We start from the raw sequence: 144179 nt of genomic DNA on the forward strand, positions 1-144179 counted from the left end.
TCATATCGACATTCCAGACCGACTTGACAATAGTATTATTTTATGCGAAATAAATTTTAATGTAAATTATAATTGTATGGCCGACATATTGTATTTTAAATGACTCATATATTTATGAGTTCTTGTAGGTCATTTGGTATGTATGAAAGTAGTATGTAATGAATATATGAAGTAAGTGGTAATATTGACAGCATACCGGCTAAGGTTTTTGGCAGAGGCAAAACCGGTATCAGACAAAGCATAACAAAGAACTCATCCAATATTTTGATGCAAGTTGTAAGAGTTCAATTTTGTGTTTACTTCAGTGTGATGTTGTAGTCAGTGAGACTCCACTTTTGTTGTTGAGGAGTGAGCTCTAGGTAGTTGGCCTTCCTGCATGTGCAAGCCCCTTTTGTATTAAGTAATATTTATTCATATTGGCCAGTGAGTAAATATTGTGGGTCACAAATCCCATCGAGGTTTTTCCCTTACCGGGTTTCCTCGCCAAAATATGTGTGTTATGGTGTGCATTGATGCTGATTCTTTTGATTCTCTTTACTGCATTATTGTTTGCTTACCAATATATTAATTTCAGTTACAGAATTGCAAATAAGTTTAAATCTTTCATCTATCGGTCAAATATTGATTCACCTCCCCTCTCAGTGTCTTTGGGATTAACCAAGTATCTAACAATTGGTATCAGAGCTTGGTCCTCTATTTGCAGAAGCCTAACAACTTGAGAAAGATTCTGAAATCGGTACTGATGGAAAGTTTGAGACAACAGTTGGAAGGGGCTCTTGAAGATTTTGATGCAGAAAAAATAAAGAATATCAAACTGGAAGAAGAACTCAGATCTGCTCGAGAATTCATCAAAGCACTTCAAGATAACCTGGTCATAGCACAAAATAAGAGAAACAAATTACATGTACAACTGCAAAACCAAGATGATGAAGAAAAAGAAACTCTCAGAGATATTGTAGAGAAACTGAGATGAGAGAATAGTAACATGAAGAATGAGATGCAAGATTTAACCATGAGACTATGTAAGGATATTGAAGAAAAAAAGAAGAATCAGGAAGATTTGGCGAGACAACTTAATGAAAGATTAGATGAATCTACAAGGATTAGTTATGAAAATGATATGCTTAAAATAGAGTTGATTCAGATGCAAAATGACAAAGAGGAACTTATGAGACAAGTTAACACTCTGGAAAATGAGTTGGTCGCTGCAAATGAATACAAGGAAAAATTCAAAAAGAGTTCAGACAATCTTGATGATATGCTGAAAAGTCAAAAACCTAATGGAGAAACAGTTGGACTTGGATTTGAACATGGAGAAAGTTCTATAACTGCACACAATCATGATCACAACAAACCGGTAAGGAAACCTAATGCCTATTAATTCAATGGAAAATGTTTTAATTGCAACAAATTTGGTCATAGAGCAAATTAGTATAGATATAGGAATAATCATAATACAAACTCATCCACCGGTCAATGTTCCAAATGCAATAAACATGGTCATAACTCAAACAATTGTAGAATGAATGTAAAATTCTATACTTGTAGTAGATTTGGACTTCAATCTATTCAATGCAGAACTCAAACCGGGCAAGGTTATGGAAAAACTATTTAAAGAAACTGTAGACGTCTAAAAATGGTCAACGCTTGTGGAGTCATACTTTAACATTTGCGCATTGCTTTATTTTAGGGTTCTTGCGTCGCATTAACATTTCTTCTATGTTGCACATTTGGTCTTTATCATTTGCAAGCATCGAGTCCTTCTTCTGCATTCCTCATTTTTATCACTTTCGAATTAGGTCTTGTCGATAGCAATCTTCAGTCATGATTTTGGTCGATCTTATCCTGTCGCATCATGGTGCGTGCTCATTTATCATCATTTTGGACATCATCAATCCTAATCGATGATAGAATTAGGGTTTTGTCCTCTTGTCAATCTTTCAATCATCTTTAGCTTGTTAGTAATCATTTGCGATTATCAACTTGTCAATCTCGTCATTTTGCGATCGATTCGTCATCGATCCTTGTCCTTGTCAATCTCGTCATTTTGCGATCGATTTGTCATCGATCCTCATCCTTGTCAATCTTGTCATTTTGCGATCAATTCGTCATCAATCCTTGTCCTTGTCAATCTCATCATTTTGTGATCGATTCGTCATCGATCCTTGTTCTTGTCAATCTTGTCATTTTGCAATCGATTCGTCATCGATCCTTGTCCTTTTCAATCAAGTCAATTTGGATCGATTAGTCATTGTTCCTCATCAATTGTCGCCTATCAATTTGATCTCCTTGTCAATCTTGGTCAATTTTTCATTGATTTTTGTCAACCAATCTCAATCATTTATCAACATTGGTCCTTTGTCAATCAGAATCATGATCGAACCTACATTAATTTCTTGTTGTCTTGACCTAATTCCTTGTCCTCTTATTTCTAGGGTTTTATGATTTGTTCATTTAATCCTTTTCTTCTTCTTTGTGGGTTAAATAAATCTATTTATTTAGTCCTAGGTCTCTTTCATGAATTAATTAATGGATGAAAACCTATTAATTAATTCACCTAATTTCTATTTCATCTTTTTCCTCAATTTTCTAATTTGCTAATTTCTCCTAATTCCTAATTTCTATTTCAATCTTGTCATAATTTGTTATACACCTTGCATAGCAAATTGTCATACATTTGTCATAATTTTGCCATTCTTGATTTGAATTTCCTTTCAAATCTCTTCATGCTAATCTTGTCCTCTCTCCAATTTGTCTATAAATTAGATGATTTTCTTCAATCAAGAGATTGATCAACCACGCTTCTAGTATCCTCGCGCTATCAAAATCAATCTTGCTTCATGCTTTTGCACTTGTAGGTGAGATCCACATAAATCCGCTATTTGGAGGAGAAATGAGAACAATGGAGGTCAAGGAAGGAGTTTTTTTCATATGGTTTGCATGTTTATGTTGAAATCTTGCTTTTCCTTCTTCTATTGCATGTATTGGGATTTCTTTCATAGCCTGTTAGTTTTTGTGGTTAGCTAATATAGTTTATGAATCTTATGCTCAAATTCCCTATTACATTTTTTGGTGAACCCAACGTGAAATAAATGGTCCCCTTTGTGCATAGACAGATCTACATAGGCGTAGATCTACATTTTTCCCTCCCCTGTGGGCCTCGTAGTGTCTCGCAATCAAGCAAAATTCATGAAATTGAACATATAAGTTTTTGAGCTACATACCACTGCTCCCGCATCATCCGTTCATCTGTAGGTGTGTACATGTTCCCCAAGGCATTCTGCGCCTATGTTGAGGCATTCTGCGCCTGTGCAAGGCCAGAAACAGAGGTGAAATTAGTTGTTTTTACTGGCAAATTTGTTTGTTTTCATTCTGTTTCTTGCATTCTAGGTTTTCTTTGGTGCTAATTCTCTGTGCAACATCTTGGCATTACATGTGACGAAGACTAAAAAATGCAACTACTAACAAATCTTATGCAGGACGTGGTCAAAGACTCTCATTAAAATATCTTGCTTGAGATTTTTAAAGTAGTTGCACATTTCATTTCTTAAAGGTTAATGAACACCATGCATGCTTTGTCTGTTTTTAATTTGATTGCATGTTTTAACCTTTAGAACTGGGCCTGCCTCCCGATTTTCCTGGCACATCGCATAGGCATTGGTGAGAGGGAACGACCCAAAGTGGTGACAAGCTAAAGCCAAGCTTTTTCGAACCACTCTAAATAACTGTGGATGCAACAAAAGTTGTAGACAATAGGTGCTGGAATGGTATTGCGACGATTTATTCACCAGATCAATACCCACCCGAACGGATGCCCTTACTAGAATCTCTTGTTTTTAGATGCCAAAATCCTTCTATCTGTTGGCTCGGGCATTGTGATATGTGCATGCCGAAGACACCTCTCATGTACTCCTCAGTTAGAGATAGCAAGTTCTTGGGAAGTGATGCCGCTTGAACTCAAAGCTTGGTATGCCCGAGAAGTTAGTGCACTGTAAGGGGGAGCCAGTGCTACCAAGTGTCTAGCTATCTGGCTGAGTGTTGTATTTTATGGTTAGAGGATTCAATAGATATTGCCCTTTCCAGCCATAGGATTTGTTGTGAATGTGCTTGATGGTCTTGAGTCAAAGTCAAACAAACATTTTGTCTTTTGTGATTGTCAAAAGTTAAATCAAAAACAAACTTTCAAAAGTGCTCATAATCAACTTGGGTTTTCAAAATCAACAACCTTCAATTCAAAACAAAATCCAAACAAAAGTCCAAATTTGTCCAAGTATTCATCCAACATTTGAACATGGCTTGTCAAGACATTGAATATCTTTGTTTCAAAATTCATGTCACTTTAGGCTAGGTTTTGCATAGTCCAACTTAGGTCCTAGGACATATTGTCATCTCCTTTCATTTTAGTCCTTTTCATTGCAAGCGTCCTCATTTTGCACTTAGGTTCAAAATCATTTCCCTAAGTTTTCATTTCATTGTCATATCTAAGCTAGATTTCCATTTAGGTGACATTTATGCATTATCCTTGTCATGCTAAAATTAGGTCTTGCCTAGGTTACATTTTGCATATTCCAAGTCATTGGTCTTCGCATATCCTTATCATTGTATTGTCATCTTGTCCTGGCTTCATCTTGTCACATCATATCCTTAGATCATTTTCATGTCATATCCTAAGTCATTGTCATAATCATAGTCTCAAAAATTTGGTTTGTCAAACTTAAAAAATCAAAACTTTGGATGATACTCTAAGCTGTTGTTAGGGAGTCTTGACCTTGTCTAAAAATTCGTCCTTTCATTAATATCATTTTTGTCAAACCTAGCTTAGTATCCAAGCATATAGGTGAGACATTTTCAATTTGTCCTATTGTCATTTGGTCCTTTGTCCTTCAAGGTCTTCGCTTCATTTCAACTTCCCAAGGTTGAGTCTTTAGGTTTGCATTCCAGAAAGTTTGTCCAAACCTTGAAAAACAACAAAAAAATAGGTTGCATTCTTGCCATAGATTGCATTGTCATCCTTTTAGGTTGCATTTAGTTGCATATCATACATCATCCTTTTAAAATCAAAAAAATCCCAAAAACATTGCATAGTGACATGTCTATTGAAACAAGGTTCCAAGCACCAATGATGTAACAAAGTTTGACGTATCAACCAACAATGCAATCAAATTTTAATCCAAGGCAATCACAATTATATCCAACCCAACAACAAGGCAATATCGGTCAAACTTTTTATGATGAAACAGGGCTCCAAATACAAAAACTAGAGGAAAAACTAGTTTGAGAAAAAGAGATCTTGGAACAAAAAGTGAAAAATAGTGAGAAGATTAGATCCCAACTGTCCAAAACATTTAAAAAATTTCAAGGTCCAAACCCAAAATTTGAGCCAATTGATGTAAAAGCTCTTATCAAACGACCAGACATACCAGCTCTCATCTCTCAAATAGAGATGATGAAACAATTTCAAAAAACAAGCACAAATTTCAATCAAGTCCCAAATCAAAATTCATTTGGTCAAATTTCATTCAATCAAATCTCGAATCAACAACATATCCAACAGACACAACCAATGGTCCAACACATATAACCAACACAACCAATGGTGGAATATCAACAAGTTCAACTAACATATCAATGTTAACAACCACAACCAAACATTCAAAAACAAAGGTTGCAGCCCACACCAAGCCAAGTTTCAAACATGTCGGAACAATTGAACCAAGTCCAATATCAAAACATGACATCAAACCAAAAACAAGTTCAAATTCTAGATACAACTATGTCAAAACCTCAAAAGAAAGGTGGCCTTATTGCAAGGATCTTAAGGAAACTACCAAGTGAGTTCTTTGAGGAAGATCAAGATAATACACTTATGTCTAGCAATGCCTCATCCCCCCACAAACAAATTGACTCTCCAATGGCATCTATCCCTACACCTTTAGAAGTTTCACAAGAACCTTCCATATTGTCCTCATCAAATAATACACCCAAGGATGAAATTATCCAAGGGCTATCCATAATTGATTGCCAAGATAATCCAATTCATGATGCACATCCTTGTCATGTTTCAGAAATACAAGACCCAATGCCACCATGCACTTTGTTGCCATTACTTGTTTTAGAGGACCCCATTCGAAGTCCCTCTTCCTCATGTTCAAGCATTGATTCCTTGCCAGAATCCATCACAAATGTTCAAAGTGCATTTCCTTCATCCCAAAACATTAATCCCTTGTCATAATACCCCATGAATATCCAAAGTCCACCCCCATGTCAAGAGGATAATTTAGAGCATGAAGAAACGTGTCTTGAAATAGATCAAGATCTTGAAACCTTATCATCCCATCCAATTGTTGACCAAGATCCCATTTCCCTGGACACTCGCAATGATTCACTTATTCCTGTCAATTCTATCCAAGAACACAATGTCCTTTCAAATCTCATTGACATTCCACTTCCTAAGAAAGATCAAGATATCCCTTCCATCCTTTCCGATGATCCCATTAAAAGTCAAGAGCAAAGCACCTTTCAAGAGGATTCCAATGATCTTCCTCCTTGTCAAGATCAAATTATTCCTTTAAATGCTCCACAAGATCCTTTTGTTCCTCCATCTCCTTGTCTTAATGCTCCATATACACTCCAAGATCGCATTTCTTTTGATGATCCCATTATTTCTCCCATTCCATCTCTTGACAAGCCTGTCATTGAACCATGTCCACTACACAATCCTAGTCCCCCTCATGATCCTAATCCCCCTCATGATTCTAACGTGTCAGTGCAAGATATTCATGAACCCTCGACATGCATAATGGGTTCTTCCACTTTGGTGCAATCCGATCCACTTCAAGATCTCATTATTTCTCTCATATCATATCCACCTCATAATGGACTTGCGTCTTCTTCCCAAAGAAAAGAGTATCCTACAAGTCAAGATATTCATAAAGGCAAAGGAGTAGATCTCCATAAGCAAGAATCCCTTCATGTTAAAGAAAATATTAAGGGTCATGGCCTCAGTGAAATTCCTCAAGACGTGGGTACCCCTACTAAATCCAACATCCCTTCAAAATCCAAACATATCCCTTCCCCTTTATCCCTTCCATCCATCTTAGGTCCTTATAATATCCTTGCATCCTGTATGCAAGGTCAACAAAGGAACACATATTTGAGTAAATTTCATCCATCCAAAAGAACTCCACTTCATTCCTATCCATCCATGCATTCCTTTCCCCCTCCAAGAAATTTGGATGCCAAGTGTAAAAGTCATAAGTCTAGAAATCCACATGTATTCAAGGATCAACATGTCCAATATAATCAACATGTCAAAACAAAGAAAAATTTGATCTATAAAGCAAAGGAAAAATCCACAAGGTCACAAAGGCCCATTGCTCAAAAACAAAAGTTAAAATCTATATGGGTTCCTAAATCCCTTGTGTTGGCAATGCACTCCAAGGAACTACAAAAGAATGAAAAATAAAAAACCATGTGGATCCCTAAGTGACTCCTTGAAGCACAAAAGCCTAAAGAAACATCCAACTTGGCATCCAAGGTTTCTATTCCTCCATCCAACCCTCTCAAATTTGTTCCTCCATCACCTTCTTCATCCATTTTGGGCCCTTATGTCCCAAAATCCCAAGCTATTCCTCCATCCAAATCTCACAATCTGAGATCCATTTTTCCTCCATCAATCCACCACCTATCAAGGTGTGTTGTAATGTTGATCTTGCCTTCATTTCCATCCAGTGAAGCCCAATTCTTTCAATACCCTATCCATTATCCAATGCATGTTTTTCATCCTTTGATCCCTTTGATCCAATTCTTTACATAAATCCTTGCCTTAGTTTCATCTTATTTTCCATGTCCTTATCCTACCAACGTCTTTGAGCATACTTTTAAAGGTTATGGTCCATTTTTTTCAAGGCTACTATCCAAACAAAAAGAGGCTTGAGTCCTTCTTCCACCCCCTATCATGTGTCCAACTTCTATTGAAAAAGTCAAAATACAAAAAAAAAAAAAAGTGAGAAAAAAGACGAAAAAAAAAAAGTCAAAATACAAAAGAAAAAAAGTAAAGCAAAAATAATTCGTCCACTGGTGAAAATCTGGCAAACAGGCACCTTGGGCAAGTACTGTGATGAAAACCTGGCAAACATGCGTCATGCGTAATCTATGAACTCCTTGCATACCGTACTTGGGGACAGGTTTTATCCTATCATATCCTTTTGTCCTTCATTGTTCCATTATCCTATTGAACCCCTGTCATTACCCTTCATATCCTATTGTCCCTCATGTCTAGTTTCCCTTTCCACCTTTGATCTTGACAAGGCTGAGGATCGTCATGAGCATCACGCATCTTGTTTGCAGCTTTTAGTCCATCATAGCTTTTGGTCTTTATCCATTTGCTTATTATAACCTTTCATCCATATTCCCTGTCTTATTGCAACTTTCTGCCACTATCCCTTAGCCAATCCCAACCCTTTGTCCATATTCCTTGGCTTATTGTAACCTTTTGTCATTGTCCCTTTGTCTATCATATCCTTATCCTATTCATATCCTTTATCCATTCTTGGTCTTGCTTATCTTGTCCATATCCCATCGTCCATACACTCTTTATTTCCCTTGATCTTGAACTAACATAAGGAAATGAAATGCAAAACATGTTTTTCAAAACCTCTTGACATATCCCTCATGCCATGTCACTGCTTTACATTGTCATATCCAGTTGCTTGTCCCATTGTCTCCATAATAAAAGGCCTTTGTCTTCCCTCTATCCACCAACATTTCAGAAAGCCTATTTATTCACCTGTCATATTCCTTGCCTTGCTAGACACTGGGGGCAATATCATAAAAATTGAAAATGTCCTGAAATAATCAAAAAAATTGAAAAAATCCTGAAAACATTCAAAAACATCAAAAAAAGAATGTGTTCATTTTCAGCTAAAATGTCAAAATCCAAAAAAATCATATAATGTCCTGAAAAAACCCCTAAAAATCATATAATGTCCTGAAAAAATCCCTAAAAATCAAATAATGTCCTGAAAAAATCCCTAAAAATCAAATAATGTCCTGAAAAAATCCCTAAAAATGAATTAATGTCTTCAAAAAAATCCTTAAAAAGTCAAATAAAATCCTGAAAAACAAAAAAAAAAAAATTGTAAAAAACTCGAAATTCCTACAAAGTGAAAAACATCAAAATCCAAAAACAATTTCTTTGGCATTTTGCATTTTGTCAATAAATGGTCCCCTTTATGCATAGACAGATCATTGAGCATACATTTAACGACAATCAATAAAACATTGTGCTTTAATGAAATCACGCATTAACAGATGAACTGTTCGACCAAACAAGCATTCAACCTAATCACAGTTGTTACATAAATCAAAATAGCATCAACATTACCATTGGTCCTTGTCAACATTATCATGGGTCTTATACAAGGTGTGGTATACTCGAAACCAGACTGTGTCCTGTCTTCGACGGGGTACTGCATTCCCTAAAACCAGACAACATGATCATTCTTGTTTTCCACTTTTGACAATGATGATCAAACTGTTTGTTTGACTTGGTTGAATTTGTGCGTCTTATCTTTTTACTGATTTATCTTTGGCTTTGATCATGTTCCTATGTTGCTCGATGATGTCACTGAGTGATTTAGAGTGACTGGGATGGTTCATGGTCCCTTTCCTTTTTTTTGTTGTGTTTGCTGTTTGTGGAATGTTTGTCACAAACTGGAGCAACTATATCATTGGGTGTCTGTGATAAGTACGTTCACTTTGTGAACGCCACACATACCTCGACCCTTGATGTATGCACCCTAGGATGCTTCACTCATTCCTTGTGTGCGATGTGTCTATCTTTTGAAAAAGGGGTTGCATTCCAGCTCTGGCCTTCAATGCCATGATGCTCTGCATCCATTTTGCTACAATAAATAAAGGTTCTCACCTACTTATGTGCATTTGTGAAAGCAAGTTTTCCTTCATCTCTAACTGTCCTCTGTCTAATTTCTTCTTACTAACATTTCTTCCATCAGTCTCGCACTTGTGCAGCATCAAGCTATCCCTATGTACCTTACACAGGCGCAAAACATCTCTACACAGGCACAAAACATCACTACACAGGCACAGATCTACATTTTTCCCTCCCTTGTGGGCCCCGCAATGTCCCGCAATCAAGTAAAATTCATGAAATTGAACATATGGGTTTTTGAGCTACATACCGCTTCTCCCATGTCGTTCGGTCGTCTGTAGGTGCGTACATGTTCCCCAAGGTGATCTTCCATTGGAATGTTCGCCATCTCTCTGCAACGATCCTTTTTCCTGAGCAACAACTCCTCCACTTTGGCCAGTGCAAATGAACTCTTTTCCTTCTCCTTGTCTCCTTGTAGCATCGTAAATTGTACGCACTTGCTAGGGTGGTACAATTTCACACCTAGTTTAGCACCCGCCTTGGCGCATTTTGCATTGCATTTCCCCTTTAGCACTTAATTAATCAAATTAATTAGGTCTAAGGTTATATTTCATCATCTTCCACATCATAAAGTCAGGCCCTTTCATTAAAGTGTGCCCCTTTCATTTTATTCCTCCAATACATCATTTAATCAAAAACCCTAATTAGGCCCTATTTTGAACTTGGGGGCTTGATTTCGGGGGTCAAAACATCTCGAAATCACCTGTAACTTCGGGATTCTCTCTAAAATCATCATATCCGACGGCCCTGAAAATTTGGTGAAAAGTTGTCAGGACCATGGCGCCCGGAGTGCACACGGTCCCGAAAATTTTTCTCGAAATTTTAGGAGCGCGATCCAATCATAAAATAAAGCTTAACCCCAAGAAATTGGCGGGATATTCAATCTCTAGGTCGGCCAAAAGTTGAAATTAAGACCTAGGGTTTCATATATAAGAGCTCTCTTTCTTCATTTGAAAGGATCCAGATTTTTGGTTTCAAGGGCCTTCTATGCAGCGAAAGAGCAGATCTTTGAAGACTTCAACAACATTCAACATCCATCCATCAAGCATTCATCAATTTCATTCATCCATTTAGGGCTTTGAAGGCATTGAAGAGCAATAAGGGATCATCGACTGAAGATTGGCTTGTACCCCTCCCTTGGGGTTGGGTATGATTTCATGTTGTTTTCATGTCTTTGCATAAGCCTCATTATATCATTTGTATTCATGCTTTAGATCACTTTGCATCTTGATGTGGAGCATTTACATTATCATTTGCAAGCAATTAGGGTTTACTTTCTAGGTTGCTCTAGTTTGCTTACTTGCATTTTAGGATCTTGCACACACACAAGGTCTGCACACACATTACTTTTACAATACAACTTGGCTATTCGTGGAGGTGGAAATCACCAAAACGGGGGTTTGACTAAGGCAAAACCCTATATAGCCGCCCACCATACCTTTTCAGATATAAGTGCAGGTTTCGGGATTCGGACGATGCCGCAAGTTGCAGATCCGACGGAAGCAGACTGGGATGGAACAACACACCAAATTTCAGAGAAAAAGACCAGGACAGGGGCACTGGGCGCCCTGGTCCCTCTGTCAGACAGCAAGTTTCAGCATTTTTGACAGCTTTTCAGGTTGCAAAACAACAGTTTCAGGAGCAGTTTCAGGGGCAGAATCAGGATAGTGGCACCCACGCCCCTGTCCTAAACATTTTCACTCAGATTTTAACACCAGGTACACATTTACATTCTTTTCTTGTCCTTGTGTTTACAGCTTTCCATTGTTTAAGTTCAATTCTGCAATCTTGTTATTAGTTCATACTTGCACTCTAGGGCTAGTAGTTGAACTTGCATCATTTTATCCATCATTTGTAACAAAGGAATAGAAATCCTAATAGGTATCCCGTGGCTCTCTCTTCCACAAAAAGAAGTAGCCAATTGTGTGATACCTCTAGGCTCTTTCGTATTCCACAAGTGTGTGATTGAAAGTGAGCTTAGGGCATGTTTTCTTAGTGTCACTTTTTCCCCCACACATTTTGGTGAACCCGACGTGAATCCCAATCTTCTCTAATTCTGATTTATGTTTTCAAATTTGAGTGTTTATGCTATTTCAAATTCAAATTTTTATTTACAAGTTCTAATTTCTTGCAAGATTCAAAAAATTTAGAGGCATTTTTTGCTAAAACCCTAATTTTGTTGAACTTGTGGATAGCTTAATCAGGATCAATAATTTCAAATCTGATATAGGAACTCATTTGAATCATAAATTTCATTTTCTAAATCTACATTCTAAGTGCTTGCATTGGTTAAAATTACACATTTCCTTCTATTTTGCATGTGTTATCATTTGAAAGAGGAAAATTGTTGTCATGATGCATTCATTTCATAGATGTGATAATGGGTTAGCTTCCCTTGTTTCAATTTTTCCTTCTCCTAAAGAACATCCCCCCATCTATAACAACATTTTAGTGCCTAAAAGAGTTGCTACCAATCCCTTTGAGACTCTCCCATGCTCTAAGGATGAAGACTTTAAGAGTGATCTTGACAATTCTCCTAAAATGTGCCCTTCCTATTTAGCTATCCTAGAGGAAGAGAATGATATCATAAACACCTTTCTTAATGTTACTTCACCTTCCCTACATGATGCCTCTCTAAGTGAAAAGGCATTGATGGACATTGACTTATTTTCTCCTAAAGGTGGTCCTTCCAATGGGGGCATGTTAGTGCAACAAGAGGTTATGAACACTTCTTTCAAAGATCTCCTTCCTAAGCATGAATCTTTGGAGAAATATGTTCATGTTCCTCCTAAAAAACTCTCCCTTCATGAGGATCCTTTTGTGCAAGAAGATGACATTATCCCTACATTTCCTAGTGATGGCATTTCCTTTTCCAACAAAATTCCCACTAGAGATGATGAATTAATGATAAATGCTTACCCTTCTCCTAAAGTTTGTCTTACCCATAAGCATCCCTTAGAGAAAGAAGATGAAATAATAAGCAATTTCCTTAACTCTCTCTCCCCTAAAGATCATATTGAACATATTTTGAGGAAAGAGGATGAGTTTAACACATCTATTGATTCTCTCCCTCCTAAGAATGAGGAATTAATAAACAATGTTATCTCATCTCCCGAAATTGACAATACTTCAAACATTCCTTTCAACAACTTCACTATTTGGGATGAACCATTAGAAGAAGGTATAGATTATTCTCTACCCCTAGCCAAAGGGGATGAAATCAAGATTGAAAACTCCCTTGATAGCTTCTCACCTTCCTTGAATCTCAATTATTCTCCCTCTCCTCAACTTGGTTCTACTCATAAGGATACCCTAGTTCAAAACAAGATGGTTAACATCTCTTTCAAAGATCTCCCTCTCAAAAGTGAGACTTTAGAGAGTAATGTTGATCCTTCTCCTAGAGAGTTTATTCCCCATGTAGATTCGTTGATGAGAGAGGATGATATGACCTTTCCTAGTAGAACATCAATGCCTACCCCTTGTCTCTCTCCTAAAATTGATTTAATCCGTGATGAGATTTTAGTGCAAGAGAAGACTATCAATAATTCTTCCAACACTTTTGTTCATTCCTCTAAATCATCCTCAATCAATTTGATACATGTGAATGAAACACCTAACAAACCTCTCTTCACTATCCAAGGTGCTTGTCCTTCTCAAAATTCTCAACCTTTAAATAAGCCTATCTTAGTGGTTCAAGGTGGTTATGCTAATGATTCTTTTTACACCCCTAACAAACCTATTATTACTATGCAAGGAGGTTATTCTACTAAGAGCCCTTATGAGTATGCTAAGCAACTGACTAGAGAGAGTTATAATGCGGTTGCTCATACCTATAATACTAGAAATAATAGGCAACCTAATCCTCCTCCAGTTATCCCGACTTCACTTCCTCCTTCCCAACCTATTCTTCCTCAAGCTCCACATATTTCACAAGTTCTTGGTAAGGAATATGATCTCATAGAACAACTTAAAACTACCCCTGCAAAGATATCCCTTTGGGATTTGATCCAAACTTCTTCCGCTCATCATGGAATGTTACAAGATGCCTTGAAAGATTTGAATGTTCCTCCACCTAATACATCTAGTAATATAGTGTCTTTGGTTAACTCTGTGATGAATCCTAAAGCTCAAATTGTGTTTACTCAAGATGAGTTGCCTACTAGTGAAATTCAACATCAATATGATCCCTTGATGATTGTGGTTATCATAAATGACACTTCTATAAGACGAACACTGGTAGATAATGGTTCTGGCCTTAATGTGTGTAGCATTAATCTATTGCATAAGATGAATGTGGATACATCCCTTATTGAGCTTGACTCTCATCCCATTCGAGGCTTTGATAATGTGGCTAAGTCTTCATTAGGTATTATCACCTTACCCATCACAGTGGGACCTGTTACTTTTCCTACTCCTATCCATGTTATGTCGGGAAATCTAACATACAACTTGTTATTAGGGAGACCTTGGATTCACAGTATGCAAGCTGTCCCCTCTACATTGCATAGACAAGTTAAATTTATTTATAATAATAAGACATATACCTTGATAGGTGATACTAATTTTCAAGCTTGTTTGCAAACATCTACTTCCAAAGGGAGTTCTTCTAAGCCTTCCTCTTCTAGTGATGACTCGTTAAACAAGATACCTATGGATGAATCATCACCCTCTGATAATCAAAATTCTTTGGATGAGTCTGAAGTTCCTGAAGAAGATTCTTCTCAACTTGAATCTACACATGAAAAGGCTTTTGATCCTGAGAAGGTTCTCACAGAAGATGATTGGGGATCTCTTGATTTTAATCCCACCTTTGTAGGTGAGTATAGGGTTCCTCCTAGAGAGCTTAAAGTTAAAAAGAAGGAAGAAACTAGAGATCAATCAGTCTTACCTGAACCTATGAGCAATAATTTTGTGGCCGCTTCTCAAACTTCTTCTCCTCACACCTCTAATTCTGAAGGATTTGATCCTTTGTCTTATGAAAAACCACCTTTTCTTTCTGAAATGGCTAATCGTTATGGTCGTGGTTTCCATATTTTGGCTAAAAGTGGCTATAGTGGAAATGGTTGTGGTGCAAATGAACAAGGAATTAAAGTTCCTTTAGAACATAACATGCATGAATATTCATTTGGACTTGGATATAATCTTTCTAAGCCCACCAAAGCATCTAAAAGACCATCTCTCAATGTGAATGCTATATTTAGTAGTGATGATGATCTCACTTCAACTAAATCATCTTCTACTTCTATCAACTCTCATTCCCCTCATAAGGAAATCTTGGCGATGAACAAATCTCTTTATGAATCCCCTCAAGTTTCTAAATCCACTTATGAATCTTTATCTCCTATTCATCATAAAGTCCTTTCCTCCAGGGATAAGGCTCTAATAAATTACACTCGTCCCTCTTCTAAGATTTCTTGTAACTTTTCTTCTTCAATTTTTATCATTTTATACATGTTTTTCATCTCACTTATAGTTGAGCATTTATCATGTCATATTCAAATACCTCATGTCTTTAAATAACATTAATGGCTATTATGTTGCTCATCATTATGTGACATTGGTAGATCATTTACTGGGGGCTCATTGTCATTCATGATGGTACAATTTCAAGTGCAATCATATTTTTTGAAGCAACATAATAGCCTAATTTTTCTATGTTATCTCTTGTTCCTATGGGGTAATAGTGTGGAAATATTGATCATCTTTGCTTTAGAATTCTCTTTTCCTAGATATGAGAGAAGATGTGTATTCTCTTTCTTATCTTACCCACTTCTTGTGAGGAGCATTTTACATACACTAATGTCTTGCTTGCATGAACTCATGTGAGTATGTAGTACATTTTGCTTATGTCTAAATCTCTCCCTAGAAGATTGTGTAAGTCCTCATTATCCTTATCCTTGAGAGGCAATGATCTTTTCTTATTTTTATCTAAGGATCCACTTTTTCCTATTTCGTGGATGGTGTGAACTTTATTACTTGATGTTATTCCTTGTATGCATTTGTTGTTGTTTGTTCAAGGATTCTATCTTACAAGAGGTGCAAGCCCTTGACTACAACCTCTTTTGCACTTGGTAAAATACATCCATAATGAATTCACTCTCCCAATTGGGTTAAAAAGAGCGTCATCCTTCATTAAGAATCACTTTCACCTTGCAAAAGAAGGAAGTATTGCATTCTTATTCTCTTCTTTGTCTTATTCTAGAAAATGTTATATTTGTCTAAGACAATTCCTCTCAGGGATGTGTCTTTTGTACAAAGATCTCTTCTCCTCTAAGGATCTCCTTTACACATAGTACAAGATATCCCTTTTCAACTATCTTATCCTTGCTTAAAGAGTGCAAAACTCTCTTTCTTGGATCTATGACATTGTTGCATTTTGGGGGTATCTTCTTTTGTGATGAAGGTAGGTATCCTTGTTCTACTTTGCTTATGACATAAACATTACACTTTTTGAGCAATGGGTCATTCTCGGAACCAGAGCACAGACTCTTAGAGTGAGATGTCACACTTTTGTACTATACATATACAGGTTGTAGCATACTCGGGCATAGACTCCTATGAGGTGCTTCTAACCTCCCTTACACACACATGCACGAGGTTGAGTGGAACTAGCGGCATAAGGCTAGACTTTCTCACTCTCCTCCCTTACATGGATCACCTAGACAGACTCTAGGGGCTAGTTTTCCATGTCCTTTTTCCCATGGATCACCTAGACAAGATCTAGGGGCGAGAAGCCCATGTTTTCTCTCTCACTATTCTTCTCATGGATCACCAATGTGTGTATTCATGCTTTTTTTTCCTTTCTTTTCTTCTCTTTGCATTTTGTTTCCATTTACATCCTTCATCTTGTGTTAGAGAACTCTCAAATCCTCACACTCTTTGTTGTGTTGGAATTGAGATTTAGTCCTCTTTCTTACCAAATGATTCTCCATTAGTTTTTGATCTCATATCAAATCTTCTTGTGAGCATTTGTCATCAATATTCTTTAACAATTCGAAGTGGTAAACATGATACCCTGTTTCAACTCACTAAAATTAGCAAGCCGAAACAGGGGGGGGCATATAGCTACCCTCGAATTTTCATCACTTTCCTTAGTAAGCATTAGATGATTTTGTGATCTAACATGTGGTTTTGTAGGTTGTGGTTCCTAACTGTGTACTACAGATACCGCTGGGGGCTTCGTTCGACAGACTTATGGATATATCCTTTTTAAAATAATGTTTACTTTTCTGTACTTTATCTTGCATATGCACATAGTGTTCATATGACCACTAAAGTGGGGGCTAAATGTAGCGTCGTAAATTGTACGCACTTGCTAGGGTGGTACAATTTCACACCTAGTTTAGCACCCGCCTTGGCGCATTTTGCATTTTGCATTGCATTTCCCCTTTAGCACTTAATTAATCAAATTAATTAGGTCTAAGGTTATATTTCATCATCTTCCACATCATAAAGTCGGGCCCTTTCATTAAAGTGTGCCCCTTTCATTTTATTCCTCCTATACATCATTTAATCAAAAACCCTAATTAGGCCCTATTTTGAACTTGGGGGCTTGATTTCGGGGGTCAAAACATCTCGAAATCACCTGTAACTTTGGGATTCTCTCTAAAATCATCATATCCGATGGCCCTGAAAATTTGGTGAAAAGTTGTCGGGAGCATGGCGCCCGGAGTGCACACGGTCTCGAAAATTTTTCTCTAAATTTTAGGAGTGCGATCCAATCATAAAATAAAGCTTAACCCCAAGAAATTGGCGGGATATTCAATCTCTAGGTCGGCCAAAAGTTGAAATTAAGACCTAGGGTTTCATATATAAGAGCTCTCTTTCTTCATTTGAAAGGATCCAGATTTTTGGTTTCAAGGGCCTTCTATGCAGCGAAAGAGCAGATCTTTGAAGACTTCAACAACATTCAACATCCATCCATCAAGCATTCATCAATTTCATTCATCCATTTAGGGCTTTGAAGGCATTGAAGAGCAATAAGGGATCATCGACTGAAGATTGGCTTGTACCCCTCCCTTGGGGTTGGGTATGATTTCATGTTGTTTTCATGTCTTTGCATAAGCCCCATTATATCATTTGTATTCATGCTTTAGATCACTTTGCATCTTGATGTGGAGCATTTACATTATCATTTGCAAGCAATTAGGGTTTACTTTCTAGGTTGCTCTAGTTTGCTTACTTGCATTTTAGGATCTTGCACACACACAAGGTCTGTACACACATTACTTTTACAATACAACTTGGCTATTCGTGGAGGTGGAAATCACCAAAATGGGGGTTTGACTAAGGCAAAACCCTATATAGCCGCCCACCATACCTTTTCAGATATAAGTGCAGGTTTCGGGATTCGGACGATGCCGCAAGTTGCAGATCCGACGGAAGCAGACTGAGATGGAACAACACACCAAATTTCAGAGAAAAAGACCAGGACAGGGGCATGGGGCGCCCTGGTCCTGCCAGGACAGAGGCGCTGGGCGCCCTGGTCCCTCTGTTAGACAGCAAGTTTCAGCATTTTTGACAGCTTTTCAGGTTGCAAAACAGCAGTTTCAGGAGCAGTTTCAGGGGCAGAATCAGGACAGTGGTGCCCACGCCCCCGTCCCGAACATTTTCACTCAGATTTTAACACCGGGTACGCATTTACATTCTTGTCTTGTCCTTGTGTTTACAGCTTTCCATTGTTTAAGTTCAATTCTGCAATCTTGTTATTAGTTCATACTTGCACTCTAGGGCTAGTAGTTGAACTTGCATCATTTTATCCATCATTTGCAACAAAGGAATATAAATCCTAATAGGTAGCCCGTGGCTCTCTCTTCCACAAAAAGAAGTAGTCAATTATGTGATACCTCTAGGCTCTTTCGTATTCCACAAATGTGTGATTGAAAGTGAGATTAGGGCATGTTTGCTTAGTGTCACTTTTTCCCCCACACACTCCTATATAGATCTTTGTCAGTACCTAGATAGACGTGCATGCTTTCCATCTTATGATGGTCGCTGTCTTTTGCGCCTTCCACTGCTTGTCCTTTGTGCATCCAACCTTTGATTTTTGATCCGTTCGAACCTATCGTCTTCTATCATTCTTATCGATCACTTAGCCTCTTTTCTAGATTTTTCTAGCCAATTCCTCGAGGGGGCATGCATATGTTATTGTCTGGGGCATTTTCATTATTGTTCTTTGAAACAACGCTTAGAATCGCATTGTCTCAAAGAGGGGCAAAATGTAGACGTCTAAAAATGGTCGACGCTTGTGGAGTCATACTTTAACATTTGTGCATTGCCTTATTTTAGGGTTCTTGCGTCGCATTAACATTTCTTCTATGTTGCGCACTTGGTCTTTATCATTTGCGAGCATCGAGTCCTTCTTCTGCATTCCTCATTTTTATTGCTTTCAAATTAGGTCTTGTCGATAGCAATCTTCAGTCATGATTTTGGTCGATCTTATCCTGTCGCATCATGGTGCGTGCTCATTTATCATCATTTTGGACATCGTGAATCCTAATCGATGATAGAATTAGGGTTTTGTCCTCTTTTCAATCTTTCAATCATCTTTAGCTTGTTAGTAATCATTTGTGATTATCAACTTGTCAATCTCGTCATTTTGTGATCGATTCGTCATCGATCCTTATCCTTGTCAATCTTGTCATTTTGCGATCGATTCATCATCGATCCTTGTCCTTGTCAATCTCGTCATTTTGTGATCAATTCGTCATCGATCCTTGTTCTTGTCAATCTTGTCATTTTGCGATCGATTCGTCATCGATCCTTGTCCTTTTCAATCAAGTCAATTTGGATCGATTAGTCATTGTTCCTCATCAATTGTCGCCTATCAATTTGATCTCCTTGTCAATCTTGGTCAATTTGTCATTGATTTTTGTCAACCAATCTCAATCATTTATCAACATTGGTCCTTTGTCAATCAGAATCATGATCAAACCTACATTAATTTCTTGTTGTCTTGACCTAATTCCTTGTCCTCTTATTTCTAGGGTTTTATGATTTGTTCATTTAATCCTTTTCTTCTTCTTTGTGGGTTAAATAAATCTATTTATTTAGTCCTAGGTCTCTTTCATGAATTAATTAATGGATGAAAACCTATTAATTAATTCACCTAATTTCTATTTCATCTTTTTCCTCAATTTTCTAATTTGCTAATTTCTCCTAATTCCTAATCTCTATTTCAATCTTGTCATAATTTGTTATACACCTTGCATAGCAAATTGTCATACATTTGTCATAATTTTGCCATTCTTGATTTGAATTTCCTTTCAAATCTCTTCATGCTAATCTTGTCCTCTCTCCAATTTGTCTATAAATTGGATGATTTTTTTCAATCAAGAGATCGATCAACCACGCTTCTAGTATCCTCGTTCTATCAAAATCAATCTTGCTTCATGCTTTTGCACTTGTAGGTGAGATCCACATAAATCTGCTATTTGGAGGAGAAAGGAGAACAATGGAGGTCAAGGAAGGAGTTTTTTTCATATGGTTTGCATGTTTATGTTGAAATCTTGCTTTTCCTTCTTCTATTGCATGTATTAGGATTTCTTTCATAGCCTGTTAGTTTTTGTGGTTAGCTAATATAGTTTATGAATCTTATGCTCAAATTCCCTATTACAAAAACAATGTAACCTGTTATGCATGCAACAAGATTGGGCATATTGCAAGATTTTGTAGAAGCAAGAATGTACCGACAAACAGCAAAGGATCTAATGACAAAGGCCCAGACAAGGTGAATGAAATCAAGAAAGAATTCTCTAAACAATGGGTCAAGAAGAGAGATCAAAGAAATGTTGAATCTGGCTCTGCACCGATAGAACAAAGCAATCTTGGACCGGCAAGACATTCTTTATCTATCTAAGGAATAATCCTTAGGGGTAAGGAAACTAATTAAAGATCATGCATTTTACCCTCAAATGGTGGTAAGAAGTCATAATTCTTCTTTACTGGCACATATGTTGAGTTACAATGGAAACTCACTAACTGACAAAACATTTAATGCGGCTGTCAGTTAACTTTTTGGTTATAAAGCATTGAAATTTCACATTTCAATTCACCAAGCATTCAAGTATTCAAAGAGCGCAGAAGTAGAGCATCACCATTCATAAAGTGAAGCAACAAAGATTTTCAGGGCATCCAAGGTTTTCACTTAAGAGGTATTTATTTTACAACATGGCTTCTTCATCTTCCGTTCCTGAATTCATTGCAAACCCTACCATTGTGGAGAATATCAAATGTCCTAGACTAGTCTTGAAGATAATCCCTAAGATAGCTAAGATGGATGACTCTATTGGTGCATTTTCAAAAATTCCGAAGGGAGTTGCATTTGTAGAAGACCCTAGGGCATACAATCACTGTAACATTGAAGATTTAGGGTTTGAGGATATAAAGAAAATTTTCATGAATGTCATCATAAATAAACAAGGTGTAATCAAACATGAACATAAGATTGTGGAACATTTAGGGTTCGTAGACATCCTTCATATTCCTGGATTCAAAGATGAAACTGTCTGATATGTTCTTAGTAGAGTTCATAGTGAATTCTTATGGCTAGACTTAGCTTACAAAATCACTAAGGAAGCAATTAGGGCTATTACAGGTTTACCCTCTACCGACACAAGGCCTGAGAAGAAGAAGAAAATTCCAAACAAAGAGGTTATGAACTTAACCGATGCTACATCTGATAATAGATCACTCAGGATTAGTGACATAACTAATAACAATGTTAAATATGCTAGTGTGGTTATTGGATATAAGGTTGCTCATACAAATAGGCTGAATTCTGTTTCTAGTCTATGCATTCATAGTGCTTATGAGATGGTAAAAAACAATGCTCAAATTGACATTTGTGAATGGTTGAAAGATGAATTGATAGAAAATTTGGAGAAAATAAAAGGTGACAAAAAGGGAACCTTCAAATTTGGAAATTTGATTGTATGTTTAATGCTATACTTCTCAAAGGAGATTCCCAGTATAGGCCATAAAGACTTTGCCTATGATATTCCTGTTGGAAAACAGATTAAGGAGGCAATCACCGGCATGGGTTCAGAAGGAGATAAGCAAGTAAAGGAATATTTCAAAAACTTTCAAGCTAAGATGAAGCAAAGGGAAAGAATCCCTCAAAATATTGTTGATAAATATGACAAACATATATGCTTTGTTATTAAGAGAGATGAAATATGGATGGAGGCAGTTAAACCTAGAATTTTCTGGGTAACCAAAAATGATCCTCAAGGGATCGAGGATGTTTCCATCCTAGATACCTCATGTTGGGTCGAACATGGAAACACCCCTGGCCTGAGATCTCCAATTCTTGATCTTGTTGATGAGTGAAGCCATATATCGGGGATTGAGGATGCCATCATCTCCCTTGATCATTCATACACCATTGTATGGTGGGGATTGAGGACGTCAACATCCTTAACCCCTAAAGCATTACTTTATGAGATTAAGGTAGGGATTGAGGATGTTGTCAAATCCTCAACTCCATAAATGCAGGTGGTTTGTTAATGATGTAAAGGCATGATGTTAGTTATTTGATTAATTGCTTTGTTATTTTATTGATTGGTTAGTATTTGTTGCTTTTAATAAGGTGTTTATCATTAGTAACATATTGTTTTTTTCATTCAATAAAGACTCCTAATTTGAGATATTTTTGTACGAAGCTAGTAATGTCTCAACAAAAGGTCATTCCAACAAGATATAAATTCAATGGTTATCTTCCTCATACCAAATTTCACTCTCTAGATAGGGAGATCACAGACACTAATCTAGGACATATAGACCTAGAAAAAATTATAATTCGAATTTCAAAACTGGATGGGAGGACCCCATCGGCTACGTCACCAATGTACTTAGGGTTGGTGCAAGTAGTCAAGATTTCTTGTTTCCTTTCAACTTATAGACTTGGTCATGGCATATGTGACAAACTATAGGTCAAATGAGAGGACAGTATATGGCCCATTGGGATAAATCATTTTAGATATCTTTCCTGATGCTTTTGAAGCCATCTTCCATATTGCCAAACATGACACATATGCTCATTCTTTGGGAGCAATATTATGCAGAGGAGAAGAACCCAACGGTCTGTATCAATGAGAATCTACTTGTTAAGTCCAAGAAATCCAATCAATTGGAGTAGATAAAGATTATTCAACAAGCCTACTGACATATGGATGTGAGAGATGTCACCCTTTAGAGAAAAAAATAAGGCCTCCCAAATGCAAAGGAAATCCTTCCATGGATGATTTTGTTCATCAAAACTATTTCTAGAAGAAAAGAGTTTATAGATTGGGGGAGGATGATCAGTGAAAATTTAGATGAGTATATTTGGTGTATCTACTACCAACTCGAGCCACATATCTAGACTTGAGGAAAGTAGGATCACTCACTGATCACAACATGAAGATATACAATCATTATCATCAGTTGCAATTAGAAAGAGGTATGAAAAGTCATTACATTGTTAATGATTTATTTGTGTTTACAGTAATGAGGTCTCTGGAAGGAGATTTTGGGAAAATAATGTCACCTGATGTAGCAATTAAAATGTGGAGATTTGGGAGTTACTTTATTCAATTTAAGACTCTCTTCCACATCTGGTTGGGTGTACAATAGCTCCTAATAAGATGCCCCAATTTCCTTATGATAGGTTGGTTGTCCTAGAACTATGTTGGTAGATTGCAGATGCACACAAATTGGTGGTGAGAAAGTACAAGCCATGTTTCCAGTTACCAGTAAGGGTAGGTGTTCATTCTTACCTTGAGATGAAGGCAACAAAGAACATAGTGGCTGGATTACTTTAATTCTCTTTGAAGCCATTAAAGATATAACACAACAAATTTAACCAAATCGACACATTCAACAAAGTAATGGGGTCACATTTTTTACGTGTTAGACATTGAAGACAATTGGGCCAACTGTGCTAATGATCATGAAGAATCAAAGATTATTTCAGATCAGATAGGGTTTGGTTCTACCTCCCTTTTCTTTGTTGTTTTCCTTCTTGTTTTCTTCTTTTGTCCTATTTTGTGTTAAGGTTTCACCTTCCAAGTCTCTCTGCCTTTGTTTCTTGAATGCAACCATTAGGTTCAAGCCCTCGTCCTTCCACCTTTGGTCATATGTGTGTATTTGGGTTGATGTACCTTTTACCCTGCATACTACGTCTGTGGGTGCATGCCCTAAGATTACAGTGTTGGTTGTCATAGGTTTAGATTCATTTTGTTTCTAATAAGTGACAATTCTACCAATACATTATGCCCTAAAATTAACTTGGCAAACCTCCATGTAGAGACCGAAAGGACATAGATTATTTATTTTAAAAAATCACTAAGGCTTTCATAGAATAAGCCAGGTTAGGATCGAGGATGGTAACATTGCTGACCCTCGACTAGTTGTGCTTAAATAGATGGAAAAAAATGATCCCATGGGGATGAAGGATGTTTTCATCCTCGATACTAGTGTTGGTTTGGGGATGGAAACACCCCCAACCTTTGATTCCCAATTCTATCAATGAGTGAATCCATACATAGGTGATCGGGGATACCATAATCTCTGACCCTCGATCACTAACACACCATTGTATGGTAGGGATTGAGGATGTCAACATCCCCGACTCTCGAAGTATTACTTTATGAGATTAAGATAGGGGTTAAGAATGTTGTCATCCTTGACCCTCGAAATGCAAGTAGTTTGTTAATGATGTAAAGGCATGAATGTTAGTTGATTAATTTCTTTTTTTAATTTTATTTCTAGATTAATTTTTATTGTTTTTAATATAGTGTTTATCATCAGTATCATTGTGTTTCTTTTGTTGAATAAAGACTCACAATTTGAGATGTTTTTATGTAGAGTTGGTAATGTCTCAACAAAAGGTCATTCCTATCAAGTATAAATTCAATGATTATCTCCCTCCTACCAAATTGTACTCACTAAATAGGGAGATAAAAGATACCAATCTAGGACATATAGACCCAGATGAATTCCTAAGGCAAATGTCAAAACTAGATGGGAGGACCCCATGGGCTACGCCACTAGTTTACTTAGGGTTGGTGCAAGCAATTGCATTTATTATCTCCTTGTAGTTTGTAGATTTGGTCATGGAATGTGTGACAAACTATAATTCAAATGAGAGGAGAGTACATGGCCCATTGGGAGAAATCATTTTAGATATCTCTCCTGATATTGTTGAAGTTGTCTTCCATATTCCGAAACATGACACATATGCTAAGGTGATAGTCACTTGTGGGAAATAGTATTATGCAAAGGAGAAGAACCTAATGGTCTATATCAATGAGCATCTTCTTGAGAAGTCCAGGAAACCCAATCAGTTGGAGTAAATGAATATTATTCACCGATCCTACTTGCATGTGGATGCGAGAGATTATGTCAACCTTCTAAGAAGAGTAGCAGGCCTCCCAGATGCAAAGGAACTCCATCTATGGATCATTTTTCTTATCAAAACTATTTCTACAAGAAAAAAATTCATTTATTGGGGGAGGATCACTAGTCACAATTTCGATGAGCATTTATTGAGGGTGTAAAGAGATCCTAGGTTCTATATGATATCATATTTGGTGTATCTATTAGAGACCAAAGCCACATATCCATGCTTGAGGAAATTAGAATCTCTTAATGATCCCAACATGAAGATATACAATCATTATCCTCAGTTGCAATTGGAAATAAGCAAAAAAAGTCATTACACAGTTAATGATTTCTTTGTGTTTGTAGTGATAAGGTTCTCTTGAAGAAGACTTCAGAAAAAAAGAATTTTACTTGATGAAGTGACTAAAATAAGGATATTTTGGGAGTAACATTATTGAATTTAATACTTTCTCTTACATATGGGAGGTTCAGTGTACAATTGCTCCTAATAAGATGCCTTAATATCCTTGCAACAAGTTGGTTTTCTTAGAGCTATGGCGATGTATTGTAGATGTACACAAAGGGGTGGTGAGAAAGCACAAGCCATGTTTCCAGTTGGAGAGTCAAAAATATCACCCTCATCACCTTTAGTGGCAATTATGACATGTGGCACCTCCCCCACGTTGCTTGGAGGACAAGTCTGCTAACTTGTCCTTTTGTCCACCAAAGAAGTCTATGTCAACTTCTTTGGAGGTGTTAACAATCCTGCCAATATGACAGGTTCGTGGATGCAGACACGACATGGAGACGTCCACACAACACACTACCATCTTGCTAACCTGCCATCTAGTAGGTGGTCGTTGGGACGTTATGACCCATGCCAAGAAGGCATCGTAATGCCTCCCTGTGCGACCACCGACATCTAGATTCATCCCTTAGCCTATATCTTTGGTTTTGGGTCACTTCCAAAGGATCCTATGCACAGATTAAAGACTTGCTCTTGGAGATTGAAGCTCTTGGAGACACCATCACCATTTTTGCAACATCAACAAGCTACCAAGTTTACCAAGCATACCAACACTTTCCAAGCATTAGGGGAGTAATCTAACTCTATCTTGGATTCCCAACATCTCACTTATTTTCCAATTATCAAATAGCATAGCATTGTCTTTATATTTTCTCTTACACACTTCTTTATCTGATAATATGATGAAACTATAAAGATCTGGTCAACTACTTAGAGGGGGGGTGAATCAGTAGATAGAAAATAATCTAAACTTTCACCAAACAAACTTTCAACTCTAAATCAACTCATAAAGTATATCGGTTTAGACACTTTGACAAATTTGCAAGTGCATTGTTAAACTTCACGGGTTGTCCTAATACTCAGTGACACAATGCAATAGATCTTGAAACTTAAATACCATTTGACAAATCCTTAAACCACTTTACTAATACCAGTAAAAACATGTTTCAGATCATTTCCAGTCATTCAAATATATCTATGTAGATTTACTAGCCATTCAAATCAACCATATGAAAAAGGCATCCACAAAATCATTCATCACTTAACACAATGATTTTTCACGTGGAAACCCAAATGGGAAAAACCATGGCAGGGATGAATACCCACAAGTATATTGAACTCTTCTGAAGTTTGCCCTGTTAGGAGCCAAGCCTTGTTAGAAGCTTATACAATAATGTCCTGTTAGGAACAAATCCAGTTAAGGACCACCCGGTTAAGGGATTGACTACAAATACCCTGTTAAAGGCAATACCCTGTTAAAGGTAACCTCAGTGGAGGATTCAAAATCCAAGCTAATGGATCACTTGGTTAGAGGATTTCAACAACAAGCCTATTAAAGCTTGCCCGGTTAAGGGATTTAACTGTTGTAATGGTTAGAGAACAACATTTCTTAATTAATCTGGAAATAGCACTTCCTTGTTGAATCAGATCCTTTATCGCTCCTATCTGCCTTCACAACATTTTGTAGACACACCTCTTGGTTTGGAAATAATCACTTCCACACTTAACCAAATTGCCAACACATCATTGAAAGAAATCATCGATCTTATAAGAAAATAAATTAGTCGGTAACACAACACAAATCCTACAAATCTCATAGAGATTACAAACATATTGGTTCAATCTTGACCATTAGATTACATGCAATCAACATTACATTCTTCTAGGCATCTTCAACCATTCCTGGATCACCGCACATTGAATCATGTAACACATAACGCATTTGTCACTTTATACTATGCATTTGATCATTCCCAAGATAAACAGTTATCTCATATGCGCCAAATCCTTTTCAAAACTCATCACGTGCAACATGCTTATGTGGCATCTTCATCACAGATCATCATTCGGTCATAGATCATCACAACCAATCTCCAAACTCCATCGGTTAGGGTTCTGCATCTCAACTGGTTAGGGTTACAGGTTGAGGGTTACCGGTTGATCTTCACTGCATCAACACCGGTTGCTTTACTACATCATTACCAGTAGCTATACTTTCTTTATTACCGGTTTCAATTGACATCAATGCCAACCCTATACTTCTCCAATGCAATCTTCATTCAATGCCAACATTATCATCTTCCTTTCCTGTGGTTTTTTGGGTTGTCTGTGGAGGTGGAAACACCAAAACGGGGGTCTGACTTAGGCAGGCTCCAAAACACAACCCCCAACATTTTCTCTCTTGCATGTGTGTAGCCACAGCTTCGTGGAGAGGAGATTATGTTGTGGGAGGCTTCATAGCATGGACCGGTTGTGAGGTTTTCATCACCTTTTAGTATATTTCCCTTATTCTATTTTATAAATTGTGTTTTTTGTACATTCTAGTATTGTTTAGCTAATCTGCAAGTTCTATCAACACGCCGTGATCTTTCTGCTTGAACTCTATACTACATCCATACAGGAGGACAACGTGCCACACTGGCATCCTTGATCCGTGCGCTCGTCATACAGACAGAGGCTCTGCAGAGCCGTCCAAAGACGTCTCTCGGGCGTCTGACATTACTTGCATGATTATGTTATCCCTTGGTTCAACATTTTGCCTGTTCGAAGAGGTAATTGGAAGGACATTTTTTCCTTAAGGATTCATCATCCTTGAGGTGACAAATTCTCTCCATTACACTTTGGTGAACCCGACGTGAAGGGGGTTTCATGTGTGTTTGATTTTTCTAGTATAGCATAGTTTCTTTATTTATTTTCGTTTTCCAAACTTATCATTGTTGTTTTACTTTTCATTGCACTCATTTAAAAACTCAAAAATATTAGACAAAAAAATAAAAAAAAACTAAACACCTTTTTCCCTTTCGCGTTTTCATCAAAACAAGATAGTCCTACATCTTCTTCCAAAGACTTGCATAGGTGTCCCTGTTCTGTGATTTGGTTGTCAATCAACTTATGAGCTTTACGACCTAGACTGCGACAAGAGCCATACTTAGGAGGTCATCCAGGAGGAGCTTCCCTCTTGATCGTTACAGTCCTCCTCTACCCAGTACCATGCAGGGTGGACAGTCATCCAATCCCAATGAGTTCTTGACCTCTCACAATCTGAAGTCTATTCTGACTGGGGGGCCTTCTCCTTCTAATTTGCAACCCAACTCTCCTAGGAGTTCTGCTCCTTCTTCCTCTCCTCCTATCGATCATGATTTTGTCGTCTCCATCGATTTGGAGTAGATCAATGTTACAAAGGGATTGTTGAAACTTGATCTGATGAGTGGTATTGCTACATAGCAACCGGTAACACATTTTTCCCCTATTGTTACTTCATCTGACTTTGATAGTGACAAGGCTGCAAAATTTAAAAGGGTCGATAGGAAGAAGAGAAAATCCTCACCAGCACTTGCTCCATCACCTAAGAAGACAAGAACACTTAGAAAGAAAGAACATGCTATGAGAGAGATTGGTGGTCCGAAGAAGAAGGTTACACAGAAGAAACCAGAACAAAAGGTATCTGATACTCTTTCCCCGGAAGAGGTTGTTAATGAAATAACTCAGGATGGAAATCTCAGTAATGTTAGTAAGTTTTATCATTCTTTTAAAGATTCAGATAAAGACACTATTGAAGAGAGCATAATTTTGTACTTAGATATATAGAAGAAAGTTCTTATTGAAGTCATTGATGTTCTCCCTAATGACTTATATCTGAGACTTGAAGCTAAAAGAATGTCTACTATGGAATTGGATAAGAAATTGAAGGTTGAAGCACTGTTGGCTATTCATTCAGTTGAATCTAAACAAGAAATTTATGAATTGATAGTTGAAGCTAAAAAAACTATTTTTGCAAGTGGTCACCGGCAAGTAATCCTCATGGCTGACATAATAAAGGAAATAGAAAATGAGACAACAGATAAATGGGATATTTTATTTATGGAGAAAGAGAAAAGAGAAGAAAAAGAAAGACAAAAGTTTGACAAATATTTTACCAAGGTATACCAAAAAGGAGATAAAGGAAAGAATAAGGTTGGCAGTGTACCTGACTTCACAATACAAGATAACTTACCCCCACCGGTTCAAGACACCCCACCGACAGTAGCAGAGACATCGGTAGATGTATAAAATCAGTCCAAAGAAAAGATATCAGAGGAATTAAATACAAATGATGTTGATCCCGAGTCAAACATTCTATTTACAATGAATGTTGACACTCAGGACATCAATACTGTAATGGATAATGCCTCTATTTCAGAAAGTTTTGAGGAGAAGAAATTTGAATTTGTAAATGTTGAGATCTCTGACTCACCGATCAAGGTAGTTGACACTTAGTAGAATGTTGATATACCAAAAAAGAATAAGAATGAGAATGAGGATAAGGAAGTGGTTAAGGTAGCTGAATAGATAACAGGAGAAGAGAAGAAACTTAATGTAAAACCTAGCACTTCTCCCAGTACTTCCACTATGGATTTCATACCAATAATCTTCACCGGAGTACTTTTGGATTCTATAAAGACAATAATTGAGTGTAATGCCTTAGCATTCAAGGCTATAGATGACTCTCTATCGATTTTGCAGATGATTGCACCGGAGTGCAAGGTAGATCACATTGTTGGCTCAATAAGTAAATTGGACACATTGTCTAAATTCATTTCTACTAACATTCAGACATTAGACAAAATATATGAGGAGACTATTCAAGAAGAGTTAATAAAGAAAAGGAAGAATTCTTTGGTAAAACCATAAAGGATTATGCTCATCAGACTGATTCATTACTACCGGCATTGAATTCCACTATTTTGGAATATAAGGAATTATACCGAGAAGCTTGCAAACCTCATCATTTAACTGAAGATATTGATGATCAAATCAGGAAAACTTAGAAGGAGATTGATGATATTGTAGATAACATAATTGGTTCTTTGAAACTAACATCAGTCTTAGATCAGGAAATGGCTACATATGAGGAAAAGATTGAAAATCTAGAAAAAGAAAAGGCTAGATTGAAAATGAAAACCCGAGAGTTGAAGAATAAGCTTGGTCCAAGATTGGACAATCTACTAACTCACTAGAATGAACTATCCAAGGCAACAATTCAAGGAGACAGATCACCAGAACAACAAATGCACTATCTTATCAGGATGATCAGGCAGACTGAAGCAATAATTACGGACAGTACACAGTTCGTGCAAGGTCTTCACTTAGTTCTTGTAGATATTTTTTAGATTGTACATAACAAACTTCAGGTATCTAGATAATTTTTGAATTTTTGATACTTTTGACATCCTTTGTCATTGATGTCAAAGGGGGAGTGGTATAGTGAGAAAAATGTACAGTGTAAGGCATGGTGAAAAGTGAACAGGAGGAGATCATTTGGTTAGGGGAGCACTCTCAGTTTTTGGTTTTTGATTTTTCTCATGAGTGTTGCCATCAATGCCAAAGGGGGAGATTGTTGGCATTATACACTCAGATGAGAAAGGTAGATGTTGTCATTGATGGCAACAAGGTTGAACAAGGTTCAACCAGCAATAGACTTCATCTACCAGCACCGATAGATACAACAAGGTTTATTCACGTTGGCATCCAGGTTACACTGGTGGCAGATCATACCGACATTCCAGGTCGACTTGACAATAGTATTTGTTTATGAGAAATAAATTGTAATGTAAATTATAATTGTATGGTCGACATATTGTATTATAATGACATATATTTATGATTTCTTGTAGGTCATTTGGTATGTATGAAAGTAGTATGTAATGAATATATGAAGTAAGCGGTAATATTGACAGCATACCGACTAGGGTTTTTGGCAGAGGCAGAACCGGTATCAGACAAAGTAGAATAGAGAACCCATCGAACATTTTGATGCAAGTTGTAAGAGTTAAATTTTGTGTTTACATAAGTGTGATATTGTAGTCAGTGAGATTACCAGTAGCTATACTTTCTTTATTACCGATTTCAATTGACATCAATGCCAACACTATACTTCTCCAATGCAATCTTCATTCAATGCCAACATTATCATCTTCCTTTCCTATGGTTTTTTGGGTTGTCCATGGAGGTGGAAACACCAAAACGGGGGTCTGACTTAGGCAGGCTCCAAAACACAACCCCCAACATTTTCTCTCTTGCATGTGTGTAGCCACAGCTTCGTGGAGAGGAGATTATCTTGTGGGAGGCTTCATAGCATGGACCGGTTGTGAGGTTTTCATCACCTTTTAGTATATTTCCCTTATTCTATTTTATAAATTATGTTTTCTATACATTCTAGTATTGTTTAGCTAATCTGCAAGTTCTATCAACACGCCTTGATCTTTCTGCTTGAACTATATACTACATCCATACAGGAGGACAACGTGTCACACTGGCATCTCTGATCCGTGCGCTCGTCATACAGACAGAGGCTCTGCAGAGCCGTCCAAAGACATCTCTCGGGCGTCTGACATTACTTGCATGATTTAGTTATCCCTTGGTTCAACATTGTGCCTGTTCGAAGAGGTAATTGGAAGGACATTTTTTCCTTAAGGATTCATCATCCTTGAGGTGACAAATTCTCTCCATTACACTTTGGTGAACCCAACGTGAAGGGGATTTCATGTGTGTTTGATTTTTCTAGTATAGCATAGTTTCTTTATTTATTTTCGTTTTCCAAACTTATCATTGTTGTTTTACTTTTCATCGCACTCATTTAAAAACTCAAAAATATCAGAAAAAAAAAGAAAAAAAAACTAAACACCTTTTTCCCTTTCGCGTTTTCATCAAAAAAAGATAGTCCTACATCTTCTTCCAAAGACTTGCATAGGTGTCCCTGTTCTATGATTTGGTTGTCGATCAACTTATGAGCTTTATGACCTAGACTACAACAAGAGCCATACTTAGGAGGTCATCCAGGAGGAGCTTCCCTCTTGATCGTTACAGTCCTCCTCTACCCAGTACCATGCAGGGTGGACACTCATCCAATCCCAATGTGTTCTTGACCTCTCACAGTCTGAAGTCTATTCTGACTGGGGGGCCTTCTCCTTCTAATTTGCAACCCAACTCTCCTAGGAGTTCTGCTCCTTCTTCCCCTCCTCCTATCGATCATGATTTTGTCGTCTCCATTGATTTGGAGTAGATCAATTCTTTAGAGAAGAATCTAAGAGATTTTGAGGGATTAACCAAGAGAACATCCTCCCCCAAGCCGAGAATGTCATCATCACATTGAGAGATATGTTGATATCCAACAAGAGAGGCTTGGAGATGCTGAGGGCCCTATCCATGATTGTTAAAAGCCATGTGCCCCTAGCCGAGGTACCGCTATGAACACCTAGTTTGATCCATTCGAGTCCCAGCTCAGTGTTAACATCCTGGGGATGGGAGCCTGCATGGTGGATTCCACCATCCTGAGTATTAGTGTCTCCTCTGTTACTTTAGGTTACACAGGTATGACTAGTGATTAGACTATTGCAGTTATCTCTGCCAATACCACGTCAGTCGGTATGTCGTCTAGCGAGGGAGGTAGTGGTGCTCCACCTCCTGCTCCTCTGCCTACGAACCTGGTTCTGAACACTATGTTGAAGAACATGGGCCAACTTCAATTGCAACTAACTTCTCTAGATTTTGCTTATGGTCAATCATCCACCCCTGCTTACTATAGGAAGAGCCCCTTAGACATCACTATCTTGAATACCATCCTTCCAACAACCACTGAGTCATTTAAGTTTGATAGGTTCAGTGGCGATGGTGACCCAAACACTCACATTGAATCATTTATGACCATGTGTAGTGAATACCACAATTTGGACTTTGTTCTCCTCAAGTTGTTTGCTCGTTCCCTCAAAGGAACTGCATTAGAGCGGTACAATTCTCTGCCTGACCACTCCATCCATACCTTTGACCAACTGATGGACCTCTTTCTCAAGAGGTTTCAAAATAACATAGGTAGCGAGGTCACTATATCCGACCTTGTTTATTGTAAGCAGAAACCAAATGAGAAGGTGACAGATTTTATCTAACGATATCAGGCGATCTCAATTAAGATCCCATTTGCCCTGCCAGATAGCCACTTGTAGCGTATGTTCATAGGCAACCTGCAGCTAACATTGAGGGAGAAGTTGTCCCTAAATCGTTATCAGAACTTTGCCAGCATGTGGCTTTCCTTGACCAATTATCAGCACACTGTGACGCAGTTGGGAGATTCTTCTTTGAACCCTCGTGGTGGGTCCTTTCTTGGGATGTCCTTAGATGGGTCTTGAAGGAATAAATTCATGGCTAATGTAGCAGCTACTCCTCCGATAGCTACCTCTTAATCTTCTCAAAACCAAGTCTTCACAAAATTAAATGACTCTTATTTGAATATCATGCAATGGTTGTTGTGAGACAACCTGATCACCCTACCTGAGCCTAAACCTCTGTCAGATAGCTGACCCTACCCTCGCTAGTTTGATGGGTCAAAGTATTGTCATTACCATCATGTTCTTGGTTACGACACTAAGAGATGTTATTGTTTTAGACACATTGTACAAGACCACATCGACAATGGGGCTATTAAAGTTGACACAAGGAAACACAAGTCAAACAAGTCTGTGGATAAAACCAACAGTGACTTGCAAATCTATACCAACACGTTTCCTCCACACTCAACATATGTGATTTCTACATTTGATCCGACATTGGATGGTGGTCTATATGTCAACATGGTAACCATCGCCCTTATCGTCTCCCGCCTGCCCAGAAGGGGAAGGTGTCTGATGTTCTTATCTCATTCACACCACTCGATGCCCCATATTACGGAGAACCTGCTCCTCTCTATATCCCTGCTTGATTGAATGGTAAAATTGTCAAAAGTGTGATGGTTGACCCCTCCAGAAGATTCGATGTCATCACGAAGGAGACACTCTTCGTGAATGGATGGCATAGGCTGGTCTATGACAAGTGCTGCACTACCTTGCGGACCCACCATGGATTCTCTATTAGCCCATTGGGAAACATCACCTTGATGGTCATGGTAGGTTCCAAGGCGGTGTCCTTGGTTTTCACTATCATCCCTAAGTTTGATCTTTTTTGAGTTAGACTCGGGATCCCTTGGTTGATCGCCATGGAGGCGGTTCCTTCCGTGGTTCACAAGTGCTTAAATTTTCTTCACAAGGGCGCAATGCATGTCATCCAGGACACCGGATACCAACCTCTGATTTCCCATGGGGACTTCCCTTTGGACCACTTTTGACTTCTTTGGTGGGACCCATGCTCCCCCGCGGTGACCTTTTATACCGTGTGTTTTATAAATATAAGACGTGGGAGTTAGCTTCTACGTTCATGCAACCTACCATATCTTTGTCGCCTCTTGCATCAACTTCTGCACCTGAGATCCTAGTCTTGGAACAGGTTGTGCCACATTCTCCTTTGTCATAGGGGTTGGGATTAAACCCACTCCCGCACCAAAACCTCCTTGTCTACTTAAGACAACACAGCCTCAAGTGGTGTCTGTTGTTCTTGTGACTGCACCCAACACAACCATGGGGAAGATACCCATGCCGTTGAAATCCATGGGCCGCCCACCCTTTGAGCTACCTATCATGGCTGATATTCCTAGGCCATTTCGCTATGCGAAGGGGAAGCGCTCTTCTTGGGTTCCTTTGTCTTCACTTGCATCTACATCATAGACCACGTCGGAGTCTCCTATCCCTCCACTCGCTCCTCAAGCAAAGCGAGGCCGGGTGCTCATCGCTCTGAATGTTGTGTCTGTTCAGGATTCCCCTCCTACTAATCAGTTAGGCCTCCTCATGTTCTTGAGCCGATCTCGGAGGCCTCTCCTATGGAGCATGATGCTCCTGCTTCATCTCAGCCTACGATTGGTAGTCCCCACCTCTGTCAAAACCAGTGTGTGCACGAGCATAAACACTTCCGATGGGCCTAGGCTCAAGCACGTGACATAGCCTTCCAATGCGCTAGTGTTGCTCCGAAACCCAACACTGCTATTTTGGAGCTCGTTCCTTCATTGGGTCCTGCTTCTACATTCGTTTCAATTTTACTTCCAGCTGCTCTTGGGACCTTTCATGAACCTCCCCCTAACCGGGTGCGGGTTTTCATTGCTCCCTCCTTGGAGCCGCCTCTTATCACTTCTTTTTCGGACATACGTCCCTTGTCTCGACCCCTTGACATGGAATATACACAGGTGGTGCCTAGTACGACTTTGTCTACCCCGCCTGCTTTACAACTGCTCCAGCATCCCAGTTTTCTCGGGGTCCTTCAACTTGCTATGGTGGATAGGAGACTTGACACTCCTATCCTATTGAAACACAATATTGAGAAGGGCCCTGTCCCAGAATTTTGACGATGCAAATATTTACAAGTGTGTTCCTCCACCCTTCCTCTGCCTGCCTCAGTGCCTGCTGGTTTGCCTATTTTTGTTTGTATGATCAAGAAGGCTCTGCCTTCTCCTATGTTTGTCTTTTCCCTTTTTCTAGAGGCCAACAATCTTGTTCTTATTTCATTTTCTCTGAGGCATTACTTGCTTCCTCCTCTGAGGGATGCATGTTCAATTTGTTGGAGGATATCTCAACACTATCTACGATATTTGCAAGGTTGTTGACCCTCTCCTCCTCCAAGCTTGCGGACACTGATCTTGATGCGGCTTCATCCCTCACTCTCATAGTGAGTGAGGCACCGGGGACCACTCTAGTTATCGTTCCTCTCCGAGCTCATCCCCCTTCTTCTCCTTATGACCTAGATTGGGAGGACAAGGCTCTCCTTGAGGATGATGATCTTCTACAGTATGATCATTAGCACTTTTCTTTTTCCTCTACATTTGCTTGCATGTGTGTGTGGTTGTGCTCCCCCATGCTTGCTTTATCTATTTGTTCCCTCCTAGAGGACCCAGGTCACTCCATAGGTACTTGGATATGGGAGGTTGACTGTTTTTATCCGTTATGCTCTCTTGGAGGACCTGAGTTACTCCGTAAGTACTCAGATATAGGGGATTTTCTGTCGTGCACATTCCTCTATTTGTTTACCTCCTTCTATTTGTCGTATCTTGCTTTTCGACATTCAAGGATGATGCAAAGCCTTGGGGGCATTCTTTTCTTTCTTCCATGTTGACCTAAATTTTTATTTTCTCTTTGTCTTCATGTGTCTTTCTTCAGGTCCGAGAAACTTGGTCCTATGATGATACACCCATCTCGCAGTTATACTATATATCTCTTTGACACTGCTATGGGTTCTGATGCCAAACTATCAGATCCCCATGTCCTTTCGCATTGTATCTTTTGATGTTGTGGACATTTATGTGTCACTATCTCTTGGTGGCATTCCACGGAAACATCTTGTCATGTTGACGTGCCACAACCCCTCTTCTCTTTAAAATGACATACCTTCCACACATATCATTCTAAGGGGGGGCCATCATATTTGCATTTTCTCTTTTAGTTCTAGTATCAATTCTTTTTTTTTTGCCAAGTTGCTTTTTCATGCTTGCCTAGGTGGGGGCCAAACCGCTTGATCTGTTCCAAGGATTGCCTACATGGGGGCCAAACCATCTTTCCAATCTACATCATCTTTCTTGCCTTGGTAGAGGGCAATCTACTATGTTCCAATTCCAATTGCCCTATCGCATGGTGATCCAGTGCCTTACTACCCATGTTGGCATATCATTTCGCCCTATCATATGGTTATCCATATCATCGTTCCAACTTTCCCTATCATATGGTTATCCATATTGGCGTTCCAATTCGCCCTATCATATGGTTATCCATGTCGATGTTCCAACTTTCCCTATCATATGGTTATCCATATTGGTGTTCCAATTTTCCCTCTCGTATGGTAATCCATACCGGCTTATCATGCCCTATCATATGGCTCTCGGTATGGCGCATCATGCTAACCATATCGGTGTATCTTGTACCAATGGCGGCCGCCCTATCTTATATCTTTTTTGTCATCAGGGACTTTCCTCCACGACAAGGCTTGTTCTTGTTGCTCTTGGTTCCAACTTCTTTATCATTTCTTATCATCCATCAGGCTAGACTGCAACTAGCGTGTTGTCGATGTTCCAAGTACCGATTTATATTCCAAAATTCTAGCATCATATCGTCGGGGGCATCCTCATCTAATCAACGAGCATCTACTTCCCTATCGCAATGTTTTATCCTCTTCACCTTTCCTACCTTTACTACTTTAGCTTTGCATCTCTTAACGAAGACATGCTTGCTAAAGTGGGGGCAAAATGTAGAGTCGAAAATATCACCCTTACACCTTTAGTGGCAACTGCGACATGTGGTTCCTCTCCCATGTTGCTTGGAGGACAAGTCTGCCAACTTGTCCTTTTGTCCACCAAAGAAGTCTATTTCGTAATCTACGTTTTCCGTACATTTTAGTATTGTTTAGCTAATTTGCAAGTTCTGTCAATGCGTCCTAAGCTTTCTGCTTGGACATTGTACTCTGTCTGTACAAGACGACAACGTGTCGCACTGGTGTCCCTGATCCCCACGCTCATCTTATGGAAAGAGGCTCTGCAGAGCCATCCAGAGACGTCTCTCAGGTGTCTGACATTACTTGCATGATTTGGTTATCCCCTGGCTCAATGTTGCCCTTTTTGAAGAGGTAATCAGAAGGACAATTTGTCCTTAAGGATTCATCATCCTTGAGGTGACAAATTCTCTCCATTACACCAGTTTTCAGTAAGCTTAGGTGTTCATTCTTGCTTCGAGATGAAGTTTTCAAAGAACAAAGAGGTTTAATTACATGAATTCTCTTTGAAGCCGCTGAAGATAGAACACATCAAGTTTGACCCAACTGACACATTTAGAGAAGCAATAGGGTCACATTTTTTACATGTGCTAGATATTAAAGACCATTGGGATGACGTGCTAGTGATCATGAAGCAAGAATCAAATATCATCATAGATTGGATCTTGACTTAATAGTCCAAGCAGGGAACTTGTGGGTATTAGATGAAGAAAGAAGGATAGTGAGAACAAGTTGCATCCATTATATAATTGAAAAATGATTTTTTGATATTTGCATTCATAGTGTAGATCCAAACTTCCTTGAGCTAGAAGACATGAAGCAGAGGGTGAGGAATGTTATGAATTGGACTAATAATGGATAAGTCACCCATATGATATGTTGCCTATCCCGCAAGTTGAGAGTAGGCCACAACAATAACAAGCTAGCACTTCTATGAGAAAGAAAGGTCCATCTTTGTCAAGGAGTCCACCTCCTCCTCAGAATCCTATAGGCCATGCAAGACCTTATGTAGAACAAGTCCCATCAAAAGTGCATACGAAAATGGACAAAAAGGGAACTCAAGAGGATCCTTCCACTAGTACTCCTTAATCTAGGAAGAGAAAAGAAGTTCCCTCTACCCTTGTCGCATTGACATTCTCTTCAATCTACCAAAGGGATAGATCAACAAAAGCTAAAGAAAAGAAAAAAGAAGTTCCTGAGGAAGATTTGGTTGTATATAAGAGATTAAGAAGAGGAATTAAGGGACCTCCTCCCATAAGCATAATAAAATATTGGTTTGAAGAAGAAGAAGATGAAGAGGTTGGACATAAGTTACAAATGAAGAAGATAATAGTTGAGCCCTTAGCACAAGAAAAACACTTTCAAACTTTTTAGGCCCCTTAGGTAACCCCAACTGTGCAACAAAGTTATGTTGTTCAAGAAGGGGGTCCTCTACCATCATCTTCAGTAGATGTTCCTTGTAAGCATATAGTAGAATAGCAGCCCCAAGAAACAATTCATATATAAAATGACACTTAAGGGGAAGCTAAAAGGGAAGGTGTCTTAGATACACCTTTTGAAGAGGAACAAAGAATAGAAGAGGATCTTCCCTAAGAGAATGTACAAGTACATACTAAGGAGTTTAGACAAAATTACATGGAGATTCCATTACTAAGGTACATGAGAAGCCAACTATTACAAAGAATAAAGAAAAAGTTCTTGACAAGGATACAAAGGATGCATTCTCTCCATGCTTGGGAGATTCCTAGATGAAGAAAATGATCAACCAAGGGTTGAGCCTTTTTGCATGGTCACTGAGGAACAAGCCGAGGAACCTAAACCACCAAGAGATGATGATCAAGGAGAATTTACTCATGATAAAGAAGAGGTTCCAATTGAATAGGGGTGACAATAGGAACTTCCTCAATTAATTGTAGAACATGAGCAAGAACAAGAAGAACCTTCACAAATTAAAGAATCAGATGTAGGAGGGCAACCACATGATATTGGTGAAGAACTTCATGATATTAATGATCAAAATGAAGAACATGTCGATGATATTGGTAACTAGAAAGGTGAAGAGAAGCCAATGGATGATAGAGAGCCACATCAAATTGAATTTAGAAGTACAAGCTCTACCCCCGCTTAGTTGGCTAGAACATTGAATGTCGAGAAAGGAAATATAAGGAAGTGAATCAAGATGACTTCTCCATGATAGAGAAATCTTGCTAGACTCTAGAGCCTAGGAAATGTTCTCGAAAACTATTTGTGGTTACCACCGAAGAACTAAGCCATCAAAGGGCTTATATTGTAGTGCTCTTATCAACAAACTCGAGAATAGAATAAGGCCCAAAGATTAAAATATTCAAGATGACTTAGGAGAGTGAAAAAAAGAAGAGGAAAGACATTCTCTACAATAAGTTATTGATACAATCCTTAGGAGAATGCATAAAGAAGATGAAACAAAGGAGGAGTTGAAAGCACAAAGTATAGAGATGAATAAATACATTAGTCAACTCCCAGGTCCAATTGATCTCGGACCTCTCTCAATGAGCATATAGGCTACTCTCTCCCAAGGTATTACAACATCGAGTAGAGATTCATTTATTGTGGAAACACTCAATTGGAGATGTGAGATTGAGCAGCTAGGAGAAGATGTAATTCAACAAGTTCTGGTTGTATATGAGGATCTCTAGAATCAATTAAAATTTCTTCATGGAATGTTGTTTGGAGAAGGGAAACAAAAGATAAATATTGAAGGCTCCATTCACATGTGGGATGACTACATCCTTGTGCTCCATAGAATAAAGAATAAAAATGAATAATTTCTTGCCGAGAAAGGCATTATTGTTGAAGATGTAGACAAACAAATAGTTTTGGAATGGATTAGAGCAATTAAAAATGGTAATTCAAGAATATAAGAAAGCTAAAGATTGGAAAATAGAGCAAATCAATGCTACCAATACTTTTCTATCTTGAGTTAAGGAATTTATTGAAGGATTTTCATGTACACTTCTAGATGATAAGAATAAGATTAACAATCCTTAGTCCATAATACAATAATTTACAAGGGTAAAAGTACAAAGTTGTGTCACACTTTTATAAGGGAAATGGTCAATGTTGTTTCAACTTTTAAAATTGAATCAATAGAAAGTGAAATATATGTTTTGGATTTTGAAATGATGTAAACTAAGAAAATGTATATTCTTTTCTATATTTTATGTTTGTAATTTAAAAAAAAAATTAAAAATCATTTAAATATAGTTTTTTATAGAGTAAACACTATAATTTAGTTGTTGATAAAATGTTGAAATTGATAACTTGAAACTTTAGTGCATTGATATATTTTTTACTATTTTTTATAAATATATATATTTTTCAATAAATTTGAAAAGTTTCTCATACTAAAATCTAACTCTTTCAATTTGGCATCACCTTTTATCTTCATTATTTATCCAAATTAGAAAATAATTATATCATCTTGACATAGATTTTTTTCTCTAGTGCATCATATTTTAAAAAAAAATTCAAGTAAATTTTAATATTTTTCCTTGACAAGATAATCAATCTCATATTTTAGTGCTAATGACCTACTTTTTGATAAAAATAAAATATAAATATAAAAAATAATTAAAAATATTTTGGAATATTCACTTATAGATCTATAAAAATAATTAAAAATATTTTGGAATATTCACTTGTAGATCTATAAAAGGGTATGTTTACATTTCAAAAACATAATATTTATAAGAATAAGAGTTGTTGAAACATCGAGTTTTTCAAAAAAAAAAAAATGGTAATTAGATTCAAAGTGATATAAAATCTACATCTAATTGACACTTCCAATTGGAAAAGTTGTAGCCCATCTATAACAGCTCTGATGAATCTACATAGACCATATTTTTTACTAAAATTAATTTTCAATTAGAAATACTTAAATTCTCTTGTGCTAATAAGTTGGCTTGAAATGTGACACAATATTATACTTTCAACCACAAATAAGTCACACAAGAAATTTCCTCCTAAGATAATTGTAAAAACATTGGCCATGAAACAACACATCAAGATTATGCAGGTAGAGCTTTCTTAGTTTGAAGATAAAAAGAAGAAATTAAGAGCTTAATGTGGTTATTAAGTTGAGATATACAAAGACACCAAATGTCGAGGAATTGCATAATATGGTGATTGCTTTAAATCAACATTTTCCAAAGGTAGTGACCCACCTTTAAATAAATACACTTCAATTTTGAAAAGAGCACCTAGAAAAGTAGAAGACAACCCACAAGATAAAGGATAATGTTTTTGACTTGCAACTCTAGCTAACTCCAATTTGCACAAGGGTCGAATGGGCAGCATGTGGGGTGCTTTTATCAAGGTTCCCATGTTCAAATAACTCTATTAACTTTCAGTTTAATGCAAAAAAAGGAGAAGAAAAAGTCCACGTTTTGAAAATGAATCCCATAAAAAATAAAGCAATAGTTATTTGAGAATCCAAATGGTTGAAAAATCAATTGTTTTCTTCAGATTTGGCCACCCAAATCCGTTATCTACCTTTTGTATGTCTTGGGGAGTCTAAGATTAACTTTTGGAGAAGTTTTAGGGTCTTTATTTGCATTTTTTCAATAAATTTTGACCCAAAATTTTGCATAGAAACCCTAGTTTTAGGTTTGCAAATTGGGTGTTGTAAATTCTATATAAACCCTTTATTTGATTGAAAAGGATTGGATTATTAGTGCAGGCAGTATAGTGAAATATATATGCATTTTTTGTGTGAGAATTTCTACCAAACTTTTGAAGTTTGAATGAATTAAATTTAGATTTCAATATTTTAGCCTATGTTAATCATTCAAATAGCTTATTAAATGATATTATTGATCGTTTGGTGATTCAATTGCAAAGGATAACTTGGCAAAAATTGAATTTTGAAGATATTATTAAGAATTTTGTCATGTATGTGCACATGGGTATGACCACATAGATGAACTCTAAAAATTATTATGTTATTTTATTCCTCAAATAACTGCATCATGTTCTCATGAATTGTGTTAATCTGGTTTCTCTTGAAGTCACCTATTCTCCAAATGTTTTGAATGATCATATGATGGCATTGTTCGATAGTTTCAAATTCAAAGTTATTTTCCTAGATCCTTGATCCTTTTATTTCACTCATTGGTTGAATAGAATGCTAGACTATATTTGTTGTTAATTAATTTTTATGTATATTTTAACCCAAAAAGGGATTGTTTCAATAGTTTGTAAAGATAATTAGAGAATTTCATAGTTTTTAGCTTGAAATATTAAAAACCAATAGCTACCTCATATAAAATCCAAATTTATTCTCATTGATCTACCCTATACAGCTAAGACCTAGCCTTTCGTAACCTTGGAGTGAGGTTTTGTTCACTTTTCAAGAGAGGATATCCACCCTCACATCTCCTAGCCTTTTGTGCTAACATTGTAGTCAATACTATCAAATTGCCAAGGCCTACTTTAAAGAACATGACAAACATCCATTGGCATAACATCACATGTTACTTGATCTTTGTAACTTCCTATCTAAAATTCCACTTGACACTATTGATTTACCAATATTCAATGCCCTTTTTGCAACCAAAACACCTTATATGAAGTTGGATGTGTGTTCTTTTTTAGATATAGTCTTCCAAGTGCTTCTTAACAATTTTTTTCTTTGAGTGGGCTCTTGAATTTCTTTGCTAGGCATTAGGAACAATCTTTTCATGAGAAACAAGTCTCTAACCTCAGGTGTATCTTCATAAATAGATGATTTTGCACTCTCCTCTTCAACTTGAGAAATGTGTACACTCCTTTGGATTGTTGTAGGATTCTCTAGGCACTCATAGGATCTATGATCATATTTATTACATTTAAAACATTTTACCAAAAACTCTCTACTTCTAACTCGTGGGTAAGGTCTTCTACCTCTAAAAGAATCATCACCTATTGGTAATTGTTCTTGATGATATGAGTTGTTTACCTCTTCTTTTTGAACTTTTAACTGACCTCTACCTTTGAAAATTCTACCATTAACCCTTGAATTTTGTGTTTATTTTCTGGATAATTTTTCCTTTGCCTTACGAACACACTGATATGGTTCTTCAAATGTCCTTGGATATGAAAGGTCGATTTCATCTTGAATATTGAATTTCAATCCATTGAGATATCGAGCCACCGTCTCAAGATCATCGTCAATATGACCAACTCTAATGGTCAACCTATAAAATTCTTTTGTATAATCTTTAACTATCATTTATTTTGGCCTAAGATATTACACTTTCTTGAAAAGACTAAGTTGATAATATTTGGGCATGCATTTACATTTTAGTTTATCCACCTTCCTATCCCATCTCTTTATCCTTGGAATGCCTTTCTTTCATCTTTCATCTTGCAATCTATCCCTCCAAAGGGATGCATATTATATTAATACATATTATAAAAACTTATTAATTGAAATAATTCTTAAATATACTTATTTTAAAAATATTAAAAGATATATTTTTAGAGTATATATTAGTTATATTTAAATTTGAATTTAAATTTATACATCATAACACGAGACTCCCTAATACTACTCTTAACTAAAATGACTCTAAGCATAATTACTTGAGAATCTTAAAAATTAGGATCTATCTTGTAATGGGCATCTTAAAATTAAAATTTGATTTGTAATTAAATCATGAAGAAATGAATACCCTATAACCTTTAGACATGTAATATATTCTACTTATAATTTTAGATCCAAACAAATGATAAATTGATATCAAAAAAAATATTTAGAATCAATAAGAATATTAACTTAGAAATTGATAAGAGATTCTTAGTTATTTTGATCTGATTTTTTATTTGTTCTTGAAGGTTCCCCTATTGATATATTGTGACAAAGAAACCAAAATCCAAAAATGATGTTGATAAGTTGTTTAGATGTCTTAGGATAACTTGATATGAAAGATTAAAAATCTATAAAATGTGCTACAACATGCAACCATATACCAGTTTTGAAGTAGCTATGTGACATTATCCTAAGCACACAACCTTGTTTCCTAGCAGCAAACCTATTGGCTCTATTTTCCTACACTCCTTGTTTCCTAGCTACAAACTTATTGGATTTGTTTTCCTAAACACATGCACTTGTTACTAGAACTTTTATTGCGCTCAAAAGAATGGTGGAGGAAAAAGGTTGATCACCATGTCATGTTTCACCAATAACTCAAGCCCCTAGGAAAGAAGTACAAGTTTGAAGATTCACTATGCTTTTAAAATTTGAAAGTATTCAACTCAATGTATTTCATACACAACCACATGGGAGAACAATCACATTTTAAATGTTTTGTACAAGGTTTGGAAATAGGGTTCACAAGTTCATGCATGCAAACTAGGAACAAAACCTATTTCACAAGGATTGCATTGAAAGGAGAATAACTCAATAGAATCAACCTCAATTATATTAGGAAGAGGGTTGAATCCAGATTGGATTCCACTCCTTTTGATTGAGTTGAAAATGAGAAATTGAAAGGATGTGAATTGAATGTGAGAATTAGGGCTAGAAGGTGCAAAATTAACAATGGACACCATAAACAAATAGATGCAAAATTGATAATCACAAAAATAACTTAGATCTAAAAAGAGGATGCAAAGGGGAACCTATGCCTGAAAATTGAGTTGAAATTTGATAGATAAGGTCACCCAGAATGCCCTTGTCTTTTAATGAATTTTTGCACACTAGTCCAGATCTGGGCCTCTGAGACACTGCATTGACACCCTAAAGCTAACCTGGGAGGACAATGGTACCCTAGGAACCCTTGTCCAAGACAATGATGCCCAACACCTTGTTCCTAGTGTTTCTAGATGAGATTTTGAGGTATGGTCTATCTTTGAATTTTTAGTGCTTTTCGATCTTCCATCTATATCAGGTACTTCTACTTGAACTTGAACTTGATTCTACACAAAAAGGAGAAAATTGGTGTTTGGGTTGATAAGGGTTTGCCTAGGTCAAACCCTGGGTTTGAAATTAGCCCCATAATTGAATTAAAATTAAAGCTTGTATTGTAATGATTTAATTGAAATGAATGACTAAATTTATTATGCCTTCGATAGGTGATGCAATGCTCTGAGGATAAGTCCTCCATGTGTTGATGCAATAACATGAAAAATCATCATGGAATCATAATTGAAGATGGCTTGATGTAGCTTTCTTCTCCTTAGATTCAGATCCACTCTTAAAGTGTTTCTCTTGAATTGGAATAATTATAACGAGATCATAGTGAGATATAATAGAAGATGATAAAATGAAATAGGGGAGATGTCTTATATAGGGATCCCAAAGTAAAATCACCTTTTGGTCGACTTAGAATTATCATATTTTTGCATAGGGGATAGTTTTGAAAATGGTAACACCAACATATTATCCACTCGAAATTCTAGCCAAAAAGCATCAAACAATGTTGCCCCAAGCACCTATGTCCAAGACAATGCTACTCTAGACACCTATGTCCTAACAAAATAGGCCCAAGCTTTTAGGGATGTGAGATAATATGGTGTTGATACTAGAAACATAATTCATATGAAAAGATATAATATTTAGATGTTGTAAAAGGTGCATTTTACTTTGAAATGACATAGGACCCATACAAGCATAAAATCAAATAAGATATAGGGTAGAATTAAAATAAGGGCCTAATTAATAAAGTGTTGATGTATTAAAGTAGAATATGACATAATATTGAATTAAATATTAATTTAAATCAATAAAGGTTTTATAATGCATAGAGGAATGGGAAATACTAATATGAGTGCTAGGAGAGTGTGAAATTGGACACCCTAATGCTACAGTTTCTTATACAATGTGTGCTACCCCTAGCACTTATTTACTTGCCAAAAATAAATCATATTTGAAAGTTAGCTAAAAGTTGGGAATTTTAAAATTTGAAGGAAGGCTATGTTTTTCATGTAATTTAGTTCAAGGACTAGACCATGTAACATGGGAAGATGCAATTAATGATGACTGTTGAAGGTTAAGGAGATATGGTATAGCAATCTACTAATTTGATTTGGGATGGGATTCAATTTAATTATCAAATAGGTAAAATTGAGCACTATATCAATATATTAATGACATATACAAAGTGATGAAAAATGGCATAAAAGTGTAGGGTGTGCACTTTCATGCTTGCATTGTATCCCCACTTACGTGTGCATGTAAATTTACGAGTCATGCATGCCAATGTAATATATCTAGTAAATGAAATGAGTAAGTAGGTTATAGAATAATGCTAAAGTAAAGATATTATCACATAATACCTTATGATTGTCATATGCTGATAGAAATGAAATATTTTATATTTGCACACAAAGTAATTAGATGTACCTAAAAAATATTATTATCTACAAACATTAATAACCATCATCAAAATATATGATAGATTGAAATATGAACTTGTAGTAAGGGTGGAAAATGTAGTGTAAATGGAGTTGTAATGTATAGAGCTATTGTGGAGTTGTGTCTATGTTGGCCCCCATGATGAATTATTGTGAATTGAGTCATGAAGCATAAAGCAATCATAGGGTTGCAACCAAGTTGGCCCCCATGATGTATACATTCATGAACCAATAAAAATTAAGTGTAAATAGAATCATGTTGTACAAGACAACTATGGAGTTGTAAGTGTAGACACCTAAAATTGTCCTGTCTAATTAAATAAATATTTTTATTTATTTAATTATTTTATCCAAAGTCTTCTATTAATTAAATAAATTCTTATTTAATTAATTAATTCATTAATCCTCTTCTAAGCCTTTCCTCATTTAAAGAAATACTTTTATTTATTTAAATTGTCATTTTTCCTAAATTAAATAAATATTGTATTTATGTAATTGATCCCACTTCCTCTATTAATTAAATAAATCTTTATTTATTTAATTAATTTATTAGCCTTTTCTACCCATGACACATGTCACTCATCTCTTAATTCTTCTCTTACCTACCCCCTTTATCATTTAATTTTTTCCTCTACCTACCCTTTAATCCTAGCCGACCATTTATCTTTACACCTCTCAATCTTATCCCTTCATTTCTTACAGTGTTCTCTATATAAGAGGATGCCCTCTTCATTATCAACCCTAACAACTGCTTCAATTAAGCCTTCTTGCGATCAAGCTATCAACCATATTTTCATTCTTTGTTAAGCTTTTGCGCATACATAAAATACGAGAGCAAATATATCAAACAAGATCAATAGAGATAGGAGACAATGGAGATTGAAACCCCACTTGACATGTGAATGGTAATATTTCTTTATTTTGTTGATTTGCATGATCTTAGGTATCTCTATTGGTATTGGTGAATGTTTTATTGTAGGACCTAGATTATTTGTGGTTGGATCTTTATGGTTTCACAATAGTTTATCATCATCACTTTTCACCATATACACTAAGTTGCCTCCTTAATGATATACACAAGCATGTAGCCACATAAAAGTTGAGTTTAAATTAAATCATTATGCATAAGAAAATTATTTAATTGTGACTAAATTGCCCCCCATAACATATACACGTATGAATCCATGTAAAGTTAAGTCAAATATTGTATGTCACTTACTAATTGAGTGTATAAAATCATCATAGATTCAATTTAAGGACACGAGATATTAGATGCGTACTACCCAAATATGACATCTAGTGGCTTTTGGTGTGATGCATATGATGTGATCACAAGGTTCATGTGATGGTAAGCATATTGGTTGCTCCCGATGTTTCCCCATTAAGGTCCAATAATGCAACAAGATGTGTGGAGCCATATGTAGAAATAGTGTAATCAATATCATGCAAGATATTCTTGTAGAAATATTTTCATGAAAAACCGTTTAATAAATTCACATAAGGTGTGATCATGTAAGAATGACATTACAAATGTGTTGTGTCATAACATTATAACAAATGTTGTGAAATATATTATCATAATATAACCTCGTATCAAATGCCACATAAGATCTAACTGTGTAAAAATGACAAGATATATATATATCAAAATGTTGAATAAGATCTAATTGTGTAAAAATGAGAAGGTATATTACATAATATGTCACCATGATAAAAAAAATTTTGAGAAATGTGTTATCATGTGATAACAATGTAAAATATGTAGAATAAGATATATGAAAATGACATAAAAGATCAATTTTAAGTTATGATTATGAAAAAGACAGTCATTATATGACATGAAAGATATAATGACTACAAAATTTGAATACAAGTTCCTTAAGGAAAAAGGAAACCTAAATTATAAAATAATATACAATAAAAGGTTCATGATAGAAAAAAGTTATAGAATAAAAAAATATAATTATAACACTTTAAGACTACCACCTAAATCATTTTGATTGCCCTATGGAATCATGTAAGTTAATGAATTTTCTTAATATATATTTCTTTTGACTATAAATTATAATTATAATAATAAGGTAAAGGTTATTTTCATTTTTACTCTACTAATAAAGAGCTTGATCCAAGACTAGATGCCATGACATGATGATGTATATTCATCAATTGTTGTGTAGATCATGTGAGAGAGAGACGATCGCAACTATCACAACTCTAAGTTGTAAGTGAATAATTTTCTAATTTTCATTATGAGATGATTATTGTCCTAATGAAAAGGTGGAATTATGTTGTCTAATTTTTTACCTCAAAATATTTTTAAAAATATCATCTTTGTTAATGGACACACTTGTCAAATCATTTCGTAAGAGTCGTATGAGGCTTCCAAGTCCCATGTGACATCTCTTCCTTGTCTTAGCTTGGTCAGAATGAAAATACTAATGTTTGCATCACCAAGTCTCATTTGTGAACGTTTTCTATTGTTTCACAATATTACTTGATTATTGAATCATAGTCATAGTTGTAAAGCTTTCTAGCCAAATCAATTATCATCATGTGCCAAGTATATTCTCAAATTTAACTTTATTAAATTGTGATCATGAGATTGATATGACAAAAGAGCTTTCAAATATCCACGCAGAGAAAAGATACATATGATAAACTTAGATTCTTTAAAGGTTCTTTAAAGGTGATGGCAGTTTGTTTGTTTTTTCAATTTTGCAATCTTATATGATCGCATGGGTTATACGTTGACGGTTGAACTCTTTCAGCTAAGAATTAAGATTTGAGGGATCTGTAATCCACCAAAGTCATTTAGAACACGATGCTATTCCCACTTCTTATAGTATTCAGACTGAGAATCAATCGAAAATTGATCATTGGTAGATTCATAAGAACCATTTTACAACAATAATATATTAGGGATTTGCATTGGTGACTTCCGAGCATCTCTTTGGCACCTGAAACTATTCCTCACACCCTGCAGAAGGCCGAGACACATGATGGATTTATTGATAAAAGGCTCTGAAACTTAAAAGAAAAATGTGCTTTGCAAGTAGGAACGTTGGAACAGGTTAAGGATATCCATCGAAAGCATAAATTGAGGTTATTTTAGTCAGCTATTGTAATTCCAAGCAAATGCATTTGGCAGGTACAACGCCAAATTCCAGAATCTTTACCAGCATGCTCTTTGCCTGTATAAAAATAGGAGGTTAAAGACAAGGTATGGATGTCAAATCAAAACATAATTTAAACTTATCTTTATCAGATGTTGCTGGTCTCATTATAACGACACATTCAAAAGTCCATGGAAGTTACAAAATTGATAAGTGTCATGGTAACTAAAATTGAAGCATCTTCTATAATGGGTGACCATTAGTTATGGTATACAGGGAAAATGGGATGGGACAATCCTTGTTGCTCTTGTGCACAAGATTGCAGAGGGTATTACTCTACCTAAACCAGTATTACAGGTTTTAGAATTGTTATTCCAGATGCTCGCAAGACTAAAATATGTTCCCTCAGAAAGATAGATTGGAGCTGGCATCTGGGGAACTCAAGAAACGGAAGATGGCAGTATTTAATGTAATTGCCTACAACAATTAGAAGCATCTCATGACTATTATGGAGCTTCTAATAACTACAACAGGAATAAAAAATCAATTTATCACCTCTACTTTCTGATATTACAAAGAAATGTGTATCAAGTTACAGATCCCTCGGTTAGCAAAAGTTTGTATGATAAATCAAATAGTGTAACAAAACTTTGAAACTTTCTGGAGAAGCATATCATTGTATTATTTAAGACTCAAAATTAGTAAAATATTTGAGTAGTTTTGCATCAATGGGTCCAGGCAGTTGTGCACATATGCAATGCGCAGTACTATTGGTGCAGTTACCTTAATGGAGTTAAAGGGCATTTGTTTCTAATATAATTCCTGATACAGAAATGATCTTTTCTCTGAAACGCTGTATCTTGGGTTGTTGAACAGTACATATGTTTGGATAGGCACAGATTGACACCCTACCATTTCAGATTCATATGGATTTAGCTATGGATATCAAGCCTCAGATTTGTGCACGGGGCTTCACTAGCTAAACAATATTATATCACGTGCATTCATATTGGAGGTTTAATATCCCAAAAATGAGGGTACAATATATTGTCTATCGGTAACGCGAAAACAAAAGGGCGATTTCGCTCCTCCATAGTGCGCGACTGATCTTGACGGCCGACGTCCTACACTTATGCCCAATGCACGATTTTGGCTGTTTTTTGGCCTATGCCTGACTTTCCTGCGATTTTTTTTGCATATATATAAATAATAAAACTGTTAAAAATTAAAACTTTAAGATATATAGATGTATTTAAGTTTATATATGAAAATAATGAAATATATAACAGTATAAATTAAAATTGTTATAAATATGAAAATAATGAAATATATAACAGTATAAATTAAAACAGTATAATATGTTATTGTGTTCTATAAATTTAGTGTATATGTGTGTTTTTTAGAATATTTAAAGAAATTATATATTTTGAAATGTTCGATAATTTTGTCGATTTTTTTCCCATTTTTTGTCAATTCTTAATTTTTTAAAAATTTTCGGTCAAAAGATTTATTGCCGATTAAGATGTTTTCATCTTTGGTATATTGGGAGGGGGTGACAAAAAAATATTTAAGGCAATAATTTTTGAAAATAGAGAAATTTTTTAGTATGTCATGAACGCATGTGCTATAACCTAGGTTCACTAAATGAAACGTCTGTGGATTTGTGACGACATGTTGCAATTAGATGGGAATTCAAACTAATGTTCTATTAAGCAACATTTGAGGTCTTTCAAAGAATACTTCGAGAATATGTAAGGGAGCTTCTACAACAATCAAATATCTATCAAATTTTAACAATTACTCAAATATAAGTCATATCATAATAAATTTTCTTTAGGAGGATTTTCTCCTCTAGAAACATTTGTTGGGAGTAACTATGGGTTTCTCTCATATATTTAGGCTTAAGTTTTACTTAGGGTCGACATAACACTTTGTTATATATTAGTTGCACATTATTTAATAATGTTTAGGGCACATTTAATATTTGTGGCTGGTTATTGGATATCGGTTATCTCCTTTACGTGCTTTCTCCTTGCCTTTATAAACAAATATTGTATCTCATTCTCAATTGATCTATCTCATTGGTGAAATAGCCTCGTACTTCTTTCATGTGTGTGAAGATGTGTTTGCAGCTTGTGCTTCTAAGTTTGGTGGCCATCACCAACATTTACTATACACAAATTGTAAAGAGACTGTGTGCTCCTAAATTCAACAAAATATGAGGAATATTTTCTACACTTCGTGTCATTATTTTTTTCATGGATTGCATGTTCTTTGTATTTTCAACTTGAAATCAATTATTTATATTTCTTTGCACTTTGGTTGTCCAAGAATTAGGATATAGGTTATGAGCATGGATTTAAGGAAATTAGTAAAGTATTATTGAACTTTGTGTCTTTATGCTCTTTGTTTATTGCAGAATATTGATATGCTTAATGTGCAATCAATTCTTCACATTTTCCTTGTTCATTGAATGAGAAAACCCTCCACTTTCTTTCTTTCTTTTACCAATGTCGCATGCACGGATCAAAGGACTTCATGTCTCCAATAGTTGCAGCACATTATTTCTTCATTCCCCTTTGTTCTTCCCATCTTTCATTCGAGGAATCCTATGTAGTGTCTGATATGAACTTATATTGGGCTTCCCGCGTCTGATATGAGCTTATATTGGGCTTCCCGCGTACTTTCTTTTTCCTATTTTCGTCGTCCTTCGTACTTTCTAGTCAAAAGTACACCAAAACCCCCCAAAACCCCAATCACAAGGAGTTTGTTCCTCTCAAACACAAGGGACTTATTAAGCTCTTGAATTGGGCACGAGAACGGGAACAAGTACGTGGGTACAAAGCATTGGTACGACGAATTTTTTTGGGGGGGTTGGGTACGTTTTCAATACGTTCATACAAAACACACACATACATATATATGTGTAGCTAAAAAATAGAATTAAGTTTGAAATGTCATATATCAATATATATGCTAAACAAAACCATTACAAATTTCAAATTTTGAAACCTAACATACTAATTTAAATTCAGATTTCAATATCAAAAAGATCAAACTAGAATCTCATGATAGATAAGTTCAAGTTCACTAATCAGCATTGTAGGTCTTGAGAATATCAAAAAGGTCAAACTAGAATCACTAAACATTTTGGAAACATTTTGGCATCTAAAAACACAAACCCCTGATGCACCCATAGTAGATTCATTTTAGAATCCGATTCCAATATATTTCATACCTAAAATTGCTTAAAAAATCCCATGACTCAGCAACTTAGGAAAATTATTAATCCAAATATCCAATGTACTTATAATTCCAAAATCAATGGACGCACATTTAAAATATTGTAAACATAAAGGCCACTAATATTGAGAAAAATGACCTATAATTGTCCAAAGTTTTGGGGATGGGGAAAGAGGAACAACATATGTAGGACATAAAACTTTAAAAGTACTAGGATTTTAGAAGAATACAAAAAGGCACAATGTTAATAGCCTTAGTTGCATTAATAAACATTAGTAAACATTCTGAAGCATTACATTAAGACTAAATATAAGTAAACAAAACTATGAACAATATCAATGACATTTAACATCAAAATCTAAATGACTAATATGAATATCATATTGTTACATATCTGATTATCATTTAAAATATTTAAAAATTAATAAAATAAATAAATAAATAAAATAAACTAAACCAATGAAAAATATATCATATAAAAATGAAAATCAAATAACCATGACTAGTCAAAGAGCTTTTAGTATGCAAGTGAAATTAAATGGTTCAGAATGAGATTGGGATTGTGTCAGTACTGACTCCCTAAATCCTTGGTTACTGAGCCAAAAAGAGGTTGATAATTCATACACCTATGATTAGCTAGATGTTTCGATATATTTATCCTCTCAAAAACAAACAAAATATAAATTCTACTTAAGCTATTACGGTTATAGAGCAGCAAGTTCAATAATCAGAGTCGTCACAAAATGTATGTCCATCTGGCATGAGCTTCAGTAGCTAATCATCACTGCTGAACTCCAAATAAGCTAGTTCTGTCAACCAGAGTGCAACCAAACCCGGATGAGTACCTTGATCCCCTTTCTAAGTCTCATTTTCGCTGAGTTAATCTTTTTAAAATATTATTTATACATTTTTTTAAGCTGATAAATGTTGAGAACACTTTGATGTCCCCTAAAATGGAAAAAAACATGCAACATCCCAAGTGTTGTTCCCAGAGGGACTGAAACTCCCCAGGTACATCTGTGAGGTAGAAAAATAGAGGATGCAGAGAGTGCAAGGTGGCAAGGGAAACTTCCTTATGGAGCACTAGCAATGACCCTTGTCATGTGAATAGATTTGAGGATTTTTAAGTTATAGAAGCAAAATTCCAAGACAGTTTTCTTCAGGTATATCCAAGTAAGGCAACGTGAGTTTAGTGCCTCCCAATCTTACCTGCAAGAAATAAGGCTATTCTAGGGACAAAAAAAAATGTTATGAATCCCCACAGGATTGTTGCATTTGCTCAAGAAATAGCTCTATACTTTATTCTCTTTTGAGCTAATACAAGCTATTTAAATAATAAAAAATAAAATCTTCATCTATATCATCGCACAGAGCCCATTTGTATAAATCATTGGTTTTAATGTTAGTTTATCATTTTACAAAGTAATAAATTACATAAAAATGAAGAAGAGATTCTATCCATCTCCCTGCAATCATTTAGAAATTGATCTACTCGTACAGAAAAATATTATACAAGTGATCAAACTGCAACACCTTTCCCCTGTGGATTTTTGCATAATCCACTTCAACTATTTCACCTGTCACTACCTTTGTTGAATGGACAAGGTGAGTTCTAGTGAACTGTCCTTGCATACACTCGTAAGAACAGAACCTTCTTTATCACTAGCTCCACCTGAAACTTCGTCGCCCCCAATTACAGGTCTTAAAAAACTGTTTATATCTGCTCTGCCATAGAGACCTTTCGAAACATTTGTTCTCACATTTTCTTGAGTTGAAGAAACAAATGCAGCTTCTGAAGCATTAGAAATGCTGTAGTGTGTTCTTGTTTCCATCTGAAACGGCTTATCGGATGTCCTTATTAATCTACCATACTGATCTGGATATGTTTTGAGCTCATCTTGGAAGTATTTTCCTCCTATGGGCTCCCGCATGGAAGGAAAAGTGGAATGAATTGGTATATGTTGCTTTGTCTTCTGTACTGGCATGTTCAAGCAATTCTTATGGCCTGGAGTGAATTTCAAACGCTTCAGCGGTGTCGGCATAAGAGACGTATGAGATTGCGAAGTTAAAACTGCCTTAGCGTCATCATGCATGGAAGTAATTCTCTGTTTTGAAGTATCTGCCTCCCATGTTCCTGTTTCAATCAAATTTGTCATGTTGCTGGATGCTATTGGTGATTTTCTCCTAAAATTTTGATGCTTCAATACGCTTGGAGCCAAACCTAATGTAAGGTTTTTCAGGTCTACTAAACTCTCTGGTTCCACATACTCACTTTGCATGGTTTGCTTAGACGCAGAATCCTTAATTTTGGCTACAGAACCAGTTTTAGGCTGCAAGTTCTGCTTAGCTTGAGGGACCTGTCTGGTATTTGTTAATACATTAATATAAGAGATCTTCTCAATCCTTTGATTGGTTTCAACTTTCCCATTGCTCGTCATTGGCTCCACCAGATTCTGTTTTAGTGGATCTGAATCTAATGCCTCAAATCCTGTTATTGTTCTTGCAGAACTAGAACCAAGCAAGTTCTTGGCAATTGTTTGATGACGTTCTGAATGCTTCCTAGCAGCAGTATCCATTGTAACCGATGCATTTTGTTTACAACCATCATATCCAGGACCCCAATTGGTTGTGTGTGTAGTGATCCCATCCTGAATATACATGTTGGGATTGTAGTTACCACGCCAAGAGGTTTCTTGAGACGATTTAGTGGACATATTTACTCGGTTTCCTACAAAACACACATCACATAAACCAAACATTTAAATCCATTACTAATAAATCTGATCGTCTACTAAAAATTAGAATGCAACAAATCTATGAATAAATTTTAAGGATTCTGAAAATCCCCAATTCTTGCTCTAGTGATTATTTGCTTGTACATGAATTTTACCTTGGGCAAAGCCAAACACAGTGGAGTAATTTGATGGCGAGCACTGGTTGAATTCAGGTGCAGATTCTGTGGAAGGAGTAGCCAAGGTGACATGTGGGAGAAGAGAACCTAAGGAATTGCAAGATCCACTGTTGTTTGGCACATGTTGAGATATACTTGACCCTAAAAAACCTGCCAAATTGTTTTATTGATTTCAAATGTTAAACTTAAGAGCATGATGCTCTTGTTTTGCTCATTGTTTAAGCCACCTTTCTCAAAATCTACCATAAACGTACCTTTTGCAGGAAGGCATGTTGCATTTGATGAAGACTGTTTTTCAAAACCATTTGAGAATGCATTGCCATGACATTGCACCAAACTGTTATCATGTTCAAGAGCATCCTGAAATTGAAATACATTGTGTCTTATACTACAATGCTATTGATTTCTATCTCTAAGAAAAGTAAAACTTATCCATATATTCTACAAATATCTCATAGTCATAAAACATCTTTGCATGTTCAAACAGATCTAAACCTCCTCATTTTCTTACCTGATTCTTTGCCACCAGTCTTGCATCTGCATTCCTAATCAAGGACTTTCGGCCTATGGATTGTACAGGGCTATCCACACTTGAATGCCACGGTTCTTTTTCTGATTCACGAATACTCACTGATTTTAATCCAAGAGATCTTGTATTCAAAATGTCGTCTTTCTTTTTTACTTTTTCCGACTCAAAGGTCTTACAACTCATCTTACTTGAATCAGCAAAAATTCCTTCTGAACTCAGACTCAGCTGTACAGAATCATCATTTATAATCAACAGCTCCCTACCTTTTGAAGTGGGAGCTACAGTAGGCTGTATTAATGTTTGTTGTGGAGTAAAATCTTTACTGTTGACTGCCTTTGCAGCTTCTGGAGGTATCAATTTGCAAGTTCCTGAATTAAGAGTTCTCTCAGAGCAATGACCATTGCCTCTGATAACAGTACCTGCAAATTGTGGCTTTCTGGCATTCCCATTGGAAAATGCAGCATTCAAAGCAGCATTAGTTTCCTCAATTATTGACATGTGCCTACCTTCAGATTTTGCAAGAGCCTTGCGCTCTTTCATAGAAATTTTCCCAAATGACTTTTTTCTTTGAGACCTAGAAGATCCTTCATCCTTTGGTTTACTCATTGCCTTGCATTTCTGACCTGATTTATTCTCACCCATCTTTATGGGAATATCCAAACAATCTCTTGATTGCAAAATAACCCCATCTCCTCCAGCCATATCAGTATTCTCTTGTGTTAAACAAACTTCATTTGGATTCATCTCTTGACCTTCCCCTGCTATTGGATCTGTTTGAGCATCCTCTGAAGCAACTCCAGCAAGGTTGTGGTTAAGGGCGACCTGTGTTCTTACATCTTGATTTGGAGGCAGGTTTCTTCCATCAATGGGCTTATTAGTGCCTGAATTTTTCATTTTAGAAGTAGATGATTCTTTGCCTTGTTTTATTGCAGTTGAGCTGGCAGGCTGACTTCTAAGAACAATGCTTTCTTTATCAATTGTCTGTATTGTGCCTGATAGGTATTCTGAACCTGAAGAAATCCCATAACATGATGTAGAAGCAGCAATTGGTTTGCACTTAGAAGCAGATGATCCTTTTTTCTCCGTTCCCATCATTGCAAGGAATTTCACATTCTTTCTTCTGTGACCTGAATTTTTTGCAGTGAGCCATCTCCTATCATCAAAACTATCATTTGAATCAGAAAAAGCCTCATTCCTTGTAGAATTGTTACTTATTTCTGTAGCTTGTCCTGACACAATCAATCCCTGTGACATAAGAGAATTTTCAACTTGGTCGCTCTGTTGGCATGCTCCTTCTGATTCTAAATGCATGGGATCATCACTAGGAGCTTCTGCAGTTGTAATATATGTACAAGTTTTCTGTTCTCCTGTTAAGTCATGGTTTGAATATAATTTCAGTTTCTTTAAGGACTTCTGAGTAGTCGATTTTAACCTCTTAGAATCACTAAACTTTTTATCGTTTCCCCCCTTCCTTGTTACAAAGCTTGTACGCTTGCTTCTTTGACCTGTCCTCATTCCCTTAGTCTGTTTTGACATTATTGACTTCTCTTGCATGTCAGAGTCCAGAAATTGATTGATCTGTTGATGTCTTCTTTCTGCTGATATATACAGATGATTATTCTCTGGGATAGCCTGAGAAGGAATGCTTCCATTGCCATGCTTTGGAGACGCGCTTGGTTTCTTCAAGTCACAAGCAACTGAATTTTTCCTTTGTGAGGTTGAGTATCCTTTACAACTTTTTTGCACCATCATAACAGAAGCATCAAATTTGCCTTCTTGGCGTAATTTCTTTTCACAAGCGTTTCCTGTATGTTTGGAATTATCTTTTGAAACTGAAACTGTTCCATCCCTTTTAGCAATAATTATACTTTCTTTTTGAACTTGTCTTGAAACATTTAGTTCTACTGGCACAAGAGAGTTATTGACTCGAACAAGCTGTTCTTGTCCTTGTTCCACTACTAAATACGGATGGCCCTTCTCTGATGCAACTTGATCAGGGCTGTTTATAAGAACATCTTGTCTTCTAACTAAACCTTCTGTAAAAGATAAATTTGGTGGAAGAAGCTGAACTTGTTCGCTCAACTGTTCCTTCTTATGTCTCAGAACATGATTCAGTTTGTGCCGTGTTCGATTTTTCTGTAAACGTCTGAAGCGCTTTCTTTTTGGTAGACCAGAGCTCGGGAAAGATGAGATTCGTTCCAGTTGTTTTTGGGCCAAGAATCCTGCCAAATCCATCAGGTCATCATCACTTTCTACAGATGTTTTAGTCTTTTGCATTTCATCTGAAATAGATTTATGAACCAGTTTTCTTTTTTTCAAACCCATTGCCAGGTCATCTATCTCAAGCCTCTGTAAAGAATTTGTCAGAAGCCCCCCTTCGTCTGGACTTCTCGTTTCCTGACAGTAAACAGGAAAGTTTTATAAAAAGTTGTACACTGTCCATCTAATATATTAGAATTACTAAGAAACTTATCTGATATTATACTCAAAATGTTTCATTCTTTTATCAGAAAAAATCTTACATAAGATAATATCTTATATTCAACATAGAAGACCAAAAATTCTATTCAACTGTATCTAGATGATCACTAGACTGTGGTGGCATGTTGTCTGAAATCTAGACTTGTATCATTTTCATTAAAAGCAATAAAATGAAGAATTAGTGAGTCTTGAAAAGGGAATTGCAATTCCAGTGTAATTACATGCTCTGAAATGCATAGTATAATTGAACTAAAGTACTACGCTCTGCAATAAATAAGTTTTTGTCTCAGTTGAAGACTCAAGGATAAGCTCTCAGGTAAGGGAATGGCTGCACTTTACTTCAAATCAGTGAAAACATTCTTACAGTTCTCTCCTAATAAAATAAATGGTCCATTTATGAGTTAATAATAATATATATACAAATGGTAAGAATATGACACTTTGGTATGATATTCTAATCTAGTTTATCAGAACTTATATTTCACTTAAGCATAAGCAAAACACCAATAGCATTACATAAATTATCCATTAAGTATATAAGGAAATCGACTTGACAGGATTGTACAGAAAGAAAGTAATGTGAAGAGCGCTTGAAAGAAGATTGTCTAGCAAACTGCATAGAAAAGGCAAATAGCATGCACACTGTTAATGTACAGATTCAAAAGCAGAAGCATACTGCAAAACATCAACATATTCAATAAACATGCTAACTCTAGTACGACTGTAAAGCCCAACCTTCAAACGATCAAATACCACATAGAATAAAGAAATAAACTTGCACAATCTAAACTCATTGAGGGCAGTATTGATCCAGATAAGAAGAGAATATTGAGTTAAATTAAGGAAAAACATAAGGGAACCACTAACTCACTAGCTTAGCCAATGAAACCCATGTTGAAGAAAATCTAAGACAACTATAAATGGTGTAAGGCAGAGATGGGATTGGGAAATTAAGCACTACATATTAGAAATGCCAGACATTCATACTCCATTGCCAAATCTCAATTAGGTAAATTTAGGACAGCTTGAAGGACTTCAAAGGTATATATTGAATGTAAAAACAGCCTAGTTTCTTATATTCATAGCCTTAGGTGTGTTTTTATGAGTCTTGCTCCCAATCTAGTCTTTAAGGTCTTGAACTGCATATCTGTTAGAGCATCTTTAATTTCTTGAACTTAATTGCATATTTGGCTAAATTCAAACATGTGTTCTTATGAGTCTTAATCCCCATCTAGTTTTTACACTGCATATCTGGAGGAGCTAGTCCTTAAGGTCTTGAACTTAACTGCATCCTTCACCTCAACTTTAAAGTCACATTCAGTGTTTTCTGATACAATGCATGCTTTATAAATGTCTCACCTGTGCTATCTCTAAAAGCTGAAACATGATTATTTGTTGATTTTCTGATAAAATGACTATTTGGCTATATTGATGTGTGTTTTTATGAGACTTTCTCCCCATCTGTTGCACACTACATATCTAGATAGTCTAGATTTTAAGGCCTTAGGCTTAACCACTCCCCTTAAAATTAGAGTCATATTTACAGTGGCTTGTAAAAGTAAAACAAGACTTCTAATTTATGAGTGCCAAACTGAGGTTTACCTAAGCCATAGCTTAACTATTTTATACAATTATATATTGCTGTATAATTTATCGTCCACTTTTAGACTAGTTAATTCAAAATAAAATGTTGGTGCCAAAGTCACTGCTTATAGGTTCCCACTTCCCTGCCACTTTGAAATCCTAAGAAGGAGAATAGGTGTGCTCCCAAATTACAATTTTCTGTTCCTATTAATCTCTCTTGAAGAAAGAATCTACTCAGTTCATTAACATCTCCTTGCCAATAATGTTAGTTCTCCAATCACTCAATTTTGAGTAGGAAAGCTTAGGGAGAAGGCTGTTGAAGCCATACATTAATGAATTGAACTCTCAAGGAGGGGGATGAAATGAAATGTAGCACCACCATGAGTGCCAGTGGTTTTGTGATGTACATACTCCCTTCCTAGTAGTATGGTTAATAACTTTTTCTACCTTCATGCTTGAGTAAGATTTGATGCATAAAATCATTCTTGTTGATGCTTTTTGATGTGGGTATGCAGGTAGATGGAAGACAATCAATAATAACAGGTATCAAAGTTGAATTAAATCCTGCCCTACTGACATAAAAAAGTTTAAAGTTGTGAGAGGGGAATTTAAACTAGTAGTAATGGCTCTATAGTCACATGATATGCAAAATATTTCTGCTCTCTCATCCTTGCATGCTGATATCTATTTCTAGCAAACCCCTTGGCACAAGGCCTAATTTGATACACGAGTTTTATACTCCAAAGCTACAGTCAAGTGGAAATTCCTTTTCAACCCCCATAAAACTTGTTTAAAAGCATCTAAGAATGAAATGGTCTCTAACGCTTAATGCACTGTCTATATAGTATATACTCACCCAAAATCTGAATATTACAAAAAGACCAAAGCAAATCTAACCTAGTTCCAAATGAACCTATACAATGAGGAGCCCTCCAAAGCAATAGTAGCATACAAACGCTAGTAAAAATATTTCTTAGAAATATAGTAATGAAAACAACAGATGCCCTCTCATACAGTTCATATTCATTTCCTTAAGATTAAACAAACGTTTGTTCAAATAAGGAAGCAGCTGTGGTATCATAGTAAAGGCATACAATAAAGAATACATGTGTAGTATCTGAAAGTAACTTCAACATGCTTTCCCAAGCTTGAAATACAAATTCATAGAACTGCACAACTATTACAGAAGTTTTCACTTTCTGGCTTTTCAACTTTCAAATATCTGAACGTAATAACTTATGCTTTTGAGGTTTTGTAGGAAACATACAGGTTGTGATTTTCACATTGCCATACTAGACTACAATGAAACTGCACTACTTTGAAAGGTTACTTCTATGGATTTACTACTAAAACCAATCTATGTACATTGTGATTACCAACACTTCATATTCTCGCACTTAATTTTTGTGGTTTTGTCCTACAGAGTATACTTGTGATTTGTGCATTCCCATGTTTAGGAAATATGCTGAAGACTATTTGAAAAACTCAATTTGAAGTTATACATAATAGATAATAGGAATTATTTCCAATCCCAAGCTTTCCTATAGAATATCTCATAAAGAAACCTACTGTTTAGCTCCATGTTAGATACAATCAAACTCACAAACTTTCAAACATAGGATCAAAACTATGCCACCATAACAGTACCCCAACTAGGCAATAATTAAAATCACTCTATAGCATAGCATAAGTCAAAATTGAAATTATCCAACTAACGTCCACTACAGATCAAAAGATTCAAAACATTACATATAAAAAATACATGTATGATACTAGGCCGCTACAAATACACAGCACACTTCCAAACAACCAAGAAGAAATATAACAAGGATTTGTATCATATTCAATAATCACAAAACCACTTAAATTGAAATTATCTAGATAAATCTCCAGCATTATTCAAAACATCACAAATGAATATAAATGTGATACACAACAGACTCCCAAACAAGCAAGAAGAAAAATAACAAGTATTTGATGACATCAGTTAATCAAAAAATTAAAATTACCCCAATAACAGTCCAATACTAATCAAAACATTACAAATAAATGTGTGTGTGCACTAATAGGCCATCACAAATGCACACAATTCTCCCAAACAACCAAGACTAAGATCATATAGATAAGCACCTCACATGATTTAAGCTTCTAAAAGCTGAACATTGCAAGTTTTATAAACTTATGAGTAGGAATATTATTATTAATTGAACACAACCTTTTATATGAACTTCTATAATAGCTAAGAACCTTGCCACGATGGAAATTGTAGCAAAAACAGCAATAGCAAACTCTGCTGACAAACAGCCTACCTGTGCACTTCACTTTAAAGTCCTGTGAAAAGGAAATTGCACACAAAATATTCAGCTATTCTTATAATTTGTGTTTAAGACGTGTCTTTAGATGTGTAGGTTTAAAATTATTAATGTGCTTTGGTGGTAGGTATCGTTAACTTGGTTCATTGTGTGCAGTCACATGTATGTACATACCCACATCTCTCATGTACATTTAATAAGGTTGCACTAAAATCAAGCTTAACTCTAACAGATTGTAGTATTCTAAGTTGAAATCCACCTACTCTTCATATCTACTTATCTATCATATTCTTCTATTGTTTTCTAGAGCTGTTAATAAATAATGGTGCACATATCCATTGTTCAACTGAGTGCACCCTTCTTTTCTATTGAACTCTTAGCATGTACAATCAACTGATAGTTTGATAATTTCATGGTGTATCAGAACTGAATTGCTATGGCTTCATCAACATTTTGCAGAAGGTTTAAGGTTCCATTGGTACCAGCTTGTTCTGGTGATTTTCATCTCGATGTAAGGCAATCTCAATGCCTATTTTATTGCTTCATGTTTGGGAGATCCCTTGTTTGCAGATTTTTGATAAGCTACTTGAGCATTTATTAGCAGAGAGCTCTTTCAACCAAGGTTTCAAGGATTGATCTTCACAGATCTTCCCATTTCTGATTAGTATGGGATCCATAATATAATATCTACAGTTCTCAAGGATTCCAAATAAGCTTAAGGTTTTCTGATCAGGTACACAGTTCGCTAGATCAGGCATTGGGAAGCTTTGAACTTGGATCTGAATTTTTTGAAGGTTTTGAGGCTAAATCTTTGTTTATTTTTTGATCCAATCAGGCTCCATATCAGTATTCAAAAAAACATTAGAATTCCATGTTAGCACATGTATTACAGATCACTTTCTCCATTTATCAGATTAGACCCTGTGTACATTCTGACTACATTAGCATGCCATTTGCTGAAGAATTAGTGCATTTTCAAGCAAATCTGACCATACACTTGCATCCACAGTAATTGATTTAGGAGGGTTGGCTTTTTGTTTGGTTCAAATAGGCATCTTTTTACCTCAAATAGAACCTGGATAGTCACTCCTACCACCCTTCGGGAATTGCAAGTCCAATTTTTTTACCAAACATAGGCCATATTTTGCCATTTAAACTCCAATTTTAGCAGTTTTATTTATGGAAAAATTATTTCTTCATATTTGTTTGTATTTTAATATGTTTGTTGCTAGACAACACAAAATGGAATAGCATTATACCACATTCAGTAGAACTTGTTATTCTAATTGTAAGGGGAAGCTCCCTGCGATCTAACTAAACCTATCATTAAGTAAGCACACTGTATAAGATTGAAAAATAGGATTTGCTAAAGCAGAAACTATTATTCAGTTGCACCACAAAGATTGGAACAAAAAACAAACAAATGCTAGCTAAAGCATAGACCAGTAAATATACATCAATGGGAAAGAATCAAACAAGTGAACACCTCACAATTTCATGAAATAAGCAGCTAAGGAGAATAGAAAGCTGCAACTTGGAAAGATGGATTTAAGCTTGACCGATATGATCTTCTATAAATATATTTCATGAAATTACAACATTCAAGCACAGTTACACAATCACTTCCGCCTAACAATGGCTTCTACAGCATAAGCACGACTCCCACCAATATTAATTAACTTTCATGAAAATTAAAAATACAATAACTGCACTAACAATTTCTGGAGCATAGGTTCGGCATCAACTATCATTACAAATTATGTGCTTAAGGAACATATTTATAAGCTCCTAGAGGTAGCTTTTAGGGATAAAATAATAATAAAATATTCCCAATAAACCATTTTTAAGCAACTCTATTTGTATCCACTACAAAGATGAACTAAAACACTTCAATAGCCTAAAATAGGTGCTTTCTTGCTTTAAAACACTACTTTCATCGTAGCATAATTTACCTAGAAAAGAGAGGCCATGATCTGCTGATATTTTTCCTTAAAGCACTTGTCTTGGCATTTTAATGTAACTTAGTCAACTTGAACTCCTTAGTTGCACATTTTAGATGGCCATGCCACTTACAAAGTACAACTTTCCTTAAGTTTTAAAATTTAAAGTTATATCTGATTGGCACAGATTCACTTTCTGTTTGTCACTTGAGTTGTGGTTTTGTGCTAGCATTGCTAAGCAAAAAGTGCCACTTCACTCATGTTTTAATTTTTTTAATTTGCCTCTGCTGGCCCATGTTTTCCTCATTCATCTACCAGTTAACTAAGTCACACTTTCACTCATCACTTGCCCACTTTTATCATCGTTTTCTAATGGCGCAAATACTTAAAAGTGTAATTCACTCAAACATCTTTTACTTAAAGAACTTGTTGCATTTTCTCCACTAATTCACCACTTTATTGTCATGCTTTTAAGGTGGCTTCGCCTCTCAGAAAGTGTGGTTCCTTCTTGTGGTTACATAATGTCCTTGCCACCTTTGTTGCTTTTTCCACTGCCTTTGCCTCCTCAAAAGTGTGACTTTTACTCGGTATCTTTTTTCTCACTTTGGCATGCTTTTGCCTTATCATGTTTTTAAGTTTGGCTTCATCACTCAAAAAGTGTGATTTCTTCTTGCTACAGTTTCATAATGACCTTGCCACCTTTTTCACTAAATCCAATGCCTTTGCCACTTGAAAAATGTGATTTTTAGTTGGTGTCTTTATTTCTCACTTTGTCATGCTTTTGTCTTGTCATTGCCAATCCTTGTTGCATTTTTATAACAACTTTGCCAATTTATTGCCATGGTTTTCTAATGCAATCACCACTTGGAAAGAGTGATTTCCTTTTCTTCTTTCACTTTACACACTTGTTGCATTTCTCACCCATTCACCACCCCCTACTATGCTGAAGCAAAGATCCGGAAGTATCTGCGGTATGTTTCTGAGGTCTATTGCTCAAAAACTGTATGTACACTAGCAATTTGTTTTGTACCACATTATACCGTAGTAATGTTTCATGGCTTGCAGTTTGGAAGATAAGTAAGGCTATACATGAAGACAAATCTATTCAAGTTCTAGAGGTGGAGATGAAGGAGGAAAGTTAAGGTTGACATTATGCTCACAAAGATCTGTTCACAGTTTGTTCTGATGTTCCAGATGAATGCACTAGAGTATCGCACTGTACACCGGCTGGAGGAAGTGTGTGGACATTCTTTGGACTTTGGAGCCAGTTGAGTTCATGTTGGGTAACGCATAGCGTGTTCCCACTCCTAGAGTAACGTGTTGAATTTTGGACCGGGTCTATTACATGTTTGCTTTAAAATATGCATGTGGCCAACTTGCAGATATTATTAAATATAATCTAGGTCAACATAAGGTGGTAATTATTATTGAATGCATATATATTGCCGATCAGATCCATTCCGATGTGTAGTGGAAATTGTGAATAGAACTAATAACCATGGCAAAAGTTGTGCAAGTTGTCTACTCAATTTGGGTTGTGTGAACTCAATTGAAGATCTCATGCACATTGAGAGAGTGTTCAGAAGTTGATCAGAACATGGAGATGCTGAAGGTTCATCCTTGATGGTCCACTAAATTTTATTTTTTCATATATTATTGTTGTATTTGAGGTTGGTGCCTCGTCATCTGAGTTGGTGCTTAGTTATTGGATTAGGGGATTGGTGTCTCTTGTACGTTGGTGCCTGCAAATCTGTTTGGGGATTAGTGTCTCCAACATAGGTTGTAATTCCTATGGTTTGGTGCCTACAAAATACTGCAAGTTGATTATTTACTTTGTGAGGTTGGATTTGGACAGTAGATCCAAGTAGCTATTCTCACCATGGTCTTTCCCTTTCGCGTTTCCACATAAATTTAGTGTTCTTTTGTATTGATGTGCTCTGATCTTTGTTTAGCAGCTTCTATGATGTTTGGAGAAGTTATTAACGATTATTAATGTTGAATTAATTTGGAACTGGCATATACTGATTCACCCTGCCCCCCTCCCCCTCACAGCCCTCACAGTTATGTGTATTTAACATTTGATGCTTTTGTGTTGGCAATGACACTCAAAAATTGTGACACTTAAATTTAGTTTGACTCATCTCCTCATTTTCACATGTTTGAGTTGGCTCTACCACCTTTCGAGCATTTTTTTACTTGCCTTTGTGACATTTGTTGCCTTTTCTCACTATCTACAACCTTTAGTGCATTTTGGTGTGGCTAACCACACTTGGAAGTTGCACTCCACCTAAACACATTATGAAAAATACAAAGAGAAAATGATTACCAAGATATTCAATGATTAACAAGGAGCAAAAGTCTCCTTAAATAAGAGTTATAAAGGCTTTATCTATAAAGGATAAAAGCAACAACTAGGAAAATGAAGGATAAGAACGACAACAAAAAGAATAAAGAATATTCCTATAGTCTATCCTAAAGACTTAATTGACCGTTATTAACTAAATCTTATAATATTACTATAATACCCTCCCTTAATGGTCAATCTACTAACTACACCAAGATTATTGTGATGTCCCCTAGTAAATGTGGTCAAAACGTAAATATATATTAATTATCGTATATTAATATCATTAATATAAATAATTAATATTACATGGCCCTATTAATAAAACATTTTAATTAAGCATTCTATTAACACGTAACTATTACGGGAAATAAAACCTACTTTTTGTGTATAAAATAATGGCATCAGAAGATGGGAGACATGCCGGGAAGAGAAGATTGATTATCTACGAGATATCAAAGCATATTAATAATTTCCTTTCGCCAGCCATAACTGGCCTATTGGAACCGTGAACCAAGGAGTGATCTATCGGCGTGAGTATTGGTCGATATTACTGATACGTGTGTTCATACACACAAACTGGAGAAGACTAACAAAAACTTGGTGGGGAGGCACGCAAACTCCATTCCTCACAAAGACTATCGGAAGCTTGACGGGGAGGCACACAAACTCCATTCTTTTCATCGTTTCCCAGAAACCCGATATCGGGTGTAGCAATTGATACACAGACTCTTTCCCGCTTCGCGTGAAACAGAAACCCGATATCGGGTGTATCTCTGGCTTGTCCCTGCAGTCACGAAGGACTACAGCGTGATTACCAGTGGTGTAGCGGATGTGGAAGTACCATTACCATGGTGTAGCGGAAGTGGAAGTACCTCCTGAAGGAGTCGTGTCCCGGACTCATCACGTAGACAGATGTTCCGTGGAACTGATTCAGGAAGCATACGATTAAGGAGGACCGCTTTCTATTATGCTTCACGGTGAATCCATGAAGACCCTCCGGTAACCAACAGCACATGATTGGCATCAACAGTTACAGCGTGATTATCAGGTGCACTATTATATATACTTCTTGAATAATGAATGCTTTGTTCTGTTAATAAATGATATACCAGCAAGTGGGAAGGGAAACTGAGATTGTGCGAATGAAAACTATTACTGTTTAAACGTTATTCATTGGTCTACAAATAACTCACTGGCTATGTTGAAAAAAACATGCTGCTATATGACCTGGACATATATCTAATGGAAATCAATTAAGGAATTTTACAATTACCCAAAAAGTTTACAAATTTGTCAAGACTCGAGGACTTGGTAAAAATGTTTGTAGTTTGATCCTCAATTAGACAATACTACATTTATAGATGAAAAACTCACTCAAAAACCGCCTAACTTGCGAGTACTCTCGAGCTAGACATGGCCGCGAGTCACTCGCAACAAAACTCACCAACAAGTTTTGCAATAAAATCATATCAAGTTTCTGACAAAAAATCGTAAAGAATCTCATGAAATCAGCCAAAACTTGCAGTACGAAAACGTAAAAGAAATTTTCGAAAAACCTAATTTTTTAAAGTTCTTTTCACGTGACAAGAGGAAGCGATAGAGGATATATCCAACGCACAACTTCTCACTGATGGAGATGAGTGGCAATTGCTCTAGCTTGGCTCATAAGATGCAATATTTTTTAGTCTTCAATCGTAATTTTTATGAATGGTTCATGATACGTAAGTTTTGTTGGTTCAAAAACATAATGAAAATTCTTATAATTCAAAGAATGCATATACAATACCCCAGCTATGGTGAAGAGGGATCTTTTCTTTTGTTTTTTTCAATAATTGCAATGTAATTTTCAATAGCTTTTCAAGTGTGTAGGTTTTGAGATAATATTGGCTTAGTTGATTTTTAAATAATATTATGTGATTTGATATATTGTAAAAATATCAGCCATTTCAAAATATATAAAATTTAATAAGTATTTTGTGACCTAATATTTAATATGACGTATTTATTTTATATGAAAATATGTTATTGCTTGTTTATAGATTCTTTAAAATTTTCTTACAAATACAATGATTTAGAATAGATTATTGATCTTTTTAGTTTAGTGTTAAAGATTAAAGACATTCATTTCGTAAAATTTATTTTGTAAGTCAAGTTTATTATTTTTTTGAGACATTTTTAAGGAATATCTATTCTAGTGGATATTTCAACCCAAACTCATATTCTATTCTAGGTCTACGACATATATTGAACTCAAATTTATTCAGAGGTTGCACTTGTTTTTTGGTCTATGGTATGTATTTAACTCAAACTTTGATTTATTTATGATGGAAATCAGTGTATGTTCTACAAATTATTACATGTGTGCTTTTTTAGAATATTTTAAGAATTTATATATTTTCAAATGTTGATGAATTTCCCAAGTTATTGTTGGTAATCCCCGAGTCTTTTGGCGAGTCCCAAGCTTTTAAAATTTTTGGGCCAACCAAGTCATTGCCGAGTCCAAGTTTTCCAACTATGACTACTACATCACAAATCCATATTCTACAAGATGTCTAATGAAATGACAATGAAGCTCCACATGTTTGGTATGCTCATGGAAGACTAGATTCTTGGCAAGCTATAGCATCCCTTGATTGTAACAAAATAAGGGTGAAGACCCTACTTGAGACATTTTTATATCTAAAAGCATCCTTTGAAGCCATACTACCTCATATGCTGTTTTGATTGTTCCTCAATACTCTGCTTCTGTCAAGGAAAGAGCTCCTACCTATTGCTTCTTGCTAGTCGATGTAACTACACTTGTGCCAAGACTGAAAACACATCTAGAAGTGGATTTTTTGTCATCAACAATACCTGCCCATTCTGAATCTGTGAACTCAACCAGCCTAGGATCTTTGCTTCAATGTCCCTTTCACATATCTCAACACTCACTTTGTTGTAACCCAATGCTCTTCTTTTGGTGCTGTTAGCAATCTAGAAATGTAAGTCACAGTATAGCTCAAATCAAGTTTAGTGGCTATAAGATAGATAAGGCTGCCCACTAGTTGCCATAAAGTTGACTCATTTATTACCTTTGCGTTTGTTTGAGCTGAAAGCTTCAGCCCTTTCTCCATAGATGTAGATGAGATTTTGCAATCTATCATTCTAAACTTGTCGACCAAACTCCAAGCATATTTAGATTAAGAAATAAAAATACCACCACTTGTATCAGTATCAACAAGCTGATACAAACCATGATCTTCAATACCAACAAGAATAGTTTTCTTGGATCCTTTGTCAACAATATAGCATTTGTGTTTGCTAAGTATGACATCCAAATTGGGACAATCACAAATAATCTAATTCACTGAGAGCAAATTGAGCTCCACTCCCAAAACATAGTACACATTGAGAAAAGTGAGATTTCCCCCTCCAAAAGTGATTTGCACATTACCTCTACCAACAATTGTGTACTCCTCACCAACATCCAATATCACTAAATCTAAGCAAGTTGTGTACTTCGTGAACTAATCTTTTCTATGAGTGAAATGTCAAGATGCTCCAAAATCAATGTATCACATAAAAGAATTTAATTGATCTACTAGTCGGTTCGCCATGAAAGCATAGAAGGCTAACTCCTACTAAGGATGTTTTGCAATATGAGCTTTTGGTGGAGGCCCCCGGGTTGGATTTCTTTTCAGCCAACCTCTTCCTACAATGCTTCTTCATATGACCAAGTTTACCACAATAGTGACGTGATATTTTTAGAGTCTTCTAAGTATCTTCATTATTCCCTCGACCTTTCTTTTGAGGCAACTTGCCTTTGCCCTTGTTTCACACTTGATGTATCACTACTACTACAAGAGCTTGTAGCACAAATCTTTGAACTTCAAGTCAAAACTGGTAGATGTGATGTTAGGTCTCTGAATAAAATGTTCATATGCTCATGGTAAGCTTTTCATCAATATAACCACCATGTCTTCTTCCATCGTGAAACCTATGGCTTGCAATTTATCACAAATGTCTTTGATCTTCATCAATGTTCTCACAAAGACATCTTCTCATCCATCATGATTGAGAAAAGCATATTTTTCAACAAGGCCCTATCTTTATCCAACATATCATGTAGGTGCTTCCAAATCTCCTTAAAGTCTTGGTCTGTTTGAACCCTTGGAAGCATTTCATCTATAATTGATGACTTGATCAACATGACAACTTCTCAATCATGTTCTTTAAACTTGTCTTGGTCTTTATCCACAACCCTTGGCTAAGTGTCAGTATCAAGGACAATCTTATTAAGGCATCTGTACTCAAAGATCATGAGCACATTGTTTCCAAGTGTTGTAATTCTTGCCAAAATAATATTGGTTGCTTTCCAACATTATGTTGGGTAATGAAGCCATCCTTCGCACAATCGAATATTACAAAAAAAAACTTATTAAAAATTTTGAAAAACCCTAGCTAGCAAAAAACCTTGCCCTCGCTACTTTGCAAAAAACACAATTTTGTCAAAAAAACCACCAAAAAAAGGGTCTTAAACACACCAAAATCCCTATATGCCACAATTTTATCTAAAAATCATAAAAAAAACCATAATTTTAAAAAAATCATCAAAGGTTACAAAAAACCATTAAAGATTCGCCATAGCCCATTGTAGAGTTGCAAAATATTCAAAAAACCATCACTAGGTCTAGAAATTGCGCAAAATAGCAAACCCATGATTTTATTTTTAAAAATCATTAAAAAAGCATCATATATTGCCACCGACTTGATTCACCTATCGAGCAATCAGATTTTGCAAACAAATTGCGATTTTTATGAGCAAAAAAGTTGCATCATTTTTACAGAGACAAAATGTCACCATTTTTATAGAAAAAATTCTGCAATTTTTAGAAGAGAAAAGGCACAATGTTGAGTAGAAAAACCCACACAATTTGTATGTATAACCTAGCACGATTTTGATAAAATATCCACCCAAAAAACTTCAAAGAAAAATCTAAAACAATGCGAGACACGCAATGGATTTCAAAGAATTGATTGAATATCAGAATGAGCAAGACGCTCATAAATAATACAAGGATATTTACAAGAATAGCAAGTTTCTAATAAGAAACTGCTGAGAAGATCGAAGACGATCTAACCAAAATAGAATATACACTATTGAGCATTAATACTAAAATTAACATTATTTTAATATTCTATTACCCTCCCTTAATGCTCAATCTATTAACTACACCTATAGACCCCCTGAATTTTACAAATTTATCAGGACCAAGGGGCTTGGTGAAGATGTCTCCTGGCTGCTCCGAGGTAGGAACATACAGCAACTGCATGGATCCGTCTTCAACCAGCTGTCGAATATAGTGACAATGAGTTTCCACATGCTTGGTTCTTTCATGGAAGACTGGATTCTTGGCGAGTTTGAGCACTCCCTGATTATCACCAAACAAGGGAGTAGGACCTGCCTGGGAGACATGCATATCCGCAAGCATTCGTCGAAGCCAAACCGCCTCACAAGATGCCTTAACTGCTCCCCGATACTCTGCTTCTGTCGAGGAGAGAGCCACTGCCTGCTGCTTCTTACTAGTCCATGTGACAGCACCAGATCCCAAACTAAACACATACCCTGCTGTAGACTTACGGTCATCAACCGAACCTGCCCAGTCAGAATCTGTGTAACCACTGAGTATAGGATCAGAACTCCGAGTGTACAAAAGTCCAAAATCAGGAGTGCCACTCACATAACGCAGCACATGCTTCGCTGCTATCCAATGATCAGCCTTGGGAGCTGTCATGAAGCGTGAAATGTAGCTCATTGCAAAACTGATGTCAGGTCTAGTGGCAGTAAGATAGATGAGGCTGCCCACTAGTTGCCTGAACAGAGATTCATCCACAACTGGTGAAGATGACTGAGCTGAAAGTTTGAGCCCGGGTTCCATAGGAGTAGAGGCAGGTTTGCAATCCTGCATTCTGAACTTGTCCACAAGACTTCTGGCATACTTGGACTGAGAGAGAAAGATACTGTTCTCAGTCTGCCAGACTTAAACTCCTAAGCAGTAATGTAGAAGTCCCAAATCTGTCATATCAAAGGTGCGGCACAAATCCTGTTTGATCCCAGTGATCAAATGTGCTGAACTGCCAGTAATGATTAAGTCATCCACATAGACAACCACAAACAGAATATCATTACTAGTATGCTTGATATACAGGTTTGCATCAGATGGACTCTGCTGAAAATCATGATCTGTCAGGTACTTATCAATTTTCATGTACCAAGCCCGAGGAGCTTGTTTCAGACCATAGAGTGCTTTGACTAGTCTATAGACCTTCTGTTCTTGACCAGCAACCTTGAATCCTGGGGGTTGCGTCATGTAGACTTCTTCCTGTAAGTCACCATTCAAAAAAGCACTCTTGACATCCATCTAATGGACTTTCCAACTGAACTGGGCTGCCAAAGCAAGAACGAGCCGTATGGTACTCATTTTGGCTGTAGGAGCAAAAGTCTCCTCGTAGTCAATGCCTTCTTTCTGTGAGAACCCACGAGCAACAAGACGAGCCTTATACTTGTCTAGGGTTCCATCAGCTTTGTATTTTACTTTGTACACCCATTTGCAGCTAATGGGCTTCTTCCCTGAAGGAAGATCAGAAGGGGCCCAAGTATGATTCTTCTGAAGACTCTGGAACTCAGCTTCCATAGCCTGTTCCCACTCAGGTATACCTTTAGCCTCTAAATATGTCTGAGGCTCAAAAACACTGTGTATGTTAGCCATGAGAGCAAAATTGACTGTATGCTGCTGTTTGCTCTTATTACGGGAGGTTCTACCCTCAATGAGCTCAGTATCCCTGAGATCACCAATGGTCTTGGCCCACCATTTAGGCCGGAGAGTAGAAGTGCGAACATCTGGAGGAGCTGGAAGAGGCTCAGGATCAGGAGCAGGAGGAGGATTGTTCTCCGGAGGGAACTCAAGTAGTGCATCATCGAAAATAGATTCTGCATCATCCCTCCCATCAGGCGAACCTAATGGAATAAGAACACTGTGAGGCTGATCCTCAAAACTCTGCTCAGAAGAAGGGGACTGAAAAAATCCTCTGTCTTCATCAAATACAACATCACGACTGAAGATAAGACGTTCAGTGTCTATATCTATCAGTCTGTAGGCCTTATGGTGATCACTGTATCCTGTCATCATGAGTTCTGACTTTTGGAATCCAACTTGGAGCGCTTAGCATCTGGAATCCAAACATAGGCAACAGAGCCAAAAACCTTCAGGTGGCTGATCGTAGGTTTCCGACCAGACCAAACCTCTTCTGGAGTCTTCCCCTTAACAGCTTGAGTAGGAGAACGGTTAAGCAGGTAGACAGCAGTAAACATTGCTTCAGCCCAATACTTATTCGGAACACTCCTGTGTTGTAACATAGAGCGAGCCATCTCAACAACCGTACGATTGCAACGCTCGACAACACTGTTTTGCTGAGGAGTGTAGGGTGTAGTCAATTGGCGTTTGATGCCATGGGTATCACAGAAGTTGGAGAATGCAGAAGAACAAAATTCCCCCCCGTTATCTGTCCTAAGAGTAATGATACTATGTCCAAACTCTTTTTCAACAAAGGACTTAAACTTCTGAAAGATACTAAATACATCTGATTTATGTTTAAGAAAGTACACCCACATCTTTCTACTAAAATCATCTACAATAAGCAAAAAGTATTTGCAACCAGTAACAGAAGATGTATTCATAGGACCACAAATATCAGCATGAAGTAATTGAAGTACCTTAGATGCGCGCCAAGACTTTCCATGTGTGAATGAAGTCCGATGCTGTTTGCCAGCTTGACAGGCGCCACATACTCCAAGATGTTGAGTCTGAATATCAGGTAACCCTGAAACAAGTCCCTCCCGAGATAGCTGAGAGATACTGAATGTTGAGATGTCCATATCTCTGATGCCACAAAGTGCTAAGAGGAGAAACACGAGCTGCCAGAGCCACTTCAGGAGAATCACCAATGTTAAGAAGCCTATATAGGCCATGATCCTCTAGACCAACAGCAACAGTAAGACGAGTCTCTCGATCAATGATGGAGCACTTGTGAGCACTGAACACCACATCTAGTTGAGGAGAATTCCTCATAATCTAGCTGACAGAGAGTAGATTAAGTTCCATTCCAGGAACATGATACACTTTCAGAAAAATGAGAGTCCTGCCACCAGACTGAATCTGAACAGTGCCTCTGCCAACAACTGTATACTCCTCACCTCCGCCAAATACAACGGAATCACTGAAAGGTGAGAAATCTGTAAACCAGTCACGCCGATGAGAAAAGTGACGTGATGCACCAGAGTCGATGTACCAAGCAGAAGACCTGGCATGATCTGAAGACCTCTTAGCCATAAAGGCATAAAAGACAGACTCTTTCTGCTCGGAATGTTCAGCAACATGCGCCTTCTGGTGTGACCCTCCCTGCTTCTTTTGTTCAGAAGTGAGCCTCTGACGGCAATCTTTCTTCATATGGCCGTACTTGTGACAGTAATTGCACTGCACATTTTTCTTCTTAGCCCCATCCTGTGTCTGAGAAGAGCCTTTCTGCTGAGAAGACTGAGAGGACTGAAATTTGCCTTTATCCTTCTGAAAGGATTGAGCTATGAAGGCATTTTCCGAAGAGGTTGATGTAGTACCACTACCAAACTGTTGTTTCCAGCGATCCTGTTGTAGAAGCTTGGTGCACAATTCTGAAAACTTCAGATCAACATTAGTGAAAGTAATATTGAGGGTCTCAATGAAGTGTTCATACGATTTCGGAAGACTTTTCAAAGTGATTACTACCATGTCTTCTTCCTCCATAGTCCGACCAATAGCTTCGAGCTGATCTCGAATGTCCTTAATCCTCATGAGGTGTTCCTGTAAGGACATACGTTCGTCCATCATAATGGAGAACAACTGATTCTTTAGAAAGAATGCTCGGCTCTTGTCGGATGTCTCATGCAATTCCTTCAGATGCTTCCAGATGTCAGAAGCTGTCTTGCCGGAAGGAATCTGCGGTAACTGATCATCAGTCACTGAGAGTTTGAGAAGCATAACTACCTCCCGATTGCGTTCATCAAACTTATCTTGATCTGCACCAAGTGTACCAGGACTGAGCTCTTTTCCCAACACAAGCTGGTCAAGACGCCTGTATTCAAAAATGGTCAACATACGTTGTTTCCAGATGTTGTAATTGTGACCATTAAAGCGTTGACTACCTTCTAACATCAGATTGGTGAGAGAAGCCATTTGCACGTTTCCCAAAAAAATGTCCGGCTGACCCAGAAAAATCCAAAGACCACCCAGAAATGCGTGCGAAAAACCCAGAAGGAATCTGCTGTCGGAATTTGGATCCGCAAGCTCGAAAATCGAGGCACCCCGAAAAACGGGCAACTACCCAAATTAGAGTTCGAAAAACCCACCAAGAATCTGCAAGAAAAATTGATTTTCGATAAAAAACTGGAAGGTTTAACACCTTAATCGAAAATTGCAGAGGTCGTGGGCGCTATGGTTTTCACAGAAAATGTCATCGCCGAAGGTACCGATCGCGGGTTGTAGGTCGCGTGTTTGCAGAGAGTTGCAGGTCGCGCCGAAGTTTGCAGACGCGCGCGACGCCGAAGGCAGGTTGCAGACGCCGAACAACGCTGAAAACAGGTTGCAGGTCTGCAGGTCGCGACGCCGAAGGTCGCGAACAGGCGGAGATTGTAGGCGCCGAGGGTTGGGTGCAGGTCGAAACGACGGGAGGCGACGACACTGCAGGTCGCGCGAACACAGGTCGCGACAAAACGCGACAGCCCTGCAGGTTGAGAACACAGGTCGCAGGAAAAACCGCGACTACCCTGCAGATCGCGTGAACACAGGTCGCGGGAAAAAACGCGACGATCCAACCCCAGAACCTAGGCAAAAAAAAAAAAATTTCGATGAATTTTTCCAGAAAATAATTTTGAAAATTTCCACTAATTGGAAATTAGGATTAAAAAATTTTCAAAAAAATTTCTCCTATAGCTCTGATACCATAAAACAGTGAGAGACACGCAATGGATTTCAAAGAATTGATTGAATATCAGAATGAGCAAGACGCTCATAAATAATACAAGGATATTTACAAGAATAGCAAGTTTCTAATAAGAAACTGCTGAGAAGATCGAAGACGATCTAACCAAAATAGAATATACACTATTGAGCATTAATACTAAAATTAACATTATTTTAATATTCTATTAAAATCCATGATTCTACTAAAACCAAGTCACGATTTTTAGCTTTCAAAGAACTCAAAAAATTTCCCTTGTATGAATCCGTATAGTACTGTAATGCTTTGTGTGATGCTCCTTTTGGCACATTTTGTGTCACATGCGTGTGAGTCATTACTATTGACAACAATCCATAGATATTCCACGTGTTTTCAAATCCTGAAGCTCTGATACCATATTACGAAAAATACAAGACAAAATGTGATTAACAGGAAGCAAAAATCTCCTTATATAAGAGTTAGAAAGGCTTTATATGTAAAGGATAAGAGCAACAACTAAGAAAGAAAAGGATAAGAATGACAACTAAGAGAATAAAGAATATTCCTAAAATCTATCCTAAAGACTTAATTGACCATTATAAATAAAATATTACAATATTACTTTAATAGAACATAGCTCTTTTACTTCTTGGCAGAAATCTTCATTGGCTTGGCCACCCAAAAATGGCACCTGATTGACTGGTTTCTTCCTCTTTCTTGATTTGCTTTATGCTGACATGTCGCTTGAATGAAATACTGGAATTTTATCTTTGACATTTGCCAATATTGTTTTCAGATTCAAAACTTCTTCTTTCTCCAAATTTCTGCACTTTTATGCTGTTATGGTCTTGAGCACATTCTAAAGCAATCAAAAATAATTTTAAATGATTGTTTTACCCTGGCTTTCTTCTCATGCTACAACAAAAATATACTTTTCTATTACGAAGTTCCTAGATTCCTTGTTATGAGAACCTTAGAATATGCCACATCATATCTTTTGCTTCTAAAAGAAATCTTATGAGTATGATGTATAACTGTAATTTTTATACTGTGTCTTTCTTCTTATACTACAAGGGCAATAGATTTATCATGAGGTTTCTAGCTCTTAGTTTTAGAAACCCATGTTGCCAATTTCATATGGGTACAAGTTTGGGTACACAAGTATACCGATTGTTTTCACCAGGTACATGTATGGCTATATATATACAATGTAAAGTACCCGTAATTTGCAAAATTGTATAATTCATAATATTATGTATATAGAGTCATAGACATATTAAAAATAAACAAACAACCCAAAGTCCATATAAGTAACCTGCATAGTTCATTTACAAAGTATTGTTGTTTCAAACTTTCCCCTAATGGAATTTTGTAATGTCCCCTTTTTTGAAATAGGATTTTATAACAAAAAAATAATAATAAAATTAAAATGTAAAAGGATAAAAAAAATAAAAAATTATAAATATAAAAGAATCAAATTAAACATAACCATAACTAAAATTTAGTTAAGTTTAATGAATGGTCAAAAGGCATGAGATGAAATGTTGCGACTCCTTCAAACATGAGATATAAAAGAGAGAAGAGAACTTCATTTGAAAGGAAGATAAGGATGGAAGAAGAAAGAAAGAATGGAAGATGTGTAAGAGGAATGAGAAGAAAATAAGAAATTGGTTCCTAATAAGCAGAAATGATGAAAGGTTGTGTTTCTTTCAAAGAGTGGTAATTATGAAAGATTGTGACCCTTGCAAAGGGGCAGACATGGTGAAGGGCTGTGACTCTCCCTCACATTGGAGGATATAAAAAGGAGAAAGTCTCATTTGAGGAGGATATCCAAGGGAAATCAATTTGGAGAATAATTTATAATTCTCAAAGGGCAGCAATGAAGAGTGATGACTCATTTCTTATGAAGAGGTGTGACTTCCCACAAATGAAGATATAAAGAAGAGATTAATTCAATTGAGAAGGGGGAATTGGAGGAATCATCCTAAGATCAAAGAAGACAAGAAAGTCAATGAATCAATATCTAATATTAGAATTAATGAGGGTGAAAATTAGCAGACTTTGATATCTACAAGGGCAAGATTTAGGGCAATCCCAAAAGGGGACATTACAATTTTCCAGATTCTTAGCATCTTCAGCTATGATCTTTGTTTGCCTCAAGCTTTCCCTGTTTTATGCTTGCAATTCATTCGCTATTTGGATATCAGTATGCATTTTGTAAGCTTTTTTGTAAAGGCAGATTTCACCCTCCCCAGCATATTTTCTCTCATCTTGTAATTGATCAAAGCATTTGATGGCATAAACTAGTGGTGTTCTCATAAGTTGCACCAAACAGGTTTTACCTATTACTGATTGTGTTTGCTTTCTAATGGCACTCCAAGTTCAGACAATGTGCTGCGGATCCTTATTTAGTTCATCATCAGACCTTGCTGGTTTGGAAATGATAGCTTTACTCCATTATGTCTTTCAAAATGTATTGCACTGAATTCTCTTGTTTTCCACTTCTGTGGATAATCTGTTGGTCCAAGCATTATTTGCTTGTTCTTTCAGCAGGTGTAGACTATCCAGATCTAAGTCCTTGCCAATTGATGTCTCTTCTCGTTCACCTTCAGATTTTGCTTATGACACTTTAAGATATCTTATCTACAAAAATAACATATGTCAGTTTCGGAAACAGGGATTTAGCTGATACCAATATAACAATATCAATTGGATGTTTTTTCTACCACAACCAAGAAAATATCTTCATCTCTCTTTCTGCTCAGTTCTTTGTCAGTTGTTTTGTGGTGTATTACTATTATCATTTCCTCTACACATCCACAAACACTGAGATAAGTATCCCTTATGCTGCCATGCTGTGTTAGCGATTGATAACATGCAATCAGCCTACCATGTTCTTTAATAGCTATGCAAACAAGCAACAGCATATTTACAGCAGAATATATCAGCAATAACTTTTTAGGTTGTTTTATGGTCAGCAAATGCATTTTTTACTGTAAAAAAATCTTTTTTTTAATGAGATAAGTATCCCTCACACTGCCATGCTGAGCTAGCCATTGATAACATACAATCAGCCAGCCATGTTCTTTAATAGCTATGCAAACAAGCGACAGGATATTTACAGCAGTATATATCAATAATGACTTTTTAGGTTGTTTTATGATCAGCAAATGCATTTTTTGATGTAAAACAATCATTTTTTAAAAATATACAGTTAAAACCAAAAGCTATCATAAACTACTTCATGGACTGGAAAACTCATACCAACTATGCTTTATGCATTTTTTTACACCTTTGGACATGGGTTCTCTTGGGAGCAACTGGGTATGACCCAAGTTTAGCTAGGGTACAGCCTTGCCACTCCAAATAAATCTTGATCTTTTAAATAAATTAACCTACCCTGATCCATGGTAGAAGCTATAAACAGGTAGAAGCTCATTTTCCTCCAATCAAATTCACATGTGGTAATTATCATGTATAGACTGATTATATGTGATCTAGGAGGTTCTCCAAGTGTAATTCTAGTGATACCACCAAGCCTGTTCTCATGGTCTACACTACTTTTGAATGCTCTCTTGAGGTTCACAATATCTCCAAGATCATCAATCCCATTCCACTTGATGCCCCACAAATTTGTCTAGTGGTGTGAGACAATCTGAGCAAATACATGTGGTACAAGCTATACAGCTGATTTTCCTCAAATAAAATTGGCAGGTGGTAATTATCATGTCTAGACTGATTATATTTGAACTAAGTGGTTCTCCAATTGCTATTCTAGCATATTCTCATGGTCTACAGTATTTTGAATGCTCTCTTAGAATCACATGATCTCCAAGATCATCAATCCTACTCCACTTGATGCCCCACACATTTTTCTAGTGGTGTTAGATAATCCAAGCAAATAAATGTGATACCATCCAAGCCTGAACCAAAACTTAAGTGAGCTTTATCATAAGCTTTGTCAAAGTTCCAAACGCCTACAAACTAAACCTCTACAGTGCACACTCAAACCATGTGGTGCCACCGAGCATCAGTAATGTCGCAGCCTTTGTCTTTGAAAGGGTGTAGCCCTACATTCAACACAACTATTACTTTTGACGCCCTTAAGCTCAACCATAAGAAAGTGAAGATTTACATAGAAGCTCAACCATGTCAACCCCCACAATTGTTCTTTACTTATAGACTTTCAGCTTTGTAACATTGTGTACACATCTGTATCATCATATTTCATTGACATAGCTAGTGGAAGATTAGTAACCATACATCTCTCATGATAGTATACCATGTACAAAATGAACTGATTGATATAGTATTTTCTTCTAATTCTATCATCTTCCTTATGTGTCATTCTTTAATTGATATTCAACATCTTTGGTTTGTTGTTAGCATTACGTCTGCACTTATAACATGTCTAAATGCACATGGTTTACGTGTTGTTCCCCTGATACTACTGTGAGTTCAAAACAATGTGGTAGATGTTGAGTAGCAGGAGTTGTTTTGCCTTGTCTCTAGTGAAAAGATTGAGTCATTTGATTAATGAAAATGGCTCAATTGATGTGATGAAGCAAAACAAATAATTGGTGCCCATTTCAAAGATCTCAAATTTTGTATCAAAGTGATATGTGATCCACATAAGGCTTGTGATTGCCTTAAAGCCCTCTTTGACAAAACCAATAATATTTGTGCCCATCAAGTAGAAAACCAATCAAATTGTCTTTATCCAATCATTTTTGAAAGGATTGATAACTATCTCACCAAAGTAAAGCAATTGAGTACCCAACTCAATGAATTTAGAAATACTAAGAAACTAAATCAAATGGTGTAGTACATAATTGTAATTGGCCTATACTTTTGAATGAATCTTGATGAACACATTGTATAATTATAATTAGCCTGCACTGTTCCCTAATAGAAGCTCTATAATTGAATTTCTTCTTGTCAAATTGACATGAGCTAATTAATAATTTGTGTGTCGAGATTGCTTCAAGATGTTTTTAATGGCAAATCAAGAGGAATCTTTGGTTTGTATTATCAAAAGTTGTCAAAATTCCATATCAATGTTATCTGTGATCCAAACAAGAATTGGGACTTAAAGCTTTATTTTGCCAAGCCAACAATGTTTTTAACATCAAATCGTTTGTTTATTCCAAAAGACTTTGAGTGGATTGAAGACTATCTCACCGAGGTAAGGCAATGGAGAACCCAACTCAAAGAATGTACCATTACAAAAGATGACAGTGAAATGATGTATGTTTTCCTATCTAGTCTTGGAAGATCTTGTCCTATTTCTGTTCCACTTTTCATTCCATAAGAGTGGCATTTGGGACAAGTACATTGCACCTACAAATGTTGAAACAGAAGACATCAATTATTTGGGATTAAATCACAAGCTAATATTGATAAAAATTGGTATATTAAATTTTGCCCATAGATACTTTTTTTCTAAATTTCCTTCTTTTTACACTGCAGATTTAGGTTCTCTCAAGGCATAGGGACACATCAAAGTATTGCACTTGTATTTTTCTGTCATAAAACATTTGATAGATTAGGGCACACACTAATGCACTCATATTTTTGCAGTTATTAGTTTGATTCTTTAAGGGAACACACTAATGCACTCATACTTCTGCAGTTATTAGTTTAATTCTAATTAAGGGCACACCCTAGAGCACTCATAGTTTTTTGGTGTACCCAAGTGTACTTATGGAAAGAGGATCAAAACTATTGTACCCAGACAAAAGAAAATTTTATCACTTTCAAACCAGATGTAAATAGAAAATGAAACATACTTTCCAACATATCAGACTAGGTGTAAATTGGAGCTTTGACATAAGATAGTCAAAATTTGTGTTAAGGCATGAAAAAGTGGTGGCCATAACTCAAGTGAATCACTATTGCCAAATTTATCAAAATGACTTCAAGTATTGATAAATAGCAAAGACCTCAAAAGTGTGACTCAAGTGAGTCACTATTGCCAAATTTGCCAAAATGACTTGTGTACCAAAAAGTAGCAAAGACATCAAAAGAACACACTTTTTAAAATGATATTGCCAAAGTTTCTATCAGAGGAGTGTCATACATCCACCTTCTAGACATAAACAGTGCACTTCAAAGTACTGGAGGAAACAGCTCTCATAATGGTATGACACATCCCAAAGATAGGGGCCAAACCAACCGAGGGATTAGTTGATGGGAAGCAGAGGAACAAACAAGGACCAGGTAATGAACAGAAACTGCTGATATCAGATGCGTTGCATCAAGATTAGACTTTTGACATTCATAATAATTGCAGATTGCCTCCAGGATGCTCAAAAAGTGAAATCAACTCAGGAGTGTTTCTATCAAAATCGTTATTATTTGCCAGATCCATACACATACAGAGTTGAGTCACATTTTAAATTTTTTGTTTATTAAACTGCAAAAATCAGATACCTGGTTTCAAGATTAGGCCTTTATCCTGAATAGTGATTGCAGATTGCCTAAAGGATGCTTTGGAAGTGGAATTGAATTAAGAGCGTCTTCAAAATCTAGCAAAGTCATCATATTTGCCAAGCCCATACGCATTCAAAGTTTTATATTAGATTGTAGAGCATGCAGCAATGAACAAAATATTGTACTTTCATCTATTAAAATTTAAGCTATAGAAAAATCTTCTCAAGTTCATGTTGCTCATACAATGTTAAGGACTTCAGCTTTTCATACAAGATCAGCATAGATGTTGCATGCACAAATGATAAGTCCCAGTATATTTTACAAGCTTGACCACTGGTGGTAGGTCAAGGGAACTTGTCATCTAATGTTTAACATGATGTATCTAAAGTCAACTTACTTTGGCCAGCCTCTTATGACATACCAAAAAAAATATTAAGATGAAGACCATACCTGTTTGATATCTTGAGAAGATGAAGACTGAACTTCAATTCCTAACTGTTGACATTTCGTCATCATTTCAAGTGATTTTGGGTGTGATTTCTCTAGCACAAAACTTTTTAGCATAGAAGAAGGTACTTCAGATATGACTTCCTTTTTGCAATTGAATTCCTTCCAACCATGCATTCCATTTTTGAAACTTTTCTGGCTCCTTACAGACTTCTTATTCCAGGTTCCAAATCTTGCCTTTCTTGGTGAGTTTTCGGATGCCCAACTCTGGTTTTCACAATCGCCTTTAATCTGTTGAGAAGGAGCAGTTGCAATAAGATCTGCTATCGAGCGCTTCTTTTGTGTTTTCCCATTTTCTTTTAGCTGTTTAGATTCAGTTTTCTTTACCTTTGGTACTGTCTCCTCATTGCCTGTATAAGCTGACAATTGGGTTGGACAGTCATCCATGTTAATATTACGTCCAGCAATTGATGTGCATGGAGAGTCATCGATGTCAATGCTGCATCCAGCAATTAGTGTGCATGGAGTTTTATCTATATTATCATTTACGAAGTGATGCCTTTCAGTTTCTGTGGTTAAGTCACCCTCATCCTCATGATCAGACCTGTTGACTGTTCTATATTTTTCCACTGAATCCGTCGTAACAGAAGCAGGTCCAAATACCTCAGCCATCTCTGTAACATTTAAACCTTGCATATATTCCTCAGCTGTTCTCTCATTAGTAACTTCATCAGCAAGTGCCCTGCTGTTTGCACAAACACTCCAACATGCTGGGGGAGTCAGCTCTGAGTCTTTAGGACTAGAAGTTGAATTACAAAAGGTAGTCTTACTTTCTGAGTATGATTGATGAAGTGCATCGGCTGTCAAATTTATTAATATTTCATTTCCTGCCAACTGTTCTGTTTTAGTCTCTTCAGCTCCTCCATCTCTAGAATGAAAAGCATTTTCGCTGCATACTAAAGGTGCTTCCTCTGATCCTATATCTTCTGATACATGGCTTGTTGCCTTCTTTTCATCTGCTTCATCTTTCTCTAAGATGGTCTGTGGCTTGGCTTCTAGAACACTAGTTACGATATTATCAGAGATATACTCTTCTTTTTCAACTTGTTTGGTAAGAAGATTTCCAACATTTTGTATGAGTACATCAGACTCTAGGGCATCCAACTGCATGTGAACATTTCTTTCCTGATTTGAATCATCTGGCGTAACAGCACTCTCTACACATTTTGCACATCGCCAATATCTAAATGTAGGAATTTCAAGTGGTGGAAGTACATTGTCTACACCTTTCTGCAGTTTTGTTTCTAAAAGACGTGGAGAAAAGGGCCAACATTTTTTGATGTCAACTTTACAAACAGCTGCAACATAATTACTGCAGTGGGAGAAAAGTGAAAACAAATGTGTCAATCATTACATTAACTGTTATGGAATTCCTGTACAAATCAATGCAGCATGAATCTATTTGTCTAATATATAAAGGAGGGGAAAACTTGGATTAAAGGTTTCAACATTCACCACAGGTTGTGCAAACACAACAATGAGATATTTTCTATAAAAATATATATAATAAATATAAATGTGCAAAAGCCCCCAAAACTAGCATCTTTGCCAAGAAAGAAAATTTAAACAAGTAACTATCAACCAACATATACATTCACAGAGAAAAGCTTAAATTTCATCCAACCTTTGTACTTTTGACAGTATAAGAGACAGTATAAGAGAAAATTCATTATGTTTCCTCCGGCTTAAGACTGGAGAGTTGGAAAGATGTCAGTCAAGATGCTTTTCTGAACTGAGGCTCTAACACATCAAAACAATAAGAAATAAAACAAAGTCTGGAGTACAGTAGTTTTATTGTCCACTATTTTAAACATCAAAGTTTATTGCCTCAACGGGCAGGAGTATATCACTAGTTGAGAGTACCATTGGTGAACTTCAAATGATATTGAAGTAAATGGAAATAGAATTTACATTTAGTTTGTAAAAATATGAAGTTGAATTAATTGTGTTCCTTGTGTCTGATTTGAAAATTACAGCACAGAAAATAATTTTTCATTACTTTCTTTATTTTTAAACCTATTCTTGTCATTATATTGAACAGCTATACATTATTACAAACAAATTTGATCAAACCATCACTCTAATGCAGTACGGGATTGAAAAAGAGAATCTTAAATAAAAATAAAAGTTTTGAAGAAAGATATTGCATACAAATTATGTTGAAGCTTACCGAATAGAAAAGGCCCCAAATGGTGAGCTGCTGAGGGACACCTCCATTGCTTCTTCCAATTCAGCCTCTCCATTTTCCTCTATTGAGAACAGATTTAACTCCAACTTGTCCATAAATAGCTATAAATTTGCATCCAAAGAGAGCTGTGCTTATTCTCCAATAGGAGACTCTTCCCACAACCTATAAATATCATATGTTCATCTCGGTGGCCAGAATTTTCCACTACCTATTCTATCTTTAAGAAAAACTGACCCTTGAACATGAGCAGCTCTCATCAGTCAAATGTTCCCACTTGCATATACCTGGTACACAGCAATCTTAAATCAAAGATTTTATCATAACTTGGAGAATTTCTTACAGAAATACATCTATAGATATAAAAACAATTTTCAAAACAAATAAAAATGCATTTGGATAGGCCTTAGAGACCAATTTACCCTCAAATCGATAAGATTAAGCAGCAAAGGAATTTTGAAAAAAGAAATCTCTTTTAGCATACTAAAGACCAATTTAGCCTAAAACCACACTAGCATAATTACAATATTTTGAGAATAAAAAAAAATTGTACACACTTAAGACTGAATTAACCTAAAAGAACATTAATATACCCATGATATAAAAATATTTCGAGAAAATCTACACCTTTGACACACTTCAAACACTAGATTATCACTACTAATAGGCTGGTGTACTACTCAAATAGCAAAGCATTATAGCTTAAGGGTCTCTACTCCATAGTAACTCCACCATCTATACCCAAGCATATCAATACTCGACACATCACATTTATCTACAAGCACCCTAAACATCCTTATATCATTTTGTAATTCCAACACCGATCCCTAATTTGACTTGCAACTAGAAGATCTCATTCAAACCTCCCAATAGCTTCATAAAGTACAGCCATAACTTTTCCATCGCTATGTCTATCTATATGAAATAGTTTAGCCTATGATTGGCAAGTTGCTGCATGTAGAGTTGTGTGTAATATGTATCATTTCCAGTTGAAATGAACTGTATCCAGCATATCAATTTAGTCTACTTCCGCATTATTGAGTGTTTTTTTAGGGCTTCCTTACAATGGTCCATGCTCTCATAATGCATCCCAAGAGAAGGGGTGTTGCCATCAACCATTCACACAATTCAAATAATCGGTTCACATTAATTTTCAAACTTTGTTGCATTTTCCTAGAAATTATTGTTTACAATAATTTGGTTTGTGATATTTCCTTTAAAGCCTTTGGTAAGAATAGAATTTTATCAATAACTAGAACAAATAGTAAACCTTAGAGCTACTTTCTCTTCATTCACTAATTTCAAAGTGATAAGTAATAAGGCAAATCTTGTTTCCCTTGGCCTCAACAACTCACTAAATGTATGCTACTTGTAAACATTCAATGCGAGTGATAGTTTATTATAAAATTTGCAATTGCTCTCACTCTATGAATTGCTTTATGTACCCGTGGTAATTTAGCCAAGTCATTAAGCAACAAATCTAGAAAATGGGCTACACAAGGATCCAATATTAATATTTCTCTAAAATCAACTTCTTAGCTCCCACACAATTTGCAACACTATCAGTAACCACTTGAACCACATTCTTTACACCCACATCATGAATGGATTCCTCTAATGTTTTAAAAACATACCTAGAGGTTTTCTTATGGTTCATAACTTCATTGATTGACATTGTGTCAATCACCTTCAAAATGTCAATACCTTGAGGGCAAGCCACCCAAACATTGATCAATGACTAACAAATATTTGACCATCCATCACTTAATATAGTGTAGCATTTTACTTTCCACAAGAATTTGATTACAATTAATCTCCCAATCACCATTTCTTTTTATATCTTCAAATAAGGTGTTCTCAAAGCCTTTGAACTAAGAGGTGTGTGCCCTTTGTAAAACTCAACAACTTTTGAATTGTATTGTGGACCCCTAGCTACATTGAATGGAATGGCACTCAAATAAAAGAAATCAGTTAATGCATTATTCACTACTGCCAATCCACATGTGGCCTTGGAGATAATAGAAGAGAAAGAAACCAAAGATGTCATGAACCTAGACATCTCTTAGATTCTCTATTTCTATTGATTTCATCTTTCCTACAACTTAAGAACCTTAGCCTTTCTCTGGCGCAGCTCTGATCTCCGAAAACATAGCATTTTGTGCCACAACACCTCTTCAACAACTACTTGAAATGCAAGTTAGGTGGTACACCACCCTTATTATACTCCATGTACAAGGATGACCACACAAGTGACATTTGAGATTAATGATGTCATGGGTCACATGTTTCCATACGTAGTTGATCTTAGGGATGCCATTGAATTACAATCTACATGTTGTAAAATACAAATAATAATATTTACTATTCAATATCATAATTTTTTTTTTTTAAAGTTAAATCAATAAATATGTCAGTCAAATGACCATATTAAAGCACTACCAAATAACAATCACATTATGTAAGCTTCTAATAAAAAATACAAACTTAAACCTTACTATTTATAATTGAAAATGCTTTTTCTTTTGAAAATTTTATAATATGATACTATTATTTAAACTTACATTTCAAATATAATTATACTAAATTAAATGTTATCCCAATCAAGGGATAAGAGCAAACTATAAGATTTGGCTATGAAGCCACCCAAGAATGAAAGTGAATGAGATGAAAGCAGAACAGAAAACTCAAATGATAGAATAAATTGTATTCTATTCATGAAGAATGCAAAGCATACAAAAAAGAGGGTGATTACAATGTGAGCTATAGCTAAGTATATATAGGATACACAACTCTAGAACACAACCCATGTGGGACAATGTATAAAATGCCCCTAGTTAAACTTTGTAGAACACAATTCATCTTGACATCAATGTCAACATTCTAATAAACTTAACCTAGCGTCAAAAGGACCTAAGTGGAGAATCTAGTTAGAAAATTGACCAGACAGGAAACATACCCCATTCACACTAACACCCCTCCTCAAGTGCAACTTAGGGAAAGAAAAGAGAAAACCCTCAAAGATGGGTCCTAACAATATGACTTGAAAATACCCATGTACAAATATTCCCTCAAAACATAAGAGAATGAGAAAACCCAATGGATAAAAAAATGCCCCCAAAAAGGAAAGGGCTAAATGACCTCCTTGAAGAAGTGTCTTGCGCCCTATTGATGGTGTTTTTATGCACTATGCAACACAAAATAAAATACTAAGTATTCTATCCTCTTGAACAGAAGACTCCCAAATGCTAAGCTGCATGATCAAATGGGGTGACTCCAAGGTTCTCGAATGTCAAGTCTTGACGTGCACTTGGATAAACTCAGTTGTATATGATGTGATATTGCTGGAATCACAAGGTGGACTTATGTCGAATGCTTGAATGCTTTGAATGTTGTTGGAATGTAGGATTTCACTTGATTAAAAAAAAGGAAAAAGGATAGGGTTCGAGGAAGCTATTCTAACTCTAGGAATGCAAGAGCAATGGACAATCTTTGGTGGAATTCAACTAAGCTAGGCTTTGACATGCAAGCAACATCTCCATGAAGCTAGTGCAATCTCCGAAGGATAGATTTATGGTTTTCAAATCACCACCACAAGCATAGACACCATCAAGTCGATGCATATCAATTAAGAAGCGATAATTGAAGTTAAGCTTTGGCTAAAATGGATCCAGTTGACTACGCAAGGCACTTTACCATCGGCAAGGTGTTAGTAGTATGGATATACGAATTTCACCATTGATCATACACAAAGTTCTTCCATTCATCTAAACAACATGAAAATTAAACGAGAAGTAGAGACCATGCAAATTGTTCAATCAACAAAGAATTCACCATATCTTCAATGAAGTTTACATGCCTTTTACAACAATGTCTTGGCAACAATCTTTGCCTTCTCTTCCTACTCTAACTATTTGCTATCTGCTACTGAACTACTAGCTATTCTCTATTATCCTTTACAAATGAAGAAGTGGAACCTTATATAGTGCTCTCATTACAATTGAGTGAATCAAATCGATTTACAATCAATGATCAAGATTTCACAATAAAACCCTATTGCAAAACATTTAATGCTTGACCAATGATAAAATTTACAATTGATGGGACATATGTCCTTTGAAAATTTAACCAATAGATGATGACGGTAGGTACATCTAACTTTGTGCCCACATGTGGTAGTTATCTTTTTTTGATGGATAAGTCAAGTTCATTGAATCTGGATGCCTTAACATAAAATGATATGATTGGATAAGTGATGACTAGGCGCCACCTCATCTTGCTCAATCTTTGTAACTCATCACAAGTGTGTGAATGTAAATGAATGAGGCATATCTCTTGATACTCAACATTATCCAAGCTCGGTCAATGAATGACTTTGCTCATGTCGATCTTCTAACTTTGATTAACTCTTTTGAAACTATCTCTTGTCTTGATCACTTGCATTCTTGAGCTTTCATCTGGCTATACTAACAATGATTCTTGGATTTCCCACACCATGTGAATTAAAAATTGTTCTAATTGTAAAGTTGGTTATTTTAAGTCAATTTTGTAATCAAAACCAATAATGTGTAAGTGTATTGAATGTGTCAAGGTCTTGTAACCAGCCAGCAAAGTGTTTATTGAATTTTATAAAGCAAAATTGTGCAATCACCTCTAAACTTACCCAGGATAAAGACTAGTTTTAGTAGTTTAAACTTATGGTGTTTGATCCAAGTTTAAAGATTGTATAATCAAATTATATTTATCATTTTTAGACCCTTGGATACCTTAACAAATTGTGTGGTTAAGTGTTGCAGTGAGGAAAAGGTTGCCATTTAGTTGGTTCCCTATCCTTCTGGCATTAGATTCTTACTAAGATTTCATATATCATAGATATGCAATTACTAGCTTGTGGCATCTCTATCTTAGCATGGTAATGAGTTCAATGCATTGTTTTGTGAAGTTCTTTTGGAAAACTACCCAGATTTGTCAAATGGAGACGATTGAGAACACAGTCATTCAGATTTTCTATATTTTTTAAAGTTTCCCTACTATTTAAATAGCCATCCCTTATCATCCCCTAAAAAATGGCTCCCTCCCATCCCCGTCCTCGTCCTCGCTCAACCCCGTCCTCAAAAAGAGTCCCATCGCTCCCACTTTACCTCATCCCTGAAGCATGGGGTAACATAGAATTCAACAAGAATGAAAAACATGAGTGTGATTACGATGAGTTATAGGTGAGCATATATAAGATGTACCACTCAAGAGACTAAAACACAACCAATATGGGATAGTCTAAAAAGGACCTAAATGGAGAATCTAGCTAGGGAATTGACTAGTTAGGAAATCTACCATGTTCACACTAACACTAACAATACTATAAAAAATCATAGAATGGGAAACAATGCTTTTAAGCACAATAAGTAAGAAATGTATTCCCCCTCTTATAAATTTTGTAAAATTGAATTTTGATGGGGCAATCTAGGGTTGACCTAGATTTAATTAGATGGGTTTCACTCAAATTTTCAAAAGGGAGCTTTGTTTATGCAAATAGTAATAGGGTGTGATGTAAAAGTCAAAAAATTGAAAATTTAGGCTTTCTACACTATAGGAGAAATTTTAACCATAGTTTTAAAACTCGTGGACTCGCCACGGACTCCCGAGTCCATGGGAGCCACGAGTCGACTCGCCAAGGCGAGTCCTTGCGAGTCCATCTGAAAGACTCGTGAGTCTTTTGCAAGGACTCGCGTGAGTCTTTTGCATGGACTCGCGAGTCTTTCAGATGGACTTGCAGGACCCAGAAAAAAAGTCATGCAAGCTTTAAAATTGAGTTTAACATGTGAAAAAATTTGGTCTCTCTGTCAGGATTCATATATGGAATATAACATTTAAGTATATTCTTATACTTTAAGTTATATTCCATATATACTGTCAGGATGTTTGAGAGTGGTTTCGGACCTCCAGGAGTTATAATGCAAAATCTAGTTTTTGGAGGATTCTTCAATTTTCCAGACTTAGTCAAATTTCAAGATCCTTCGGCGATGCCCCTTGACCCCAACTTGGGGGCGTTGCCCCCAAACCCCCGTCGAAAAATATAGGGGGAAATTGCACCGATGGAAGTAGGAAAAATTTAACCTCTGAGTCTGATTAGGCTCCATATAAAAGCATAATTAGCATTGAAGAAATCTTGGTATTATACATTTTAGAGTTGAAAGTTTGAAAGTTTGAAACTATGACTATGTGACATGTGTAATGTTTCAATTATGGCTCTTATGTTCTCTAAATGCATTAATTTCTTTATGTTTTTTTGTAAAACTACGGGTTTTTTTTTTGCCGAGTCCTTGCCGAGTCTTTCACGAGTCTTTCACGAGTCCGAGTCCGAGTCCAAATTTTTGGTTTGCCGAGTCCGTGGCGAGTCCGAGTTTTTCAACTATGATTTTAACTCAAGAATGGATTGTTTAGCAAATGTTGATGTGTATCAAAAGCTAATTACTACCATCTATAGTCAAATCTCCAACTCTTGGGCAGATTTAGAACAATAATTAATCTTTCATTTCTCTTGAATTGTAACTAAGTTATTTTTATTCTAGATGGAGTTTGGGGATAGTCTGTGTAAAGGGTGTGCATTCATATTTTACAAGGAATTATAAATTCATATGCACTCATGGTAGATTATCCCTCATTGCTTATGTGCTATTGTCTCATCAAGTTGAGCCTTAGATATGGCCCTAGGAGTACCCTTTCTCTTATTAACTCTACCATTCATGAGAATTAGTTTCCTTTGTGCAACACTAGGAGTACCATTAATGCATGTCATGTGTTTCGATTGGTGTACATCTCTTCTAGATAAGCACTGGCAATGGATGTATGTTTTAGGGTGGGCACGAGATGTATGAAGTGCATTTTCTTGGTGGGGCATTGTGAGCAATATAGGTTTAATCGTGTTACAATTTAAGTTAGGAACAGCCAAAAATACACGTAGGAGGAGTGCAAGCATAGATAGTTAGCTTGATTCAATATTTTCTTGGTCTAATGCCAATAGCTTTAAGGTTCATTACAACCATTATGGGTGAGGATAGTCTAGGCATGGAAGGTGCACCTGAGTCAAAGGTTGGAATCTAGAAGGAGTTTGAGGAGAAGTTCAACTTCCTTTGTGCCCTTGATATAGTAGAGAAAATGGATTTTAAAGCTTCTTCCAAATCATTTCAAGAGATTTTCACAGGCCCAATTAGATATTGAGATCAATTGCATGGTGGGGCCAAGTATGGGGCCTAGTAGTCTATTGATGCCGTTACATGTCCTATTCAACAATGAGGAGAAAGATGTTAGTAATTCAAAATGAACTACAAGTGTTGAGGGCCTATCGCATGAATGTGGCGAAGGTGTTGGTAGGATTGAAGGTAACCCATAACAAGGGCAATCTTGAAGTAGCCAATGAATTCTCTGGAGGGCACACAATATACTCATACAACATTAATTACCATTAATAACTTCTTCAAGCATCACAACCAAACTCAAATCCAAATCATTAGAATAATAACTAGATCTTACTTTTTCTTTGGTGTGGCTAAGTAGTAAACACAATCACACATCAACTCATTACACAAGATCTACATAGAAACCCTAAAGGGTGTAAAACCGTAGTGAGAATAGCTACTTGGATCTACTATCCAAATCAAGTCTCGCAAAAGGATAGATTAGTTACAATATGAAGTAGGCACCAACGTATTGAGACAACAATCCCCAAATACATTTGTAGGCACCATCCTATAGGAGACATCAATCCCCTAATCCAAGATTTGAGCACCAACTCAATATGTGAGACACCAATCTCAGCAATATACTATGAATTGCAGACCTTCAAGGCTAAATACTCAACTTCTTTCTGATCTGAACAACATCAGAACTACCTCATACAGTGCATATGATCTTCTAATGAAACTGCACAATGATTTGGAAGCTACTCACATTCCATCACCCACATACTCGCACATCAACTTCTCCTTATAGATCTTACAATAATGGACACACTAGGAAAGAACCTAGATCTATTATATATATGAATTACAATGATAATTACATTCACATGTTGGCCTAAAACATAATTACAAATTTACAATATCCACAAGTCGGCCACAAACAAATTCTTTAACCAAACATGTTATAGACCAAGTCCAAAAGCCCGCATGTTACTCCAAAAAAAGGAACACCCTATGTGTTACCCAATGAAGACTTATCTGGTCCCAAAAGTCATCCACAAATTATCTCCGATAAGATTGTTAAAACTTGAACCAGAATATAGAAAACTGAAACAAGATACACATAATTTATCCTGGGAAAACCCTCCACTTGAGGGTGAAAAACCCAGCCCACAAAAATAATATCTTTATTGAGTTCTCTAAAACAAATACAAGAATTATTGATGACTTCAATCGACACTAAATAAGCTTGAGATACTTCCTTTACAGATACAACTTCTAGACTATAGAAACAGAATAGTTACAGCCTCTCGAAACTCACAGGACTGAGTACAAAAAATGTGATTCTCATAACAAGTAATAACAATACCACTCTCATATCAATATTCACAATATAAAGACTCAAGAAGAGTTACTGATTTTCACAAGAGTCTCTGATATTTTCTATATACTGAGATACTGAATATAATATCTTTCTTTGATGATATATATATTGACCTACAATCCGTAATAATATGTCTCTTATAAGAGGTGAAAGAATCACCGGTGCAAAGTCTCATCGCATACCCTATAAGTCGACCAATACTCTTCACGAAGAGAAAAACATGAGCCACGCATAATTAGCGGTTACACCACCAACAAGAGGGGAAGGCAACGGATGAAATGCACACGAAATAGGAACGGATGCCAATGCAATATAACTCCACGTCGGATAGAAACAACTGCCGACGCAGGACACAAACACAAACAGCAACCACTAATACAAAGATGAAGAACATGCCTTGAGAAGTTTCGCACATAAGAAATCGAAGCTTGAATGGAACACAGATAGAAGAACTCTCTTGCAGCTACAGGAACTTCAACACCTCTTAGCAAGAGAGATTTCTTCAATATCTCATCACATGACAAGTACACAAAGCTGCAATCAGAAGAATGTCAATAAATAAACTCATCACAGATTTTCTCAAATAAAAAATGTTATCTCAACATAACAATATTAACCATAGCTACTTCTAGAGGGTGAATCAGAAAACAAAAAATAAAGTCATAGAGTCACACACATGACTTCCACCATGGCTACTCCCAGAGGGTGGATCCACTATGGCTACTCCCAGAGGGTGGATCCACCATAGCTACTCCCAGAGGGTGAAACAAGGGACTTCACCTCAAACTTCTCTTGCAGAGAAGAACTCATTAACAAGGGAATGCACCTCGAACTTCTCCCTCACAAAGAAGAACTCATTACGAAGGGATTGCACCTCGAACTTCTCCCTCACAGAGAAGAACTCATTACCAAGGGATTGCACCTCGAACTTCTCCCTCACAGAGAAGAACTCATTAACAAGGGATTGCACCTCAAACCTCTCCCTCACAGAGAAGAACTCATTAACCAAAAGATGCGGCTTCCTTTGAAGTTGAAAGTCAAGCTCCCTCTGAAGCTGAAGTGAGGCTCCCTCTGAATAGTAATTCCTCCTCTTAAAGAAAATGTCTACAGTCACCAACTCAATCTCATGGCAACCATCATCAAGGTCTTCCTTCCTTGAATGCAATCTCTCATCATCCTTTTATAATTTTGCTCAGCAACGGAATTTCCATTCACTTCGATTGATCACACCGAAGCACCTAGTGATGATCTGATGGTTGTGTGGCCTTTGGCCCTCGCCATCACTCATCATCTATCCACAATATCTGCCCCATGCATAGTTTAAGCATCATCTGAAGAACTATCGTTAATACCATCCATAGCAAAAAGATGGACCAACCACATAAATGCGACATAAATCCACCTGTAACAGGGTGTGCCAGACAGCTAAGCTGTGGTGCCCATCCTAGGACAAAAGCACAGGATCTACCTTCAAGTGGTTAGGCTCTATAGAAGGAACCTAGCTCTGATACCATGTTAAAACTTGAACCAGAATATAGAAAACTGAAACAAGGTACACATAATTTATCCTGGGAAAACCCTCCACTTGAGGGTGAAAAACCCAGCGCACAAAAATAATATCTTTATTGAGTTCTCTAAAACAAATACAAGAATTATTGATGACTTCAATCGACACTCAATAAGCTTGAGATACTTCCTTTACAAATACAACGTCTAGACTGTAGAAACAGAATAGTGACAGCCTCTTGAAACTCACAGGACTGAGTACAAAAAATGTGATTCTCATAACAAGTAATAACAATACCATTCTCAGATCAATATTCACAATATAGAGACTCAAGAAGAGTTACTAATTTTTCACAAGAACCTCTGATATTTTCTATATACTGAGATACTGAATATAATATCTTTCTTCGATGATATATATTATATATATCGACCTACAATCCGTAATAATATGTCTCTTATAAGAGGTGAAAGAATCACCGGTGCAAAGTCTCATCGCATACCGCATAAGTCGACCAATACTCTTCACGAAGGGAAAAACATGAGCCATGCATAATGAGCGCTTACACCACCAACAAGAGGGGAAGGCAACAGACCAAATCCACACAGAATAGGAACGGATGCCAACGCAATATAACTCCACATCGGATAGAAACAGCAGCCAACGCAGGACACAAATGCAAATGGCAACCACTAATACAAAGATGAAGAAGATGCCTCGAGAAGTTTCGCACATAAGAAATCAAAGCTTTAACGGAACACAGATAGAAGAACTCTTTCGCAGCTACAGGAGCTTCAACACTCCCTCTTAGCAAGAGAGAGTTCTTCAATATCTCATCACATGACAAGTACACAAAGCTGCAATCAGAAGAATGTCAATAAAAAAACTCATCACAAATTTTCTCAAATAAAAAATGTTATCTCAGCATAACAATATTCACCATAGCTACTTCTAGAAGGTGAATCAAAAAATAGAAAATAAAGTCATAGAGTCACACACATGACTTCCACCATGGCTACTCCCAGAGGGTGGAACAAGGGATTTCACCTCGAACTTCTCTCATAGAGAAGAACTCATTAACAAGGGATTGCACCTCGAACTTCTTCCTCACAGAGAAGAAATCATTACCAAGAGATTGCACCTCGAACTTCTCCCTCACAGAGAAGAACTCATTAACAAGGGATTGCACCGCGAACTTCTCCCTCACAGAGAAGAACTCACTAACAAGGGATTGCACCTCGAACTTCTCCCTCACAAAGAAGAACTCATTAACCAAAAGATGTGGCTAAAAGAATTAGACTCCCTCTGAAGCTGAAAGTCAAGCTCCCTGTGAAGCTGAAGTGGGGCTCCCTCTAAATAGTAATTCCTCCTCTTCAAGAAAATGTCTACAGTCACCAACTCAATCTCATCGCAACCATCATCAAGGTCTTCCTTCCTTGAATTTAATCTCTCATCATCCTTTTATAATTTTGCTCAGCAATGGAATTTCCATTCACTTGGATTGATCACACCAAAGCACCTAGTGATGATCTGATGGCTGTGTGGCCTTTGGCCCTCGCCATCACTCATCATCTATCCACAATATCTGCCCTATGCATAGTTTAAGCATCATCTGAAGAACTGTCGTTAATACCATCCACAACAAAGTGATGGACCAACCACATAAATGCAACAAAAATCCACCTGTAGCAAGGTGTGCCAAAATGCTAAGCTGCAATGCCCATCCTAGGACAAAAGCACAGGATCTACCTTCAAGGGGTTAGGATCTATAGAAGGAACCTGGCTCTGATACCATGTTAAAACTTGAACCAGAATATAGAAAACTGAAACAAGATACACATAACTTATCCTGGGAAAACCCTCCACTTGAGGGTGAAAAACCCAACCCACAAAAATTATATCTTTATTGAGTTCTCTAAAACAAATACAAGAATTATTGATGACTTCAATCGACACTCAATAAGCTTGAGATACTTCCTTTACAGATACAACTTCTAAACTGTAGAAACAGAATAGTGACAGCCTCTCGAAACTCACAGGACTGAGTACAAAAAATGTGATTCTCATAACAAGTAATAATGATACCACTCTCAGATCAATATTCACAATATAAAGACTCAAGAAGAGTTACTGATTTTTCACAAGAGTCTCTGATATTTTCTATATACTGAGATATTGAATATAATATCTTTCTTTGATGATATATATATCGACCTACAATCCGTAATAATATGTCTCTTATAAGAGGTGAAAGAATCACCGGTGCAAAGTCTCATCGCATACCCCATAAGTTGACCAATACTCTTCACGAAGGGAAAAACATGAGCCATGCATAATGAGCGCTTACACCACCAACAAGAGGGGAAGGCAATGGACGAAATCCACACAGAATAGGAACGGATGCCAATGCAATATAACTCCACATTGGATAGAAACAGCTGCCAACGCAGGACACAAACACAAACGGCAACCACTAATACAAAGATGAAGAAGATGCCTTGAGAAGTTTCGCACATAAGAAATCGAAGCTTGAACAGAACACAGATAGAAGAACTCTCTCGTAGCTACAAGAACTTCAACAAAGCACACATTAGAAACCTCTGGCCCATCAAACCAAAACATCAGCTCAATTTGTCAACAGAGCACAGTGACCAATCTGCCACTTCAAACTTTATGTCTATTGAAGCTCAACTACTAGAACTCCAGAACCTGATACATCATGAGCAACTTTACTTTGGTTCTAAACTGCAGGTCGTAACTCTCAACTACGGCAACATACAGGGCATAACAAATTGCTAGTGTGAACACTAAGTCTGAGAGGCAAATCTCAAAAGAATTTTACAAACCTTTCTAAATCACCTTAATCAACTAATAGATACAAGATGATATTAAAATCACGCTACAACTAATCTCACAATTTGTCACTATACTTTGAGAACACAAATGTTGAGACATGGACATGACAAAAATTATGATAGTTGTGGCTATACAATTACATGTTGATTTGACTCCGCAATGAGTTCCTTTAACACTAACTGAATTCCTTTGACATTCCTTTGACATGAATTCAACATTCACCATGTCAATCATGTGTGTAAATACACAGTGTGATGAGAAGAGAGTTGAAATCTTATAAGGGGGTTATTTTCCCTCTTTAGATCTTAGATGCAATGAGATCTTCCAAGGTCCAAATGCAGTAGAGGTTAGCGTGGGTAGTGATTGGGGAGGTGCTCAGGAATCTAGTGTAGCAATTGGGGAGTGTGCAATTTCTAGTGTTTAGAAGTCAACGGTTTTGGGGAATGGCGAATATGTAACTTTGGAATTGGTTGTGAAGGATGGTCTGTGCAATGCAAATCTGATTGTGCATTGGGTGGTAATGTAGCATCCTATTTTGTAGTTCTAGGCATGCAATGTTCGCAGGATTGATGCCATCTATTGGGGAATGGCGAATATGTAACTTTGGAATTGGTTGTGAAGGATGGTCTGGGCAATGCAAATCTGATTGTGCATTGGGTGGTAATGTAGCATCCTATTTTGTAGTTCTAGGCATGCAATGTTCACAGGATTGATGCCATCTATTGAAGGAGACATTTTTGGTTTATTTATATTGAACCTTTTAGATTAATTGTTTCAATATCGTTGACATTTTATAATGTTTTTCGATGGAGACCTGTATAGAATCCTCCACTAAATTATCTTAAAAGTGTTTAAAGAAAAATTTTAAAATTTCGATAAAGGAAAAAATCAAAAAATAATATATGTATAAAATATCAATATTAATTATAGATGAGGCAAATTCTATAAAAAATGATGCCCTAATGGAGATGACAAAAAGAATCTCCGATTCGGTGGATTCATTAAAACTTCCATCTGAATCAAAGTCAGTCGAAAATCTGGGACAAGATAATGAGGCAGAGCAAGATGAAATGACCTCTAGAATGGCTGCTGTTCTTGAGGCATTCGACAATAACGTAGTTGAAAATCTTTCCCCGGAAGAGGAAGCTGAGAAGAGGTTCCTAATTCAGGAACTCTTGTCTTCCATGGAAGAGGTAGAAAATATTGAGAATAGGGTAGGAGACATTACACCTATTCCTGTCAATGAATTCACAGTAGCTCAGCCCCAAATGGGAGAGGATGATGGAGATGGAGTGATAGTCTCCCAGCAAACCTTAGGGATAAAAAATATATATGACGAGAAAAACCTTCCTGACTGCGCTAGAGAAGCTAAAAGTAGAGGCAGAAAATCTTTGAGCGAATTAAGACTGCAGGATGGAAATGCAAAAGACCAAGGCAAGTTAACTGCCTTCTTTGATGCTGGGAAGGGGAAGGGCCTTCCCACGGCCCCATGAAAATCTCTTCATGGAATGTTAGGGGCATGAATGCCCCTAACAAACAGTGTCTAATAAGACGCAACATTACAAAATGGAAACATGACATCGTTCTCTTACAAGAAACTAAATTAGCCCAGGTTGAAGCTGAGGCTTTTAAAAGGAAATTAGGTCTTCTTTGCTGTGAATTTGTGGAAGCCAGGGGAGCTTCTGGTGGTATTGGAATAATTTGGAATCCGCGGAATATTATTTTTCATCCTTTAGCAGGTAATAGAAATTGGCTATTAGGGAAGGTAACTAGCAAGCATAGCAATCTCACATTCACCCTAATAAACATTTATGGCCCAATCCCGGATGTCGGAAAGCGCAGGGTTTGGTCAGAAATCTCGTTTATGATGGGGCTAGATATCTCCTCCCCTGTTATTTTAGGAGGGGACTTCAATGCCATCCTGAATTTATCTGAAAAAAAGGGTGGTATTCGTAGGGAACCGCAGTCCTTAAAAGACTTTAGAGAGTGGGTTGCTCATAACAACCTAATAGATATAGAAACAAGTAATGGTGTGTATACCTGGTACAATAGAAGATCAGGATTTACACAAATCGCTGAGAGATTAGATAGATTCCTTTTTAGGGGGAACTTGAGCGATTTAGCAGTCAATCTATCAGCTTCGCTTCTCCCATCTTCAGGATCTGACCATTATCCTGTTATTCTTAATATTGAGGGAGAGGCTACACCGCGATGTTGCCCTTTTAAGTTTGAAAAAATGTGGATGCAAAATCCAGAGTTCTATGATCTCGTCTCCAAGTGGTGGTTTGAGGTAAGTTTCCAGGGATCAAAGATGTTTTGCCTGGTAAATAAACTGAAATATCTCAAGAGCAAGTTATTGAAATGGAATAGTGAAGTTTTCGGAAACATTTTTGAAACCAAAATATCATTAGAAAAAGAAATCGCAGATCTCAATGAAAAAGTGTTTAGACTTGGAATGGATCAGGATAGCTTCCTCAAAGAAAAGGAGCTTCTCGGGAAATATGAGGATACGTTAACAAAAGAAGAAGTATTTTGGAAACAAAAGTCTAGAGAGAATTGGCTTCAAAATGGGGATAGGAACACTAAGTTCTTCCACAACAGTACAAAAATCAGGAGGAACACTAACAGTATCCTCAAGATCATGAGTAATAATGGTACAATTCTGGAAGATCAAAAGGATATAACTACTGAAGCGGTAAACCATTTTAAAACCCTGTTCAGTTCGGAATCTTCTCCTAAAGATGCCAATTTAACTTTGCTTAAGAATATTCCTAAGATTATTACTGAAAACCAAAACAAAGCGCTTAACAACAAATTCTCTGAATCAGAAGTTAAATTAGCATTGGGGCAGCTTAATCCTGATAAAGCTCCCGGCCCGGATGGCTTTCCCTCTTGCTTTTTTCAAAAATGCTGGCACATTATTGGCAAGGAGGCTGTGGAAGCATTGGAAGCGATTAGAAACTCTGGGAGTATTTTAAGAGAGATAAACAACACTTTCATTACCTTGATTCCAAAGAAGGAGGAATCAAGTAATTTTGAAGACTTTCGACCTATCTCCTTATGCAACACTATTTACAAACTTTTTACTAAAATTTTAGCAAATAGACTGAAAGGCATCCTTCCGTGCATAATTTCTGAGGAACAGACAGGTTTCGTACCAGGTAGATCTATCTTTGATGGCATTATTATTGCTCAAGAAGTCATGCACTCGTTACAACAGAATCGATCAGCTGCTATGATGATCAAACTAGACATTAAGAAGGCATACGATAGAGTCGATTGGAGATTTCTGTGTAAATGCTTAGAATCCTTTGGTTTTTCGAAACAATGGATCAATTTAATCTTCGAATGCATCTCATCTCCCAGGGTATCGCTACTTATAAATGGATCCCCTGCTGGCTTCTTCCAGATATCTAGAGGGATAAGACAAGGAGATCCTTTATCCCCTTTCTTATTTATCATAATGGCAGAGGGCCTTGGGAGAATCATTACTAGTGCTCGGATGAATCAGATTATCAAAGGCATTAAAATTACTAATGGAATGGAGGCCATAACCCACCAACAGTTTGCTGACGACACAATGTTGATGGGATGTGCGAATAGGTCTGAAGCCATGGCTTTCAAAAGGATTCTTGACATTTATGCATTAGCTTCTGGTCAGGAAGTGAACAAGAATAAATCGGAAATCTTCTTCTTTAACACCTCGCAAAACATAGAGACAGATATTTGTAATATATTAGGGTTCGATAAAGGGAAACTTCCTTGTAAATATCTTGGGATTCCGATGGATAAGGGAAACAATATAAAAGCATTATGGAAAGGAATCCTTGAAAAGATGGATCTTAGGTTGGTCTCTTGGAAAAACAAATGTCTATCTTCGGCTGGGAGGATTACATTACTAAAAGCTGTTATGGCGGCTATACCGATATTCCAAATGTCATGTCAGCAACTACCTAAAGGTGCTCGTCTAGAAATGGTTAGAAAGATGAGGAAGTTCTTTTGGAATATGAACTCAGACAAAAAGAAATTTGCGTTAATCTCGTGGGATAAAATTTGCCAACCTATCAATAGAGGGGGAGCTGGCATCAAAGATTTGAGGGTTCAAAACATGGCTCTGGGGGCGAAGTTAGTCTGGAAAATGTACTCGAAACCGGATCTTAAATGTGTAAGGATCCTCAAAGATAAATATCTCACTAATTCCAATCCTGATAGTATACTAAGGACGGAAATATTGCCAAAGGGTTCCAAAGTTTGGAATTTTATGCTAGAATGTAGAGAGGTGATCAGAGATTTTCTAACTTGGGATATTGCGGATGGATCTGAGGCATTGTTCTGGGAAGACTCGTGGGGGGGTTATTCAGCCCTTGACAAGTCAGGAATAAGCGAAGAAGGTATAGAACTTTGCCAATCGATCAGGGGCAGGTTTGTTAAGGATTATATCAAGCTTATTTCCATTGACCCCGCTTTGGGCTGGGAGTGGAAACCCCTTGATGAGTTGAACTTAACAAATGCTGACAAGGAAATCTTGTGGAATAATTTGAGGCATAGGCATTTTTCATTACATAGTGGGAAAGACAGGATTATTTGGGCACGTAGTTCTTCGGGCATTTATAAAGTCAAAGAAGGTTACTCACTTTTGAAATGCAGAAGAGCTGCAACCAATCCTATTATTCCGATTAGCCTTTGCTGGAATAACGTGGGTCTCCCCAAAGCTGGTATCTTCTCATGGGCCGCTTCCCAAAAGAGGATTCTTACGTCAGATTGGTTCTTAAAATTTGGTTTCATGGGTCCATCGAGATGCCCTCTTTGCGAATCTGAGGAAGAAAATGTGGATCACTTGCTTCTAAATTGTAGTTTCAGTCAGAAATGTTGGGATTGGCTTTGCTCAAGCCTTGGATGGCCGACTCCGAGACCTAGGGATATTTCAGAATGGCTGATTAGTTGGCAACCTCCCCACACATAGGATATTTATCACTTAGTGTGGCAAATAGCGCCGGCAATTCTCATATGGGAAATTTGAAAGGAGAGAAACAGGAGGATCTTTAAAGAATCAAAATTGAGGGTGGAATCCCTTCTAAATAAGATCGAGGCAACAATTGTGGAAAAAATCAATAATAGACTTAGACATGTACAGGAAAAGTCTATTAATTTAACCAGATGGGATGAGGTTCTTCGTGCTAAGTGGAGGGGTCTGATAATCCCCCCGTTTATTGGGAGAGGAGGTAAGCTGGCTGAGATAGATAGAAAGCTAACAAAATGGGTTCCCCCCCGAAAGGGCTGGGCCAAGCTAAACTTCGATGGTGCCTCTCGTGGGAATCCTGGTTTAGCTGGTATAGGGTGCGCTATTCATCAAGATAACGGTGTTCTGATTGCTAGCTTAAATAAGCCTATTGGCTTGGCTTCGAATAACTTGGCTGAGTTTTCTGCTCTACGGGAGGGATTGATTATAGCCAAGTCACTCAAGATTAAATATTTAGAAATAGAGGGGGATTCGTCGTTAACCATAAATGCAGTCAGGACTAGGGAAGTATCAAACTGGAAATTGAAGGCGGAATTAAAAAGCATTCTGGATTTGATCAAATACTTTGAGGAAACTTCGGTTAATCATATTTATAGGGAAGGCAATTCTGTAGCTGACAAGTTAGCCAATTTAGGGGCAGATGGTAATTCGTATGTTTTTAGGAAGGATAGTCTCACGGATTAAGTTTCGGCCGTGCCACCCCTACATATCACTCCTCTCCTAGTCCTCTCCAATTTTCACATTTATATGCTCTAGGATGGGAGGCCAAAGCCGCCTTTTATCAGTATATTGGCATTCTAAGGTTCAGATATATATATAGATATATATATAAATACATATATATATATATATGTACTCACATATATAGATATGTATATATTTATGTCAATCCCATATTCATCGGATTGATTCATGTTATATGATGCATTCACATATATAAATATATGCATATATATATATATTCATATTTATAGATATGTGTATATATACACAATCATATATATATACATATATCCATATTCTCATATATATATGTATATGTGTGGGTATGTATGGGTATAAATAGAATATTACACTTTTGCATACACGCATATATACATATATAAATACAGAATTTATATATTTATGAGTATATATATATATATAAATATATATATATTTATATATATACATATCTGAATCTTCATATATGATTCTTTTTTCTGACTGTTTCCTTGACTACCAAGTCTGTGAGTGAGTGCAAGGGGTGTTTCAGTCGTGTAGAGGGGTGATTGGTAGTAGTCTGGTCTCTCTGTTTCGTTTCGTGCAGGTCATCCCTCCAATGAATGAAATATGAATTATGAGGGTTCTGGGCTGCGAAGGTATAGTCTCTATTAAGGAGTAAATCATATCTTTCAATGGCAAACTGGGTCTGCCAGGCTTTGTGTCTTTGAGCTTTGGTTTATGATTTTTAGTTATTCGGTTTTCAAGATTATGCATATCGGTTATAGTTGATAATAATCCTATTTTTGGATTCATGCCTTGTGGTTAAACTGGGACAGTAATTTCTGGTTTCTGTGTCATGGTTTGCTGGACAGTAGAGGATCTTTAAGAACAGCTTAACATTCGATTTGTCTCGTTTTGAGATACCCTGTATATATAGTGTTGGGTCCATTCGGTTTCTTTCAATCGATAGATGTATGGTTAGCAGGTCTTCTGTTGAAGTTATGTGGTGGGTGGTAGAAGTTAACCCTGAATTTTCATGGTTTCAGTTAATTAGTAAGCTCTATTGATGTAAACAGCTGGATAGACCCTCTGCCCTTATGTTGTTTCACTCCTTTCTCATGGCATATTGATTTCTGGGTACATCTGTATATTCTAATGATTCTAGCAGACTCATGGATAGTTTTTTTGCTTTCTGGCATTTAAATACAAATACAGATGCATATGAAAATACTTACGTTTGGGAGAATCTGATATCTGCAAAGTTAAAAGTAATTATGAATCTGAAAGAAATTGATCCTTTCCATTAGTAGGTAGAATTGTAGCCAGGATAATCTCTTAAATTGAAACCCAAAAGGTTAAGATGGTTTCAAGCTAAGGGATACCCAGGCTATAATCCTCTTACTTAAATAGAAAGATGTAACTATTCATTGTATGATTACAGCAAATTATTATGTTTACTATGCTTCTAACAGTCTGGCAAAGTATGTTGCTATAAGGTCTTGCAGATTCGGGAAATAGGTCAGAAGTCAATACTCGATGCTTTTGTGGATTTACCATTGAGTGGATGATGGATTCAACCGGAAAGTGCTGAAAGATTTAATGTACAGAAAGAATCTAAAATGTCTTAATATGTCAGCCTCCTACCTCTGATGAGGATTTGTAAAAATGTACAGTTGGTTATAATATCTGATCCCAGAAGGGATCTGGGCTAGACCGGAGGTTTTCTTGTCTCCATTCTTTCCTACCGGTGCCCACACTGAATGGAGATGTAAAATTTTTTATAAAATAATAATAAAATTTTGGCTTCGGCCTTTTATCGATCAAAAAAAAAAATATATCAATATTAATAAAAATTAATATATAATAACAATGCTGCAAATAAAGTTAATATTAATAATGTTTTAAAACTAAAAATAGTAAAATTATATATACCAAACAAAACAAAATAAAGTTCAAGTTTATTAAATATTACTATAGATTATTAATTTTAGAAAGTACTACGGCTGAAAGATTTAATTTTTTTAAAACATATCAAAAACTTTAACCAAAAAATTAGAAAAGAGAGAAAATGCCCTACTTCTCTTGCTCCTAATGTTCATGCAAATGATAATGAACATGGCCGCTAAACAATAAGATTGTGTTTCTCAACAATGAACACTACACATTGCATAACCAACAATGAACAATGTGTGGTGAATGAAGGTTGATGTTGCACAATGAATGAAGGTTGTCATTTCACAATAAACAACTATTGCTGCCACTAAACAAAACTACATTTGTTGTTGCTTAACATTGGTGCCATTATTTGAATGCCAACCTCATGCTCACCTTTCAACATTGCTGAACTATGATGCCCTATCACCTTCAAAGGCAAATGGAAAGGGCACACAAATGTAATTCCTTCAAACTATTTCCATGGGAAAATAGCTGCAACGAAAACTAATCCACTAGGAGAATATGACCAAAAACCCTAAGGCAAAAGCAAATGATATTGAACAAGGCCACTAAATGATAGAATTGTGTTGATCAACAATAAACACTACGCGTCGCACAATCAACAATGAACGATGTGCGGTGAATGAAGGTTGCCATTGCACAATAAACAACCATTGTTGCCACTAAGGAAAGCTACATTTGTTGTTTCTTAACATTGATGCCATTGTTGGAATGCTAACCTCATGCCCAAACACCTTTGAACATTGTTGACTATGACGCCATACCACCTTCAAAGGCAAATGGAAAAGGCCCAAAATGTAATTCCTTCAAACTATTTCCAAGGGAAAATAGCTGCAATGAAAACTAATCCACTAGCAAAATGTGAACAAAAAAGATAAAAACATAAGGTAAAAGAAAAGGATATACTTTTCAATTGTTCAAAGGCACATTTATAGAAATAATGCATAACACCCAAATATAAAAACGTGTATGGCCATTTTTGGCAAATTTGAACAATTTTTTAGTTTTTTTAATGATTCGACCCAAACTTGGCAAGCTGATTTTTGATTCAAACTCGGACTCAACTCCTAGACTCGGTGCAGACTTAGCATAGACTTGGCAAATTTAAAAACCCAAGAAATTCAGATATTTTAAAGGATTTAAAACTTGTTTCATGTACCCTTTAATAAATAAACTTTAAAGACATGATAACCTCACCAAATAGAAGCTACTTTGATCACATACACAAGTATATAAGGATCACATAAGTATAAATGCAAATTTTGGCTAAAGGAAATAACACATTTAGATATATAAATATTGTCAAATATATACAACTCTCATGGAATATGAAATCCATGGCATCAAAGCAAATATCAAAACTAATAACATAAGTCTATGGCTCAAAGGAGCCTACATTACTCATCCCAACATCACGGCAAGTTATGCGCTAATGTCCAAGATAGGTCTTGGATGATGATATAGCTATGATATTTTCTTGTGTCTCAGTGAATGGTGTGTATATTCAAGTGAGGAATTATTAATGTTTTCTTGAATTCTTCAAGGTTGCATGGTTTTTTGCCAAGCTCATTAACAAAGAGGAACATATATGTAAAAAGATAAATAGTTATGTTCTAGTTTGACCTTAGCTAGACCTTAACTAGGATACAAATAGATGGAATTGTTCTATGAGTTGTCTGTGCAGGACATGATGATACATTTTTGCATTATGAAAATGCCATTTCTTGCCAACTATGACTTAACTTGTATTCAACAGTACAATGACTATAGCATGCCAACTTTGCCTATGGTGGTCCTTGTATACTAAACAAGTTGTCCAATGTATGAAACAAGTTAATCCTTGATTGTGGCTTTGACTACAAAGATGCAGAGATTTGCAACAAGGGATATGTACTTTGTAGATTATATGATAATGATTCATCATTGGCCTTTTACTTGCTTAGACTTATAGTTTGATGGGGGTTTGGAGGCAACACCAAAACGAGGTTGAGGATAGCACCCCTCATGGGGATCTAGGGGTGAGAGAGACAAGGGTAGAGAGATAGGTTTAGATCTTGGGAAAGAGAGGAAAGATAGAGAGAGATAGAATGATAGAGAAAGAGATAGGTCTAGAGTTTAGGGGAGATAAAGAGAGCGAGAGAATGTTGATAGGAGCCTACTTATTACTAAAATTTGCCTAAGTCTGAAAATTTATAAGATCTTCTAAACCCTAGAATCTGCATTATAATTTTTTGAGATCTAAAATCACTCTCAAACATCTTGGCAATATATACATGAAAAATAACTTTGTCATTAAATGTTATATTTCATTATATATTCTGAAGAAGAGAATGAGATTTACTTGAAAACAAACATGGAGAGAATCCTAGATGGGCATGTCATAAACCAAACAAAAATTGAAAGGTTGTAAGTTTTTATTAAAAAAAAAACTATAATGTCAAATAAACGCTTTACAATTTTGTTTTTAATCTTTTTAAAACTTTTTCCCCCAAACCTGGCCCAATTTGGCCTACAAGACTCACCCAAACCCAAAGTCTAGGTCCCTTGGCCTTAGCAAAGTTGACATGCCTCTAGACTCACTAAATCTAGGCGAATCCAAGCAAGTCTTGTAACAAAGAGTAAACGCAATGACTTAGCTCAAAAGCACAAATTAGGGATGAATTAGAATATGCACTCAAGAAAATGGTATATGGGAGGTCCACAAAAATCATGACTATCTCTACCACCCATAAAGACTATGATTGAGGGTAATGCATCAGTTGAAATAGTAGTAAATCCTTCAATAGCATTGATTAACCATGGACAAATATTGAAATTTGAAACTAACCATTACCTACTATGGAACCAGGTATGCTACAGCTGTCTCAACCACCCATAAGAACTGCAATCTTGAGCAATCTATAACAGCTGAAATAGGAGTAGATCCTTCCATAGAATCAGGTAAAATCATGTACAAAAATTAAAATTTGAAACTCCCCGTTACCCAATAGAGAACAAAAAATGTACAACTTTCTCAACAACCCATGAGGACTGTAATTGATGGCAACATTCTAGAGATGAAATATTAGTAGGCCCTTGTATAGCATCAAGTACCCAAACATTAAGTGCGAATTGTGTAGATTTGAGTCTGGACTTGAAAATAAGTAAAAAATGCACGAAGTAATAGAGAATGTGCCAACCCCAACACCACTAACAGAAACTAAATTTTTTTCACGTTTCGAACAAATATTGATATTCAAAACTACCAGTTACCCAATAAAAAACTAGGGTTCCTAATAAGGATCCATCATACCCAAAATAATTAGTTACGTATACATTCCCATTTCCCGAAAAAAAAAATTTGTGCAAAAAATTAGGACTAGTAAGTAGCCCCATAAACATTGCAACTCTTACAACCATCCATACAGACCGAAAATGAGGAAAAGTTTCATTTTGCGTGCAGGTTGTTTCTTACTCCAAATCTAATATAGTCCATCAGGCTATAGTGCGGTTGAAAGGCGGGACATTTGATGTGGAATATGCAAGCTGATAGGACCAGCTAGATTTCACTTGCTACAGTGTGCCTGATCAAACGAGACCAAGCCTAGCCTTCAGTACAAGCCATTGTAGTTCCCAAGTATATGGGTATGATAAATGGCCTACCAAGCCCACAATTCCAACTGTAATTGTCGAATGTACTGCAATATTGAAAAAGTAATTGCATTACTACATCTGTGACAGGCCAATATTATGTAATATCCCGAAAGCAATTCTATTATTCTATCTCTAATTTGCAGAATGTAATATAACATCACGAAAGTAATTCGATTCTCACATTGTAATGGCCGAATGCAATGTAACGTCTCAAAAGCAATTCCAGTAGAAGAAAAAATATATAACGATAAATTATAGACCATAAATAAGAAATAGAATTAAAAGACAACCGTTTAGAAACTTACAAAAGACGATAATTCAATAATGCGTCAAAGCTTGCAGAAGATATAATTAGACAATATCTCCGTAATGTGATAATCTTCGCAGAAGATATAATTAGACTCGTCGTGATAAATTAGCTGTCGCAGATAACTTAACCATCCGCGATAAAACAAAATCGGGAAAATAGTTCGCCCGCCGTCCTAAATAACTGTACTACCGGCGATTTTAAATCGCACAAAATCAAAAGCGTACCGGAAAAGCTTCCCAAAGCAGAACTTATTTGACCAAATTTAAGCACGACATGAAAACAAAAAAAGCAGACTAGTAATCCAGACAGAAAGCTCCTTACTCGACCAGAATTAAACGCAAACATAAATAAAATAGCATACCTTCAGATCGAACAATAGACGGAGAAAGCTTCCACTGTAAATGCTCAACATTTTCCTTCCTCTACTTACGTGCTTCGAACCCTAGATCTCAGCCTCGGCTCCATTACAAAGAGATCTTCGTACAACGGCAAAATAAACAAACAGAAAAATAATAAGTTCAAATTCATACTGGACTTACAAAGTCAAGAAAATTGTTGAATTTCTTAGGAACGCAGAAATTGCCCCCAATTTTTTCACGGCAAATAACGCGAAAATTCTGCGGCGGCGATGCAGCTCAGATCTGAGTCTCGTAGAGTCTATTTTCCGCCACAGCCGTCTTACAAAAAGAGAGGGTTGCATTATATATACACACACATTCTCAAAGAGGTAAGACGGAAAATAATATAAATTGACGGAAACGTAGATTTTTTATGGGTTTGGGTTTACAGTTGGAAATTTGGAATTTGGGGTAGAAAGATTATGCGGCATGCGTTGTGCATCATACGCTGGTGGACACGTGGCATTTGCCGGGAATTGGATATACCGGAAGATGCTTTTGTTGGTAATTAGACTGCCGTTGAAAATCTATGTTTTTAAGTTAAACCGGTACGGCCCTAGTAGTTTGCCGGCGTCGTTTGACAATTGTGCGTATTTCATTTCGTTTGGGTTACGACATTTTACTGAAATTTTATTTGGAAATCGGAACCAACCGTTTTATTAAATTAAATTTTAATTTTCGTCTTACTTGATATTATTATTTTTATAATAATAAATTTCTATGCATTCCATTTTATTTTTATTTAAGTAATGGACTATTGAGTTCCTTTCCTTTTATTTTATTTCAAATTAGATTCCTGCAATGTTATATATATAGATTCGATGTTGAAATTAATAGACAATAGGGTGGAAGTCGATTAGTAATATAATAAAAAAAAATTATTAAAAAATGGGAGTTAATTGTGTTGTTGTTATTATTATTCAAGTTAATAACAAATATGAATTTTATCTATATAGAAAAATAATATTTTATTATATGATGTTGGGAGATAATATACTAAATTTGTATAATGAATCTTAATTCTAACACCAAACAAAATTGAACCCTCACCTTAAATTTATTTGAATTCTAATACTAATACTAAACTAAAACCCAAATTGAACCCTAACTCTTAAACAAATTATTAATCCCAATGCTAACACTGAAATGGTTTATAGCATGTGCGTTCATGGCATACTAGAGAATCCCCCTATTTTCAAAAAATATTGCCCTAAACTCTTTTTTTGTCACCCCCTCCCAATACACAGCCCGAATTAAAAGCCCCCCTATATTTCACCAAATATTGCATTTTTTCATAGCGGGAATTAAAAAACCCCACTATTTTTACCGATAGGCAATATATTGCACCCTTATTTTTGTGACATCAAACCCGCAATATGAATGCATGTGATATAATATTGCCCAGCTAGTGAAACCTTCATGATTGAATACTGGACCAAATTGAACCTAACCCTAAACCTAATTGAATAGTGAATGAAATTGAATGCTAGCCCATATTACATTAGGGCTACTATTTTAAACTCAACCCTAAATTACATATCTAATCATCACCCTAACACTAAACCAAATTGAACCCTAACCTTAAACCTAATAAATAAACCTTAAACCAAATTATACCCTGATCCTAACACTAAATTAAATTGAGCATTAACTCTAATCCTAAAGCTAATAAAAATTAAACCAAATTGAACCCCAACTAAACCTTGATTAAATTTGAATATTAACTCAAGCCCTGATAAAGCTATAACCCTAACCATAACCCTAAGTTAACATTAATCCTAATTGAACTCTAACTTTAAATCTAATTAAACCTTAATCCTAACATTTCCTCTAGGACTATTTGAAGTGAAACCTTGATCCTAGTTGTAAATAAATGCTAGCCCTAAATTTTAAAGATAAATTTATATTAAATTTTGTATAAAATTTAAACTACTTGTCTTTTAACCTCAAAAACATTAAAATTGAATCATAACTTTACACATAATTGAACACTAGACCAAAATGAACACTAACCCTAAACATAATTGAATAAACCCAATTCAATAATAATCATTACTAATTGAGGGTTACTATTTTAATACCAACCATAACACTAATTTTATATCTAATCCTAACCCTAACACTAAAGCAAATTAAAGTGTAACCATAAACCAAATTGAACTTTGAACCTAACACTAGATAAAATTGAACCATAACCGTAAACAATATTAAAACCTACCTCAAAACCTAATTAATATTAAACTAAATTCAACCTTAACCTTAACCCTAACCCTTAACCAAATTTAACCCTAACGCTAAACCAAATTGAATTGTAACCCTAACACTATATATAAAATTGAATCTTAACTTCAATAACCCTTAACTTAATTTAAGATTAAACCAAACTAAACAATAACAAAAAAACCAAATTGAGCCTTAACCATAACCCATAACCAATTTAACCCCACCCCTAAACTAAATTAAATCATAATTCTAACACTACACAAAATTGAACCCTAGCTTTAAACATAATTGAACACTAAACCAAACTGAACATTGACCATTGTAGACACCTAAAATTATCTTGTCCTAATTAAATAAATATTTTTATTTATTTAATTATTTTATCCTAAGCCTTCTATTAATTAAATTGATTTTTATTTATTTAATTAATTCACTAAGCCTTTTCTAGGCTTTCCTTATTTATTTAAATGATCCTTTCCCTAAATTAAATAAATATTTTATTTGTTTAATTGGTCTCACTTCCTTTATTAATTAAATAGATCTTTATTTATTTAATTAATTTATTAGTTTTTCCCTCTATGACACTTGTCATTCATCTCTTGATTTTATCCTAACCACCTCTCTAATATTTTCTCATTTCCCCTATTTACCCTTTAATCCTACTCGACCATTTATCCTTTCATCTCTTAATCCTATCCCTCCATTTCCTAAGGTGTTCTCTATAAAAAAAGATTCTTTCATCCTTTCACAACCCTAAGACATTTTTTGTAATCAGACGATCAAGCAATCAAGCGACTTCACAACCACAATCTGTTCTTTGTTGAGCTCTTGTGCACATACAAAATCTAAGAGCAATCATATAAAACAAGATCAATATAGATAGGAAACAATGAAGATCAAACCCTACCAAGCATATGAAAGGTAAAATCTAAATCTCTTTTGTTGTGATTTGCATGTTTTAGGTTCTTCATTGGTGTATGGAGGATTCTTTATTGTAGAACTAAGGTTTATGTGGTTGGGTCTTTGTTGGTTTTCCAATAATTTTATCATTCCAAATTTTCACCGTATACAACCATAAACATAATTGAACACTAAATCCAATTCAATTGTAACCATTATTATAATATGGTTACTATTTAAATACTAACCCCTAGCTCTAATTTTATACGTAATGTTGACTGTAACACTAAACCAAATTGAATTGTAACCATAAACCAGCTTCAACTCTAAACCTAACACTAAATCAAATTGAACCATAACCATAAACCATAAAAAAAACATACCCCTAAACCTAATTGAACCTTAACCCTAAAGCTTAAAAAAAATTAATATTAACCCTAACCCTAACCCTTAACAAAATTTAATATTAACCCTAACCCTAACCCAAACTGAACCCTAATCCTAACACTATATAGAATCGAATCCTAACCTTAAAGATAAAATTGAATACTAAAACAAGTTGAATGTTAACTCTAAGCATAATTGAACAATAAACCCAATTCAGTCATAATTATTACCAAATTAGGGTTACCAATTTAATACCTAACCTAACTCTAATTATATGTCTAATCCTAACACTAACATTAAACCAAATTGAACCCTAACCAGAACACTAAATCAAATTAAACCATAACCTTAGACCATATTTAACAATATCCCAAAACCTAATTAAACATTAATCCAAATTGAACCCTAACCCTAAACCAAATTGATTCCTTAAACTAAAGAAAAATCAACCCTCACCCTAACACTAAATCAAATTCAACCTTTACCCTAAACCTAATTGAACACAAAAATCAAATTAACCCCCAACCCTTAACCTAATTCAACATTAAACCAAATCATACAAGTAAGTTAAGGGTTAGTGTTAGGGATCAATTGCAATTGATATAGTTTCATTAGAGTTTACAGTTAAGGTTAGACTTCAATTAAACTCACAAATCAATCAAGTTCGACTACAATTATGGTTAAATTAAAGTTAGGGCTCAATAAAGATCACAATTAGAATATAATTACTATTACTACTCCAATTAGGGCTAGAGCTAATATGGTAAAATCGAGATTATACTTTAATAATGGTTAGTTTTCAATTTGACTTTGTCTTTAGTAAGAGTTAAACTTTAAAAAATGATATATTTAAATAAAAAATTTAGAACTTAAAAATAAATATTATTATATGTTAAGTTATGATTTTTTTAATTATATTGTAATGTTAAGTTATAATTTTTTTAATTATATTATAATATTTTAATTAGGTAAAAAGGAATCTTGAAAATGTCTTTATTTTTTGACAAAGTAAGAAAAATAATATAGTTGTGCAACAAAGTTAGGATGACAAACAACAACATCAAAATATTAAATAATATATCATAACCATACTTAGCAATTTTATACACCCTTGGCACAAGTATTAGATTGAGAAACGTATTTTGAAAGACCTTTGTACCTTCATTGGATAATAGTACAAGAAACCTCATCATCCACATCCATTTAAATAGGAGAGAGAGGAGGGGAATCTCTCTCTAAGCCCTAAATAAGGGCCAATGCCGGAGAGGAATGCATAGCTGAGGAAGCCAACCACCAAAAAATTGTCATGTAGATTCGAGAAGTCACACCACCAACAACCATAGAAATGAGATTAGGAATCAAAGAAGGCACTAGGTGCCACATGTGAGGAAGGGACCTCCTTCCCAATAGTAAGAGACTCTAAGTATTTTAAATAGAAATGGCATCAACCATATCCACATTAAGGTGTTCATATAAAGGCTTCTTCCACGTAGATGAATAATGCGAGACCTTCAAGAATGAGAAATATAATTCCAAATGTCCCATATATTGAAGAACTGTTACCATTATAAAGGGATGTCTTTGTAATCTTAAGTCTAACTCCAAAACCAATCAACGACTTGCAAAACAAACAATAAAACTAATATATGAGGATAGGTATTGTGTGAGAAGATAGTAGTGGCTTGATCAACCATAATAATATGACCCACTTAGTTACCAATTCCTTCATAGTAAGAGTCACACCAATAATGAAGAGGAGGGATTAGGAGATGAATCCAAATTGGTCTAGTTGATTGAAGGATTTGGTGAAAGGGTTAAAAGAAGAAACCTTGTAAGTTATTATAATTATATTTTAATTTTAAACTTTAAAAACATTAAAAATTTGGATGCAATTAATATAATCAATCTATGTGTGTGTGTGTTATTTTAGTTTGTATTGTGTTGTCAAACGGTTTAATGGTAAAGTTTATCATCAAAATGATGCATACAAAGATTTTTTAAATATTAATTTATTTGTTACATGCTTATAGATGTGTTTGAGACAAAATGATCAATGCATTTTAAAATCTCTTTCAATAGACAAAAAAATTTAAGGGTTTAATTCAACTCATTTGGTACTTCATAAATATAGTAACGTTGCAAGAAAAATTGAAGGTAAATGGAATCAAAATTTTGATTTGATTACATATTCAAATAACCCTAAAACAATTTGTGTAACTTTTAAAATGCACTAAAATTTGAGTTTGTATGCAAAATTTATGGTCTTTGCAAGCTTTAAACAAAAATGGATGAATTAAGAGATTTGCCTAGCAAATGTAATGTCCCCTAGTAAGAGGCTATTAATTCCTAAAGAACAACATGCATTACTACTTATTATGATACACTAATTACATATTAAATAACTATGGTTTCTCATAGTACAACTAGTATTGTCCTTATTCAAGCTCTAATCTTGATCCCTTCTAATTCTCAACCCTGGATGGGGATTTTCTTGTCTAGGGTGCAACGACACCAGCTCCATAATGCAGCCTAGATTTCAAGAACATCAATCCATTCACCCTTGGGGCTCATAATGTAGCCTAGATTTCAGGATCATCAATCCATTCACCCTTGGGGCTCATATTGTAGCCTAGATTTCTGGATCATCAGTCCATTCACCCTTGGGGCTCATCTTTTTTTGGGATGGATTTACTCTACCTCTCCCTAACAACAACACACCTCTCCTTGGGGAAGAATTAGAATTTGTTAATTAACTAGGCTATGAATACCTTAATATCATGTTGTGAATAGATAAACAGTTCATTAGTAAGACACAACATATCAATCTGATATATTAGTAATAATTTTCCTATGAACAAGTGTTGCCTGTGAAAAATCTAATCTACTGATCCGAAATCCTTATCCTTCAAAGTCCTCAAACTCCATTTGTAATCTATATTTATATCCTTCTAAGATACATGTCCTTTTAGATTGAAGAGACATATCTAAGTTCTCTTTGTTGATTGATGTTCTTAGTCACAATAATAATTGCATCTTGATATAATTTCTAATGCAAATCGCACCTTTTTAAGGAAGACAATATTCTTATTTTCCTTTAGGAATCACACCATTTGGAGAGTATTTAAATCCAAATCATATTATATTCCTAATCAAACCTTTTGTAAATGCACATTGGCCAACATATAGACCACATCCTTTCACTTACTAATTCGATGCTTCTCTAATTAGTGTTTTTAATAATTACACTACTTCTAACACATTGTTGCATATTTTATACTTCTTTCATGAATTGATCATAATATTTTAACTTGTTTGCCACCTTCTCTATTTGGAAATATTAAGTCACTATTCTGATCATAGTCAGTTGTAATTATTATGTCTTATCATCTAAATTTACAAGATAGTAATTTGCATTTAAGGTTGTTAACTCAAATTTGATGGGGGCATTGTTAGAGTAAAAGTTTTTATTTACTTAATTAATTTAATCATATTGATTAATTAATTAAGTCACCTTTTCTTTTTTCACTTAAGCTAAATTTAGGAAGCTATTTTGGCATTTAATAATAATTTTATTTCATGCATTCAACCTTTAGGGTTTTCTTTAGGGTTTTGATCTCCTTTATTAAAGGATTGATCTCATTGTAATTATATTTCATTCTGGCAAGTTAATTCAATTCAGATTCTTCTTGCAATTGTCTCCAATTATTATTGCACTCTCTTGTTTGTAGGTTTTTCTCTTGTACGTGGCAGGTATTTGCATGCAGGTGATTATTGGGCACTGTGAAATTCATCAATCATGAATTCTAACATGGTATCAAAGCTCCAGATCTGACACACCTTGTTCGTCAAATTTGAGATTTTCCTTACAATGAGGTTTTTGTGCATCTTGGGTCAATTTGAATCACAAAATCAAATCTATGAGGGTTTGAAAATAAGGTTTTTTTTGTGATCCAAGAATGCGCCTATTTTTTGGAGCAATTTCAGCAAAAAAGGACGTCACAGTTGGCTTCTGGAGGCCGATTCCATGAATTTTGATATATAATTCAATATATTTCGACATCAGAGGCATAGGAGGCAAAAAAAATTGTTTTATGGGTCGTACGACCCTCTGTATAGATGTGTGGGGCGGATTTAAAAAAAAAAAAATTAAAATCGCAATCAGTTTTTTTTACATTGTCGTTGATGGCCTCAGAAAACCACCAACGACCTTCAAATCGCTGACGGCCACCGTAGACCACCAACGGTCTTCAACCCATTGGCTACCCATGGTCCTTACCACCACCACCTCCATGCCACCTCAACCATCGCTCCACCCCTAAGCGTTGCTACTGCTCAACCACATCTGATGGCACCATCCAGGGGGGTGGTGATTTTTTTTGCAAGCCCTATTGACAGCTTGGTGGGTTTTTCGCAATATCTTGAGCAAATGGTGGCAAATTTGGACAAACCATATATCATCGAAAAGCTCTTTCCGAGACGGATCCAAATCTGGAGGTAATATTTTATGGTTTTTCCATTTGCCCCTATTTTTTCTAGTCAAAGTCAGAACAACTTTTTGGCACTTCCGCGGGCATATCTTTTGCAAACAAATAGGCATTGGAAAGGTGTTGGAACACTCTATTTAGATCTGCAATCAATTTTAACAAAAAAATCATTAGGTACACAAAGATCAGTCAGTCATGTTTTTTTCTTTTTCGCACTTTCCAACTTTCAAATTTGTGCTAGGGTTTGGGTTTTTGTATTGTGGGGGGCATTTTTACTCTATTTCACATGGCAGACCTTTCCTCTATTGAGAAGCTCACTCCACACAATTATCACACCTAGAAATCACATATGACTCGCCTTCTCGTGGAGAAGGGGTTATGGTCCTGTTTGGATGAGGTTCAGCCTCTGTTGACTTGTGCATTTGAGATCATGCAGCACCAGAACCGCATGGATGAGGCCATGGTGATGCTTTCCTTGAATATTTCAAATAGTCTTTTGTTCCACCTTAAGGGTTGCACTGCACCTCGGGCCATGTGGATAAAGTTTCAGACTCTCTTTGGCACCATCAACAAGTTTCGGGCTTTATAGATTGAGGCGAAGTTGACTTCTTTAGCACCTGATTCCTTTCCTACCATTGATGACTTCCTGATGAAGTTCAAATCATTGCGATCTCGATTGGAGGGTGTTGGTACTATGAAGATAGATATAGAGTGCATCTACCTTATTCTCACTAAGCTTCGAGATCCTTTTCAGATTTTCTCTTCTTGTTTTTTCTCCACCATGGATTCTATGGGGGCATGTCATACCATGCCCACTTTTGAAGTGTTTTGAGATCATCTGACTCATGAGAAGGCCCAGATATCCCAATTGGACTCTCACATCAGATCACAAAACCATGCCTTGGTTGTACAGTCATCTCAGGAGCCATAGAAGTAGAAACAGAAGTTGAAGACCAAAGAGCCTGGGAATGATTCTAGTTCACAGCAGTCCTCAGGCCCGCCACCTCCTAAGGGGGGGAAATTGATGAAAGATTCACCTAAGTATGCTTATTGTAGCAAGACAAATCATGATGAATCTAGTGCTATGAGAAGAAGATTGTTGGATATTCAAAATAGGTTTCAAATTTGACAGCTCTTCTTCAAAAGAGCAACATTGATATTCCTTCTTCTTCTACTTCTCACAGGTCTTCTTCTTCATTCCAGACAGATGGACAAGACATAAGTAAGGGTCATGAATTATGTGCAGTAGTTAGTCCACCTTCTAGATGATTACTTGATTCAGGTGCTTCACATCATATGGCATCTTCTCAGGATACTTTCTCATCTTTTCGGGCTTCTCCTACACCACACATTTTGATGGGTAACAACACCATTAAGATTGTATGTGGGAAAGGTTCTATCGACATTGATGATGGTATGTTTCATGATGTATTATGTGTTCCATCTTTGTCCTCTAACCTTCTCTCCATCTATCAGATTACTCACAGTGGGACAGGGAAGACAATTGAGTTCACTCGAGATTTAGTGCACATCAGAGACAGTGAGACTGACAATATTTTTGCAACAGGGACAATTGATCATTCTTCCCGCTTGTACTCTTTCTCTCATTTTGGTCCACCATCTCCATTGTCAGAGAATCGCTCTCTTTCTTCAAGAGAGCATGTTGAGGTGAAGTCAAGTCACTTGAACTTGTCTGTTGTTCCTGAGACCAGTGTTGTGACTTCCATACCTCCACTTCCTGTTGAGATTGCTTCTGATTAGTAGGATTCCTCTTCAGCATTGCTTGACATTGTAGCTCCATGCATCGAGCCACCTATTCCAGTTGTTTAGGATATTTCAGAGGATGTTCATTCCCTCTCGGATGACATATTCAACACATCATTTTTCCCACCGTCATTGGGGATTCCATTACAACATCATCATGCATTCTCCTTTGAGCATCATCCAGGCCTTCTAGTTTCACCTCTTGTTTAGGGGTACCCTCTTCTTTGTCCATAGCCTTTGTTTCTTCCGTATTGGAGACCATAGTTACAAGCCTCGGACTCAGCAAGCTGATTTTTTACTCAAACTCGAACTCAATGCCCAGACTTGGTCGAGACTCGGCCAAGACTTGGCAAATTGAATAACCCAATAAATTCAAATTTTTTGAGCGATTTTAAACTTCTTTCATGTATTTTTTAATAAATAAACATTAAAGACACAATAATCTCATCAATAGAAGCACATACACAAGTTTACATTGATCACATAAGTATAAATGTAAATTTTAGGCTTGTGCTAAAGGAAATAAGCTAAACTAAATAACATGTTAGAAATATAGATAGTGTCAGATGTCTACAAAATTCATGGAATATGAAATCCATGTCATCAAAAGTTCAAAATATATATCAAGTTCAACATAAAAGCTAGAGCCTAGAAGTCTAAGGCTCAAAGGAGCCAATATCAATTGACCCTGCAACTGTCCTACGTGTGTGTCTAAGATAGGTCCTGGAACATTTTTTAGCCATGATTTATGTATGTGTCTGAGGCTCAAGTTCATGCTCAGTGACATCCATATCCTCATCCACATCATCCTCGAGGAACAAAACATATTAACCCTTTTTTTCATTTAAAATAATATCATTTTTCTTTTTAACTTATTATGTTTTGCCTCCATGGTAGAGTTTGACCTGCCTCTGGACTTTGCGAGTCTTGCCAAGACTCGCAGAGTCTTGTAATGACACATTGGTTTGACTATCGGCACAGGGGTTCTATCATTCTAAGGGGGCTTTGGAGTCTCAAACCTCTCTCATGTGGGGGTTGGTTGTACACATGTTCTTGAGAGAGTCTCTTGAGACATGCACTTGTACTTTATTTTTTTCATCTCTTTTTGGAGAGGAGTTTTTTCCCACTGGGTTTTCTCCTTTTTCTCCACTTTATATAAATTCGCATTGTTGCATGTAGTTGCATTTTTTGCATGTAGTTGCTTTCATGCACTTAGCTTTTTGGCTACTCCCTAAATTCATCTTAAGGGGGGGTGTTAGAGTAAAAGGTTTTATTTACTTAATTAGTTTAATCATATTTATTAATTAATTAAGTCACCTTTTCTTTTTTCACTTAAGCTAAATTTAGGAAGCTTTTTTGGCATTTACTAATTATTTTATTTCATGCATTCAACCCTTAGGGTTTGCTTTAGGGTTTTGATCTCCTTTATTAAAGGATTGATCTCATTGTAATTAATTTCATTCTGGCAAGTTAATTCAATTCTGATTGTTCTTGCAATTGTCTCCAATTATTCTTGCACTCTCTTGTTTGTAGGTTTTTCTCTTGTACGTGGCAGGTATTTGTATGCAGGTGATTATTTGGAACTGTGGAATTCATCAATCACATAAATTCTAGCATGCATGACAACAAATTAGCTCACTTGCCCTTAGTAACAAAGAGTTGCCTTGGTGATTTTTTTTAATAAAAGGCGTGAGCATAGATAGAGGAATTAATTTTTTATAATTTCAAGTCTAATTTATTTATTTTAGGTAGTTTATTTTTGTTTATTAACCTTTGGGATGCAAAAGGGATCTTAAAGGACCTTGTTGACATCTTGGTTATGATCAAATTTGGCATTATTAAAGCCATTCTTGAGACTAGATGCCAATGTATGTTTCATGTCTATTTGATTTTTTTCATATTTTGGTCAATATAATCCATTCTTAGACATATATCATGGGTTATTGTAGATATTTATTAGTGATGGAAGATAGTATGTAGGTGCAGGGAGTTAGTGAGTACCATTAAGATGCTCTTAGAAAGCTAAAATGGGATTGAAAATACATGTAACTAAGAAGTTGTAGCATTTATCGAGATCTACTCACTCTTTAAGAGATTTTCCTACCAATTTTAAGGCTTTTCTAATAGTAATTTGGTGTGTTTCCTTTGTGTGCATGACACAATATTTATTTATTTTGAATTACATGTCTTAAATAGCATTTTTTCTTAATTGCACATGCCTTTTATATATGTTGAAACTACATTATAAATGGTAGAAAGGGGTTTGAAAGTGTCTAGAGAGATCTTACATATAAAGTACATTATTGATAAAAACTTGTGCGAGGAGTAAGATAATTTTAATGTGTATACTCATATTCGGCTCAAAATAGATATTCTATAAAGATGGACGGTGTAGAAAAAATACTAGAGAATTCTAAATTTTTTTCCCTTGCAAACACCCTTAAATTATGTAGAATGGATTGTAAAAAAATATACATAAAACAAACAATAGTTACATCCATTCTAATTGTAAATTCCTTCATTACTTCCACCTCATAATATATCTCTTCCAACTCCTTTGAATGTACATCAACATGTACAACCTGTTATACACCTTATTCAATGCATGCATAATCCAATTAATTATTACATTATCACATACCCTCACCTTTTATACTTCTCTCGATGTAGCTATTACTATCGTATTATATCTCATTTAAATCAAACTTCTTAGACTCTCCACTCCCATATTCTAATTAAATAAATAAATATATATATAGATACATTTATACCACAAAAAAAAATGCTTCATAGAATCTCCACTCCCATATTCTAATTAAATAAATAAATAAATATATAGATACATTTATAACACAAAAAAATTATACTCTCCCGTCACTTACTTCCCATTTGATTAATTATATCTTTTTATTCCTCTTCTTTTCCATCTTGTAAAATGTACTCTCACTCCACTCTTAAATAATTTGGTAGCATTGTAAAAATCCTCACGTTTACTCTTCCCACCTACCTTCATTGACCTTGTATGTTCTTTACTTTAATTTAGTACTTCTAAGAAAAATATATATTATACCTTTGGCCATATGTAAACATACTATTAAAGGCAAAATAAACAAAAATAAAAATAAATTATTCTTATCTCTAAGTACTAAGCTTTCACCTTCTATCCCTAAATTCTTCCATGTTGCTCGATCAAATTTTAGTTTTAGATTACTATCCTTAAACAACCCCATTTGTTTCTTTCTTTTTTTATCTAATTACTTAAATCTTTAACATTTAAAAAATTATATTACAAACAATTATCTAATTATTCATTTTAAATATAAATTAAGATACAAGCTAATTATAATTATTTGTAAATTTATCATAAGCATATTAAATATAATATTTATATTGAGAAATGTAATATTTAATAATAACAAAAGTTGAATGCAAAGTAAATAATTAAAATTGATATAACTAGGTAACATCATTAAAAATATTAGTAATAAATATATCTATAATAACAAGAGAAGATATATTAAGATAATGCAAAGTAAAAATAAATAAAATTGATATAACTAAAATCATAAAAAAATTAATAGTAATAGATAAGTAACAAAGAAAATATAAATTTATAAAGATACAAGTTTTCTCTCTTTTTCTCTCTCTATATAAATAACTCAAAACAAACAACACAAAAATCAAAGATTTTTTATTTCAATGAAAATTTATAAGGTTTTCTATAAAAATTCTAATCATTCCATCCAACTTGAACACAATTTTATTAAAACAATCTTTAAATTTTATTTATTTTAAATGATAATTTAAGTGTTAGTCAAAATTTATGATGTAGTAAGTAAAATATTTTTATATTTTCAAAAAGAGGATGTAAGTAATTTAAATGATTTATTAAATTAATTTTAAAAATATTTTGAAACATGTTGAAGGGGTTGAGCTTAACTGGTTAAAACACTGGGTCGAACTTCAATTCCCAGTAGGGACATCTGAAGTGGAATTCTAAGCTGTGACTCTTGGCCTTCCATAGGATAGGGAAGGTCTTGGGGTCAATCTAATCAAACATAATAATAATAATAATAATTCAAAGATATGTAATGGGGATGGGCCCCCTACTTAGTTAATATGGAATGTTAAAATATTGTGAAATAAAATTTGTAAAATAATTCTATGTTTTTTAATAAATGTATTCATATTTTGAATTACTTTTTATATATGCATTCATGTTTTGGAAATATAAAAAAATAGTATAGATATCTTAAATGCATATTTTATTTATTTAAAAAGTTTTTTTTATTGGACCATCACATTTTTATAACATAAAATATCAAAAATATTGGTAGTGTGAGGCTCCAAAATCATAAAGATGGGGCTAGGATCGTTCCTGGGCAAAGCCTTGGTCAATGGATACCCCTAGGCCCTTGGCACACTCCTCAGTCCTTGACTCTTAGTTAAAGAGGTTTTGAATATAAAATAGTAAAAATGAAGACCATATTTATAATAAAATGAAAACATATTTACTTATTATGTGTAAAGCAATAATAAGTTTTCACCTTTATTTATTATAAATTACACTCAACTGAAAATAAATATTTTCGTAAGAGATTGTTATTATTATTTTTTCTTTCTTATTTTTTCTATGACACCTTTCTTTTGCTCTCAACCAATAATTATTTTTTATTTAAAATTTATATGTATGTCTTTTAATTATTAATTTATTTAACTATTTGATTATATATTATTATATATTACTTTCTCAGTTATTTAATTTTTTTAAATTATTTTTATTAACAATTCATTGTCATTTACACTATATGATCTGTTGCACTATAATTGCTTCTAGTGTAAATATCTATACTAATTTTATTTACATTAATTATTTTTATTAATAAAAATAAAATTAGAGTGTTGATCTAGAAACAAACAAAGCTCCAAAGGCAAAGTTACACTAGATTAACATACTACTTTTAACAACATAGGACTTAATAGACTACTTACATATGCTATCTCGTATTGCCACCCCATTGATAGACCACTTACAACATACTAAACTAGGGTGTTCTGCCCATTAAAAAGGACCTAAGGCCATAGGAAAATAGGGCACCAAAAAGTCACTAAGAGCACAAAATTATTTTATTTTATTTGAAAATTGTTTTGGACATAAAATTATAAAATAGTTTTTAAACTTAAATTAAATAATTTTTTAAATAAGTAAAATAAAATAATTCTTAACATAAATAAAAATAGCTCTCCAAAGTAAATAAAATAGTTGTCCAAAGTATATTTTATATTCAGTTTGTATAAAAAATATATTTTTAAACAAAATAAATAAAACTATAAATTTATTAATGGGTTGATGATATTTATATTTAATAAGTTTAATACCTATTAAAAAATCATATTTATATAAATATATTTAAATAATATAGATAATATAACAAATTATTTTATTTAAAAATATTAATCTATTTAATTTTAATAATATTGTTTCATTCTCATGTTAATATCTTAGGATTTGTATTATTTAATTAAGTTATTTTACATAGGTAAACCCAACTTTCTTGTATGATTTGGGATTTTAGAAATATGGATTATCTTTTTATTATTAGGATTTTTAATTATGATTTTTTATTGTATATCTTATTTTTAGGTTTAATTAGTGTTTAGATTCCATTTTTACTTGTGCTTCATAGTTGTGCCCTTCTTTAAGATTTTGTGATTTATTGTTTGATCTTGTTTTCACCCACCATATATACCCTTGTTTCAACTCTAGGGTTCTATGTCTCAATTTTAGTTTTTTCTTTAAAAAAAATTAATTTATTTTTACCTTTAAGATTTTGTGATTTAATTTATATGCCAACCTCAATGAACCCACATCCTCGCATTCCTTTGAGAAGAAGTCTTCATTTTAATCCTTCTATTTCTCAATGTGCTAAGATGGTGTTTGTAATGGTGCTCCCTACAAATACAATTGAATATGACATCCTCAATAATTAGCTATAAGAAATTAATGAATGCTCTTTAGGAAATTAACATACTATTAGATTCTTCAAATGATTATCATCTCCCCACCATCTACCCTTCTAATCCTTCTTCCTCTCATCTTGCAATTACCACCTTCATAGCTTCTTCCATTTATATTATCTCTCCTAATGTCTTGGGCCCCTCTCATTATTTCACATCTCCTCATACTCATGTGCATATTAGTCTTACCCTTGAAACAATTGCTTCTCATTCTACTCCTCATCCTACAATTGGTTTACCTTGTAGCTCGTGTGCCTATGATAAGAAGGTATTAATGAAAAATAAATAAAAATAAAAGAATCATGTGTACATTCAATATGTCATCTTTTAAGCCTCATAATTTTAGGGATTTTACTAAATTACAAGAACCCTTAAACACTTCAAATTCATCAAAATCTGATTTGATTTTAATCTTTTACCCATTTGTTCATTAGATCCCTATAAAGGGCTTCACAAAATTAATGAACATCATTATTAGTTTACATGGGTTTGAAACATAAGGTAGTACAATATTTAATTTATAATAATATTATTTGTATAGAGAGTTTCAATGCTAGGAGAGATCATTTGGTTGCTTGGCCTAATCAACATTCAAACATTTATATTAATCTATTGTAATGCATCTCATGAATGTATAATTCTTTCACAATTGAACAAGTGCACATGTACAAAGATTCCATAGATGATTGTTATAGTTACTCTCTTGCACAATCACATGCAAATGCTATTGTGCAATGTGTATGATACATTCTAGATATAAATATTTTTCTTCGCATGCTACTACATTGCTTATCTTTTATGATGCGTGGATCTCATAAAACAATTACTACATGCTTCATAATATTTTCCTACCAATATTAGAAGAACTTCTACTACCAATTTCGTATTGATTATATGTTGGAGCAACCAATATCACTTACAAGAAAACTTTAAAAGCATAGAATTTTGTACAAGGTATGACTTACAACAAAGGGTATAGAGGATATATATATATATATATATATATATATATATATATATATATATATATATATATATATATATATATATATAAAGTTGCTTTTTTTATGAGATGAAAAGTTATTCTTTATTTGTTTGGACATTTTGGAATCAAATACAATATTAGTTTGATTCCACAATTAATCATTGATAGGGATAGGCAATGAATTCAAGAAAAAAAGAAAAAAAAAGAGGAAGGGACTTGCAAGCTTGTTCTGATATCATGTTGGAGCAGACAAGAACTTTATGAAAGTTTAATTGTGGAAATCTGATAAGATTAAAGTCAATAAACTATCAATGATCAAAATATAAAAAATACAAAAGTATAATATCTAGACTTTACATATGAAAGCAATAATGAGGAGGTGAGAAGGTAGAAGTGAAACTCTGGCTACTTTCCAAGAGTGAAATACATGTAAGACACTATGAACAAATGTTGAGACACTTGGTGAGTCTACATGAGGTGAGATAGAAAGTGAGATGTCTCTAAGGTGAGCTTAAGAATAGTATGAATGGGATTCTCCTAAATAGAATAATTCCAACTAATTTGATAATAACTCTTTTAAACTATATTTAATAGTCCTATTAGTATCCGATTTTGACTGAAACCTTGGGTTGCATTATTTCATATTCTAAAGTTGGTCATAAATAGCTATTGGTATTATGCTAATTGATTCAATATTTAGATTTTTTTTGCATTACTCTATATTTGAAAGTTGGTCATAAATAACTATTGGTATTAAACTATGTGATTTAATATTTGAATTTTTTTTTGCATTATTTTATATTTGAAAGTCTGTCATAAAGAACTATTAGTATAAACTACTTATTCAATTTTTGAATAGTTTCTTTTACAAATTATTTTATATGTAAAAGTTGATCCTAAAAAAAATCAATGCTAGCCAATGCCACCAATACCTCTATTATTATTTTGCACTGTATTTCTCTTTGGCGCCAGCTAATAAGTAAGCATAAATATTTCTCAATTGAATATTCACATACTTTAAGTAAGCATAAATATTTCTCAATTGAGTATTAACATACTTTATTTTTTTATAAAAATGATTAACTTTCTACAATCCAATGACAAATTAATTGTTGAACTTCCAACTAAAAGTTTCTAATCTCCTAAAGAATTTATAAAACCTATCTTTATTCTTTTGGTTGGACTGTTCACCTAGATAACCAGAATTTTCAGCTATCACCTCTCAACAAAACCTCGCTAATCTTGACTTGAATTTGAGCATCTTGGCTTATCACAAATAGTAACTATGCAGGTCATGTTTCCAACATAGACACAATTTAATTGAGTTTGTGGATTGCAACTAATTTTTTAGGTATAAGTTTCTGATAAAGCCTCTGACGCATTTGAAAACTTATCTACATTTCAATCACTCAATCCATCACTCCATCTAAATCATAATGATGGATCAATTAGGATGATCCAAAACTTCTAAACCTGTCACAGGTCTTTCCAGAAATAGAATTTCTGAATTAAAAAATGGCCTTAAATCCTTTTATCGTTTCTTCAGCTTATTTGCAGTACAACACATTCTTTAAATTAAATAATATTAGTATCACTATGTTTGATGTCCATGTATTACTTATTTCTTCTCAATTCCTACTGCTAAGTCAAAAGAACAAAATAAAATGATTATCAGTAAACTTTACGGATCAAAAAAGCTTTTACATCATATAAGATGCTAATTATGAAACTTTTTTTCAAATTATAAACAAAGTACTAATAAATAACTGTAATACTAATTAGTACAACCACAGCTGTGCCATTGTATGGCCCAGAAGCAATATTTAAAGAACCTTTGAAACAATTCAAACTGAAAAAAGTTTCGGGAAATAAATAAAATATTTTTGACATCTTCTTCACACAAACTTAACCTAACCTTTTCATTTATACAAACATTTCAAATAATACAAATTTCGACATCTGATTTACTTAAAAAGATAGCATTGAGGATAATCCAAAATGTACCTGTACTCCAGCTATAATGAAAATAAAACAAAGGAATCCGCAGCGCTTCTGATCATTGTCCAGATTCGAACCCTAGATGTACTAAAAAATTCAGTCTTGTCTAAATTTTTTGAAACCGCCAAACGAATACTTTCAGATAAATTCAGCGAACTGTTATTATAACTGTAAGTACCGATTCTCACCTGAATGAGAGTAATCCATTTATATTTCCCGCATATATCTCCAAACAAAAGGAAAACCAGAGGTTATAGCTAAAATATTTCATCCATTATAGCCAATTTTTGCTAAAGCGACTCAGATCTATGGAAAAAATGAATCTCAGTGAAGAATTTAAAGATCCGAAGGGATTCACATTATATATAGCCGCAATTAACGCTTTAAATTGTTTTTAGGTTTTCCGGCAGTCTGCCGTTGGTTTTGCGGATTCAAAGGATAATATGAAGAAATTGCGTGACGAGGGGAACAAATTTTAGTTGGTGACGACGTGACGCGTTGGAACTGATGTTTTCTTATTTCCAAAAGCTTGGAAGATTCCCCAAGCAAGTATTTTAAATATTTAATATTCCGTTCTTTTCATGAATATATTTGGTGAAAATACTTTACATGGAAGATGAGGGACCACCTTGTTCTTGCCTAATCTTTTTCTCCTTTTTTTTCCTTTTCTTCTTGTCTAATCAATTCGTAGAAATGGGTGTCATCTTTGACTTAGGTATAAGTTATGTGTATTGGAAGTTGCATGATTAATTGAAATTTTCAATAAAGAATATAGTTTGTCTTAGGGTTTTAGGACTTCAGGTTTTAGTGTTGTGGGTTTGATAAAGTTAAATTACAATGTTAAATGAATTTTATGGAGGGTATTAAGTTGCAAGTGATAACTAAAATAAATGGGAAGTTGAATAAATTTAATTATGGGAGAGGGGTAATTATAATGAGATGACGTGAACATGTTAACAAGTATCATGTAGGGTGTTAACAAAAACTATTTAAATTTTTTTTTAATGAATTTGATGGAGGGGAAATGGTAAGTATAATGAGATGACGTGAAGTATTAACAAATATCCCTTACCCTTATCGTGTTAACAAAAACTATTTAAAAAAATTATAGAGCCAACACATAAAAATAAGAAAACAAACTTTAAAATAATATACTAACTATAAAATAAGTCTCTAATAAATAAAATGACTTTTTTTTTATTATTTTGAAAATTTTACTTACTAATTTTTTTATTTTTTTATTTAAGTATATAATTATTTACTATTTTATTTATCAAATTAGATAATAAGTAATTTTAAAAATAATAAATAAAAAAGACAATTAATATAGATTTGGACGAAATTTTAGATTTTGAAAATTAATAATTTTTTCTTGTTTCATATGTAGATATGTAGACATGACTGTACCTTCAACTTGTGAATGGATTTGAGTTGTAACTTAAAGGTTTTATCTAGTAGATTGTGAATTTTTGGTTACCTCGATTTTTTATGTGTGAATGCACATTAGAAACATTTAGGAACATCTATGGGTAATTTACTATAACTCCTAAGATTGATTTATTTTTAACCACACCCCTAATAAACTAGCTTTACAATTCATAAGAAAAAATCAAATGTATATTAAGTAAGCATACAATAAACCTATGATGATGTGTTCTAATAATTCTTTTGTTGATACCTAGTTTGGAACACACCAACTTAGATAAAAAGAAAACATATTCTTTTTTTTTTTTTTTGATCGGTAACAGGTATTACAATTTCAGCTGCTCTACAATGTACCACTAACTTAAGACAATACGAGGTCTCGCCCCTCCAATATATATGCTTTTGACTGGAGCTATGAACCAGTGGGATCACAAAGGGGGACCCCATCCCCGAGGTGAACAAGTTGAGGCATTAACACATCCAATGTAAGTCTCATGCAGCTTTAACAATCCATCATATCCATATTACTCCTTATAACTCCCGTCTCCTTATCTCTCCACAATAATCCTTATATCTCCCTTCTCCTTATCTCTCCATACACCTTATATCTCCCTCTCCTTATCTCTCCACACTCCACCTTATCGCTCCATATCAACTACTTATCCCTCCACTAGAACACCTTATCACTCCATCTGGCAGTAGGTTTGCACAGCAGCCGCATTGAGGAAGAATCACACCGCACCAACATTCACGGGGTCTTGGACAGCTTGGAAGACATCACCGAAGGCACCAATGAGCATACAGGGGCATTAATGCCAATGTAGGGGAAGCATCGATCGCAGGGTGAGGAGGCAGAATGACGATCCAAGCATGCACCAAGGCACGAACAGGGGGAAACCAACATGGGGGCATCGCTCGGGCAAAGATTCAAACCTATGACCCACTATCAACAGTGGGATGCAACTTGTCGTTGCACTGCAGGGTTAACCCCAAAAGTAAATTTATTCTAACTCTCTTTAAGGAAATTAAATTTTCACAAGGCCTATATCACAAACTCATGGTCATGCAAGCTAACTCAACAATTGATGCATTGATGTTTCAATTCAATGGTCATGATATACTTCATGTAAAATTAAATAAATAACATCTATGTGAATTGATATTTTTATATTTTAACATTCATATGTAATTAAATTTAATCATTCTTTGCATTCATTTATCATATGTATGTCATGTAAGATCAATATTGATAAACCACTTGCAACTATGAAAAGTTTAGAATTTTTACTATAGATCACTAGTGCAACCTTAAACTAATTTTGATATATTAAGAAACTACAAAAGATAAAGGGTGAATGGAAAGAAGAATGAGAATGATTTATAATGATATTATTTATAACCTATTTGAGAAGATAAAATCTGATAAATATTCATATAATCATGAACACAAAATAATGTTGGTGTCTAGGGAAGATAAACTATGAAGGAACATGAAAACTATTATATGCATGTGTAGATCAACTATGCAACCCCTCATAGATTTAAATTTGAATAATATTTTATTAAGTATTCATTGAGAATCATCAAAATTGGTTAAATTAAAGATAAATACTCTTTACAATATGTTCATTTTTAAGAAAACTTGGAAACAAGGTAAAAATTAATAACAATAGAATAAAAATTATAGAAAAAACTATATTAAAAGGATCAATAAAACTTTTCCAACTTATTACAACTCCAAAATAGCACAATTATTTTTCTAAAAACTCTAAATGGCAAATTACATCTCACGGCTTTCTCATGCAAGATCAATGGTCGTAAATGATTTAAAATTTAATGTTGCTAGTAATCATGATTTTTATTTAATAAATTAATATAAAATTAAAATCTTCATATGTCATTGGGGAGTAGCTTGATTTCCAAGGTAGGTTCTTCCCCTTTGAGAAAATTCATTATATGATAAAAGGGCTCTTGAGCTACAAGATAAGAATTCAATTTAATTTTGGTGATTAAAGTGGCATAGATTTTAAGGTTGGGTACCCAATGAGAACAAGGGTCGTACTTAATAACTACTAAAATTTACAAGACACACTACCTTCACATGATGCTCTTTTCATGATTTATTAAAATTGTATTGTTGAACACCATCAGATGCTAAGAGGGGAGAGGGGGGGGGGGAGGGGGGTGAATTAACATATACCAAAAACTTGGTCAAATTAAAACACTTAAACTATAACCTACATTCAATAGATGTGCATGATAGTAAATAATAGAAACAAAAAAGGCATCCACATAAGAACACCAGGATTTTTACGTTGAAAACCCAAACTGGGAAAAACCATGGTAGGATTCTGAATCATAATATATATAATAACTATTTACAATGATTTAGGTCATAGGCCAAGGATCTCACTACTCCAAAGTTACAGATTAAGGCGCACATCCTTAGGCAAGATACGGGTATGTGCAGGATCATGGTGTGCCAAAACAGGCCCTTAAGTGGCAATGAAATTTCAGAAAATCAGAGTTATGCAACTTGACATGAAAATTTGAATAAGTTGTGAACATTATTTTTAAAATATGTAAGAAGAGAATATATAGAAAATTGAATGCAGTTTCTAAGCTACTAGTTGTTTTTTGGAAAAAAAAAAATCCTATTTGATGAAAATTTCAAATTGCAATGTAGTGGTACTAAAATTTCAGGAAAAAAATAAGAAGTAGACGTATGTCTGACCACCCTAATCACAATCAAATCTTAATATTTTTTTATAATATTTATAATATAAGTATTAGACTCATGTTGGATGTGACATATATTTTTTTTTAATTTTTAATAAATTAAATAATTATTTGTGAATTTTTTACTACAGCTTTTCAGAAATTCAGAAACTCCTACGTCTGACCACCTTAACTTGGTCAAAACTTTATGAAATTTAATTTTTTTTAATTTTTCCTTATAGTAGACGAAGCATAGGATGTGACGCATGTTATGGTTTCAAAAAATGTTATACCGTTTGAAAGTTATGAGTGTTTTTCAATCAGTGTATCAATCAGGACTATTGTCATAATTCAATTAGAAAATAAATAATAATTATTTATTAAAGTCGAAATAAGACAAGCCTTATGTTGTTGGAAAGCTAGGAACGTCTTTAAAAAACCCTTTTCATTTTATCAATTTTGGCTACAAAAAAAGTCGTCAGCCACCAGTGTAAAGTCTGGAAAATCAAGGAATACTGAAAAACACATTTTTTCAATTGACTTTCCAGGCTTGTCACTTCCAAGCCAAATACTAAAGCATTCTCGAGCCTAAATTGGAAATTTTAAATTTTGTCTACAAAAATCGGATATCGGATAATCTGATATCCGATTTGAATACAAAAATTTGCGATCCCCAAAAAATTTCCCGTTGACGCCATTTATTTGGTAAACTGCTACATGGCAGAAATCTGATATCCGATTAAATTGGATATCAGATTTTATTAGTCATATTTGTGTGTGTGTGTGTGTGTGTGTGTGTGTGTGTGTGTGTGTGTGTGAGAGAGAGAGAGAGAGAGAGAGAGAGAGAGAATATGACCCCTAACGACATAATTTGGTGTCTTAAGGGGTCCTATGGTGTCTTTAGGGGTCATATGGTGTCTTGGGACACCATAGGACCCCTTAAGACACCAAAGCATGTCGTTAGGGGTCATATGGTGTCCCAAAAACCCTTATGACCTCTTAGGACACCATATGACTCCTAATGACACCATATTGGGTCGCTCTGGGTCATATTGTGTCCTAAGGGGTCCTATGGTGTCCCAAGACACCATATGACTCCTTAGGACACCATAGGACCCCTTAAGACACCAAAGCATGTTGTTAGGGGTCATATGGTGTCCCATGAACCCTTATGACCTCTTAGGACACCATATGACCCCTAATGACACCATATTGGGTCGCTTTGGGTTATATTGTGTCATAAAGGGTCATATTGTGTCTTAAGGGGATATGTGGTGTCCGAAGACACCATATGACTCCTATGGACACCATATGACCCATAACGACACCATAGGACCCCTTAAGACACCAAATCATGTCGTTAGGGGTCATATTGTGTCTTAAGGGGTCCAATGGTGTCCCACGACACCATATGACCCTTAACGACACCAATGGTCTCCCAAGACACCATATGACCCCTAATGACACCATAGGACCCCATCCTCCCTCTCTCTCTCTCTCCCTCTCTTCCTCTCCTCCTCTCTCTCTCTCTCTCTCTCTCTCTATGACTACTAAAATCCAATATCCGATTTAATCGGATATCGGATTTCTACAATGTGGCAGATTACAAATAAATGGCGGCAATGGGAATTTTTTTGGGGGACCACAAATTTTGTACTAAAATCGGATATCGGATAAAATCCGATATCCGATTTTTGTACAAAAAACCAAGAAAAAAATGGTTTGTGGGCCATTCTGTAGATTCCAACAACCCACAGTCTGCATATTCTATTTTCTGTTGAGGATCATGGGTTTTCAGACAACTAGAGACAAATTTGTGCTTTTGGGAGATTCTTAAAGTGAAAACTTACATTGTCAATCACGAAGGCGCATGTGTGGAGGGAAATGGGGAGTAGTAGTCGTCGGAAGTCTAAACGCAAAAGAAAACTTTCAAATGACCAAATTGAAGTGTATAGAGAAAGAGATAGAGAATGTCATAGGAGGAGAAGACAAGGTATGTTAAATATTGCTAGTGTTACTTCAACTGAAGAGGAAATTGAATTTGAAAATGTGCCACAAGTTATTGAAAATGAAAATGTAGATTTTGAAAGTGAAAATTTTGAAAATTTTGAAAATGTTGAAAGTGATAATGAAAATGCTCAACATGTGGAAAATTTTGACATAGGAGGTGAAAATGTGGAAAACTTTAACGTTGAAGGTGGATTTGCTCAACCAAGTGAACCATATGTAACACCTAATTACTTTAGAAATGAAGACCCTCTCATGGATGAAAGACAAATTCCAAATCCAAGATCTTCAAGAACCCCAAAATGGTTATTTGAAATCGATGAGAACATTATTGCGAATCTTGAAGGAAAGAGGTCAATAAGACCCATTCAGTTGTGGGCTACACAACTTTTCAACCAAAATTTTAGCAATAAGACATTGACCGAGCAATGCCAACTCTTTGTTCAATTGCTAAAGATGATAAAAATGAGACCATTGCTAAACAAATTGAAGATTCGTATGAACAAGAAGATGGAGAGAAATTCTATTATTGCAAAAAATCTATTTGACGCTCTCAATTCTATTGGAAAGAATACCAAAGAAAGAGATAAGAGAGTCGCTCGAAGAGTGATTACAACCTCCTTAGTAAGCCATCAATTGAGGAAGGCTCATCAAATGAGACAAACTTGTGTTGATTTTAACATAAACCGTAAAACTTTGGATAGAGCACTTGCACGAAGACAAAGACTTGACGATCCACTTCAACAAGATACATGGGCATTTGGTGGGAGGCTTCCACGTGTTGATAGAAAGTTGACTGACAATGTGAAGGAAGAGATTCAACAATTTTGGCACTCTAATTCTAGAGTGTCACCCAATGTAAAGGACATTTTGAAATTAAGAATCGGCAATCGAGACCGCACACCGCATCCCAAACATTTCTTAGAATCAAGCCAAACAATGTTGTACAAAAAATTTTGTGAATTACATCCAACTTTGCAAATATCACAAAGGGCCTTTGAATCTTTGAAACCATTTTATTGTGTTCCTCTTAAGATTCGCAATACCTATTGTTGCAAGTACCATGTGGAGTTTTCAATGTACCATGAACTTTTATGTCATATTTGTTCTACGATGCATACTAATGAGATGTTGCAGGAGTGTGGTGAAATGTTATTTCTGAGATCATCAAGAGACTTGCAAGATCTATTTTTATGCCCTAGAGATGATGGCTGCTATTTCTATAGAAATGATTGTTTGAATGAGAAGTCCTTAGAATGTGGTGGGTTGTCAAAGTTTGTTTCATGTTTTCATGAGGGCAGTGAACACGAGTTTGGAAATAATTATGTTGAGAAAAAAAGATACGAGACAGTGAAATATACTTTGAAGAGTGGAGGTGAAGGTTCTAGATGCGAATTAGTCTCAAGAGAAGTGAGTATTGCTGATTTTATTTTGGATTTTAAGGATAATATTTTCTACAAGTATGCAAGGCACACCCATAGGTCTCAGTGGTTGGATCAACAGTTCAGGATGTGTAAGAACTCTTTCCCGATTGGCACTATTGTATTGGTGGTTGATTTTGCAGAGAACTATACATTGCAACCACAGAATGAGGTACAGTCTCAGTACTACAATTCAATCCAGATTGCTATTTTTGTTCACATTACATATAGACATGCTCCTGATAGTACAGAAGAGGACAAAAAGATAATCAGGGAGTATCATTTTTATATGAGTGATGATATATCACACTCCTCTGAGTATGTGCAACATTCTTTCGAGAATTTTTTTGAGTTCTTGCATGAGAAAGATATTGAAATTGACCGACATATAATATGGTCAGATAACTATATGGGTCAATTCAAGAATGTGCGTATGTTTTATTGGTTGAGTAGAATGCATGTGGAGAGGTGTATACCTCATATTTGGTGTTTTTTTTAGGCAGGGCATGGGAAGGGAGAGCATGATGGAGCAGGTGCATGTTTGAAGAGAGCTCTAGTTAAGGAGCAATTGAGGATTTCAGGTGCAAATTTCTCTGATGCGCATTCTATTGTTGATTGGTGTAGTTCAACATTGTCACATGGAGGTACTCTTGATTCAGTAGTGAGCAGATTCTTTTGGTTGGTTGAGGAGGGAATAGTGGGAGATAGATTGGATTGTCAAACAATTAAAGATTCTTCAAAGATGCATTCATTTCTTAGCTCAGATGCAAGTACATGGACCATTTGGACACAAGCATTGGCTTGTTTTTGTCAGAGTTGTGTTCAATGTGATTGGGATCAGTGCGAGTCAAGTGAGTGGGTTGATACGTGGGTTCCCCACTATCTAACTCCTTTATCTCAAACAATATCCTTGTCAAACGATGACATGGAAAGTTCACTTGAGTATGATCGTCTATCAGATCTTGTACAACCAGGACATGTTTTGCAGTTGTTGCACCACAAGGGAATGAAGAGAGATCAGAATATTGGTTGGTACGATGTGTACAAGGAAAACAAAAGCTAACACAACCAGTGATAGATGATGATGGGTTCACATATCCTACAGGTTCAGTTGTTGTTGTGGGAATTTGGTTGCGAACATACATGATTAGAAAGAATGACATACCTACATTTGAAGACTATGAGAGACACAAAACCATTATAATGTATTCACACCTTATTATAGCTACAAATGTCAAGTTGTTGAAGCATCAAGCAAAACTGAAGACCAAAGAGCTATGGATAGTGACTACTGCTGATCATGAAGCAATACTGGATACTCTTAAACATAGAGATGACCCTTCAGGCACACTTGAGTAGTAGGTCTTTAATGGTGCCTTATTTTTTTATCATGCATTTCATTTCAAACAATGATCATTAAACCTTAATGTTCAAGTTTGTTACATGCATATTAAGGATGTGTTCAAAATGCAGGTCTATTGATGAACATTTTTTTTTGGCAACACGGTTTTTGCATGCACATAGCGAGTACACTTGATATAATTGGAAGGGACGTATTTTTGCAACACGACTTATTATCATGCATTTGATGAGCTTTACAATTTTTGTTATTAGACAACACTATTTGATAATTTTTTATGATATAATTATCGCATAACCTTTATGCTCATGAAGGTCTTTTTTGATGATATACAACAGTATCACATTACGATTTTTGCGTCAACATAGTGGGTTCTGTTGATATAATTCGAAGGGACGTATTTTTATGGTATATAATCCCACCTTTTCATTTATTATCATGCATTTCAGTTGAAGTGATTGTCATAAATCCTTTATGTTCATCCATACATTTTATGTGTAGACTAATAATTCTTAAAAATACAGGTTCATGCTAGATCATTCATCGTTGACAAGACCCTCTCTTGGTGATGGTAAATATTCCTTGTGCATTATTGAGATTAAATTGTGGGTCTTGTTGTGTTTATTATCATGAAGATGATTCAAATGCATGTGGCCAGGACACATCTGTAGTGGATCAAATTGTCATTACAGATGATCTATTGAATCAAACATTTGACATTGATGGTCAAGGTGGTCTATTGAATCAAACATTTGACATTTGACATTTGTTAATGTTGGGCCTTCAACATCAACACCTACTAGTCAAGGTGGTCATCGAACTTTCACCCAGGTAACCTTGTCTATTTTTATTCATTAATGGTTTATAAAATAAAGTCAGTTAGATTTTGGCAATTGAATAACAATGTTTCATTTTCAGACGCTGACATCAGATGCACCTAATATTCTCTCCACAATGGAGCATGGTGTTCTCTAGCAGTAGCATCTTTGATGCTTTTGACAATAGTATGAGTCGGATTAGTAAATTTCTAATTTGATGCTTCCCACAGGGCTTTGCAACTTCAGATTGTGAGTGTGCCCCTGTTACAAATGAATTGTACTTTAATCGACATAGATGGTCTATGATGGCTTTTTTGTAAGACTATATGGTTTTATAACATATATTGTACTTTAATCGACATATAACAATATCCAAGTGGTGGTTGGCATGAGCTTGAATATGGTAAGTTGTATGCATCTTGAAGTTGAATATGATATGTTGTATACATCTTGAAGTTGAAATTTGATTAGACTTTGTCAGCATTTGATGAATCATAAATGTCATTTCATTATTAATCTTGTGAGTGTGAGGTGTAGGAATAAATATCAATTACTTTGAAAGTCATGGATGGTTGTCCTTGAAAGGAAATTCGCAGCCAACTTTATGACAATTTCCACATAACCCAAATTCAGATTTTAACCAAATCAACACATAAGATCCACATGCAAAGAATAGACAACATACTCACAAAATGTGACACAAGACATACCCTGGGAAAACCCTCATGAGGGAAAAACCCAGCCTCCAAAAGCATTATCCACCATGTATTATCAGCAATGCGTCCATTACAATACAACTATGGAAAGCCTTCAAGACCCAGCCATAACCAAGCACTCCATGTGATCAAGCATGAATCCACACATCCCAAGCCATGCTTCCTCCTTCACAAATGCTAACCTGGCTTCATATCCCAAACAACTACCCTTGTGGTGCTTTTATAGAAACAAGCAACCACAAAACCACTAAGTGGTATTACATCAAAACCATGTGCCCAAAACCATGTGACAATAATATTTTCCTTACCAACCTTTTAATGTTTTCCTTAACTACCCATGACCCACATTTAATATTGGGTACTTTATCACAATTACATTCCCCAATATAAAATAACAATACCAATGTGTCAATACAACTCATCAAGTGGTTACAAGAATATCCAAAAGGATCTCTACATGTTGCACGTCCATCTAGGTGCTTCTAGGTGCAACAATACAATGATATTACAATTTAATTCTTTGTCCACCTCACACAATAATAAAATAATGCAATAATAAACCATTATTATGCAAGGTGTACAACACCATTTCCCAACATTCTCCCACTTGTTGTATACATTGCATAAGGGCCAAAAAGTAATCTGCCACATGAACAAGAGATTGATCTCTCCACGCACATATACCATCATGGAATCCAAGTGCTCCATGTGCTCAACCAAGATACCTGCAACAAGAACAAAGTGACCACCATCTCATACATGAATGCTCCCACCCTCCATCATGCCACTGCCACTGGACATGAAGAGGCCATCCAAAGAGAAAGCCACACAACCTGTTGCAACAAATGATAAGTCCTGCACCAACTGATATCTGAACACAAACACTAATCCAAAGGTATCCAATGCAAGAGTAGCTCTTTTACATAGCTGAAACAACACCCATATCAAGTGCTAACACATCAACTATACATGCCTCCTAGGCATACAATCAAGTGAATAACATTTCATCAACATATGCAACCTGTAACATGCAACCACAAATCCCAAGTGCAATACCTGCCACGTATGTACACCAAAGAACTCCCACTGCATAGGTAATGTCAATATCAGAAATGAATCCACTAAAAACACATCATAGAAGTGTAACCATGTAGTATCAAGAACATCCACATCATATGAACATCAAAACTACAAGTACCACTCTCACACCATGTCTCCAACATTCTCCCATGTTCTCCACACCAACAAAAGAAAGAGATAAAGGAACCACCATGTCATCTCCCACATGACATATCATGAATACAAATACTAATAAGCACATAGCTCCAAACAACCTCCAACCAATGTAATGTGAATACAAACATCCAGGAAGATAATCGGAACAAAGAGAGAAACACTGCAAACCAAATTCTGTAGTATGTCCTTCTACAAACACCTCTAAATAAGTCAAGTATGATCTCCTCCATAGAACCCCAAATGAGAAGCATAACAACACCCAAAGCACCATTCAATCCCTTGGATCAAACAAACATATATATCATGTAAACAACATGGATGTAAGCCTCCCATAACCAAGAAGATCAAACTAAATATCCATTCCCAAACCATAGGAATATGCCCAATAAACCATCTCCAAACTAATATCAATGACTGCCACCATCATAATAATAACTCAAATGCACAAGGAGATAACCAATGCCATACATCTCTCAAATGAATCCTCCAAAACTAACCATTAATCCATAGCTCAAGATCCATATCTATGAAAGATAGCATGAACATAATGTACCTGAAAGGAACAATGAGCTATACCTCTCAAGTAGTAAACTGCCAAGTAGACCAAGAGTGGGGAATGAGAATGCTCACCAAGCTATCATGACTCATACTAGAAACACTCTCCTCTCAAGTCCATAAACCAGGTGAATGCTCCTTGGACTTCCTGCTGAAACCATAAACCATTCCAACACATGTCTCTAATCACAAAAGACTACTAGCATCACCAACATCCTCCAAGTATCCATGAGTACCTATATCCAATCAATCCATGCCAAACTCCAAATGCAACATAGCATCACCATGAAGTGATCAAGCAAATGATCATGTACCCAATACAAAGAGAACTATCAAGATCAATGTCAAAGCTCCAACCGCAGAATCAGGAACATAACATGACAACATGATCTAATCCATCTCAACCAAAGAGATAACATGCTCCATATGAACATATCAAAATAACCATATCATGCCAAAACTCTAATCTAGAATCAAGAGTGCACCATGACATAATATCAACCATCCAATCAAATAAGGACAACATGTCAAATGAAAGCATAAACCACATCTCAACCAAGGACTCCTTGAACCCTCAAGATGCAAACATCCTCAAATATCATGAAGATCACCATCTCCTACTAGTGAACCAGCAAATGTGAAAGACCCTTCTGCAGCAACAGGATCTAAGGCATCTTCCAAACATCTGCACACTAAGAAGATCATCCACCATCCAATGGTGAATACACATCACTGCCACAAGCTCCCACTAAACTGTGGTATCAAGCTCTCCAAAGCATCGTGATAACCATCTCCTAAATGAAGATCATCCAGGTCTACACACATACAACTGAAAAGTCAATAATATCAAGTAAACCATGAACTCCATCTCAAGAAGATACAAAACCACCAACAAACAATCAGGATCAAATCCTACACCGCCACATCACCACTGTCAAAAGCTCCCACTAAAAGTGTAATCAAGCTATCCATGACAATATGATTAAACCATCCTCTAACCATGAGAATCAACCAAGAACAACTAACAATCAAAGAACTCAAAGTGCACATCATGAGCTCCCTAAAAGCCAAATAAACCATGATCCTCAAACAAGAAGATAAATTGCCATATCAATCAGGAATCCAAATCAAAAGATCATCAATTAAAGCACCTGCAAATTCAACCATGTCATGCCAATGTCCCTAAACACAAGGAACAACCATGGCATCATGATCATCTCCATGAAACAAGCATCTAACTCTCAATGTATCCAACCTGTCAG

General features: G+C 35.6%; 1 protein-coding gene across 5 annotated transcripts; it reads right to left on the reverse strand.

The window, feature by feature from the left end:
* Positions 1–55096: 55096 nt before the first annotated feature.
* Positions 55097–112229, reverse strand: LOC131057426 (uncharacterized). 5 transcript variants are annotated; one of them, XM_057991609.2, is made up of 9 exons: positions 112044–112228; positions 111866–111946; positions 111016–111238; positions 86944–87245; positions 84717–86085; positions 57142–59556; positions 56885–56990; positions 56610–56780; positions 55097–56447 (listed from the first exon to the last, which is right to left on the reverse strand). In XM_057991609.2, exons 4-9 carry the CDS (start codon positions 87054–87056, stop codon positions 55303–55305), a joined length of 5319 nt encoding a protein of 1772 aa, XP_057847592.2. In that variant the 5' UTR covers positions 87057–87245; positions 111016–111238; positions 111866–111946; positions 112044–112228; the 3' UTR covers positions 55097–55302. The 5 variants fall into 5 exon arrangements, with proteins under 5 accessions (XP_057847592.2, XP_057847591.2, XP_059077073.1 ...); XM_057991608.2 differs by lacking the exon at positions 111016–111238; XM_059221090.1 differs by having other exon boundaries at positions 111866–112228.
* Positions 112230–144179: the final 31950 nt, after the last annotated feature.

This window comes from Cryptomeria japonica, chromosome 5, assembly GCF_030272615.1.
Source record: "Cryptomeria japonica chromosome 5, Sugi_1.0, whole genome shotgun sequence".
Taxonomy (NCBI): Eukaryota; Viridiplantae; Streptophyta; class Pinopsida; order Cupressales; family Cupressaceae; genus Cryptomeria; species Cryptomeria japonica.

Coding starts and splice junctions, on each gene's coding strand:
- LOC131057426 (XM_057991608.2), bottom strand. CDS start 87,056: ATGGACAAGTTGGAGTTAAATCTGTTCTCAATAGAGGAAAATGGAGAG. Junction 59,557..84,716: donor CTTCTCAAGATATCAAACAG/GTATGGTCTTCA, acceptor GTTTACTGTCAG/GAAACGAGAAGTCCAGACGA. Junction 56,781..56,884: donor AACATGCCTTCCTGCAAAAG/GTACGTTTATGG, acceptor ACAATTTGGCAG/GTTTTTTAGGGTCAAGTATA.